The sequence below is a fragment of the Canis lupus genome, chromosome 36 (assembly GCF_003254725.2).
Source record: "Canis lupus dingo isolate Sandy chromosome 36, ASM325472v2, whole genome shotgun sequence".
Classification (NCBI taxonomy): Eukaryota; Metazoa; Chordata; class Mammalia; order Carnivora; family Canidae; genus Canis; species Canis lupus.
The window spans coordinates 20,222,349-20,357,765 of record NC_064278.1 but is presented as its reverse complement, the minus strand read 5'-3'; the positions used below and the strand labels follow the sequence as shown (position 1 = coordinate 20,357,765).

General features: G+C 36.1%; 1 protein-coding gene across 5 annotated transcripts; it reads right to left on the bottom strand.

Annotated features, from left to right (window-relative positions):
- Window positions 1–39,014: 39,014 nt before the first annotated feature.
- MTX2 (metaxin 2) lies at window positions 39,015–105,657 on the bottom strand. 5 transcript variants are annotated; one of them, XM_049106201.1, is made up of 11 exons: window positions 98,386–98,488; window positions 78,896–78,943; window positions 77,660–77,706; window positions 56,798–56,870; window positions 53,102–53,178; window positions 51,860–51,952; window positions 51,322–51,360; window positions 50,811–50,936; window positions 49,475–49,551; window positions 39,598–39,637; window positions 39,332–39,470 (listed from the first exon to the last, which is right to left on the bottom strand). In XM_049106201.1, the coding sequence occupies exons 1-10, from the start codon at window positions 98,471–98,473 to the stop codon at window positions 39,625–39,627; spliced, it is 681 nt and encodes a 226-aa protein (XP_048962158.1). In that variant the 5' UTR covers window positions 98,474–98,488; the 3' UTR covers window positions 39,332–39,470; window positions 39,598–39,624. The 5 variants fall into 5 exon arrangements, with proteins under 5 accessions (XP_025316074.1, XP_048962157.1, XP_025316075.1 ...); XM_025460289.3 differs by lacking the exons at window positions 39,598–39,637; window positions 98,386–98,488 and adding an exon at window positions 105,404–105,657 and having other exon boundaries at window positions 39,015–39,470; XM_049106200.1 differs by lacking the exon at window positions 39,598–39,637 and having other exon boundaries at window positions 39,015–39,470.
- Between the last annotated feature and the right edge of the window lie 29,760 nt (window positions 105,658–135,417).

The following is a 135,417-nucleotide window of genomic DNA, read 5'->3' as shown; positions in this document are numbered from 1 at the left end:
GAGTTTGTTAGAAATACAGATCCCAGGGATGCCTGGGTGGCTCAGCAGCTGAACGTCTGCCTTTGGCTCAGGGTGTGATCCCGGGGTCCAGGATTGAGTTTTCCATCAGGCTCCTAACAGGAAGCCTGCTTCTCCCTCTGCCTATGTCTCTGCCTCCCTCCCTCTCTCTCTCTCTCTCTCTCTATCTCTCTCTCTGTGTCTCTCATAAATAAATAAATAAATAAATAAATAAATAAATAAATAAATAATCTTTTTAAAAAAGAAAAAAGACATACAGATCCTAGATCTCGTTGCACAGATTACCATCCCACCTCACTGTCCTACCAGCCTCCTGAATCAGAATCTCCAAAAGATGTGCCTTGGGATTTGTATTTTAACAAGTGTCTCAGATGGTTCTTATGCTGTAGCAAATTTGGAAAACACTATTCTGAAAGTAAAGACTAGAAACTCCAAGGATCAACAGTATTAATTGCAAAAATTCTTTCACCTGGCCAGCGGTTCATCTGGAATATACCAATTAGAGCTACATTAGATAGCTTGAATCCCCTTGAGCAGTGGTACTGATGAAAAGTACGGAAGGTTGTCGATGATATGGGATGTTCTGTGATGACAGAGGCTATTTGTGGATACCCTGACTGACCATAGATATCACCAGCCTCATCAAGCCTCTGGAGACCATGAAGATCCGAGTAACAGTATTTGACTGTGACTAGCTCAGCATCCAAGGGCTGATGTACAATTTCAGCCTCCTTCAAAATGTCCTTTGTGGTTTCCTCAAGTTCTGCCCCGAAGAGCAAGTCCATTCAAAGTCTTCCTCTCAAGAATCACCATGGAAGCTGACAAGCCACAGGCCATTCAAAGGAGCCACCACCTGGCAGCTGCGACTCCCGTTCCTCCTGTGTCGCTCTCCAGTCTCCCTTTAGATCCTCTTCTCTTCAGCTCATTCCTTCCTTCAGCCTTCATGACCCTAAATGGCTGAGGAAGGGATTAGGACTTGCACTGCTTTCCAACTCTGGGCTTTAACTTACCCAGCACTATGCTGCTGCAAGGTAATTCCCCTAAAAAGATGTGACTGTCGTCTGCTTGTCAAAAATTGGAATTTAACATTCATGGCTATCATTTTAAATAACATTCCAAGTAGAGAAAAAATTTTTAAAAAATCTAGAGTAGAAATAGTTTGCCAAGTTTCAGCTTGATTTGCATTTGAAATACTTAGAATCCAAAATCAATAAATTATGGGGTTTCTGCATCTTAGGAACCACTAAGAAAAGACAATGACCTTGGATTTGTGTAAGTTGCTGGCAGGTGAAAGACACAGGAAATTTAAGTGGTACATGGGTCCTTCTAAAACATTCTCATATTTCCATAGTTTGTGTTAAGTGACTATGTTCTAAGTAAGAGCTCAATTAACTAGAATCACAAAAATAATTGTTTCACACATCAAATCCAAAGCCCCAAAGGTTTAGGAGAAGGTTAATATTTTCATAAGTCTGAGTCAAACTTGATCCCTTGTTTTTATTTTAAGAATTTTATTTATTCATGAGAAACACACAAAAAGAGGCAGAAACACAGACAGAGGGAGAAACAGGCTTCCCACAAGGAGCCCAATGTGAGACTTGATCATAGACCCCGGGATCACACCCTGAGCCGAAGGGATACGCTCAATCGCTGAGCCACCCAGGCGTCCCAAACTTGATCCCTTGTAGTCAGTCATTTCCTGATTGCTAAAACCTTCAACAAAAGAGAAAGGAAAGATCACAAATCATCAATCAATGACAGATATTGCTTCAGTATATGGGGACATTCAGTCGGAAAAGTCTGAGAGGACCTGTTCTTGTTTAACGTAGAGGACCAAGAGAAGCTTCTTCTGAGCAAAAACTTCTCACATGCTGAACAAGTGCAACCATTGTAAAAATTATGTTTACAACTTAATAAATGTTGCCAGTCAAGCTCAGAATCAGCTTATGACAGTGAAGTGATTTCTTAAAAAAATTACATGAATGTCACAGGGACTAGAAGCCATCACCAAGCGAGGCACTCCCGTGCACAAACCATTATTTTAAAAACCCATATTGCCTTCATGAGACAGTGTATAGGCCTTTTTTAAAATTTAAATTCCATTTGCCAACATATAATGCATCCTTAGTTTCAGATGTAGTATTCAATAACTTATGAGTTGCATATAACACCCGGAGCTCATATCACAAGCCCTCCTTAATGCCCATCACCCAGTTACCCCATCCCCCCTCACCTCCCTCCAGCAACCCTCAGTTTGCTTATGACAGTTAAGAGACTCTCATGGTTTTTCTTCCTCTCTGATGACTCCCCATTCAGTTTTCCCTCCCTTACTTTATGGTCCTCTGTGCTGTTTCTTATATTCCACATAGGAGCGAAACCATATGATAACTGTCTCTAATTGATTTATTTCGCTCCACTTAATACCCTCCAGTTCCATCCACATCGATGTAAATGGTAAGTGTTCATCCTTTCCATTGGCTGAGTAATATTCCATTGTATATATTTACCACATCTTCTTTATCCAATCATCTGTCGAAGGACATCTCGGCTCCTTCCACAGTTTGGCTACTGTGGACATTGCTGCTATGAACTTTGGGGTGCAGGTGTCCCTTCAGATCACTACCTTTGTGTCTTTGAGGTAAATACTTAGTAGTACAATTGCTGGGTTATAGGGTAGCTCTATTTTCAACTTCTTGAGGAGCCCCCATACCATTTTCCAGAGTGGCTGAGACCGTGTATAGGCCTTTGGTAATGGTAATTCTCCTGTTCAGATGCTTGCCCATGAATGGGATGTGCTCACTCTGTCACTTATGTTTCTCCATAAAATTACGGACTGGCCACTTGTGATGTGGACTCTTACTCAGAAAAGGGGATAGTTCTCTAAAGATGTCAGCCTTAGTCGTTGACACTTATCAACCACTTTTCATTATTCAACATTTTGTATTACAAGACCCTTTGCAAAATAAATTATGAGCCAATATATTTGTTCATCTGGTATGTTTGTGGATCCTAGACATACATCAATGTTATTTTCTTATTTCCCCTTCGATTTATTGGGTAATAGATCTTATGCTGAAATGCTTCTTTCAATTAAACTTGCAGTAGATCTAAAGATTCAGGATTGTAAGCTCATTACAATGGGAGTAACATAGGAGAACAATACCATTGCTGGTGGCCCTGGATACCCAGATGGAAGGGTGGAGAGGGGAATTCCTTATAACAAGTTTCAAATTCAATCTTTGTGTGAGCAGATTCAATTCTTCTGAAGGAGACAGAATCAGACATCAAAATCCAATGAAAGGAATACTGGCATGCAAAATCAGTAGTTGTGAAATATTTAACAAAAGCCAAATATTGACCTGCACTGAATTCATAGATATGTAAATATGACTATTGTAAGAATAGAGAAGCCCAAAAACTAGGGTTGCCAGATTTAGCAAATCAAAATCCTGAACACCCACTAAATTTGAATTTCAGATAAATGATAAATAATTCTTTTAGTATAAGGATGTCCCATGCACTCCTTGGGGCATACTTACACTAAAAATATATTCATTCTTTAGCTGAGATTCAAATTTCACTGGACATCCTATATTTTATCTGCTAAATCTATCAGCTCATTGTTACAAAAGGAGACCACACTTGAGTCAACAGATAAGAAACTAAATTTGAACTAATCTATCTGATTCAATATTACCTGAACACAATGAGTACTTAGGCAGAAAGCAGATTTGGTACAAAGGAAAAACCTCAGTGATAATCTTGTTCTTCCTTGAAGTAGAAGGACACTGCATGCTATCATAATGCTTTTCTTCCTGTTAAATTCCCTTGAGTTAATACAATACAAAACCTTAATACTTTGCATTTTGTAGTAGCCTTCCAAACAGTAAGACCTCCATCTCTCTGGGAGTCTATGTGCATTTCTAACAAGACCACAGTGATAAGGGGCTATGTACACACCTCAGTTACATTTAAGTTAAAAGAAGAATGGAGGGCAGCCCCGGTGGCTCAGCGGTTTAGCGCCGCCTTTGGCCCGGGGTGTGATCCTGGAGACCCTGCATCGAGTCCCACTTTGGGGTCCCTGCATGGAGCCTGCTTCTCCCTCTGCCTGTGTTTCTGCCTCTCTCTTTCTCTCTCTGTCTTGAATAAATAAATAAATAAATAAGTCTTTAAAGAAGAAGAAGAATGGAGTGTCAATGTGGCAAACTTGGAGTGGGTTTATCACTTGGGATTTAAGATTTGGTGTGTCTGTGTATATGTGCGTGTTTGAGGGTTTCCCTCTTACCATCAGAAAAGGACTGACTGCACTGATATAAACGGGTTATTTTTTAAAGTCAGCAATAAAAAATAAAATTATAGATATTTTGGACAATGCAGAATACATATAGCTCTTTTCATAAATACGTATCTGTAAAAGGCACAGAACACCTCTGATTAAGCATTTGTTTAAATTAAGAAATTAAACTAAAAATACCAAGGTGACTCAAGATCAAAACTTAGCATGTAAAAAAAAAAAAAAAACTTAGCATGTATAATACATTTCCAAATACATGGGATATCTTGGAGACTAAGGAAATTATTCAGCCATCTCCTATATTCTCGGGTATTCTGATGTTTTTTAGTGTACATAGAATCCCATTATTTCCCATTACGCATCAGGAAATCAGAAACTGATTCCAAATACAACTGAAATTGAACTTCTTTATTACACACATTAGTTTCCCTCTATTTATCTAGAAATCACTTTGGCACAAGAACGTCACCTGGCAGTAACAGACTCACCATAGTGCTCAGGAAGCTGTGTTAAATGAATGAATCGATGATTCCAGCAAGATTTGTTTGGAAAATAGTTCAGATGGTACATACAATATTAAAAAGTGTCGAATGCCCTTTAGCATGGGTTTTATTGAGTAAGATTTGAAATGAGTTTTTTGAAAAATCTATATAGTTGGAGTCTAAGAAAACTGACATCAAGCCCTAGCTTGGCTTTCAGTTCTAGTTCCAAGATCTCCAAAACTGTACTGGTTTTCTTTGCATCCAGGGAAGATTCCATTTGTGTCTGTGAAAGGAGAGCAGCAGATATTCCTGGATCTATTCACATCTTCAAGGAGACTGCCCATAAGCTTACCAAGTACTTTTACTTAGCCAGCTTTCATTTCAAATACCATTCTCACAAAAGGACAAACACATTCTTTATATTTTCTAACATTCTAACCCCAAATAAAATGAAATATAAATTTGGAGTTTCTTCACCAACACAGTAATAATAAAACCAAGAACACAGCTTTAACTTCTGCATATGTCAATTGGCATGCAACAGAGAAAGACTAAGGCATGAAAATAAATTGTAGTCCTCCCTACTCACACCTGCATTAATGATGTCTTAATGAATGACAGGAGAGAGAAATGAGACTATTATGCATTTGACATTTAATCAGCCCAAAAGCTATAGTTTAAGTATTATATGTTCATTTTACAGTTGGAGAAACTGATTTCCTAAAGTCACCTCAGTAGGAAGCAGAAGTGATAAGATTTGAACCCAGGTCTGATTGATACTAAAGGCCACATTTTTGCCAAGGCATCATGATGCTTCCCACTCCGCCAAGGGCAGGAGACTTACAGCAGACCATTTCTGCTAGCAGCTAGTCAATGTGGTACACATATGTGACTGAGACTGGATTGGGAATGTCTTTTCCTATTGGAAAGGGCAACAGACAATTCTGTTCTTTCACAGGATAAGAAATGTCAAAGTCTGGACAAATTAGCTCTCCCTAAAAATTGCAATGGGACACATAAAATCAGAGTCATACAAAAAGAATAAGATACCTCATTATTTCTTCCATTGTTATTTTTGGATTTTCATTCTTTGTTTTTTCATACTAGCTTGCTGAAATATCAAGGTTAATGTCTCAGGTTCCAACTTCCCAAGTGACCTTTATCCCAATTACCCTTCCATGTGACATCTGCTTCAGAAATATTGACCTTCAAAATGTTGAAAAGCAACTTTATCTATAGATCTGTACCCTCTGAACAGCAAGTACCTCCCACTTATCTTCCTCTCGCTTCTGTAGTTAAACACATTGATTGAAGTTCATTTGAAAGAACAAACCAGTAACAGAAGGGAACTTTCTCAACCTGGTAAAAAGAAGCTATGGAAAAAAAAAAAACTGCAAATAATTTCATGTAATGGTGAACATCTGAGATCCTAATATTGAGGATATGGCAATGATGTTTCATTTCACCATTTCTATTCAACAGAGTACTAGAAGTCCAAGCCAGTACAATAAGGCAAGAGAAAGGTAATAAGAGGCATACAGATGGGAAAGGAAGAAGTGAACTGTCTTTATTTGTAGATATAACATGACTGCATATGTAAAAAACCAATCTAACTAATCTACAAAAAGCTACTAGTACTTAAAAGTAAACTTAACAAAGTTGTATGGTAGCAGAGAAATACACAAAATTTAATTAAATGTCTATATGTTAACAACAAATAATTCCAAAATGAAATTTAAAAGCAATAATTACACTATCAAAAATATGGAATCCCTAGGGATAAAGTTAACAAAACATGAGTAAGAACTATATACTAAAAACTATAAAGTATCACTGAGAAAAATTAAAGAAGGCCTAAATAAATACTATGAAAATTAGGTGGAGAAAATGATATTATTTAGATGTAAATTCTCCCTAAATTTAAAGAAACCCCAGTAAAAATCCCAGGAAATTTTTATGTGTATGTAAACATTGACAAATGGACTCTAAAATTTGCATAGAAATTGAAAGGACCTGGAATCACCTAAACTTTTTTGTTAAAAGAAAAATAACATGGGAAGATGTAACCTGTCCGATTTCAAGACTTACTGTAAAACTACAGTTACCACAACTGTACTGGCATAGGAATAGACTTATAGATTAATGTAACAGAATAAAATGTCTGGAAACAAACAGATACATATGTGGTCAACTCATGTACAGCAAAAGTTACCAAAATAATTCAATATGAAAAGAATCATCTTTTCAACAGATGGTGCTACAACAACTGGATATCCATGTGGGGTAAAAAAAAAAAAAAAAAAAAAGGACTTTACCTTTCATACCACACACAGAAATAAAGGTAAGAGCTAAGACTTTAGAAAATCTCTGTGGCCTTGGGGTAAGGAAAGTTGTTGTAAATGGGACACAGAAAGCACAAACCTAGAAAAAGATAGTAATAAATTGTACTGCATCAAAACTTACAACTTTTGCTCTTCCAACAATATTCTTTATAAAACTGCAAAAGCAAGCCACAGCATAGGAAAATATATTTAAAAAATTGACAAGAGACTTATAGCCAGGGTGGTTGTTTTTTTATACAAACTCTTAGACTCCAATTAACATTGGGCAAAAGATTTAAACAGACACTTCATAACCAAAAACATATGACTGGCCACTAAGTCTACAAAAGATGCCCAACATCACTCATCAGGGCAATGTAAAATAAAATCACAATAAATAATACTAAATAGGGATCTCTGGGTGGCTCAGGGGTTGAGCATCTGCCTTCAGCTCAGAGTGTGATCCCAGGGTCAGGGATCAAGTCCCACATCAGGCTCCCCGCATGGAGCCTGCTTCTCCCTCTGCCTGTATCTCTGCCTCTTTCTCTGTGTCTCTCATGAATAAATAAATAAAATCTTTTAAAAATAATAATAATAAAACTAAATAAATAGATAATGAAATCACTACTCATGCACTAAAATGGCTAAAATTTAAATAAGTGCCAACACCAATTAATAGCAAAAATGTGGCACACCTAAAACTCTCAAATACTGCTGAATACTATATAGTACAACCACTTTGAAAAACATTTTGTAGTTACTCATTCATACAGCTAAATACATACTTACCATACGACTGAGCAATTCCACTCCTAGGTGTTTAGCCAAATGAAACATATGTCCCCACAAAAACTGATACATCATGAATATTCATGACAGTGTTTCTCAATATAGCTAAACACCTAAAACAACACAAATGGCTATCCAGAGGCGAGTGGATAAACAAAGTGCAGTACATCCATACAACTCATAAAATGTATTTCAAAAAATAAATTGATCCATGCATCAACGGATGAATCTCACATAGAATCTCAATTCATATTAATTGAGAAAAGTCAAACACAAAAGTATGTACATATAATTTCATTTATATGAAATTCTAGAATAGGAAAAATTAATCTACAGAGATACAAAGCAAGTTAGTGGTTGCCTGGGACCAGGAGTGGGGTAGGGAGTGAGGATTGACTATAAAGTGTCATGAAGAACTTTGGGGGATGATGGAAATGTTTTATATATTAATTTTGGTGGTAGTCACATGGATATATACATTTTTCTAAATCTGAATACTGTACACCTAAAATTTACTATGTGTAAACTATACCTCAATAAAGTCAATTTAAAAACTAGATTTAGATATTATTTCTCAGCTATTAGATTAGTAAAAATCAAAGTTAGAAAATATACTATGTTGATATGCAGGGGATAGAAACTCTCATATATTACTAGTGACAATGCAAAATTAGATCATACATAGGGAATTTGCCAATAGTAACCAAATGACACAGGCATTTACTTTCAACCTATGTATTGCACTTCTAGGAATCAATTCCAAAAGTGTATTAGTAAAAATTATGAGAAAAAATATACTCAATTTTTCATTAAAGCACTGAGTGTTCTGAAATAGAAAGCAGAACAATAGGAAAACACCCAAATATGTAAGGACTATGATATATTCAAGACAGAGATGCAGGTCAGACTTCTCTGAATATGCCTCGTGTTTCAATTATGTATGTGAATATATTTATATTATGTTGCCTACTTCCATTCACTGAAAATGGCTGAAATAATGATCAACCCAGTAGCAATGAGTATCTTCACTGTGTTCTCTAAATACCATTTTCCAGCAAAAAAAAAAAAAGCCAGTTTTTGTGAGAGACAGCTCATCCCAGGCCTGGAAAAGGAAATATATAAATTGATCACAATAAAATCCAAATACACTCGGTGACAGGCACTGAGGAGGGCACTTGATTTGGGATGAGCACTGGGTATTATACTATATGTTGGCAAATCAAACTTCAATAAAAACAAATGAAAAAAAAAAACAATAAAAGCCAAATAAAAATTGGAAACCACCAAATACTACCACAGTCAAAAGGATTCAGAGTCAAACTACAGAACCTCCCACTGGCTGAAGATGGGACCATTTGAGCATCAATAAAGATTATAAATACTTGGATTGACCAAGCAAATATTTAAAGTCCATTTGTTCATAATGATACTAAAAAAATAATATACTCATTGGTCATTGGAGATTGTTAGGGAACCAAATTCATTAATTTGAAAATTGGTAAATAAAGGGAAAGAAAATGCCATCAATAAATGCCATCAATAAATCCAGACTGCAGAAAAGGTGGTAGGACAAATACCTAGGTCTTTCAACAACTAAATGCCAAGCAAAAATAGAGATGAGGGAGTTCTCTATAGATTACACAAGATTAAGTGACTCATCAACCTGACAGCAATGTGTGCACCTTATTTAGATATTTATTTGAACATAATTTTTAAAATGTTTTATGGGACAACTAAGGAATATGAACATTGACAACATATTAGATGATAGAAAGGTCAATTTTGCTAAGTGCTAAAATGGTGTTTAACAAGGTTTCAAGGGAGTCCTTATCATTTAGAAATATATAGTATATTTAAAGGTGATACAGAACATCTAGGATTTGATTCAATACAATGATCAATGAAAAGAATGGGAATGGAGTTTTAAACAAAAGAAGATTGCCCATGAGTTCATTACTGTTGAAGCTGAACAGCGGGTACAGGGAGTTCATTATGTTATTCTCTCCACATTTGTGTATGTTTAAAATTTGTCAAAATAAAAAAAGTTTTTTTAAGCATCAGTAAACAGTTGAAAGGAAAAGGGAAATCTAACCTGGGCATATGAGCTATAAATAGATATCACAAAGAAGAGAGATCAGACTTGGTGAAAGCTACAATTCAATGTGTAGAATCACATTCTAAAACTCCATCTATACAAAAAATTAGCAGTAAGCTAATATTTGATAAACCCTGATTTGTGAAACATAAATAATCAATCCTACAATAAGGCCATGAGTCCTGGAGCTGTAAGACAAAAGCAGTGCATGGACCCCTAGGAAACAGGTACCCACCTAGAACAGAGGCAGAAATGGAGGACCTCAGTCTGGAGAGAATAGTTAGCAAAAAATAACAGAAGGACAATGAGGACCTGAAACCAGGAACAAAGCAATGGAATGAGGATGATGCTATAAATGCTAGACACAGTTCATAGGAATAATTGGCAGTACTTGATACTGAGACAAGGGAGAAAGAGGAGCCAAAGATGATTCCATTCAATTCAACAAATATTTACTGCACAGCTGTGTGTCTGACATGGCTTCGAAGACCTGGCAGTCTAATTGGAGAGACAAATAATTAAAATAATTAACTATAATATATACAAATGTTTTATGGCAGAAATGAGCTTGGAAGTTGTAAGAGAATATAGATTAAGGAGCAACTAAATAGATGGTGACATTAATTCAGATGGTGGGATTGCTGGAGGAAGAGCACTTTAGACAGGATTGTAGAGGGGCGCTCGGGTGGCTCAGTTGGGGAAGTAAGTGTCTGCCTTCAATTCAGGTCATGATCTCAGGGTCCTGGGGTTGAGCCCTGCGTCAGGTTCCTTGTTCAGCAAGGAGTCTGCTTCTCCCTCTGCCTCTGCCCCTCCCTCTGCTTGAGCTCTCTCTCTCTCTCTCTCTCTCTCTCTCTCTCAAATAAATAAATAAATAAGATCTTAAAAAAAAAATAAGGGGCGGTAGAATCCGAGGTTCTCATGGGACATCCAGTTGCATGGGTCCAACAAGAGGTTAGACAGAGGTCGTATCAGCATACAGACAATGACTTCCAAAATAAATGGATTCGTTAAGTTTGTTGGAAGACAGCAGAAATTGCCATCTTTACACTTTGGTCCTATAAATACAGTATTTTATTTTATCAGCATTTTCATCGAGTTTATATTTTTATTTATTTAAATCTTTCTTGAATGCTAAGTAAATAATATTCCAATTTAATGCTACTATGAAGACTTCGTGAAATCATCTGAACCTAATGTCAAATTCCCTGACACATTGTTTAAATGCATCATTTAAGATAGATTAAAGCAATTTATTTATAAATGTTTGCCTCACTGCACTTATCAGTATAGATATAAAATGGTATAGCGATAATGGCTGCCTTCAGTGAGAAAAAAAAATGTTACCTCAAAGAGGGAAATGCAATAAATCTTTGTTTCAAGGGCTGTGTTCTGAGAGAGAGAAAGTAGATGCAGCTCTGCTGATGTAATTAAATCGAGCTAACTTTTCCAAATGAAAACAAATCCTATTTCCCTTTAGAAATCTTTGTGCTCCTTAAAAAAAAAAAAAAAAAAATAGAAATCTTTGTGCTCAATTTCTGAATGCCCTGTTTTGGAATTGACAGTTTTCTTGGAAAGTCTGGGAAACCAGAGAAACAGTCTCTAAGTTTCATTTATCAATTGGTCCAAATACAGGCAATAGAACAATGACTCAGGAGCACCTAAGGCATTTGCTCTGCAAGGCTCAACTGTGACACACAGTCTTCAACGCAGTTGGCATCAGGAAACTCAGTAAGCACAAGGCCTCATGTGGCATTAAGCTCAAACTCTGGCGATTGGGACAACAGGTCTACTTTTGAACCACCACTGATCATCATTTTCTTGGGTTGAGAAAGAAATCCAATAAGCCCACACAGAAAATGAAAAGGTCACCATGAGCTATCATTGGACATTTGCATATTAACTTCTTAGACCTACTAGGAAACATAAGGAAAATCCTCCCGTTGGGCCATTTTCATCCCATATGCGTTCTAGATATCTTTATAGTGAGAAACGAAAGTCAATATTCTCCAAAAAGAACCTCACCAACTTGAAAAATGAACGGAAGTTGAATAATGGTTCAGATGGAGACGTTTATTTAACTACCACCTCCCAGAGATAGGGGATGGAAGCCGGCCTCCAGATCCCCATCCCGCAGAGCGCACGTTTTTATTTTTATCTAAGCAATGTGCATGATACAGTACATGACTAAACATAATCCAATTTGATTTGTGTTGCGGAGGCTCTCCAAAGAACAAATCTGTAAAATTACAACATGTGAAAGCTTAACACAGTGATATAAAATGGCAGTGGCACGGTTCATATCTTAAACTGACAGACTGATGGTGATTATTGCAAGGACAATGCCCTGCATATGTCAAACGATTTGCAAATAATTTATGTCACCTTCTCCTCCATTATTGTTTTTGCAGAGGACATAAACTGTGTCACCAATATTAAACTGTCTGCAAAAAGAGCCGAGCTCAGCTTTCTCCTCTCGGAGAACGCAGAGCCATCTGCACCCAGACAAACATGCATATGGCCATCATTTGTCCAACATCTTACACAGTGTGAAGGTTTTTTACTTGAAATGCCAACCTGGGTGGCAGATGATGTATGTGTTTCCTCAGCCCTGTGATTACCGGGCCCGCGCCGCTGTGCCGCGCTCTCACCTCATCAGTTCCACAAGCTGCGCTCCAAGGTGTGTGAGGCATTTGCAGCGATATGGCTTGTGACACCCGGGGGGGTGCGGGGCGCTCCGGTGTGAGTATCTGCCTCCCGGTTTTGTTCCGATCAGGGTCACCGTCTGACCTGCAGAAATTAGTGTGGGGAGAGATGTAGGCACCCAAACCAGAGATTTGAGAACTGGGATGAATGTATTTTGATAAAGGGGAATAGCAAAGGGCACTCTTGGTATAATCCCTGGTTACCGGCTGTGCCACCTGCCTTTGAAATGGCCTGTGTTTTGTCCCTTTGCATGAGCACCTAGTGGAAGGTTTGGAAGGGTATACTTGTTGTCATCAGTCCTAAACAGAGAGGGTTACACCTACGACCAGGAGGTGTCATTAATTTTAGGGATTTGCCATTACCTAATAGGCCAGAAGAAGTAGAGGGAACTGTCATCCCCTACAATGCCATTACCAGGTGGCTCTCGTGCACATCTCAAGTTTCAGGAACCCATAAATAAGATTTTCTTTTATGTGTATGCATGTCCACACACACACAGGGTTCAAGGGAGATCCTAAACCATAATTTCTAAACTATTAAGACAGGATTGATTATCTATCATCTATCTATCTATCCAGCTATCTATTTATTTAACTTGTAAATGCTCCCCAGAATCCAGATATTTGATTCAAGGCAGTGCAGTATTTTTTTTCTCACTACGATCCTCTGTTTTTATCAGGGAGGGAGAGGGACCAATTGGAGAAGAAATAAAAAGGTTTAAAGATTGTCCCAAAGGGATCTGTTTAGACATCAAATAGTTTTCACAAAACCACACATTTTGATGAGTTAAGTGTAAGTTCATCAGAAACATATGGATTTATTTTCCTATAAAATTCACATGGACATAAAATATCTCCCGGGCCCCCCTCTTTCAATGGCGGGTTGTGCGGGGGTGGTGGGGGGAGGGGGGAACTAAACAAAGACATGTGATATTTAGTTCTTGTCCTCTATCATTTACCATATTTGGACATAAACAAAAAAAATCTTCAAACACGGACTTTGAAAACTTGAGCAGAAGTACCCAATTTTAATAAAAATAAATCAGCCCTCAAAATTAATTTGTAAAACAACAATCTATGTACTTCCCAAACTAAAAAAAAAAAAAAAAATCCCATTTAGAACCAGTTGTGCCTATGGGAATAAGTGAAATAGAAGCCACCAAGGCCATCTAAGTAGTGACTCAATAGGATATGATTTCCAGAAAATGAATACTCTCAATTGAAAAGAACAGCCAGTTAACAGAATTTCCATCAGTATTTGCCACTTCTGATTACCTGTGATTCTTTCAATTAATGACAAGAGGGCAGAAAATGGAAACATACATATGTTAATAATAAAATTATAGAAAAACAAGCAAGATGGATTTTGTGATCTTACATTTGGGGAGTTTTAAAGATGTGGCCAGCAGCCCCCTAGGAACTTATTCTGACAAGTTTAATTTACATGTTTTAAAATGAGCATTGTCAAGGTTGGCAGAGCTGAGTTACACCCAGTTTATCCCTCCTCCATCCCCAGGTTTTTTGTTCTCCTGTACCCTACAAATACCAAGGACATGGATAGTAAAGATTTCTCTTGTGTATAGAAGATTCTTTGGGTGATTTGTTAAATTAGAATCGTAAACATTAATATCTTTCTAAACTGCTTCCTGGACATTACCATTTGGACGTCCAACTCAACATGTCCAAACCTAGCTTCCAAACAGTCAACGTCTCATGAAAGTGCTTTTCTATCAACTGTGATTTTTCTGCCATCGAGGCTCCAAGTTCTGCCACTACTTTTTCTTTCACCACATCTCCTTAGCTATCAGCCCTGTGACCTTCTTCTTCCAAGTTCTTCTCAGACCTGCCCCACTATTTCCTTTTCCTTGGCAATTTTCCTAATCCAACTACCTATTATCTCAATTTAAATTAATGAAAGGGGCTTTCATTTATGTCCTCTAGCTATACAGCAGGCATAGAATACATCATTTCCTTATCAATCTTGTTCAAGAGCCAATTTAATCATATCTTATTCTTCTCTTCAGTAAAAGTAATACTTTGGATTTGTGGATTGCTTCATAATCCACAAAGCGCTTACACATTCCTTCATTTGTTTGATCTTCGCACCAAGAGTGTGAGATGGGTAGAACCATATTAACATTTCCATTTTGTAGATGAGGGAGATAAAACTTGGAGAGGGCATAACTTGCCTGAGACCATTTATACAGAACCAACTGAAGCCAGGAGAACAAGGTTTTTGACTCCAAGCCCAGAGCAATGTCCATCATAGCGTACTGCCTAGGACGACTGCACGTTGCCTAAATGTCAGAATTGCTTAAGTGTGCTCAAGGCCATTTGTCACCTAGTCCTATTTTCTTACAACTTCACCTTTCATGGTTATCCTACAGACACCTTTGATCCAACTACACTGATTTATCTACCATCCATGACTTTACCGGGCACTTTTTACTCATACTGTTACCTTTTAATAAACGTCTTCCCCTATTCAGAATCTACCTTCCTATCTTCTAAAATACAATTAGGTTTACCTTCTCCATGAAACTTTTGACAACCATTCCATTAAATGTCAATAGTTTTCCACATGTTTAAACTGTGTCATTTTTGGAATACTTAATTACACATGCCCTTCTATCTCTTCTTAGATGGTTGCTTTTTTGCCTTCTCATTTAACTTTGCACACATCTTTGCCTTATCTACCCCCGCCATAGACTATAATCTGCTAAAGAATACAGGCTGTGTCTTTGTATCTCTTTCAGAATCGAACAAGTGCAACATAAAAAATGTCCAGTAAATATTTGTTTAGTTGAATTAAACTCATTCAGATTGAGTTTTGTTAGTAGATGGCTTTTATATCTGGCCTTATTATTATAAGGATTATAGTAATACTTTTAAGTATTATTATGGTATTCCATATGTAGGCATCTTGCCTACCCTCCCTTAGATGCTTTCAATATAATTTGATATATTTTTTTAAATTTTAGTTACTTTAAATACTTTAAAGAAGCAGGCTCCACGCAGGGAGCCTGATGTGGGACTCGATCCCGGGTCTCCAGGATCACGCCCTGGGCTGAAGGCAGACGCTAAACCGCTGAGCCACCCAGGATCCCTTGGAGTACATTTATAATAGCTGTTGTAACATCATTGTGCACTAATTCTGTCATCTGTACCATTTCTGGGTCTGTTTCTACTGATTGATTTTTCTTCTTGTGTTTCTTTGCATGCTTAGTCTTTTTTCTTTTTTTTGGATGCCAGATGTTGTGAATTTTACATTAGTGGGTGCTGGAGGTTTTTATGTTCCTTAAGTATTTTAAGGTTTTGTTCTGGAATGAAGTGAAGTTACTTGGAATTAATTCAATTCGTTTGAGGCTTGCTTTGAAGCTTTCTTAAGAAGATCCACACAGCCTACAGTCCAGGCCTAATTTGGCCCTGATTCCCTTCTGAGACAATCCCTTCCTGAGGACCCCATTTAAAGACTCATGCATCAAGTGATCTTTCTACTCTTGATTGGTTGGAACACAAACTATTCCCGGCCCACCATGAGCTCTAAAGATCATTCTGCTTGCTCTTTATCAGTAGTTCCTTGAGTCTTGGTAGTTACTTCTTATGCATGTGATGATCAACACTCAAGACCAGAACCAAAACCCTTTATAGATCTCTTAGAGTTCTCTATGCAGTTGTCTCCTCTCTGGTACTCTGCTTTGTGTTTTCTGGCCACCTTGGCCTTCTGGAACTCTGAACTCTTGTCTTCTCAACTCAGGGAACCTAGCAGGCTCTGTTTGGGTTCTGTTCTCTTGTGCTGCAGCCTAGAAATGCTGGCTAAGCAGAAGCTGAGACAATTGAAGGGCTCACTTTGTTTTCCTTCATGCAAAGATCAGTATCCTGAACTGACTACTGTTTCACGTCTGAAAACCAATGTTTCCTATATTTTGTCTGCTTTCTTTTTTTTTTTTCAGTTGTTTAAGGCAGGAGAATAAATCCAGTCCCTGTTACTCCTATACTCCTATCACTGATTAAAAATGGAAGTTCTTAGATAGCACTTGAAAGGTAAAGATTACTCTAGGGTACAGAGTAAAAATGAGCTTTTCTTTTTCAGAACTATCAAAAACAAAACGAATAAACAAACAAAAAAAAAAAAACCAGAAATGAAAATGTATCCTTTCTATCAAAAAAAAAAAAAAAAAGAAAATGTATCCTTTCTAAAAGAAACCCTTCAGCAATGGTATTCAGTTCAGAGTAGAAAAAGTAAAATGTACCAACTCTTTAGAGTAAAATCTTTGATTTATACATGTATGAGGAGGTAATTCAACATTTTAAAGGTGATTTATCTAATGTCTTTTGAAATCACTTTAATTTCTTAAAGGTCACAAAAAGCATTGTATTGAAATGGCCTGGTATACTACTAAAATATAAGGTATCTCTCCCTTTGTGTTATTTGGTAGCAAAAAAATTAAAAATAGTTTGATTGGCTATCCAAATCTATTCCTAGTCAAAGAAAAAAGAGCAAAAACAAAGAATAAAATAAACAGAAAAATTGGACTGAGCAAGCTGGTACTTTTTTTTTCCTTACATGTCCCACTTTGTATTGGTAAGACCAGATAATGAGTAGCACTTTTTCTTTGTAACAATTCATTAATCAGAGAAATGATCCTTGCTGGTGTTTAGATGTTTTACTTAATTTGGTACCTCTGGCCTGCTGCCCCACTAGTGCCAAAATTATTATTTCTCACCCAGCAGGTGATAAATAACAACTTCAGTCGTGATTAATACCATGAATCCTTCAACCTGACTAATGCAAAAAAACTTGAGACCTACAGAACAAGTGGGTGATAATTGTTGTGAGGACTGTTGGAGCTCTGCTCAGCCTGTGAGAAAAGAAATCCACGGGAAATGAAGCGTTTGCTAGCAGGCCAGCTGATCCTAAGAGGCTTCATTAAGCCCAACTCAGCGACATTCGCCATTTGAATACCAGGCCTAGATTTTCTCCCTCCCAACACTAAGTTTTAAGTATCTTCGGAGAAAAGAAACCACTAACTCATTTTTGCATGCATTTAAATATTTATTGAATGGATGAATGAATAATAAATGAGAAAATAGAATTTTTGTCCAAGTACTCAACATAGTAATATGGGTCATTTGAGAGCTACATATGGTTATCTCTCGTCATTTCTCTAATAATGCAATTGTGCACAAATGTAGTTTTGCTCAAACTCACAGCAAAATTACCATTCTCTGCTGGCAAAAAGAAAACTGTTAGCAATGGCCAGTAACTAAAGCCACATGGTGCCATCAACTTGATTATTATCATTTAACACTAGATACTAAGGTAGTATTACCAGTGGTCCTCAATTAGGCAGATGGTAAGGGGAATATGGAGTGTTTGAAAAACTTCCCACAATATTCCTTGTCTCCTAATTGAGAAACTTCTTTGAGTGGTACTATATATTTTAAGTCACAAGTCAATGGATTCACAATGGTGGTCAACCAGTTTAGTATGGCCTGTAGGCATATTTGTTTGGCAGGCAAGTTGTCTTCATTTTGTTGTTGTTGTCAATACTTTAGGTTGAGGGATTCATTCTCCAGTATTCCCTATTGTCTTAATATCCAGTCTGTCTCATTCTGTTCATTATAAGCCTGGCTTCTGAACTGAATTTGTGATTCCTGGCTAAATGGAGAAGTATTAAATAATAATCGAGAAAAAAATAACTTGGATTTGGGATATGTGGCTAAATATATCCAAAGATTTTCAAGATTCATAAATGAAATAAGCATCAATTTTCTCAGCTAAGAAATATTTTACTTCTGCCCTTATCTAAACAAGCAATTCCTGGCATGCTATCAAAACCACTTGAAAAATTGCACAATGTTGGAAATGATATGGAAACACAGAAGAGGGGAAAGTAACCAAGCCTAGATCTCAGGATGACTCTTAAGAATAGTCTTAACTAGGATCTGAAGTAAGTGGAGAAACAGAACCCTCTTCTCTCATTGATATCTCATAATTCTTAATAAAAAAGAAAGAGAAGTAACTTAAGTTGGAATTTAGAGTGCTGATTTATCACTGATTTGCTTTTTAAGAGGAAATAGGAAACCTAAAGAAATTAATGACCAAAAATATAAACTGAATTATTAGTCGAAAATCTACTCCTCCCCCAAATGCAGTAACTTTTGAAGAATGGTAATCCCCATCTTATGCAGGTTTCAGAGAGCAAAGAGAAAGTATCACTCTATTCATCTCTTTAAGTCAACTTTTTGAAGTATGGTATACTTTTTGCAGAGTAAAATATAGTTTCATGAGTTTTGCCAAAATTTGTTATACATCTTACAAACAACACCATAATCAAAATATAAAATTTTTCCATTACCAAAGAAGTTCCCTTGTGCCCCTCTGTATTCAGTTAAAAAATAAAATAAAAATTTAAAAAACACCTCACCCAGGCAACTATTGATCTCTTTTCACTATAAATTAAATTTACCTCCTCTAGAATTTCATATGTATGTACATGGAGTATACAATTTCACCTCTGGCCTTTCACCCCCACCAAGGTTTTGAGATTCATCCAGGTTGTTGCAAGTAGCAGTAGTTTGTTCCTTTTTATTACTGGATAGTATTCCACTGTTTGAATATATAATTTATCTATACATTTATAGATGGACTTTTTGGATTTCTCTCAAAATCCCAGGCTATTACAAATTAAGCTGCAATGAACATTCAGGTACAATTCTTTATATGGATATAGTTTCATTCCTCTAGGGCAAACATTTCGAAGTGGATTTTGTTCAATCATATAGTAAATGAATGTTTAAGAAACTGCTAATTTTCTAAAGTGCTCATGCCAATTTGTATTCCTACTGGCAGTATATAAGAATTCCAACTGTTACCTCACATCTTTGCCAATACTTGTTAGCGTCAAACTTTTCAATTTTACCCATTTTAATGAGTGTACCATGGCATCTCATTGTGGTTTAATTTACATTTACCTGATAACTAATGACATTAAATTTGTTTTCATGCATTTATTGGCCATTGATAATATTTTTTAGACTTCTGTCTAAGTCTTTTGCTCACATTTTAACATGGGTTGTCTTTTATTAAGTTCTAAGAGTTCTTTAGTGTTCTAGATACAAGATGTTTATCAGATATATTATTGCAAATATTTTCTCCCAGTCTGTGGCAACTCTCTTTATTTCATAGTGTCTCTGGAAGAGCAAAGGTTTTTAATTTTGAAAAGTTCAGTTTTTCAGTATTTTCATTCTTTTTAAGTGTTTCTGTGTCCTATCTACAAAATCTTTGCCTGCCTTAAAGTCCTTTTTTTCTGCCTTAAAGTCCTAAAGGTTTTTCTCAGTATTTTCTTTTAGAAGTTTTAGAGTTTTAACTTTTACATTTAGATCTATAATATATTTTGAGTTTATATTTGTGGATAGTTGAGGTGAGATTTTTTTAAAAATATGATATTGAGTTGTTCCAGAACCATCTAAAAGGTTATCCATTTTTCTTTTGGAATTATTTAAAGTTTCATTGATTATTCTCGATTGTGTTTGTTTTCTACGTCATTTTGGGTTTCTTTACTGTATGTCCATTTCCTATTTTATTGATTTCCATTATTTATTATTTCCTCCATAGTACTTATTGAGGTTAATTGCTCTTTTTCTAGATTTCTGAAGGTAAAAGTTCAGATCATTGATCATAAACTTTTTTTCCTTTTCTAATATGAACATGTAGAGCTATAATTTTCCCTCTTGGCACTGCATAAGCTAAATCCCACAAATTTGGATATATTTTTATTACTCTTAAATTCAATTTTTTTTCTAATTTCTTTGTAATTTGTTTTTGATCCTGGGTTATTTTGAAGGTGTTGTTTCATTTGCTAATATCAGGGGGTTATCCCTGCCTAAATTCACTCAATAACTATTTGTTGAGTATCTAACGTATGTTCGGCAAATAGGTACACTCTTGGAGATAAGGAGCAGTAAATTAGGCAACAGATCTTTATCCAGAATACTTACATTGCACAGATCCTGCAAACTAAGGATTTTTATTAAATAAATGAAAATAAGCACTTTGGGGAATGTACACATCAAATCCGATCAAATTTAACTCTCAAGAGTATTAGTCTAGTGATGAAATAAGAATATGATACCAAGAGAAAGACAATTTGGTTATTCAAGAACTTGGCGAAATGCTTCTTGAGCTATCCAATGAGAAATTCAGCACTTCTAAATTCTCCAAGGGAACAGATAATGGATACCTAATCTAGTATTGCTTTTAGTCGGAAAAAAACTTTTAATGTCATATAGTCAAATGACTGGCAAGAAATGAGACAGTGAATCTACATTATATGAATGTGTTAAATGATTATTTAGATAATTTGGGCCTTATATCCAGAATTATATCATAGATTAATTTTTCAGTCTATTTAAAACATCAAATATTTATCATGATAAACAACTAGACAGGGAGTGATCTTTCCTAGTGAGAAGCCTGAATATTTTTTAAAAAAATATTAACTGCCTTAATTTCACTATTAGCTTTGTATTTTTGCTTTGAGACTTCATGTATATATGGTCATTGATGAGACTTGTTTATATGTTTTTCCTAATGGTATTTTCTTCTTGGTTTTCAGTTTCTGTTTGTTGTACTAGTTCTAAATATTATTCCTGTGATCATACTTTGCTTATTCTGACAGAAAAAATAAATAGAATCAGGAATTCAAACTAAGTACATACAACAAAAACCTAAAAATAGCAATATCCTTAATGTTTTACTTTTAATTCTCTCTGGTTTTATATAAATGACACATTACACTGATGAAAGTATATTGCATTAAATTCAGTAAGGCAATTTTTCTGATTTAAAGAAAAAGACAGCATAAAATTAATAGTTTTAGTTTATAGTTCTTTTACACATTATTTTTAAAAACAATTTTGTTAAATTTAATTTGAAAACCAAGGCAGTGAAAAACAATAAGGAGCTAATCCCCCAGAAACAACTTTGTGCCTGTGAACGGTATTTCTTTCAAACAGATAACTAAACCAAAATGAAATAATTGCATGTTGAACATTAACAAAATATACAGGTAATCTGGGAGCAAAGAGTAAGCTCTCCCCTCAGGAACACAATTTCAACTCCATAATCATTGAAAGTGCACATATTAAATACTTGGGTGTAAAAACCACAAAAATACTGAATAATATCTAATAAGCCAAACTTAGGACATTGAACTGTCAGTTGAATCACCTAAGTTCTCATTTCAGTAATTTGACATATTTGGTAAAGTTTTCAAAATACTCAGTAAATAACAAACTGTTTTTTAAGGTATAGTCTTTGACTATCTCACACTAATGGAAAAAGGTATGAGTCAGGAGGGAAAAACATCATTTTCCAAATTAAAATAATAATTTATCCTCCAACACAAGTTCATCGGTGGGTAGGTGACGATAAAATGAATAGTGTATACTTTAGTGATTTTACAGGATGTGAATGCTGGAGTGACGTCACCAAGATGGCAACATAGGTTGTTCCTGACTTGACTTCCCCTCACAAAAACAACTAACAACTATTCAAGAACAAGACACCATTTGGGGCACCTGGCTGGCTCAGTGAGTAGAGCATGTGACCCTTGATCTTGGGGTCATGAGTTCAAGCCACACACTGGGCATAGAGTTTACTTAAAAAAAAAAAAAAAAAAAAGGAAAAAGAAAAGAACAAGACATCACCGAGAGAATCCTAAAACACGGGGTAAGACCAAATCACACCCAGCAGCTCAGAGACAGACTGCATTAGTAGAGTAAGAAAAGCAGCTACACGCTTACTACTCCGTCCCACCCCAGGCCAGTGCAGCAGCACTTGAAGCAATCTCTCCTGAGCCTGTTTCTACCATTGGGAAAAGAGAACCCAGGGCAAACAACCTGCACCTCCCCTGCCACTGCATTGTGGGTCATTTTGTAGGAACCTCTACTCTGATCTTACATCAGAAGGTTGCAGGGGCATCTACAGGGCCCAGCACCACTGGGAATCTGACTGACAAAGAGGAAAGGGGCTTGCAACAACCAGCACACAGATCCTGGCAGATCAAATGCGCATCTGCAGTGTAGTAATCCCAACCTGTGGCTTTCCTCATCTGTACCACAAAGTCAGGGCTGTGCTCTGACCAGGGGAGACTCAATGAGGTGCAGATCTACCTATCCAAATCCTCAACAAGGAGTTTTGAGGGCCCTAGAGCCCAGGCAAGGAGCTAAGTCATAGCCCCACTCACTGTGGAGTGCCTTCCAGTCCCATCTCACCAGAAGGGCTGGTGACAACTTTTGAAAGCTCTGCTGGCCCTGTAGCACCCCAGCTGAGAGGCAGGCAGAACCAAGAGTCTGCAGAAAAAAGCCAGTGGTCCTATTTGGTCAGGGAACTTGAGGTGTGGGTCAGCTTGAGTTAAGACAACCAACAAAGAGCTTCACCAGCTTTAGAGCTATTCTCCCATTATGCCACTCTTTCTAATCATAGCCCCGCTCACTGCTGAATCCAGCCTTCAGCTTCTCTGATCAGGAAACCTACGAATCAGAGCACACAGGAAGCTGTGAAGCCCATCCAACACCCTATGTACAGTGACATTTGAACAGAGACTGCAGCCCATAGCTTCTCCTGTCTTTAGTAGCCTTGCCTGACCAGAGAATTAAGTGCACACTCTACAATGAACTGGGTCCCCCAAACAAGTTGTACAGATCCTGGGTTCTGTCCTGCTGCTTCCCCTGACAGGGGAATCCATAGCCCCATCTATCACTGACTATGGTACCAGCCTTGAGCATCTAGTAAGCCTAACCAGAGAAGCCAGGCAACCATGGACTCCATCCTATGGCCTCACTTGGGCAGAGAACCAAGCCAGCAGTCCAATCCAACTGTTCTCAGTCAGAGGCACACACTGTCTTCCATCCCTGTCCTCAGAGCTCAAACAGTTGCTTCACCCAAAAATAAATAATAGCAGACCCCACCTACTCAAAGACATTATCAGAAGACATACCTAGAAACCCAAAATGAGCTGAATGGCTAGGTTACCAAACCTGTAAAGTCTGAAAGAGAAGCCTGATTACTCATATGTGCAAATACCAAAGTAAGGAATCAAGGGTATGAAAAATCAGGTAAATATGACACCATCAAAGCAAATTAATAAAGTTCTAATAACTGACCCTAAGGAAATAGAGATCTATGAACTGTCAGACAAATAATTCAGACTAATTCTCTTAAAGAGGTTTAGTGAACTCCAATTAAACAGGCAACTAAACAGAATTAAGAAAACAATATATGAACAAAACAGGAAATTCAACAAGGAAATAGTACCCATTAAGACAAAACAGAAAAAAAAAAAAGACATCCTAGAGCTGAAAAATACAATAACTGAATAACTGAATAAAATTACAAAAGTAGTCAACCATGCAGAAGAAAGAATCAGCAACCTATAGGATAGGACATTGGAAAGTACCCAGTCAGAGAAGCACAAATTAAAAAGAATGAAAGCCTATGGGAATTATGGTACTCACGGAAAAGAAACAATATTTGCATTATGAAAATTCCAAAAAGAGAAGAGAAAGGGATAAAAAGTATATTTAAAGAGACAAAGGCTGAAAACTTCCCAAACCTGGCAAAAGAAATGAACATCTAGATCCATGAGGCTCAAAGGACCTCAAATAAATTGAACCTCCATAGAGTTACATAGAGCCACATTATAATTAAATTGTCAAAGGTCACAAAGCATTTTAAGAGCAGCGAAAGAGAGAGGTTACTCCCATAAGACTATTTGTGGTGGATTTCTCAACAGAAACTTTTCAAGCCAGGAGAAATATTGTTCAGACATAAAAATTGAGAAAGTCCTATCATGTATGACCACATGATTGGTCCTTGAGGTCATTATGCTAAGTGAAATAAGTCAGAGAAAAACAAATACTGTGTGATTTCACATATATGTGGAACCCAAAACAAAACAAAAACAAAAAACTCATAGAAAAAGAGATAAGACTTGTGGTTACCTGAAGCAGAGGGTAAGGGGAGAAGGATTATGAAAAGGTGGTCAAAAGGTACAAACTTCCAATTATAAAATAAATAAGTATTGGGGATGTAACGTATAACATGATGACTATAGCCAATACTGCTGTATGATATACAGGAAAGTTGTTAAGAGATTAGCTCTTAAAGAGTTCTTATCACAGGGAGAATTTTCTCCCCTTTTTTCCCCTTCTTTAATATATATGAAAAGATGGATATTAGCTGAACTTACTGTGATATTTTCACAATATATGTAAATCAAGCCATCATGCTATATGCCTTAAACTTATACAGTGAATTATGTCAATTATTTCTCAATGAAACGGGAAATACATAAATAAATAGTAATAACATGGGTAAATCAAAGTTTTAGAACTTTGTAAAGATTAGTAATTATAATAATGTATCTACCATTCTAGCAACTACACATATTAGTTAACTGGCACTAAAATTCTTCATTCTAATGATAACTGCTTTTGATAAAAATAAACCCTAAAGCATTACAATATCCTAGAATACTCTGATTCATTCTGAGAAATTCAAATTATGCCAGATGCAATTTCATTGTTAAGTACATTCTATTACATCTTAATTATTTGAAAACTGATAATCCATGTAAGAAGAAATGCTAAGGCTTACTATAATAACTAAAGTTACTGTTTCTGGACAAAATTTCAAATTCCAATTTAGTGTGATAAATATGGCGTTTCTAATCAGTGAATTTGTAAATATTGGGAAAACAGTATAGCCATTTGCATAAACAAGTAAATAAATAAATAAACAATAAAGCCAAGTTCTTAACTCTCTCATCTCTTGCCTCACAATTTCTGAATTCATCAAAAGCAGCACATAGATCAGAAAGCGACAATGAAAAAGAATGCATTCAAAATTTTTAAATTTACTTCTGGAAAAAATAAAGTCAAAAACAAATGGCAAACTGAGGACAAATATCCACAACACCTATGAAAACACAGGTTAATTGATCTATGATACAAAGATCACGTCATGTAAATCAATAAGAAAAAGATCCAATTTGCAACAGACAAAACTAGAGATTACAAATAACCAACAAAGATATGACACTGTTTAACCTAATTTATATAATTGGAGATACAAAATCAAAGAGTAATAAGATATTATTTTTCACTTAGATTGGCAGATGTTTCACAGGAAAACAGTTCCATGGAAATATAAAATGATACAATGTGGCTATGTGACCTTGAACAAATTTCTTAATCTCTCTGTACCCCATTAGTTTTCTTATCTTGAAAAAAAGGTGATATTATATCATAGGGTTGTTGTAAGGGATAAATTATTTAATATCTGTAAAGAGCTTAGAACAATGCCTCATACCCTGTAAACACTATATGTCTATATTAAATAAATACATTTTAAACATTCAGACTTTATTTTTTGGAGCAGCTTTAGGTTCACAGCAACACTGAGGAGAAAGTACAAAGATTTCTCATGTACTCCTAGCCCTCACATATGCAGAGTCACCGTCAACATCCCCCACCAGAGTGGTACATTTGTTATAATTGACAAACCCACATTGACAGACACATCATCACTCAAAGTTCATAGTTCACAGAACATGCCAGTACACTCTTCGTATTATACATCCTATGGGTCTGGACAAAAGCAAATACACTTTTTAAAAGGATAATTTCACAATATGTACTTCTAAAATTTATCAAAAGCAAGAAGCACATACTATTTGACAGAAAATTCCAACCATTAGGAATTTACCCTTCATAAATATGACATAAACATGTAAAGATATATGTTCAAGAATGTTCATTACAATGTAACTTATACACATCATAAACGATCAAAATCTCTTGATGGCTCATCTTCATATAATGAAACATTATGGAACCACTGAACATGTGTACACATCTCCTTCTGCTCTATAGCCCATAAACTGTCAAAGAAGATATATATGTTTAAAAATATATATTCATAACAACAGTGGAAAGCAAGAAAAAATGTTCCCAGAGGGTCTGAAATTCTGAAGAACTCATGCTTAAAAAAATAATGCAGATGGCATTAGATCTACATAGAAATAAGTTTAGAAGAAACCAAAGCTCCAAATGATAGCAGATTATCACAAAAATGAGTCTAAGGAAATTCCATAGGTCACTGATACTATATAAAGTACAGGAAGGGATATTTCCAAGTGATTAATTAGAAAAATGAATTCTGAGAAGCCAGGCAAATGGAGCTCTTTTCAATCTCCAGCTTTGGCTAAGAATAAGTGGGAAATGTTCAATAGCAGTATTTGCTCTCAGGATGATGTAGTGAGCACAGATCTGGGATCAGAGAAACAGTGAAGTGCACAAGGAACAACTAATGCCAAGAATGAGAAACAACACACTCACAAGACAAACTGCCACCAAACTCAATTTGGAAGAATATCATGAAAAATGAGAAGAACCAGATAAGGTTGTATCACTAGCATCCACAAAGAAATGTACAGCAATTCTCAAATGCAAAGAAAGATAAGCAGACAACCAAGAATTGTCAAACATATAAAGAAACTCAAGCCCATGAGAAAGACTCGAAATTCAAAAGAGAAACTATCATCCAAAAAGAGTGACTTATGCAACCAAAGATAAGTTTATAAGATCTTCTGAGACTCAAGAGAATACTGCTATTTGTGAAACAAAAATAAACAGAAATCTTGGAAATTAAAAATACTCTTATTTGGATAGCAGCTTCTGCTAAGATAAGAGTAATAGGAACCAGATTTACCCTCCAACCTGATAGATCTAAAACTCCAGACAAAAACATGAAACAATGGTTTCAAGACACTGAAAAACAGCCAACAAAGGACAGTGATCCCTGAGGGATAAGAAACATAGTGATTCCTATGTTTGCCCCCCAGTTGTCCTGAGTTTCCAGGACAGAGCACATGGAAGAGGAACTGCCAGACTCCCTAAATTGAGGAGGTAGAGGGAAGAGTCCAGGGAGACAGGCAGTTAAAGAGTTTGTAGGGTAGAATAGTAGAGGGGAAAGAGAACTCCAGAGATCTGCAGAGGATCTCCCTTGAATATTCAGCAGGATACTGATCAGTGCACAGGTATGGGGAAACTATCTGGGGTTGAGGCCAGGAAAACGCCCAAAAGGATTAGAGGGAGCAGTACTTAGAGATAATACAAGGGTAAGAATAGTGCCTATTCCCACCAGTGAGATTTTAAAATTTCATAAATCACAAAATGTTAACGTAAAAGGGTCTTGTCTCAGAAGAGAAATTAGTCCTAGACTGTATATTGTTCCTGTTATGTCTGAAACATTAAAAAGACCAAAAAGGATCAAACCATTTCCAATAATTTAACTGCTTCCTGGAACAAAGCTGGAGAATAGTCAAAGGAATACAAACATTTCCAGGTCCCCAAAAGATAAAATTTGCACTATCTGGCCTCAAATGAAAAGTTACTAGGCGTGCAAAGAAGCAGAAAAAAAAAAAAATAATAAAAAATTAAAAAAAATTTAAAAAAAGCAGAAAAAATAAAACCTGTAATAAGGAAAAAAAAATCAGTCTATATGTAGCAAAACAAACTTTCATGAGGTACACAAAAGAAAATCTAAATAAATGGATTTACCACGTTTTAAGAGATTTACCATGTTTTAAAATGTCAATTCCCATCTAAATAATATGCAAATAAAAAGACCTTTTATTTTTATTTAACATTAACTTAGAAGTGCTGGTTACCATAATATGACAAGAAAAAGAAACAAAAATTTTTTTAAAAACTGCCATTTCCTATGAATTGTATCCTTTTATCCATAGAAAACCAAAAAGGATCCTTAGAAAGATCATTAGAATAAGAAGGTTCAGGGATGACTGGGTACCCGGCTCAGTCAGTTAAGTATCTACTTTCGGCTCAGATCATGATTGATCTCCAGGTCCTGGAATTGAGCCCCTCAACTGGCTCCCTGCTGGGGCGGGGGGGGGGGGGGGGGGGGGGGGGGGGGAGCTGCTTCTCTCTTTTCCTTTCCCTCTACCTCTTCCCCCTCCCACCACACATGGTCTCTTTCTCAAGTAAATAAATAAAACCTTAAAAAAAAAAAAAAGAAGTAGGTTCAACAGGATTACTAGATAAATTTCACACAAGTCAAAAATATTTGTTTATGCCAACAATTAAATTTTTCAATTAAATGTTTATAATAGCTAAAAATAGAAAAAGTGAAAAAATAGTAAAATCAATAAACAGAATGGCCCTCTACGGAGAAAAACTTTATTGAAGGGCATTAAAGAAACATATGGAAGCATGACACATTTATGAAAATACTCAATTTTGCAAAGATAGTGATTCTTTCCAAAATAATGCAGACATTTAATGTAAATCCAATCAAAATCCTATTTTTTTGTTTTTGGTAGAATTTTAAAAGTTGATTCTAAAATTTGCATGAGGGATCCCTGGGTGGCGCAGTGGTTTAGCGCCTGCCTTTGGCCCAGGGCGCGATCCTGGAGACCCGGGATCGAATCCCACGTCAGGCTCCCGGTGCATGGAGCCTGCTTCTCCCTCTGCCTGTGTCTCTGCCTCTCTCTCTCTCTCTCTGTGACTATCATAAATAAATAAAAATTAAAAAAAAAATTAAAAAAAAAAATAAATAAAATAAATAAATAAAATTTGCATGAAAGTGCTAAAATCCAACTTCAATTCCTGAAGACAAAGAGTAAGGGGATATTTGCCCTATCAGATATCAAAACTTGTATTAAGCTATGATAATTATGAGCATTTGATTTTGATGCAAAATAGGTCTATTAAGTCGACTTAATAGACCAATGTAATAGGATAGCCAAGAAACAATCCTATGTGCAACAGGATAGGTAATAGAATTGGGATTATATATGAGCCAGAAAACCTCAAACCAATCAAGGTCAATAAACAGTGCTGGGAAAATTAGTCACCCATTCTGAGAAAAGGATGAAATTAAATAGCTACTGCATACCGTTAAAGAAAAAAAAAAAAAGATATCCCAAGTACATGAAGAACTTTAATATGAGAGGCAAACCTTGTATAAGAAAATGTTGAGGAGGGATCCCTGGGTGGCGCAGCGGTTTGGCGCCTGCCTTTGGCCCAGGGCGCGATCCTGGAGACCCGGGATCGAATCCCACGTCGGGCTCCCGGTGCATGGAGCCTGCTTCTCCCTCTGCCTATGTCTCTGCCTCTCTCTATCTCTGTGACTATCATAAATAAATAAAAATTTTAAAAAAATAAAAAAGAAAATGTTGAGGAGTGGCTTTATTACCTCAAGGTTGATGAACACAGTGGCTTGTTCAATACCCATTACACAATCCTTTTAGGGTGCGTCTCTCTCCTGCTTCTGCAAAGTTAAAACTTATATTTTCCAGACTCCTTTACAAACAGGGCCCTGGGTATTATTTAGGTTCTGTCATTCAGATCATTTGTAAAGATTTGAAAACTGAAAGTGAGGTGCAAGGTACAATTCTTTCTCGAGCATCTTTGTTTTTGTTTTCAAAGATTTTTATTCATGAAGGGCATTCTCTGTGTCATGAGAGACACAGAGAAAGGCAGAAACATAAGCAAGAGGGAGAAGCGGGCTCCCCTTGGAGACCCTGATGTGGGACTCCATCCCAGGACCCAGGGATTACCACCTGAGCGAAAGGCAGATGCTCAACCACAGCCACCCAGGTGCCCCTCTAGCATTTTCATAAAGGGTCTGTTTTTTCTGTGGCAGCATCAGCAGAGAACCTGATAATTTAGTCACACTAGCTTTGTGAAGTTAAGAAGCAAGGGGTGGGTATCCATTGTGCCAGTGCGTATTACAGCAGGCATTGTCTGACTCTTGCTCCATGCTGCAGCATGGCAACAGCATCCCGATCATGGCAGCTTTTTGATCACAGCAGTAATGGAATGATCGTGCAGGCCATGGTTTCCTGATGATAGGAGATAGCATCACTGGTCACTGAGTTCTGTGTAATCATTCTTGAAAGTACAACCTAGAGTGTTTTAGTATGCTAAAAAAATTCTGCAAGCCATTAATATCTTATAGCAATAAATTCCTTGTCTAAACTCCCCAAATTCTGGGATCCCTGGATGGCGCAGCGGTTTGGCGCCTGCCTTTGGCCCAGGGCGCGATCCTGGAGACCCGGGATCGAGTCCCACATCGGGCTCCCGGTGCATGGAGCCTGCTTCTCCCTTTGCCTGTGTCTCTGCCTCTCTCTCTCTGTGACTATCATAAATAAATAAAAACCTTAAAAAAAATTTTTTTTAAATATAAATAAATAAATAAATAAATAAATAAATAAATAAATAAATAAAAATAAATAAACTCCCAAATTCTAGTGGGATTTTTAGTTTTGCTTCTTAACATTTACCAATATAGCCATCATAAATTGTCATCAAGATACCTGTGTGGAACACAGAAGCCAGGTGAGCAGACTTTAGTCCTTAGTAGGACAATTCTTCATGCCAATCAGTATCTGAAGAACTTGACTTTTTTCCTTAACTTTTATAAAGGTGTGCTATGCAATTGAAAATTATATCTTCTGGGGATCCCTGGGTGGCACAGCGGTTTAGTGCCTGCCTTTGGCCCAGGGCGCTGATCCTGGAGACCCGGGATCGAATCCCACATCGGGCTCCTGGTGCATGGAGCCTGCTTCTCCCTCTGCCTGTGTCTCTGCCTCTCTCTCTCTCTCTCTGTGACTATCATAAATAAGTAAAAAAATTTAAAAAAAAAGAAAATTATATCTTCTCAACATATCTGATTCCAGTTTCCCATTGTCTTCCTCTATGAATTTCAATGAAAGTAAAGTGAATGTGCTTAGGAATTACAAAGTAATACTTTGCCTGTATTACTTTGACATATGGTTTTTTAAGGTCTCCCCTAAGTTGATAAAGTAGGCAAAACTTACAAGAGGAACACTAAAATACACAGAAAAATGTTACTCATCATAATACAATGCATTTAGTTTCCAGTTATGGGCTCTATGAAACTAAAATCTGCCATAACCATATTAGTTCTCAAGACTGAGTCTACCTGATAGGTTAAAATACAGAAATCAGCCACAAGGGCTTAGGGGTCACCTCCCATGGAAAACAAGAAGGCCTTCTTATTCTCACAAATGATGGGACGCTAAAACTGAATCCTCAATTATACATAAGGATTTGGGAGAGTGTCCTTTTTTTATAAACAAGACACAAAAGCTCAAGTCATAAAGGAAAAGACTGATCAACACTTCAACTATAAAAAACTTAAGAAGTTCTGTACATTAGAACATACCATAAATGAAGTGAAAAGCCAAAGCACAAATTAGGAGCAAATATTTATAGCACTTAAAACCAAGTAGGCATTACTATCTATAATACAAATAGGACTCCCATAAATTACTAAGACTATGCATACAACCCAACAGAAAACCAGGCAAAACCAACATAAGTAGTCATATCACACACACACACACACAAAAAGAATTGGCCAGTAAACATATAAATACATACTAAGCTCACTAGTAATCTTGAAAATACAAATGAGAACCACATTTTAAAAATTGTCTAATAATTCCAAATGTTGGCAAAGAGGTAAGTATAAAGTGCAAACTGACACAAATATTTATGAAAATAACTTGGAATTACTAGTAAAGTTAAATATACACATACTGGACAACCCAGCAACTGGATTCCTAAGTATATGCCCTGGGAAAATGTTGCACATTTACACCAGGACAAATGTACAGAATTGCTCATGAGCAACATTTTTTATAGCAGCAAAACTCGGGACACAACCAAAATGTCAACTGACAGGTGAACAGAAAAATCAAGTGTAGCATTTGCATATAAAAGAATACTATATAATTAACCACTGCTAAGTGAAATAAAATGATGAAATAAAAAAACGTAATACTGTGTGAAAGAAGCAAAACATAGAACAATGCATACAGTATGATTCCATTTATAGAAAGACCAAAAGCAAAAAAAGCTAAATCATGGGAATGATTAACATAAAACTCAGGATAGTGGCAACCTCCAGTGGTAGGGTAAAGAGCTGGGATTAAGTCAAAATAGTGTCATATAGAGGTCTTCAAGATACCAGTAAATGTTCCATTTTTAGTATATGTGCTGCCCTAAGTGAGCATAAGTAAATGTTCTATTTTTAAATTTAGGTGTGGATATGATCAACATAGCAACAATATTAAGAAAATGGAACACATTTGTATAACTTAAAAAGCAAACTTCTATGAACTTATGTATAATATATATTAAGTAAATAAAGTATATAAAAAAGAATGGGATTATAGACTGCCCTCAGTTGGTAGCATTTGAGGCAATGGAGTGGTTCAAAGGTATATGGGAGTTTTTATTATTTTCTCTTTTTGTATGTTTAAAATCTCCTTAAGAATTGTTTTAATTCTAAATGAGCATTTCTTATCTCAATAGTAAAAAGCAGCCTAGATTTCCAGATTTCCACTCTTATAATGTAGAAAGCTGAAAAGAGCATTGCTGTCACTCTTAAAATGACGGACAATCTACAAATTCACCCCAATTCTTGACCAGCAGAGAGCTGAGGTTGCAGGGCCAACCAACTCAATCTAAGAAGAGAAGATACGTAAGCATTTGTTCACTTTAAAAAGAAACTACAGTAAGAACTTAGCTAAAATTTCTAATTAATTGCTAAAAGCTGAGTGTGACCTCAGAAAAGACTATTAAAACCCTGGGGGCCAAAGACAAAAGAAGAATTCACATTCACTCTCAGGCTCCTATCCAAAGACCTCACAGGATGTTTACCAAAAAAAATTGGAGACATGGTGGGAATCTACGAAAGTGTCCCTTGTGGCCTCTTGAAGAGGAGAGCAGCAGTGGTCGCAGTAAAGGAACAAAATCCCCACCTGGATCCTTCTCCCCCATTTCTCACATGAACAAAAGTAGCCAAACAAAAGCATCTGTATACCCATATGCAAAAAAACTCTTACTTCATCCCACTAAAATTAATTAACTCAATATAGATCATAGAATTTAATGATATAAAAGTGAAAACAATAAAACTACTAAAAGAAAACACAGAAGAAAATCTTTAGGACTTTCATTAGGTAAAGGTTTCTTCTTTTTTTTTTAAGATTTTTTTTTTTATTTATATATTCATAGAGACAGAGAGAGAGAGAGGCAGAGACACAGGCGGAGGGAGAAGCAGGCATCATACAGAGAGCCTGACGTGGGACTCGATCCAGGGTCTCCAGGATCACACCCTGGGCTGCAGGCGGCACTAAACCGCTGCGCCATCAGGGCTGCCCCAGGTAAAGGTTTCTTAGATATGACAACAAAAGCATAATCCATAAAAGAAAAATGTGATAAACTGGACTTTATCAAAATTAAAAATTTCAGCTTTTCTAAAGACACCACTGAGAAAATGAAAAGATAAGCCATAGACTGGGAGTAAAGCAGTATATATTATATGAAAATAGGCTCTGATTAAAGATATATCGTAAACCCTGGGTAACCAGTATAAGAAAATTTTAAGGTATAAATAATAATAAGCCAACAGTAGACATAAAATGGCCTCATTAAAAAAAAAAAAACAATCTGAAAGAAGAGTTAAAAGAAACATTAAACAAGTAGAACAAATAGAAAGTTCCTGGCAAGATGTTATATTTTAATCCACCTACATCAATAATTACTTAAATGTAAACACCTTTAATCAATTAAAAGAATTTGTCAGGTAATCCAAGATCCAATTCTAAGCTGTTTATAAGAAAAACATTTTAAATAAAAGGATATAAATAGGCAAGAAGTAAAATGATAAATAGGCCTTGTAAAAATTAATCTAAAGAAATATACAGTAACTATATCAAATAAATACTAAATTAACTGAAATAACTAAATATCAGACAAAAAAACTTTAGAGCAAGAAACATTACCAGAAATAAGGAAGGATAGTACAAATCAATAAAGGGATCAATTTTCCAAGAAGAAATAACAGCCTTAAATATCTATATACAACTAATAAGACATCTTCAAATTGCATGAAGAAAATCTGACAGGAAGAAAAAAAAAATTTTACACTCTTCTCAGTAATGCAGAACAAGTAGACAGAAAATTAATAAGGATATAAAAGACCTGAACAACAGCATCAACCAATTAGACTAGCTAAACATTTATAGAATACTGTTATCCTAGAGCAAAATACATACTCTTTTCAATTGCACATGAAACATTCACCAAGATAAACTATATTTTAGACCATAACAAAAACTTTAACAAATTTTTAAAAAATGAAATATAATGTATGTTCTAGAAATATAACAGAATTAAACTAGAAATCAGTAATAGAAATGATACCTGGAAAGTCCTCAAATATTTTCAAATAATACACTTATAAATAACCCATGGGTCAAAGAAAAATCACAAGGGAATTAGAAAATATTTCAAACTGAATGAAAATAAGAGCACAATATGTCATATTTCCTTTCAAGCAATATTTAGAACACCTGGCTGGCTCTGTTGGTAGAGCATGCAGCTCTTGATCTTGAAGTCATGAGTTTGAGCCCTATCTTAGTTGTAGGGATTACTTTAAAAACTTAAAAAAAACAAAAACAAACAAACAAAAAAAACTGGAGAGCAAGGAGAAGAAATAAGAACAAAGAAGAACTGAGAATGACATAAGTAACAGAAAAATCAATGAAACCAAAAGCTGGATTTTTGGAAAAACAATAAAATTGACAGATCTCTAACCAGACTAAGAAAAAGATGAAAATGAAAAATATGAAGAAGGAAAGAAGGGACATCATTACACATGCTACAGACATTAAAAGGATTATGGAGGGATGCCTGGGTGGCTCAGTGGTTGAACGTCTGCTTTTGGCTCAGGGTGTGATCCTCGAGTCCCAGAATCAAGTCCCACATCGGGCTCCCTTCATGGAGCCTGCTTCTCCCTCTGCCTATGTCTCTGCCCCTCTCTCAAATAAATAAATAAATAAATAAATAAATAAATAAATAAATACAAATCTTTAAAAAAAAAAGGATTATGAAAAACCAAGAACTCTATGGCCATAAATTCAAAAACGTGGAGAAAATGGACAAATTTTCTATAAAGGCATACACCAAAGCTCACTCAAGTGGAAAGAGATAACCCGAATAGCCCTAAATCTACTAAGTAACTTAAAATTTTAAGTTTAAAATCTTCCAACAAAGAAATCTCTAGGCTGAGGGACCTGCATTGGTAAATTCTACCAAACATTCAAGGAAGAATACCAAATGTAAACTCTTCTAAAAGGAAGGAATATTTCCTGACTCATTTAATGAGGCCAGCATTAACCTGATACCAAATCCAAAGGCATTAGATAACTGGAGATCAACACTTTCCATAAATATAGACACAAAAATCTTTAACAAAATCTAGGAAATCATATCCTATGGGATTTATCCCAAGAAACTAAAGTTGATTCCATATTTAAAAATCAATTAATGTAACCTTTCATTTCCACATACTAATGACAAAACTATGATCATCTCAATGGGTACAGGAAAAGACTCTGATAAAATATACCACTCATTCATGATTTAAACACACATACACAAACTCTCTACAAACCAGACACAGAACTTTCTCAACCTGGTAAAAGGCATCTAAAAAAATCCTACTAACCACCCCTAATGGTGGACTGAATACTATCCCCCTAAGATAATGAATAAGGCAAAGATGTCCATTCTCACTACTCCTGCTCAGCACTGTACTAGAAGTCCTAGTCAGTGCTATAGGCAAAACCAAAAAACAAAGTGAAACAACACAAGCAAAAGGCATATGGATTAGAAAGAAATAAGACTATTTCTATTCACAGAACACAAAACTGTCAAAGTAAAAAAATCCCAGAGTCTACTACAGTTTTATCAAAAATTCAATTATTGTAATTTGATAAAAATGTAAGGAAAAAAATTAGATAGAAATCCAACCCTAATTCTTAGGAACTTAAAAACAGATTAGGAAAATACTTCTATCAGTCTAGATATAATCAACCTTTTTAATATTTAAGATTCAATAAAACATATAAATTAGCTCATAAGAAACTGGTTATAATACTTTAAAACAAGAAGTTAAAATGTTTTAAAAAGTTATTTTACTTTAAAATACAGGATCTTGAAACATCTCAATGTAGAACTACATTTTATCCATCCTCATTAAATGACAATCATACACAACAGTATGAAAAATGTTATCAAATATTATGTTCATCAAAAAAGTATCAGAAAAAAAAAGAAAAAAATTTTAAAAAGTATCAGGATGGGGGCACCTCAGTGGCTTAGCCAGTTAACCTGCTGCCTTTGACGGCTCAGGTCATGAACTCAGGATTCTGGAATCAAGACCTGCATCAGGCTCCCTGCTCAGCAGAGTCTGCTTTTCCCTCACACTCTTGCCACTGTTTGTGCTCCTCTCTCAAATAAATAGAATCTTAAAAAAAAAAAAAAAAAAAGGCATCAAGATATACTAAGTGAATCTCTCAGACTGACATTTTTTATTTTTCCTGGATTTGGCCTCCTAATGAATTAATTCAATGTCTACTTGTCCAATAGTCAATTAAAAAGTAACAAGTTGGACTTCTAAAGGGTTTCATAGAAGATATATTAAGTCCAATAATGCACATCATTCAGGTGCATTATTAGACTGTATCTGTCTTGATGGAAACTTTGTCACTACTCACAATTTTAATTTAAATAAAGGACTATGCTAGTTATTTTCATGTTAAATATTTTGACAGTAAAACATTTAACTTTTTAGACAGCAAACTAGCTCTTCAGTGATCATTTTTAGCTACTATGAATTGGCTTTGTGGATCCAAATTTAAAAGATAAAAAGAGACAACTGAATCACTATCATGGGATAGTCAAGGTTTCTACTTTCTAATGCATTGTTTTGATGGGGATTCACTCAAGACTAGAGAAAAACAAGGCCTCCCAGAGGCTTCCATAGATATGATAAGTCTTAAGGAAGAGTAAATAACTCAACTTTGATAAAAAGGCATCTATTTTTTTTTTATAAAAAGGCATCTAAAATAACTATCTAAAAAAATCTATTATCCCCCAATGTTCCTCATTTTAAAATAAGAATACAAAAAAAATAAGAATACAGCCAGTAGTAAAGATAAAAATACCACAGCTTATTTTGCTGAAATGTTTTAATATCAAAAAAAAACTCAAAGAAAAAAGTCTAGATTTTATACACAAGTACAAATGGTTTCAGTTCAATTAAATGAATGTTACGATTTAAGAAAAAAAATCAAGTACAAAACAAGTATACAAAAATATATACCAAAAAAGAAACCAAACAAACCTGTCATAAAAATTTTGCAGAAACACAGGTAGCTTGGGATTTTTTATTTTAATAATACGCATTTAAAAACTAATTAGTTCAGGAAAGCTATAAATAGCACTATAATCCAAAGAGAGTACCCAAAGTTTATACAGGATTTAGACTAAGGATAACCTAATTTACCCATAATATGGTCTAAATCTAAAAAAAAAAAAAAAAAAAAAAAAAAAATTTGGTCTAAATCTATAATCTTAATCAAAAAAGTGTAGTGTTCACTAAAAGCCAAACAGATGCCAGAATGCCTGTGTTTGAATTCAGCTCTACCTCTATAACCAAAGGCAAGGCATTATGCTTGCTTTCTACCATCCTCTCTGTAAACTGGGGATAATATCCTTCATACTGTTTTTGTAAGGATTAAATGAGGTAAAAATGCCTGGTATTACATAAAAAGCAAATATAAAAGTACTATTATCCTGATATTTTCAAGACGTGATATGATTTTCACATCTCTTTATAGCATCCTTTGTTGTATATAAAATATTAGAAAATTTGAAAGGGACAAAACCTATAATCCTTAGTGCTTATATACAAATTCCTGTTGATACCTCTGTGAAAACTAAACTCCCTTTCCCACAAGAGGAATAAAACATTATTAAAATATTCTTGTCTCAAAAAAATAAGGTCCTTGAAACTCTACCTTCATCCCAATATAAATTATAGCTGCTCTGATTAAATATTTACAAATTCAGTTAGGTTTAGATGAAGAGTGTTCTTAAATGGTAATCTGTTCTGGGATTTAATTGCCTTGCTATTATTTACATTTTCTAAGTGCATACTTTGTTTGTGTGAAGTGAATACTTGTTAAGAACATTTTTCCCCGTCTCTAGGTTCAGCATGTATCAAAGTAATCTTAAAAGTATGGAACACAAATTACTTGCCTTAGAAAAGACAGTTTATTGCATGTATAAAAGCTCAGAGTGGCTTTTGGAAAGATCAAAAGAAAGTAAATACACTAACCATTCAGTTCTTTTGCACTTTATTTTTATATGCATACATGTTTCAAGAAAACAGAAATTTCAAGATACAGAGTACAGCAAATCAAATGAAATCATTCAGAATTATTTGAAGTAACAGTATAAAGTACATGTATAGGATACATTATATAATTTATTCTGAGGTTTCAAAAAACAGTGTTTTTGGTTTTAAAATTCTGATACCATTATTTACTATAACGTTCAAGTAACATATTTCAAGTTGTTTTTTAAAATAATAACTAAATTAAGACATATCTCTACGATGATCTGATAGATGAGCTGCCTTTACCACGATCTTCAAAATAGTGCTGTTCAATTCTTCTACAGAAAGCAAGGAGGTTGCTGTAGTTTTTCACCTTCTCAGAAAGTTCATCATTGGTCAATTGTGTGGTAAGAATGGTATACAAATGGCCAAATACTAGTGCATCTAGTTCAGTAGGCCTAAAACAAAAGTAGAAATGAGAGTAACATGAACAGCATTTACTTTGTATGGCAAAATATACATTACTTTTTAAAACATTTTATTAATTTATTTAAAAGAAAAAGTTATATAAGAAATAAATCCTACCTCAACTTGATAGAATTTATTTTGTTTTTACTTGGAGTTTCTGTTGTAAGATATGAAAAAAAAACCTTTTAAATTATAATTTGCTAGTTGTGCGACTTGTTTTTTAAAGTAGTACGTTGTTAAAATAACATTGGTGTAATTGATCATATTCATTTTACTCATTAATTTATCCACTAAAAAATACAGCAGGTCTCCAGTATACTAGGAACCATGCTAGAGATGTTAAGAACATGAAAGATATTCTAAGACATGGACACAAAACATAAATTACAACACAATTTAGTAAGTGTTTTAATAGACGCATAAACAAAATTCTATCAAAGTACAGGCTATCACTGTGGCGCTAGGACAAATGACACCTGATTACCCAATTATATATTAACAACATAATTTAATTTTAATTTTACAACTTTTAAATTAATTTAGCTTTCATTTTTAAAAAAAGATTTATTTATTTATTGGGGCGAGGGGCAAAAGGAGAGAAATGAGAGAATCTCAAGCAGACTCCTTGCTGAGCTCAGAACCCAATGGTCATGACCTGAGTTGAAATCAAGCATTGGACCCTTAGCTGACTGGGCCACCCAGGCACCCCAATAATTTGGCTTTCTGAAGGAGAGATAAAGATGGCTTCAACAAAAAATTTTCTAGGGTATTTTTCCCTTCAATTATATATTAGTAACAAAAAATTGAAATTTATCTATAGATGAGGCATCACCAAACTACATTATACATTATATTAAAATAATTGCCAATAATATTAAAATATTACTAAAGGGAGAAAATATCACAATAATGAACTAATTATTGCCGTCAGTCCCATAGTGATAAAGTTTTTGAGAAAATGCGTGTTAGCTTACGTAAATGTGAAAGTATGTTCCAATAATCTGGTTTGGAAGAACAGATTTTGGGGTCCATCAAATCTGAGTTTGGATCCTAACTCTGCCACTTACGTACTAGCTATGTGGCCTTGATCACTAATGATGAATGACCTCATGCTGTTGCGTGGTTTTAAATACCTCTTCAAGCCAATAATTCCCCAATATTTATCTCCAAACCCAGTCCCTCCCTTAATACAAGAATCATAAATTCAAATGTCTACATAACATCGCCACCCAAATGCTAAATAAGCATCTCAAACTTGCACATCTCATATTCCCAAAATAAAAGGTACTCAGCTATTTGAGCCAAAAATCTCACGGTTTCTTGAGTCTTCTCTTCTTCTCTTTCTCTTACCCTTTCATACCCATCAGCAAGTATTGCAAGACACAACCACCAAGTAAGTCCTGATTACTACCATTTATCTCTCTCCATTATCATCTACTCTGAGCCACTATCATCTCTCACTATAGCCTTCCTGCTTCTATTTATTGACCACATAGTAGCCAGAGTGATTTTTTTTTTAAATGTCACCAGACCATACCACTCCAAGCATAAACTATTCCAATGAATATCCATTCTATTTACATGGATATGCCAAACTTCTTACCTGTAGCAAACAAAGCCTAGACAACCTGGCCCCTGCTTCTCTTCAATCTCATCTCTTACCACTGTCAACACACAACCAATATTGGCCTTGCCTCCTCCATTTGAACAGATCAAACTCAAGCCCACTTAGGGCCTGACCCAATTATTCCTGCTATCTGGAACACTCTTCCCTTAATTTCACATTGCTGGCTCCTTCTTGTTTTTCAGAGTAAGGCTTAAATGTCACATCTGAACACCCAAACTAAAGCGCACATGCAGCCACTTACTACCGTGTGAGCCTATCTGAATTCTCCATGTAGTACTTAATACTATCAATATCTGTTGTTAATTGCCTGTCTCCCTCTCTGCTTGTTTCCTGCTGTGTTCCCAATACTTAGAACAATGCCTGGGACAAAGAGTTCTTAATAAATGTTTTGAATGAATAAAAAGGTGATTCATTTTTCATGCCACACTTTAACTATGTCCACTTAACTGATGATACTCTAAGCTCTTCAGAGGTAACACTGCATATCTCTCTTATATCCCTACTTCTTAGAAAAGGATCAGAGGAACTGAATCACAGTATTTGCTGAATGCAAGGGGAGAGAAAGCATCCTGCCTAAAGTATGCAGGATATTTAATTTGTCAATAGTACTTATTCTTTCAAAGCCTTCCCTTTTTTTGGCACATTCATGAAGAATTAGTAACAAAGTCAGATGTGTAGTCAATGGTCATGTTTAAGAGGGTAGCCAACAGTATAGTATTAAAAAAATCACAAGTGTCCTTGGACTTAACAACATCATGAATAATATCATTAGAAATGAAGAATCAATAATAAATGGATACCTGAAAAGAACCAGGGATGTAGAAGGTGGATAAATGTAGAGGTACTTTGCGAGAAGTAATATAAACACTAACTCTTCCATATCCATAAGCATATTTCTTAAAAGGTGTTATCTCACCAATTTAAGATTTATTTTTTTCCCTAATTATGTAGGGTTAACTACTTTTTGCTTCTTGAAGTAGATCATTTAAAAAGTGAATGTTTCCTGATGCAACTTTCAGTGATAAAATTGTGTGTCCGTTATCAGTAAATGAAGGCTCTGAAGGAGTTTAAGTGTGTATTCAAACTAGAGTGGTCTAGACGTATCCCTGAAGTGGTCAAATGTTATTATCTGCAAACATATATCCATATAACTCAAAAGGTGCTGAATTATATAGGTAATGAGCATATTGCAACTGATCTCTTGTTACATAAAGACAGCAACTGTGTGGCAAGTTACTTTAGAACATCTAAGAAGGAGTAGAATACAATATACTAAAATCAAATGAAACACATATACTTGAACTCCCAATGCATATTTTTTAATCTTTACAAATTTCAGCAATTACTTATATTAATTTAGATATATATGACATATATAAATTACCAATTCCTGTAATTCTTTCTTTTTGAAAAGTCCACTTGTGGTAGTGGTTCTACAACTGTAGATCATTACTAAAACTCAGAGCCATAAACATAAAAGTTTTACCATATGCAAAAACCATAAGCCTGATTTTTTTAAAAAAAGCAATAAACTCAAAAACATTTGCAATTCATGAGACAAGGAAAAAAAAACCACACTTTGCCCAATATTTGTACTGTTTAATTGAGCCAAGATCTTAATGCACATTGTTTTAATTACCTTTCCTTCAAAAAAAAAAAAATTTACCTTTCCTATACTCTATAAAGGGACATTTCCACCCTTATGTTTACTAGGCAGGAGTTGCAATTTGAATGCTGATAGCAACTCTCTTCCTAAGACTTTTAACATCTTTCATTTATATTACATCCATCTTTATAGACTTTTATTAGAAAAATATCCCAGGATCATAAATATATTTTTAAGATTCTAAGAAATGTGTTGCCTTATCTTGCATTATCATTCTTTCTACATTTCCAATGGTTGGTTATTATTATTCTTTTTTTCCCCTAGTTTTGCTGAAAATAATTGACATGCATCAGTGTATAAGTTTAAGGTATACAGTATGATGGTGTGATTTACATATATGATGATTATACCAAAAGTTCCAGCTAATATCAGTTATCTACTATTCTTTCATTTGAATATCAAAATAAAAATACCGTAAATGTGAATGTTTTCCTACTCTTTCCCACTTAAAATTGTTCTATATTCAACTTTTTGCTTTATTATGATTGAATATTTCTTTCTTCCTGATACCTTTCATAGTCAGTCTAGTTTCAAATACATTAATTTTGTCTCAATGTTCAGTAATTTTTCTTAAACTGTTAACTTGCCAGGTCTTCATGCTACTAGAGATAACCTACATATACCATATCTTTATATATCCATCATTGATCTCAGGACTGTCATTCAAGTTTGTAAATCAAGCCCCTTGCCATCAACCTTTTTTAGATTTTGCCTTTGAAATTTTGAACGACTTTCCCTTAATTTTCTCAAATGGTGATTTTTTTAAATTATTATTAAAGTATAATTGACCTACAATGTTAGGTTAGCTTCAGATGTACAACATACAGATTCAACAACTCTATACATTACTCAATGCTCAACCACAATAACCATAGTTTATACATTATTACAATATTATTGACTATATTCTCTATGTGTACTTATTTATTTTATAACTAGAAGTTTGTACCTCTTAATCGCCTTTATCTATTTTGCTTATCCCTCCTGCCCACCTCCCTTCTAGTAACTGTCAGTTTGGTTTCTGTATTTAAAAGTCTGGGTTTTTTTGGGTTTTTTGTTCATTTGTTTTGTTTTTTAGATTCCAAATGTAAATAAAAATTTTTTTCAAATATAAGTAAAATTGTACGGTCTTTCTTTGTCTGATTTAAATTTTAGCATAATACCCCTGAGGTCCATCCACGTCACTGCAAGTGGCAAATCTCATTCCTTATGCTCAATAATACATATAGCACATCTTATTATATATTTTATATATGTGTGTATATATAAGTGTATGTATATATATATGTGTGTATATACTTTCTTTAGTCATTCACCTATTGATAGACACTTGGCTTGCTTCTATTTCTTGGCTATTACAAATGATACTGTAAAAAACACAGGGGTGCATATATCTTTTCAAATTAGTGCTTTCATTTTCTTTGGGTAAATATCCAGTAGTGAAATTACTGGATCATATTTCTATGTTTAATTTTTTGAGGAAACTCCATACTGTCTTCCACAATGGCTGCACCAATTTACATTCCCACCAATAGTGTACAATTTCTCTATCCTCACCAACATTTTTTATTTCTTGTCTTTTTGATATGAGCCATTCTGACTGGTAAGGTGGTATCTCACTGTGGTTTTGATTTGCATTTCCCTATTGATCAGTGATGTGAAGCATCTCTTCATGTGTCTGTATGTCTTCTTTGGAAAAATATCTATTCAGGTCCTCTGCTCATCTTAAATCAGATTAGTTTGTTGAATTATAGAAGTTCTTCATAGAGTTTCTCTATTAGCCTCATATCAAATATATCATTTGCAAATATCTTCTTCCATTCAGTAGGTTGCCTTTTTAATTTTGTTGATGGTTTCCTTCACTGTGCAAAACCGTTTTATTTTGAGGTAGTTCCAAGTTTATTTTTGCATTTGTTTCCCTTGCCTGAGGAGACATACCAATAAATATGTTGCTAAGGCTGATGTCTAAAGCATTACCGCTTATGTTTTCTTTTAGTTTATGGTTTCATGTCTCACATTTAGGTCTTTAATCTAGTTTGAGTTTATTTTTGTGTGTGGTATAAGAAAGTGGTCCAGTTTCGTTCTTTTACATGTAGCTGTCCTGTTTACCCAACACCATTTATTGAAGGCTGTCCTTTTCCCCATTGTATATTTTTACCTACTTTGTCAACTGACCACATATGTGTGAGTTTATTTCTAGGCTTTCTATCCTGTTCCATTGATCTATGTGTCTGATTTGGTGCCAGGACCATACTGTTTTGATTACTATAGATTAGTAGTATATCTTGAAACCTGGGATTAAGATACCTCCAGCTTTGTTCTCCTTTCTCAGGATTGCTTTGGCTATTTGAGGTTTTTTATGATTCCATACATACTTTGGGAATATTTGTTCTAGTTCTGTGAAAAGTGTTATTGGTGTTTTGATAGGGATTGCATTCAATCTGTAGATTACTTTGGGTAGTATGGACATTTTAACAATACTAATTCTTCAAATCCATGAGCATGCTAAATCATTCCACTTGTGTCATATTAAATTTCTTTCATCAATGTCTTATAGTTTTCAAAGTATAGGTCTTTCACTTCTCTGGTTAAATTTATTCCTTGGCATTTTTATTCTTTTTGATGCTACTGTAAACAAGATTGTTTTCTTAATTTCTGTTAGTGCATAGAAATGCAGTAGATTTCTATATATTAATTTTGCATCCTGCAACTTTACTGAATTCATTTATGAGTTCTGATAGTTTTTAATGGAGTCTTGGATTTCTACATATATTATCAGGTCATCTGCAAATAATGACAGTTTTACTTCTTCCTTAACAATCTGGATAGAGATGCCCAAGTGGCTCAGAGGTTGGGCACCTGCCTTTGGCTCAGGGTGTGATCCCAGATTCCAGGGGTTTGAGTCCCATATTGGGCTCCTTGCATGGAGCCTGCCTCTCTGTGTCTCTCATGAATAAAAAAATAAAATCTATAAATAAATACATACATACATACAATCTGGATGTCTTTTATTTCTTTGTGGTAAAAGTGGTAGAATGGATATTCTTGCCTTGTTCCTGATCTTAAGGAAAAAGCTTTCAGTTTTTCACCATTGAATTTGTTAGCTGGATTTTTCATATACGGCCTTTATTATTTTGAGGTATATTCCCTCTATGCCCACTTTGTTGAGTTTTTGTCATAAAGAGATGTTGTACTTTAAGTACCTTTTCTCCATCTATTGAGATGATTAAATGGTTTTTATCCTTCCTCTTACTAATGTGATGTATCATACTGATTGATTTGAGAATAATGAACCACCCTTGCATCCATGGAATAAAGCCCACTTAATCTTGAGGTGCCTGGGCGGCTCAGTCAGTTGAGCATCCACTCTTGATTTCAGCTTAGGTCATGATCTCAGGGTTGAGAGATCAAGCCCCAAGTTGGGCTCCATGCTCAGAATGGAATCTGTTTGAGATTCTCTCTCTCCCTCTGCCCCTCCCCCTGCTCACATGTGCACGCTCTCTCCCTAAAATAAATAAATCTTTTAAAAAGATAAAATAAGTCCCACTTAATCTTGGTGAATGAGCTTTTTTTTCAATTTTATTTATTTATTCATGATAGACACACAGAGAGAGAGAGAGAGAGAGGCAGAGACATAGGCAGAGGGAGAAGCAGGCTCCATGCACCGGGAGCCTGACGTGGGATTCGATCCCGGGTCTCCAGGATCGCGCCCTGGGCCAAAGGCAGGCGCCAAACCGCTGCGCCACCCAGGGATCCCTGCCCAATGATCCCTTTAATGTACTGTTGAATTCAGTTTGCTAACATTTGTTGAGGATTTTTGCATCTATGCTCACCACAGGCACTAGCCTAGTTTTCTTTTTTTGTAGTATCTTTGCTTGGTTTTAGTATCAGAATAATGCTGGTCTTATAGAATGAATTTGGAAGTTTTCCTTCCTCTCCTATTTTTGGGAATAGCTTGAGAAGAATGGGCATCAACTCTTCTTTAAATATCTGATAGAATTCACCTGTGAAACTGTCTGGTCTTGGACTTGTTGGGAGTGTTTAGATTACTGACTTAATTTCTCAAATGGCAATTTCTTTATTGAATAAACCTCAGTAAAATCCAATTCCTCCCCGAAATTTTTCGTCTTAAGATTCCCATGTATAATTTTTGTAGCATTTCCTGTAGCATATACCCTTTCCTATCAGTATATGAGGGTATATTTTCAAGTTTTACCATTTAATAGTTAATAGCAGTACTCTTTTTCAAACATAACTCCTCTTCCAATTTCTCAATTTAAACTACTTTAAACCAACATTTATTGATCCTCTGCTGACAAATAGGTTTTGTTTAGAAAACACACAGACCTGCAAGGAGCTCATAAATGCTTTACAACAGTATAATTCATTCTACCCTGACTACACTTAGGGGGGAAAAGGTATAAAAATAACACTTTAAGAAAAGTTTTACTTTTTCATTCCAGGTCCATGCTCACCACATGAAAAAGAACAAATGATCTAGCAGCCTTTGGATAGATGTTTTAACAGATATCACAGCAGCAAGACAGCTTGGATACAGCAGGAAATACAGATTTTGTTATAGTTGCATTTCAAATATATGATTTAAATACTTAAAAGGCTACCCACACTAAATATGATAAATGATAAAAAGGCCACCAGTATATCTATCTTGTGTTATTTCTAATTTCCCTCAATTTCACTTTCCTAAATTTTTCTTTCTACCATTTATATTCTTGGTCCCCTTTTCCCAATTCCTCTTCTTGCTCCAGGATCTCCTCACCCACCCTTTCCCCTTCTCTCACCAAGTAAAACTACTAAATTCTTTTCAATGAGTCCTCTCAACATCCCCAGAAAGTTAGCTAGGAGAAAAATTCATTCTAATTTTAGAGGGTACTGGGAGGATACATAGGGAAATAAAGTAGCAAGCTGCTGAAGTCCGGTATATATTAGAGCCAAGAACAGAATTCAGGGCCACCAACCTGGAATCCAATACTACCTTATCGAGACTTAAGCCATGCTCTATTCACTAAAGTACAGTATCTCACAAAGTAATGATGCCTGACAGATAGAAGTGAGGAAAAGACTGTCATATCAGAGTGAAAACACAAATTATTTTTTCCTAATTACAGTTTACTATTAATTAGAGAATGGGGTAAAACTAAAATTAAAAATGAAATCTATTTTTCAATCGTTAGGGGAAGATGTTTATGTAAGTATCATACAAGGTAAAATTATTTCAGAAACCTACACCTTCATATAAATTAAGCAGTTCCTCCACAGCAAACCTTTGGTTTTGTGTTTGTTCTAAATTTTGAATTTTTCATTACAAGCTTAAATATAATTGTACCCTAATAAAAAGAAAACTGTTGTGATATGTCCACTAAATCACATGCTCAATGATACCTGGTTATGAATGAAGTCTCTGACACGGAGTTTAAATGAGAAAAATAAGTCTCCCATGAAGGCAGCATGCATAACAAAACTACCTCCTAACACAGAATGATGCAATTCAAACAATAAAACACACTTCTGGGCTTTTCAGGCCCTAAGAATTCCTGTCAGCAAGAAAAGGAACTACTTAGTACTACATATGGATACATTTTCTTTTGTGTCAGAGACTAAACAAAGACTCTGCATAGCAAACATCACTAGAAACAGGAACACAGCTTTAACTACCAGGATTTCATGGTTTCAATTCTATGAACTTTGTGCTTCAGAGATCAACAGACCCCAAATATCATATGTAGTATACATTAATATTTTATAAAAATATTTCCAAGCTATCATCCTTGTCATTTTTGCTACAAATATTAGTATCTCTCCCAAAAGATGTTTCATATGGCTACAGAAGATGAATGCCTATAAAGATATAATAGCAAATAAACCTTTTTAAAAAGTATCAATCTAAAAAGCAAAAATTTGTACTACGGAGCCTAGAAAAGGCTAGAGTTTCTAAATAAAACACTGAGATTAAAATGTTAATTTAAGCCCATCTTAAACTGGATCACAGGAGGATTCTGATATATTAAAATTATAACTTTTTTTGAAAAAAGAGGAAAACTCATTCTTTGCCTATATTATTACTCTTTTCGAGATTACAAAATAATTGTCTTTATGAGACATAAATTAATCAATTTATGTGTGTGTGTGTGTGTGTGTGTATATATATATATAAAATCTATATCCTTCATGCTTTCTATGCTTTACAAATATTTTCATTAAATTTAAAAGATAAGTTCAAAATAGTGCTTGTCCATCCAACAAAATTTTTTAATTGTTTAGTTTTCTGATCCAGGGGGACCCAGGGTATCACTGTATATAAACAAAGATGGTTATACTTTATGTTTTAACAATATTTTGCAAATGAATTTTGTTAAGATGATGTAGTTCCATACACAGCACCTCCAACTACCCCTAGTGGTATATTTATCATATCATAAAATAATGACTGGTTTACATGTCTGCCCTTAAGACTAATTTTTAATGGCAATTATGTCATAGAAATTTTGGTCTCCCAGAGCCTAGAGCTGTGCTTGATAACCAACAAGTGCTAAGTAAATGTTTAATGAGGGCAAAAATGAAAAATAAAACAAAATGTCTTCACAAATATTTCTTGATAAAACAATTCCTCTATGATAAAATAAGCTTGTAATCTAACAACATAGAAAAGCAACTAACTAAAAAAAGATAAATTTTCTTACTGCTTATTGAAGAAATATGGTTGTGTTCCCAGTCTTTGAGAAAGTGCTTGACAGCACTGGTCTACATCTTCTAAGACCTAACAGAGGCAACAGACCCCCCAAAAATATTTAAATTAGTAAAACAATAAAATATGTCTACAATCTCACAGTTTATAACAAAAATGTAAATTTAGGTGACCTTTTATCGTATATTTAGATCAGACAATAAAACACATATAGAACATAAGTAATACTTTCTATGTAAGAAACAGGAAGAAAATTTGAAACTTCCCTTTAAACACAAGTATATTTAAATTACTTTATAAGGATTACTACTTAGAAAGTTTTTTTTTTTTTAAGATTTTATTTATTTATTCATGACAGAGAGAGAGAGAGAGAGGCAGAGACACAGGCAGAGGGCAAAGCAAGCTCCATGCAGGGAGCCCGACATGGGACTCGATCCCGGGACTCCAGGATCATGCCCTGGGCTGAAGGCAGGCGCTAAACCACTGAGCCACCAGGGCTGCCCTAAGAAAGTTTTTATCTCAAAACTCAACCCCTTACAAAAATGTATTCCTGAATCCATATATTCAACTGACTTTATGTATGTAAAAAAATCTGCTTCATAAAGATGACACTGCTGACCCACCAGGAGTAAAAGCGTTTGAGTTGTTTTCCCAGTAGTGGAGATGGATTTTATTTACTGGATCCCTATTCATCTACCCAATCCCCCTTATGGCCAATGGCACACATCGGTAAACTGGCTGGCAAGGACTATGAGCAGACTTGAAAAAGAGACATTATTAGTTTAATGATTGAATTAGTTCAATCTTATAACTTTGACAAGCTATGTATTTTTTTAATTTTGCTACTTCAGTAAATTTAAGACCAAAAAAAATAGATATATTAAGTGCTGTATTTAACAGGGTTTTTTTTTTTTAAGCTCTGATGCTGTAGATCTATATTTATTGACATAAAAGTTGCCCACAATGCATTGGTGAATGGCAAAAAATTAGATCATAGAGTGCAAGGTATAATATGATCCCATTTAAGGAAAATGTCACTAAGAGACATCTAGAAGAATGTTCTCCAAATAGTTAACAGTGGTAATTTCTAGGGGGTAGGATTTCAAACAATTTCTATTTCCTTTTTTAATTTTTCTGTATTATACAGTTTGTTTTATAATAAGCATATGTGATTTTTATAAAACAAAGAAAAACCACTTCGCGTCAGAAAAAATAAGCGCAAATGTTTTCTCAATTTTTTTATTATGTTGAGATTTTTAAAGACTACCAATACAAAAAATGAATTTAATGCATTAAAGTTGAGGAAACCCTCAACTTTGACCTGAACTCACCTGGTCCAGAGTCTTGTTACCCCATCCAATAGCTTTCATCTTACGCTTGACTTCCCACTGTTTCTGATAGGCCAAAATATGATTCAAAGGCCAAGGGTAAGGAGATCCATATCTAGCATGAGTGATCTAGAGCAAAAAGACTTTGTGAGAAACATGATTCTTTCTAAAAACAAAGCCTGTTTTTACAAACAGAATCCTTAGGAAAACATATTTTTGGAACACAAATACAGCTATCTGAAAAAAATACATAGCTTGCAATCTAAAAAATTAAAATTTCAAACCATTCCTTTTAAAAATATATAAACTTTTATGTACTTTGCAACCAGTTAAATCAAACAATGACACATAGCTTCCCTAAAATGTATGTGCAAGCAAAATTAAAGTAAGTGAAAAACTATATCACTAATGGTATAAACCACAATGTTTCATTTATGAGCAGGGACTTACGATTCTGAGCAAAAGTGTTTTCTCATTAAATTTTAATTAAGATAAATGCTGCAGAACCACTCACCTCCCCTACTGTAGCTTCATCACACCACTGGAGATACAACTAGGAACAAAAGAACAGTCACTAAAACTTTAGAATATGAAAAAGAAAATGGATAAAATTATTTTTGGCCATGTTGATTTTTTATAAGCCAACTTTATAAAAGTCACATATATTAGAATTTTTCCGCCTCTAGCTAATGTTGCTATACAGAATTATTAAATTTAATTAATGGTAGTACTTCCTAAAAGTATTTCTTATTCACATAGTATATCTAAATACCGCTGAAGTATTTTACAGATACTATTTAAGTAAAACTCCCAAGGCCAAAGTCAAATAATGATTGGTCAAGAATCACTCCTTTTTACAAATAGAAAAAACCATATCTGAAAATGTCAGACAACTTATTCAAACATAATAACCAAATAATTTCAGTACCCATCCTAGGCCTAGAATTGCTTGACTATATTCCTATTTTCCAATAACTTTAAAATAACCCATAAGACATGATCTTTTATGAGAGGAAAAGCTTCTTTTCAAGGTCTATTATCTTCTATTATACCTCTGCAGTCAACAGCATATTGTTGACCAATTCCATGTAGGCTTTCATTTCTGCTTTTTGGACTTCATCCAGCCCATCACTAAGAGAATGGCCCTAAAGGAAATTTTAAAAAATTTAAAAGAGCATCATATTAAATAGACAAAAACTTTCAGTTATCTTACTACCAAGTAATATCAATGTTTTTACTTCATCGATGCTTTTACTATAAGTGTCTAATAAATTTCCAAAATATCTAAAATAAAATTTTATATGAAAAAGTTAATACTCTATCACTACAAAATATTGATAAATATTAATAAATGTTAATGGCATATTTATATGTCATTATAAAAATGTATCTTTCAATGGACAAAATTACATTATCAATTATTTCACAAGAGAAAAAAACAAGAATGGTCAGTAAACCTACGGTTTTTCTTTTTTTAGAGACTAACCTTATTAGTAATAAATGCCAAAAGACTGATATTTATTGTTGCTTATTAAGTGATCAAAGGTGAAAAAGAAAGTTAGTAAAAGTATAGGGAAAGAGACACTAATTTAAAAATTCTAAAATACTATAATAATGAGTAGATGCATAAAATGGTATAACCCTTTAGTTCAATCCAGCCATCTTGGTGAGACTTTAAAAATGTATATAATATCACAGTATCACTCTTAGGAATTTATCCTAAGGAGATAATCTGACAAGTGTACAAAGCCATCTGTAGAAGAATATTTATCTTAACAGTCAATAAGAGCCAAAAACTGACAATTTAGGTGTCCATCAATAAAGGCTTACGTAAATAAATTATAAAACATCCATACAAAATAATACTATACAATAATTTAGAAGGATGATATGTTACCCATAATGTTAATGGAGGTTGTCCTTATAACCACTAAAACCTAAACTGAATTCAAATGTATACACTAATATGTTCAACTTCTAAATATATCCTGTATCTACCTTCTCAAATGTTAACCTGACATTTTGTAACAACCAAAGTTTCCATTTGTGACCAAAACTCGTGTGAGTTAGAGTATTATCTACCATTTTGTAAAGATCAAATTACATCTTTAGCTATTGATTTACATTATGGGGGAAAAAAAACTTATGCTTTAGAAATATTTCTCCACTAGTTTATATTGGCATTTTATAAAACTAGGTTAAAATCAATACAAATGTTAAGACACACTTAACAATGATGAATGACTTATTTAAGACTAACTGTGATCAAATATATTTAATATCTTTTTTATTACCTTGGCTTTAACGAATTGGACTATTGGACCAAGTTCTGATACTACTTGATTTCCTACATGAATAAAAGGTACTTTACCTGTGGAGGAAAAAAAAAAAATGTATGAAAATACTTGCAGTAAGTTAAAACAAAAATAGAATCTGTTTTATTAATATGCTGATTTCATAACCCTATAACTTTTGAAAAGTATAGTTAAATGTGTACGTGAAATTCTATAAGCTTTTAAACGAGTACTGATTAATTTTAAAAGAAAAAGGAGATTCATTTCTAGAGTTCTCACTTGTATGTGATAACTGATCACAATATTCCCTTTTTAGAACTAACACTAACAAATCGCTATATGGCAGCAGTAAACACTAATTATTCAAATTAAAACAACCAAGGCAGGACATTGGTCCACAACCACTATTAGATTTAAAAGAAATGTAATGGGGCTTTCTCTTCAGAATACAATGAATCAATCTGTATTTAAATTACATTTAAGAAGACGACTTCTTTTTTATATCTACTTTTAAATCTTAGACACCCATTAAGTTCAATATTTTAAGCATATAATGGTATAATAATAAATGTCTTTGACTAAAAAAAATATCAGGCATTAAGAGAATTAACAATCTTTGAAGGTATGATAGTTTATGAATTATAATACAAAGTATGTTCCCAGACACATCTGAGGAAAAAAAAATAAGTATGCTTATAAAAACTGGCTTCTCTAACTAAATGTCACATTAAAAAAGTATTTCATTTTTATAAATACTATAGTTGATGAAATTATCAGAGATGATGAAATAGTCTCCAAATAGCAATAAAGTTCACCCCAAAAGCTAGAGGATGAAACTTGCTATCAGACCTAGTTCAAATAGAGTTCACACTAACAGCAGGCTTCTTCATGGTCCTTTTTAACAGATTCACTCCTCTCTGTCTCACTCAGCCCAAGGGTAATGGATGAGGTCCATAGCACCAACAAAAGCTTCAGTCTATATCCATAGGATAACACGCATTACAAAAGGCAGGCAGGCCCCTTCAGGGAAATAACAACTCAATAGATATATTTAGAAGACATTTCCATATTACAAATATAAAAACACTGAATTGCACAGTTCCTTTTCCTACTGCTTTATAAATCTTGCAAAAAAGAATTTATCTGAGTATTAGGTCATACTGTTTTTTAACTTGGGATAAAATCTTTGTAAGTACTAAAATGCTAGAAATAGTGCAGGTCCTCTGAGATAAAATGATCTGAGAATGAAAACGATGTGTGGATAAATGCCTAAACTGAAGGCTATTTTTAGGTTTTAACACTTTGAAAGCCACGTATATTTCTCATTTTCAATATTCAGTTTGCCTTCTTGGAAGAAGGAGTTTGTATTTTCTTTCTTTTTCCTTTTTTCTTTTTCTTTCTCTCTCTCTCTCTCTCTCTCTCTCTTCTTTCTTTTCTTTCTTCTCTCTTTCTCTCTTTCTTTCAGATTTGCTTTATTTATTCATGAAAGACAGAGAGGCAGAGAGAGAAGCAGGCTCCCAATGGGGAGCCCAATGCAGGACTCGATCCCAGGACCCTGCGTTCACACCCTGAGCCGAAGGCAGACAATCAACTGTTGAGCCACCGCCACCAGGCACCCCTGTATTTTCTTTAAAAAAAAAAAAAAAAAATGCTTTCAGTAGATTCTGAAGCAGGAAAGCAGTGTGGGTAATCAACTGAGTATTCATGTATGTCTAAATATAAAGAAACATATAAAAATCAAGGCAACAAATTAGAAGTGAATAATGTTTTTTGTCACTTGCCTGACTTAAAGTGGAGCCAATGTTATATCCTTATTGCAGGTATCAAGCAAAAGCATGGTAAGACATTTATTCTGTGGCATCAATCAGAGATCATTAAAAAAAGAAAAAAAACAACTGAGGGCTCTATTTCTTATGTTAAGCAGAATAATCATTTTTAGAACTTTGGTTTTTAAAGGAAGCAAAAAGAAAGCAAGTTTGTAGATTCAGAAAATACTAGAAATAAAAAGAGCCCTGCATAACATCTAATCCAACCATTACACATTACAGATGAAGTCACTGAAGCTCAAAAAAGAGAAGTGAAATTTCCCAAGAAAATTGTTAATATGTGACAGGGTCACAGAAGGATTAGAGTAAAAATTTCCTAACTCTTAGCCAAGAGTGACTTGATTTCTGACCACTCTGTGATGCTCTCTGCTTTAAAAATCTACCATAGCAAGATCAAGCAAACAAAACATACCACTCATCACCCAAAATCATATGATAAAAGAGAATAATACTAGAGTGATGATAAAATTTAAATAAATGCCTTAAATAGAAAGGGTCATTTTCATCTACCTACAGGAAACTCCTCCTACGAATGTATGTATGAATGTGTGTAGGTCTTATAGCCTCTATATTTGTCTTTCATAGGGTCTATTAAAAAACCGATATCTAGCTAGGTGATAACTTAGTACAGCCATCTTAGGAAATAGGTGGATGAACTCTATGGCTTCTCCTCATTTGCCAAAGACATCAACTTTAGTATTAGATTATTAAGTTTTTTATATGTGTAGCTACACTTTTTGCATGATTACACAAAGGAAAAAGATGGGACAAAACCCAATATAATTCACCAGAATTCAGAAAGTTTATAAAACATACATTTAAAATTAACAGAAAATGAGTCAGTTAATGGTCTTCAACAATCTAAAATATGTCTACGTTTATAAGACTAGAAATTTTTTATGGAAATGTTTTAAAATGTAGATTCATCAATCTGTAAGTGTAGATGTATTAATGTAGAATTTTCAGTGTGTGTGAGGCTGTCTTCACAGTTTTTGACAATTACCACTTTAAGAACCTAAGATGAAAAGAAAGTCTTTTACACATTTCTAAGTTATCTTCGGAGTGAGAAGATATGTAAATGTCTCTCTGAAAAGCAATGTAGCACATTTATCCCAATCATTTGGACTTAATGGATTTACCCATAAAGGAGTAATTCTGTGTTATTATTGCAAAGTAAGATCCATAATTATTATCCATACCAATTCTAGTTAACATTTATTTATCAGCTTTATGGCACTATATTTTTATATTAAAAATTATCTAAATCATATTTATTTAAAACTGTACCTTAAACTACTAATACATGATACACAGAAAAGGCAATACTGATTATAAAAAATAGCAGAAAGGCTAAAATCTTAATAAGTATCTTAAAACTTGTTGAAATAAAAATTAAACAAAAAAAAATAATGAGAAACCAAAAGCATTCAGAGATGACCTTAAGATCTTTGACAAATTAATTATTCCACAATCTCTATTCTTCCTTCTGTTTAATATGAGAACATAGTTTAGAGAACCATGTTTAATAACCAATGGACTCATTAATACTAAAATTTGTTTTCTGAAGTAAAAATAGTCTTATGTAAATATGACTGGGGATATCTGAGATTATGTATTTTCTTAATATTTACTACTTAAAGCAATTTCTAGAACTTTCCAGTAACCGACTATGACCAAAGAGTTGAAATGAGCAGCAATGTCCACCCAAAGATTATCAAGTTTACAACTGTTACTTTACAAAACCATGGGATAATTCTTCAAAGGGTAAATAAGTAAACAAAAATAGGCATTTTTAAAATATAGGTATAAAAAATGGATTATCACTACAATTTATCAATGTAGAATATTAACAGAATTTTTGAAAACTTACCAGATGGAGACATATATTCTGCATTTGCCCTACAAACCACTTTGATAGGCAGATTACACATTTGCAAAAAGGCCTACAAATCAAGAGAAGCATAGTTAGCCTAGTGAACGTATATACATATTTGAACACAACTTTTATTTTCTAAACTTAAGTAATAGTTCATATATAGCACTTTATAGGAAAAGAATAGACCAATTTAAAGCAAAAGATTTGTATTCCAAACAAAATAAAAAGGCATTTCAATACTAAAAAAAATCAGTATGACTTAGACACCAGTAAATGTATGACACTTTAAGCATTTATACACACTTTAAAAAATGTAAATTATCCACATTTATTTTACTGCATTAGTTTATAAGTCAGCAATACTATATATTGCTTTAATTTTCTTCAATGATGACGGAAGTCCACATTTTATAAGGTATTGCTTAATTCCATTTCTCTTTATGGGTTCTTCTTTTCTTGTCTTAGGAGAAAACTCTCAAAATGTTATTTACTACTTCCAAGTTCTCTCCTATAATTCTCAATATTCTAACATGTGGCTTTTATTGATCACTAATTCACTTTTTAAAGACATAAGTTGCTGATTTTCACTTTGTTTATAGTAACAAAAACTTCATTAGCAACTTAAAGGTCTAACAATAAGGAACAAGTAAATCATTTACGGTAAATCCAAATCATGGAATGTTATGCAATCACTTTTAAAAACCATGAATTATATCTTCATAGATGGCTGTCTGAAATAAGTTTACTTCCCAGCTTCCCTTACAACTGGATGTGACCAATGTCTAAATTCTGGCCAAAGGGACTTAAAGTTCTGGGCCACTGCTGTGAAGTTTCTTTAAAAGGAAAGGGATGTGGTCTCTCCACTTTTTTTCTTTTCTGCTCACTAGAATATGAAAACGATGATTATAGCCACAGCAGTCAAACTGAACCATGAAATAGGAGCTGAGAACTGAAGATGGCAGAGCAACAAGAGTAAAGAAACCTTGTTCCTTGGGCAGCCCCGGTGGCGGTGGCGCAGCAGTTTAGCGCTGCCTGCAGCGCGGGGTGTGATCCTGGAGACCCCAGATCAAGTCCCACATCGGGCTCCCTGCATGGAGCCTGCTTCTCCCTCTGCCTGTGTCTCTGCCTCTCTCTCTCTTTCTCTCTCTCTCTGTCTCTATGAATAAATAAAATCTTTAAAAGATAATAAAAAAATACAAATAAAAATAAGAAGAAACCTTGTTCCTCAATAATCATAGTCACCAAAACTGGATTACCTGTGTTTATAAGAAAAAGAAATAAACTTCTATCTTTTAAGTCAGTTATTTTGGATTTTCTGTAATTCACAGCCAAACCAAATTCTAATTCACCAACAATTACTGTTTCTAGCTTTAAACATCACCTCAACCAAACAACAGTTGATTCTTCTGTGTCTGTGTAAATATTCAATGTCCTCTAAATACTGTAACCGGTGCTTTCAAATTATAACAGTGACAGTGAACAACTTGACTGACCCACAAGCGTACACTAGTATCAAAATCAAATGGAAGGCTTATTAAAACACAGATTGCTAGAAATGGAAAGATTAGAGACAATAAATATCAGTAGCTCTTTCAAGAAGAATGGTTAAGAAGAGATTAGAAGGGTCTTCCTTCTATTACATATGTATCTGTACCCGATGAGAAAGAAAGGCTGAGTTTGTTAAAACATAAACAGAAAAGTTAAAAAAAAAAAAAAAAAGAAAAGAAAAGGCAGCGGAAACACACTGAAATGACAAAAAAACAAGTAGAATAACAAGCATACAAGATCCATGAGAAGGTAAAAAGGGATGTAAAAGCACAGGTTTTTGTCAGAAAATAGGACACTTTTTCCACTCTAATGCAAGGGGTGGTTAGAGTCAGTGATTACAACTTGATAAGCAAGAAGGACAAGAAAACAAGAGAACATTCACATTCTATGAAGTGGGAGAAGAAATCATCTGCTGAGAATGAAGGAATAAAAGGGGATTGAGGCCTACAGGAAAGAACAAAAGAATTTGAAAGAACTACTTAATATTATCTTCTCAAATGTCTGAATAATATTCCCTTGTTAGTTAACAATTACACTGCTATAAAAATAATAAATATTGTATATTTTGCTGAACAAAATATACAGTGGTTGCTGAACAAAATACACAGTGGTAACTGTACTAATCGCTATTCCAAAAAGCTATTACTTCACTAAAAAAGATTAAGCAAAATAGTAAGATTCTGCAATCAAAGCCATGTTTCCAGTCCTGTGAATTTCTTACTTTTTTACGAAAATATAACTGGTTGCATTTTTAAGATTTTATTTATTTATTCACGAGAGACACAGAGAGAGGCACAGACACAGACAGAGACAGAGGGAGAGGGAGAAGCAGGTTCCCTGCGGGGAGCCTGATACGGGACTCATCCCAGGACCCCAGGATCACGCCCTGAGCTGAAGGCAGACATTCAAACACTGAGCCACCCAGGCATCCTAACTGGTTGCATTTTGACCAATTTAGTAACACTCAACTCCCCACAGACCTCAACTAATGGCATAATTCTAATTAGTCAAAGATTAATTTTACATTTACTACAATTACTCTTCAACCCCAATTCAAAAGAAATTTTACGAATTAACCTACAGTTCACAAAGAAGTCTGATGTCATAAACACAATATTTTCATCCAAACATTAAAAATGCATAACAGAACATTACTAGGACTGTCTTTGAGAATATAAAAACTTAAATCCAGGGATCCCTGGGTGGCGCAGCGGTTTGGCGCCTGCCTTTGGCCCAGGGCGCGATCCTGGAGACCCTGGATCAAATCCCATGTCGGGCTCCCTGCATGTAGCCTGCTTCTCCCTCTGCCTGTGTCTCTGCCTCTCTCTCTCTCTCTCTATCATGAATAAATAAAAATAAAAATAATAATAATAAAAATAAAAAATAAAAATAAAACTTAAATCTAAACCAGGCTTTGATTCAAATATTTTCCCTTTCTTTTGTAGGATGGAAAAAAGATTCCTGGGAGGTTCCCAAACTTTCACTTTCCATCTCTTATCAGCCCCCAAATAAAACAGGCATGATACACCAACCTAAAACACATTTTATTTTCAATTCTGAAATTGCAGTCTTCATATATTTATTCTTATGTATATCCACAGAAAAATTAATTCTAATTAAATAAGGACATTTAGGATAACTCAGCTAACTCCTATTCTTCAGCTGGATACTTTATTCCAAACTAATTCAAGTGATTAACAATATAAAATAATTTACAGCAAAAACTGAGCACATACTATCAGAATGTATAATTGTGCTAATACGGTAGCCACCAGTCACCTGTGACTATTTAACTTAAATTTAAATGAATTAAAATTGAATAAAATTTTTAATTCAGTTCCCCAGTCACACTAGCCATATTTCAAGTGCTCTACAGCTACATGTGGTGAATGGCTACTGTATTTATTGGACAGCACAAATAACTGAACATTTACATCATCACTGGAAGTTGTTGTTTTTTTTTTTAAGATTTATTTATTTATTCAGAGAGAGAAAAAGGCAGAGACACAGGCAGAGGGAGAAGCAGGCTCCATGCTGGAAGCCCGATGTGGGACTCGATCCCGGGTCTCCAGGATCACACCCCAGGCTGCAGGAGGCGCCAAACCGCTGCGCCACCGGCGCTGCCCTGGAAGTTCTGCAATCTTTCAAAAATTCTATTAAAATAAGGGTGCTTGGGTGGCTCAATTGATTGTCTGTTGGACTCTTGATTTCAGCCTAGATTATGGTCTTGGGGTCATGAGATGGAGCCCCATATCGGGCTCTGCACTCCTCAGGGAATCTGAGATTCTCTCCTTCCCTCTCTCTCTCTACCCCTCTCTCCCCACGTGTTTTCTTTCCCTCTCAAATAAATAAACAAATCTTAAAAAAAAAAAAAAAAAGAAAATTCTAGGGTGCCTGGATGGCTCAGTTGGTTAACTATCTGTCTTCTGCTCAGGTCATGATCCCAGAGTCCCAGGATCAAGCCCTATATTGGGCTCCCTGCTCAGCAAGGAGTCTACTTTTCCCTCTCCCTCTGTCCTCCACTGCTCATGCTTGTGTCCTCTCTCTCTCTCAAATAAATAAATAAAATTTTTTAAAAATTCTAAAATAACAGTGAAGAAACAGAAAACTGATAAACCCAGGATTACACAAAGAAGGGGGACAGGAGACCAAAGCAAACCAGAAATGTCTGCCCATTTGTCAGATGGGAGAACAGACTTAACAGGGCAGAGGAAGCTAAAATCTTAGAGTACGCAAAGGGAAAAAAAAAAATCAATGCATCCACCTTACAGAAACTAGGAAGATTCCAAAACTGGAGGCAACAACTACCACAGAAGGCAGAGGTGAGGTTAAGGACTAAAAATAAGAGGGGTGGCTGAAAGTCTGTATAAGCATCACAGAACTAGTCTGCCTCCAACTTGGCAGGAAACTGAGGTTCATTTTCTGAAGAAACTGAACCAGCAAGACTCCTGACTCAAGTCTCAAGAACAGCGGACAGCCCTGGGTGGGTGGGGTGGGGGTGCTACCCTGAAAAGAGTAAGAGTTAAGTGAGAATGCACACACTGACTGAAGAGACCCAAGCACCCCTCTCCCTTTCAGCTCCCATATATTAGCAACCAAATTAATAAGTCCCTCCAAGATAAGAGAGAGAACTGTAGAAAAGTCCTATAAATGCTGACAGTTTGAGGAGGGGCAGGAGAAGATGGGATAGCACCCAACAAAAAAGGCAGCTCATTATGCAAGCAGTCTACTGTAAAGCCTACATGTCAAAAAGTCCCTCATCCCCCCTCAGCTTTTTAGTACCTCACTCTCAAATATAAGCTGTTAGCACGGACCAAGAGGTATTTGAGAAAAGCCTTGAACATAAAAATAGAGAGCCAAAATAAGCCACAAAAAAGGAAATGACAGGGAAGAAAAACTGCAGAAAAAATGTTAAAGAAACATTATAATGGTTAATATTCATTGAGCATTTACTGCTATATGCCAGGTACTTGCATAAGAGCTTTGCCTAGAGGTAAGTACAACAAATATGCTTATTATAATACGGGAACACACAAACATACAAAGAGTTTAAGGGATGTGATCATGGCATACAGGAAGTAAGAAAGCAAAGAAGGGAAAGAAAAGGGGAAAAAAGAAAAGTGGAGCATACAAAGGACTGAGCAAATAGATGACACTCATGTCTCAACAGCAATTCTGAAAGCTCGATGATAATACAAGGCCTTAAAAACATTACAGAAAAAATCTTGCCAACCTAAAATTCTACATGTGGCCAAGGTAATGATATCAAGTATGAAGACAGAATAAAAGTAGTATCATATAAGCAAGGTCTTTAAATTTTTATTTCCCGTGTACCCTTCCCTAAGAAGCTAATGAAGAATGTACTGCACAAAATAGAAATAATAAACCAAGAAAAAAAAAATACAGGATCCAGAGAATAAGGAATCCAACGTAAAAGAAAAGCAAAAAGAATTCCATGGATGATGATGAATAGCAGTCATAAGAAAACACCTCTGAAGCCAGCAGAGGGGGAAAAAAAACTGTTCCAATTAGAGTAGAAGGAACAAGAGTTTCAAGGGTAGTATTTCTGAGAGAAGTGAAAAGAAAGAATCTGATGTATTTGACCATTGTGAGGGGGAATATTACAGTTCAGAGTTTAGGAGAGAAAACTACCCAAATGAATTAAATAAAACGATTATTAACTGGGGGTGGGGGCGGGATGGAGAGGTGGAGGGGTCATACAGAAAGAATATGTTCAGGGCACCTGGGTCACTCAGTCAGTTAAGCATTTGCCTTTGGCTAGGTCATGACTCCTGGGATTGAGCTCTGAATGGGGCTTCCTACTTCTCCCTCTGCCCCTCATCCTATTCATGCTCTCTCTCAAATAAATAAAAATCTTAAAAAAAAAAAAAAAAAAGGAAAAAAGGATATGTTCATACTGAGCCACTCAACTGAGATCAATATTTACATTCTAATTATAATATAAACACTGAATACTAATTTAACCAAAAAACTGAGAACATAACTGGGAAGATGGGGAAGAAGAGGAAGGGGAGTTGTAGGAGGGGAATTTCATAGTGGAATTCAATAGATACCTTTAAAATTTTTAATTGAACTAATAACACAAGCATCTTAAAAATACAGAGGTAAATACCTGGAAAAATAACACAGCTGAAAGAATTGAAAGCTGGTTGCCTCTGGGTATCCGGATTTGGGGATGGGATATGGGGGGGATAGCAGACTGTGTGCGTGTGTGCATGTTTGTGTGTATGTGTGTGTAAAATAAGCCTCTCATTACAGGTGGGAGTATAAATTAATCCAACTACCTTGAAACTGTCTGGTAATTACTACTAAGCATATGCCTACCGTATCAGACAATAATTCCATTCCCAGAAATATACCTCTCCCCCCATTAACCTACATGTACTAGAATGCTCACAGCAGCTTGATCCATAATAATCAAATACTGGGGACTCAAATGTCTATTAATAAGAGTAGCAGGGATCCCTGGGCGGCGCAGCGGTTTGGCGCCTGCCTTTGGCCCAGGGCGCAATCCTGGAGACCCGGGATCGAATCCCACGTCGGGCTCCCGGTGCATGGAGCCTGCTTCTCCCTCTGCCCGTGTCTCTGCCTCTCTCTCTCTGTGTGTGACTATCATAAATAAATAAAAAAAATTAAATAAATAAGAGTAGCAAATTTGATTCTAAAATTCCTAATTCTAAGCTAAAAAGGATATCCAATGTCACCAATTGTTAGGAGAAAGGAAAAAAGTAAGTACAAAAGGATTATATTTTTTTCTTGACTCTGAATTCTTTAGAAAGAGCACGGAGAACTTTTAAATCAGAGAAATTCTAGAAATAGTCCCAGAAGATGACACCTGCAATAATCCATGAAGATTCTAAGTTCTAGTTCTTCAGTAATTGCTTCTGAATCCTATCTTCTGGGAATCATGGCTCAGATTTTTTTGTAAAAAATGATTTTGAAAATTAAAATATATTTTATTTGCATTAAGTGAAAGCAAAGCCAAAAGTATAAAGAACAAGAAAAATCTGCTACCAGTCAATTCAACCCTTACAAATAACCTTAAATCCCAGATTCAAAAGTGTTATTATAAATAACAATGCCACTGCTTTGATTATAAAACTAGCAGTTTAAATGTTGAGAAAACCCTTTCAAATGCTGTAGATAACAGAATATCAGAAATACAGACAGGGACCCTATTACAGCAATCTTTCAGTAACATGGTAGTTAAGCTTCTGATTCTTCTTGATACTTATTCAGATGCTTCTGTCTTCTAAAACTAGCTTTTACTATGGTAATTCCCAGTTATGTGCCAGATAATGATTATCGGCTCGATAAATGAACATGAAAATCTGAACAATACATCAAATCACAAAATGAAGACTAAAGAAGTCTAAAACCCAGTAAATCTTCTAGTTGTAATCCTATGTGAATTTTTTTAATGAAGCAACAGAAACTTCTAATAATAAAAATATTTTTTAAGAGGCTGCTTAGTCAATATTCAAAACATAAAATTTATACTCAACCACTGGCTGGAGTAGAAATCAATGGAATCTTTTATAAGGGTAGTTTGGCAACATTACAAATATCTTAAACATATATAACCTTTGACCCCACAGCTGTACTGCTAGAAATCCTACAGTATACTTATACTATACTTATAATATTTATACTTATAACAGTAGCCTAATATCCATCAGTAAGAGACTGATTCTGTAAACTGTGGTGAATCCATCAATGGAATATTTGTAGTCTTCAGAAAAGAATAGGGTCACTCCCCAAGTGAACTTCTCATACTAAACTCCAAAAGACATTTCTCATCTGGAATCTTCTGTAAGGGCTACTGAATGACATGAGACAACATAATGCCAAATGAAAAATTGCTTTTTATGTTATTTTTCTTCTAAAGGTCTGGAGTAAAATATTAAAACACAATTCAATAAGGCCTACAAAAGGCTAATTTATTTGATCCAATACGTAGCTTCCTGTGAACTAACCTGATAGAAAGACACAATTCTGATTATCTAGAAGAATGAATGGCAAGTATTTATGCATTCATCCACATACTTGATACAGACTTACTAAGCAGCTATTATATATCACCACTATTGTAGGCACTGAGAATAGAACAAGTGAACGAACATAAAGTCTCAGCCTTCATGGAGTTTACATTCCAATGGAGACAGATGAAATTAGAAAACACATATGGTGATTCCTGCTACTTAGAAGTACAAAGCAGTATGAAGGTATTGCTATTAGATGTAGAGTGGTCAGATAAGGGCTCACCAGAAAGCCACTGTCAGTCCATTAAAATCTGAGCAACTTGGGATGCCTGGATGACTTAGTGGTTGAGTGCCTGCCTTCGGCCCAGGGCATGATCCTGGAGTCCTGGGATCAAGTCCCACATCAGGCTCCCTGAATGGAACCTGCTTCTCCCTCTGCCTGTGTCTCTGCCTTTCTCTCTGTGTCTCTCATGAATAAATAAACAAAATTTTTCTTAAAAAATTAAAAAAAAAAAAATCTGAGCAACTATGGTCCAATCTTCAGGAGATTTAAAATAAACATGCGGGTCTTATAATTATTATAAATTACAATTAACATAAGGTAAACAGAATATTAATAAAACAAAACACTTCAAAAATTGTGCATATCTAGTTTAAGTCTTTGTTCCCAAAGAAATATACCAGAAATATTTCAGAAAGAATCTGGAGGAGCAAACCTAATTGAAATTAAATTTAAAGCCAAAAAATTACCAATATCTTTTACAGAAAACAATGAATATTATGCTTCCTCACAGGAGAAAGAAAATAGAATCTATAACTGTAAAAATCAAATATCTTGATTTTTGATTTATAACATGAAATATCAAATATCAAAAAAAAAAGAAATATCAAATAACTTTTAATTGCATTATGTTAACCAAAACCAAAACCAAAAAAGGTAAATAAAAATATTTAGTTCATAAAATGATGAGAAGGGCTAAACCTGGTTGAACAGAAACACAGCCAGCCAACAAACACAGGCCTGCCCTGGTTACTACATTTGCATAGGGAGAATGCTGCAAATCTCATGGCGACTCTCCTTCCCATCATTTAGAGCAGGGCAACTTTCTATTGTCCACACCACTCTTATGACTGGGTGACCATCAGCACATTCCTACTCCTTAATTGTCACTGGTTAAGTGCCTAGCATAACCTAATGGATCCTAAAAGAGTACAGACTTAAGAAGCACGCTGTTTAAGTGGAACACAAGGATATCTTCTGAAAAATGTAAATCCTTGGGGTGCTTGGGTAACTAAGCATTCAACCCTTGATTTCAAATCAGGTCTTGATCTTAGGGTTGTGAGTTTAAGCCTTGAGTTGGGCTCCATGCTGGGTATGGAGGAGGAGGAGAAGGAGGAAGAGGAAGATGTGCGAGGGGAGGAGGGAGAAGAGGAGGAAGAGGAAGAAGAAAAATGAAAATTCTCTGTATCAATTCTCAGTATAGGGATATGATCCCGGTGTCCTGGGATGGAGTTCCGCATCGGGCTCCCCACAAGGAGCCTGCTTCTCCCTCTGCCTGTGTCTCTGCCTCTGTCTCTCATGAATAAATAAGTAAATAAAATCTTAAAAAAAAAAAAAAAGAGTCAGTATAGAACAGTAAGACTTAGAGCAGAAGTCTCACAGTGAGACATCTCTGGGTGGAACCTTGGTGACTGTTAGCTTGAGAAAGTTCCTTTAACTCATAAGCGTTCTCATTTCTAAAATGACTAGAATTAATTAAACTGATTAACTGAGGTACTAAAGTAAAGCATCTTATATACCATCTGGCACACAACAGTTCAATAAATTTAAGGTATTATTAAAATTAATAGTAATAATATTAGTAACAATAAATACTCATTTATCCATTTGCAAAGGTAAAAAGACTTGGTGATTTCAAAAGAAAGCTGACTTCACTTATTACCCCTTAACACCTCCCTAAGAGGAAAAAAGTAAATAATTATATACTGTACTTCAGTTATATTTGTTCCTTTATAATCAAAACAGCAAAATTGTACATAAGATAAAAATCCCTAAATAGATATTAAAAGAATAAATTAGGGAACATAACCAAAAGTACGTTTAAAGAATAATAAGGTAAAGAGTAAATACATGATTTCTATGTTTGCAGTATGTACCTTATATCAAATCTTTTAAACAAGGCAAAAACAAGGGTATAAAGATGTCCTGATATTAACACAAACTTTTATGAATAATTTTTCAAAGTCGTACATACTGATGAAACTGATAAATGAATTGATAAAAGACCTCCAAACTGTAAGCTCTGTGAGCACACACTGACCATGTCTACCTCATTCACTACTTTATCCTCAGCATACTATACATTCTCATGTAACATTTGCTCAATGACTAGGCCATAGATATTCACAATAATAAATGAAAACATACCTAAATTTGTAGAAACACTAGTGAGATACAACAAAGATTAGTATTTTGTTATTTTATGGAACCAAAGCTCACTGCATTAAAAAGTTAGATGTAACTCCTGTTAAATTCAGTTATTTTTAAAAAATCAATAACATGGGGATCCCTGGGTGGCTGAGTGGTTTAGCGCCTGCCTTCGGCCCAGGGCGTGATCCTGGAGTCCCGGGATCAAGTCCCACATCGGGCTCCCTGCATGGAATCTGCTTCTCCCTCTGCCTGTGTCTCTGCCTCTCTCTCTCTCTCTCTCTCTCTCTGTCTCTCATGTATGAATGAATAAAATCTTAAAAAAAAAAAAAAAGTTTTAGGGATCCCTGGGTGGCGCAGCGGTTTGGCGCCTGCCTTGGGCCCAGGACGCGATCCTGGAGACCCGAGATCGAATCCCACGTCGGGCTCCCGGTGCATGGAGCCTGCTTCTCCCTCCCTCTCTCTCTCTGTGTGACTATCATAAATAAATTTAAAAAAAAAAAAAAAGTTTTAAAAATAAAAATAAATCAATAACATGACAACTACATCAATAAGCAGGTATTATTTTAGAAAAATTGTAACAGGAATTTAACTTAAAAAATTATCAGAAACCACAATTCAGTGAGCATAAATAGCTTTAAAGAGAGAAAATTTGGTCTCAAAAACATGAAATGCTATTGAGAGCACATTGAGACAGATCACATCAGAGTATGCCAAGAACTACTTTTGGAATATTTGACTCAACTTTAGATACATCAACATCTGACAGCTGTAGAAATAAAATCAAGTTCAGAAAGAAAGCAACAAAAAGATAACCAGAATAGGAAAAGATACAAACTCTCCCTGTTAGAATTAAATATAAATAAAACTAAGTTGTAAGGCCAATATTAAGCATAAGGAGCTATAAAATAGACAACGACACAGAATAATTTCTATCACTCAAGAATCTAAAGCAATACCAGTCACATTTTTGGCACTCAATGAACACTTTGGAAGTAAAGAAAGGAAACTTTTTTTTTTGAGTTCCTATAATCCTTTTAAAAGTTTTATTATTTATAAATAAATATTCCCAACTGAGAAAAATAACAACAAAAAACTCCAACAAATTTAAAATTCTTAGGATACGCTAAATAGTAGATGGCAAGGATCTAAAATGTATTCATCTTGATAAACTAATAGTAACCCAATATTGGATCATTTACCAATAATCAGCACCAACTATCTTCTTTCCTCTTCTTTATTCCAAAACCAAAATGAACATTTACTTGTCTTACAAGTTAAATACTTAAGAACACTCTGCATTTAAGCAGTAAAATCAACATTGCTTGCCACTAAAAATATAAAAATAATACAAAATTTGAAAGAATTGTTCTTAAATGTTTAAAAGATTTAAGTACCTTACGCTGATAAATACCATGGAAAGTAAGGGATTATAAACGTAGCTTCTAAATGTAAGTAGATCATTTAACAAAGTTATCCAAATCTAGATAGGGAAACAAGCAATTTTCAGTCTAACCATGTAAAAGCTATCCTTAGACAGCAGACCTTGGCTTTTCTTCTTTAGGACAAAGCTTCTATTCATTTCATAATTAAATTTGAAATATTTCACATAAGAATTCACTAAGGACTATTCTAAAGCATGCAATGCCATTTTCAGGGCACAAAATGAAAATGGTTCTGAATTTTAATCCATATCTTGTTTTACCAGTACACAAAAGAAAATCTGTGACGACAACTGAAGAATTATTTTCCACCTTACTGAAGAAGCATGTTTTAAAATTAAAAACCATGAACAAATCTACCTACGAAATAATTCATTTTTTATATCAAACAGCTGCAGACCCTGTAATTGAAATAATGTATCTAAGGTTACAAATGAAAAGTGTTAGGTATCATTCCTGAAGTGACAGATTAAGTTCCTAATCCAGTTAAAGTAATAGCCATATTTGTAGTTTAACATAAATTAAGACTTTAATTATATTTGTGACTATTTTAAACAAAATAACAAATTCCTTTGTACCTGAGAATGTAATTTATAGCAAAGCCAGGTTCATTTTCCAAACCAATCTATTTCACACCGCACAAGTACTCTGGTATAATGGTGTAATGTAATTCTTGTTGTGGAATGTTGAAAGAGTAGATACACTAAAGAGCACAGAAGAGGTTTGAAGATAAATGAAGATGCTATTCATTCAAGGGTAATTTCATCTCAGAACTATATGAAAGATGTTTCGTTCACACAGGCTAGTGTATGGCCTCAAATTTAAGTGTATTTTCAGCTCAAATATAATGCTGCTAGATCGATTATGCTGATACTGTATATCTAATAATGAAGAATTCTAGCCCTTTTCTGTTTAAAAAATAGACTGTCATTTTTTCATCTTACTGCTATGTCTTCATTGTTCTGTTTAACAGCAACAAATTTTTAAATCCTGCTTGCTCTTTACTTTTTAAACAGAAAAGTATATGGTTGATATTCTAACTTGCAAACTCTCCTTGACTGCAGGAAAGTCCATTTTTGCTAAGTTAAATAGATACTTAGGTCAACAAACTATTATTCTGTAAAATCATTCATTTTATTATTTACTAAAAATGACAACTCTAATAGCCACCTAATTCTATTTTGACAATCTTCATTTTCACAAATCTTGTAGACTAATTTAAATGTTTTATATATACTGTACCATTTATATGTTGAGGAATTAATATTAATACTGAAAATGTTTTTAATCTGCTAAATTCTGTTTGCAACTTAAGTTCAACTTAAATTATCTTTTCTGAAGACCATACTTTATATATTTAAATCCTTCCAAGTTTTATAAGCATAAATCACCAAAATAATACTGCTGGTATATAAGAGGTGACATAAGACATTCAATCTGAAGAATTTAAATTCTATAATATCAAGGAAACATCCTACAGCCTCCATTTTTCTCATTTTACTAAAATAACTGAAAAGGATTTTACAGGTTCCCTTATGGAATAAATGTTCCCTAAATTCTCTCTCCCTTTAAGCTTTCCTTTCCTTCTTCTAATCCTGAAGATAAATACAAAAGCCTCATTTTGCAGAGGATGATCAAAATGGAGGGATGAACAAACCTCGAAAAACTTTTATGCTCTATGAAACTTTAAGTTACATCAATTCAAAAAATGTCTTTCATAAAACAGTATTCTCTTAATTCTCTATTAAAATATATCCACTGGTGGCATCCTACTTCTATCAGGTTTGAACATACACTTAAAAAAATTGCATACAACCATAAACAATTTGAAGAAAAAATGTATCCTATTCAACCAAACTGAAAATTCAAAAATCATTTCCCCTGTAGTTCTACAAGTTGTCCACTGCAACCACCTGGATGACATGACATGTTTACAGTAGATGTATTTTCAGAATTACTGCTATTTCTCCAGTGGAACAACTGACTCACAGTCCAAAGGAGACAGAGATACTCCTCTCTCCTACTCTTCCCAATCACTACATGAGGATATTATCATTTAACTGCTAATTAATATGTCTACCTAAAAGGCATCATTTGCTAAAAGGAAAAAGCAAGGGTCAGCTAACAATTTATTAGCAGATCTGACATGTAAGTATTCATGGCCCAGAATTAATAGGGCCTATAAAAATGCTGACTTTTTTTTAAATGATACAACATATTCAACAGAAAAAAAAAAAGTTTTTTTGTTGTCTGCCCTTTCATTTTTAGAACAGGGTATTTATTCACGAAAAATAGGGAATAATGAGACTATTAAGTAGAATAGTGATCTTTCCCTTAACCTGAGCCTACATGTTATTCTTACAGGAAGTAAGTATAAAAACTAAGTAAAAAGAACATTTTCTTTTATGTAGCATTCTAATAATGATCATCAGTTTGAGACACTCTCTAAAAATAAGCCCAAACTTCTACAACAGATAAAGCCATACAAAAAAGAAAAACAAGTTTCTTTTTAAATTAGCTTCATATAATAAACAATATCCTTTCTAAAACTTACTAGAAAGTAACATTTTATTATATACTTCATAAAATATGTATAAGGTACTAATTCAGCATTCAACATCTTGTTATTTCTACTGCTATTTCTATTCCTTTCACTTTTTTCAAAAGAATTTCTCATTTATTATCTAACTTGAACTTCACAATAACTGACAACATAGGTAAGACTGCCTTTATCACATTGCAGAGGTCCAAAAGCTGAGACACATGTTTATCTTTCCCATCTTAATGTAATCTGTAAGTTGTAAGATATAACTTGATGGGAAATGTCAGAAATGATTTTTGAATTAAATGCCTACTTATTTTTTAATAAAAATTCAAAGATATGTGTCACTGGACTGAACTGCTATGCAACAAAATGTTACGACTCTAGACTCCCCAGGTTTGCATTCCAGCTCTGCCAAGTACTACCTATGTAAGTTTGAGCCATCTGCTTAATGTCTCCGCTTTAACTCCCTGATTTGTAAAATGGGAATAATACCACTACCCATCTCCTAGAGTTGCTGAGTGGGAAAATCATCTATGTATCTTAAAGATACATTTAACGAGGCCTGGCACATGGAGTAAGTGCTGTATACATTTTAGCTTCGTTATTATTGTTGTTCTTACTAATATTACCTGCAAAATTCGGATTATAATGGCACCTACCCATTCAGTTGTTTTAAGTATTAAATGAGTTAATAAGAATTAAGTGCTCAGGGACACCCCGGTGGCTCAGTGACTGAGCATCTGCCTTCGGCTCAGGGTGTGATCCTAGGGAGTCCCGGGGTCCTGGGATCGAGTCCCGCACTGGGTTCCTCACAGGGAGTCTGCTTCTCTGCCTCTGTCTCTCTCATGAATAAATAAATAAAATCTTAAAAAAAAAAAAAAAAAAAGAATTAAGTGCTCAGCATAGCAATAAGCATTTAGGTAGGTACTCAACCAATGCTGCTACTGTCTGTTTACTGCCACAGTCTGCGGGCTCTATGATGTGGGGCAAAGCTCTTAGTTTTAGTTTCCACATCTTTAAAATGAAGTCATAATAGTCCCTTACACCAAGGTTATGGTAAAGACTGAATGAGATACTTCACATAAAAGCTCTCAGTAGAGGGGCTCCTGGGTGGTTCAATCAGTTGAACATCCGCCTTTGGCTCAGGTCCCGATCTTGGGATCCTGGGATCAAGCCTCACATTAGACTCCCTACCCAGTGGAGAGTCTACTTCTCCCTCTCCCTCTGCCCTTCCCCACCCTGCTCATGCTCACTCTCAATCTCTCTCTCAAATAAATAAAATTCTTTTTTAAAAAAAGCTCTCAGTAGAATACCTTAGACAACAAAAGTATTCAATAAAACTCACTTTTAAAACAAATCTTATTCAGTATTTTTTTAAAAAAATACTTTGAATTAAAGCACTCAATATTAACATTTTAGGTATGGTATGAATGATTACAAAAATTAATAATGTTCAGACAAATTCAAATATGTCCCCTCAAAAATTGTTTTTAAACATTTTATTTATTGATTTGAGAAAGAGTGCACGCAAGCTGGGGTGGGGTAGCAGAGAACAAGAGGGAGCAGGAGAGAGACAAGTAGACTCCCACACAGAGAGCAGAGCCCAATGTGAGGCTCCATCCCAGGACCCTGAGATCAAGACCTGAGCCGAAATTAAGATAACTGAGAACTTGATAACTGATAGCTTGTGCTATTGATTGTCAAGACGCTAAACCAACTGAGCCACCCAGGCACCCCTCCAAAAAATTCTTTTTTTTTTTTTTTTAAGATTTTATTTATTTATTCAAAGAGATGCAGAAAGAGAGAGAGAGAGAGAGGCAGAGACACAGGCAGAGGGAGAAGCAGGCTCCATGCAGAGAGCCTGACATGGGACTCGATCCAGGGTCTCCAGATCACGCCCTGGGCTGCAGGCGTCGCTAAACCGCTGCGCCACCGGGCCTGCCCCCCTCCAAAAAATTCTTAAACCTAACATTTATTTTAATTACTTCAGTGTGTTAAGGCATTATAAGGCCTGCAAGCTTCCATTCCTCCTGCTGATATTGATTATATACACTTCTGTCAATGAATAGAAGGAAATAATAACCAACATTCATTGCATATTTACATTATGCCACATATTTTTCTAAGTACTTTATATATATTAACACAGTCAATCCTCATGACATCCAATAAAATAGCTTCTATTATATCTCAATTTTACAGATGAAGAAACTTGAAACAAAGAGAAATGTTTAAGGTATACTGTATCTGAAGAGGTCAACTGCCCATTTTACTTGGGAAACTGCTATAAAAGACAGCATTTATCAAATCAGTAAAGTCATAAACTTCTCAAAAGAAAATAAGACATTTTATGCAGAAATCTTGCAGGGGAATTCACATGTGAATAGTGTAGTTCATAGTGTATTTCTAGATATGTGTGGTTCAAAACAAGAGCCATCAGCTACATGTGGCTATTGAGCATCTGATATGTAACTAGCACAAACTGAGATGTGCTGTTAAGTAAAAAATACACTTCAGATTTTGAACTTAATATAAAAAAAGTAAAACATCCCATTAATAAATTTTGTACTAATCATATATTAAAATTATAATATTTGGATACACAAGGTTAAATAAAATATGATTAAAATTAATTTCATGTTTCTTTTTTTTTAATTTCATGTTTCTTTTTACATTTTTTTAATGAGACTACCACAAAATTTTAAACTACATATGTGGCCAACATTATATACATTATATATCTATTGGACAGTGGTTCAGGCTTAGGAAGTGAGACAGTAGTAACAGAGAATTGTTATCAAAGTTCTTTTCCCAATTACACATACATACAGATTGATTATATATGTATATACATACTGCTGCGCACACACACACACACTCTGCTCATGAGAACAGAGGAACATGCTACACTAATACTTCACTATTTCCAACATACAAGATTGGTATATGACTAGACTTTGTGGATGAGGGGGAAAAAGTAAATCTAAGAGGAAATAACAGTCCAGGGAAAAATTTATTTTCTTTTAAACTGAAATCATAAGGGTTCCTTTAATCAAAAAAGATCTAACCACTTAGTTCCAGGAATATAATAAATGCCAAGTCTATGTGGTAAGTAAAATTTAAATTTCCTGATGGCTTAACTGGCAGACTATTAAAATATCTGATGCTTGATATCTGGTATCTTCCAGAAAATATCCAGTTTATGGATACCTGTCACATTGTTTTGATCAATTTACACATTTAACTGATTCTTCTAAACGGATACTGGTCCACTATATAGAAGAAAATTACTCCATAAAGTTTACATCAGATATCTGGAAAAGTCACATTTATAGTCATGGCTACTATCAGCTGTCAAGTCAAAGAATATTGAAGAAAACTAAGAATTTTTAATATATGCTGGTTAATTTATCATCTAAGTGACATATGTAGGATAACAAAAAAATTGAAATGGTTAAGCAAATTCTGCATTTTAAAAGGTTCTTTTCTTCTGGTTTTAGTTTTGTTTTGTTTTGAAGATTTTATTTATTTATTCATGAAAGACAGACAGAGAGAGAGAGAGAGGCAGAGACACAGGCAGAGGGAAAAGCAAGCTCCACGCAGGGAGCCCGACGTGGGACTCAATCCCAGATCTCCAGGATCACACCCTGGGCCAAAGGCAGCGCTAAACCGCTGAGCCACCCAGGCTGCCCTGGTTTTAGTTTTAATTGGAACTATGATTTGAGAAGCCATGGTAAGAAAGTAAATTAATAGGAACCATAAAAATAGAGTTGCTAAATAAAGTATACACTAAAATTTCTTCTTCAGATTACTTAAAACATTATTATTATTTTTTTTTAATGGTAACATACATCAGTTTGTACTGAAAACTAGTTAATTCCAGAATTTCTCAACATTAAAACCATTTACGTTTGGGACTGGTAATCTTTGTTGTGGAGGGACTGTCTTGGGCATTGTAAGATGTTTAACAGTATCCCTGGCATTTACCCAGTAGATGCCAATAGCATACACTTCAACAGTTATGACAACCAGAAATATCTAAATACTGTCAAATGTCTTCTGTTGGGTAGAAATCTCCTTCAGTTAAGAACCACTGCTCTATTCCTTGGTGAAAATTACTTCAGCAATTTTAGGGTCTTTTCACAAGGCACCCCCAAATAGCTACAGCAAATCCCATCAAACGATATGCAGAATAGCTTAGGTATATTTCTATTTGCGTGTGTGCACTGGAATGTTTTCTGGAGAAATGTTTTACAGTTTTCATGAAGTCCTAAAAAGAATTATCCCTGGCAATTTAATGGCAATTAAAAAGAGGTTAAGAATTAGTGCTTCAAGGGATCCCTGGGTGGCGCAGCGGTTTGGCGCCTGCCTTTGGCCCAGGGCACGATCCTGGAGACCCGGGATCGAATCCCATGTCGGGCTCCCGATGCATGGAGCCTGCTTCTCCCTCTGCCTGTGTCTCTGCCTCTCTCTCTCTCTCTCTGTGACTATCATAAATAAATAAAAATTTAAAAAAAATGTTTAAAAAAAAAAAAAAAAAAGAATTAGTGCTTCAACTAAAATATTCACTGGGTCATGAAGCTATTTTTTCCAAGATAAACAGTGAAAATACTGTTTTACACACAGCAAATAATTTGCTTGTGCTATCAGTTATCAGGCAAAATTGCTTTTACCACACTTATAAACCTTTCACTCAACATTTACTGAGTACATCTGGTATGCTACGCAGGGTTATTAGTATTTGAAAGCTAAATTTTAATTCACCCTTACCAAGAAAAAAAAAAGATTTATAGCAATATAAAGTCCATATTTATTGCATATAATCAACTGAGAATTTCTGCTTCTCAAAGGTTAACATAAGAAAAAATACACTAGTTATAATACTAGCATCTAAAGATAAAATAAAGATAAATAAATAAATGTAATTTACATTTTTGGTAAAAAGATTTTAAATAAATCTGAAAGAAACTTAAAGATATTCATAGATACTCATATGAATTATTATCCAAATACATTTCTTTCCATCTTTTCCTTCTTTCCTTGCTTAATGAAAACAAAAGTGTGCTAAATGACATGCTATCAAACACAGTAACTAAACACAGAGTACCAAGTTGAATAAAAAGAATGTGAGATGACCAAGTGCTTTCCATCATGCCTGCAACATAGCAAAATCTCATGGGCCCTTTCTTCTCTTTCTTTCTGTTCTCCAGAAGCTCACAGTCCTATCTCCAAAAATGCCACGTCTTAGGTTTATCTTTTAAGTTATCTTTTAGGTGCTACACAATAAAATCCTCTTTTAGTATTCATAGTTAGCTTACATAGTGATTCAAACTATGTAAGCTAATTAAATAACAGCTACATATGTAAAACATTTGAATAACTTTAATTCTATAATCTCCATAAACATTTCTCTTTTTTTAAGTGAATTATAGTATATTCATATAGCAGGATAACATATATCAATGAAAATGAGTAAATCAGAGATACATCATCTATCAAAATGGACAAATATAAAAAACAAAGTGCCAAAAAAAGAACATATACAATTTCTTAAATTTATATGAATATAAAAAGCAATCTACATTACTAGTTATTTTTGTTCCCTCTTTACATATGCATAGTTATCTATAGTCTAATCATATGATAAGCAAATTCAGGATAATGAAAGAGAAGGGAGAGGGAAACAGAATCAGTGAAGGTTATACAGGGCCCTTTAGCAATATCTGTAAGGGTTTGTTTGTTTAATTTCAGTTAGTTAATATATAGTATAACACTGTATACCTTGTTTTTAAAGCAAATAATCCCCAAGTATCCTATTCCTCCTGTGGTGCAGTTTAAAGTTTACAGGACCACTAACCTTTTTTGGATTACCCAACTGTGATATACAATGTGAAGAGCTATTGCATTCAATAAGTGGTTTGGGAATAATAGACACTAATATAATCAATAAATACATAAGGAATAGCTAGAGTATATCTGCTTCCAGATTAACAAATGGATTAAGCTAGAATGAGCACAGTGAAAGAATGATGCTTAAAAATATGTGGTAAATAAATCTTTACAAATAAGTTAGAAAATAACTGTCCACAAGTGAACGTATCACCACAAAAAATCAATACCATCATATCTAGCCAAAAGCTAAACTACTAAGAGAATACATCTAACACATAAGTGATTTTTATAAAAGAATGAAGATTTTTGTTTATTTTATATACCAGCAACAATTAACTGAAAATATTACTTAATAAAATTATACTTCACAGAAGAGATGTTATATTGATAATGGTATCTCACACGGAAAAATTATAAACATACAACATCACAGACTGCCTGGAGAGGAAAAAACAGTTGCAACTCAAGTGAAAAATATTACATTACTTACATATTTACCTGCACAGCAAGAGAAGCTGCATTGTCAGAAAGCAAAATTTGCTCCCCTGTGGAAATACAATGAAAGGTCTGAGTCAAAAGTGAGATTGCTAAACAAGTAAAATATAAATACTTTTCTTTTAAAACACTATTCCTATTTTTAAAAATAAAAGGTATAGCCTTTCACTAAAGTAATTAAGTTCTATATCAATGCTATTGTCCAATCATAATTTTGATTAAATTACCACAATATGTACATAATGATAAAACAAGACTATTTCCTCTAAAACTAATTGATCATTTATTGCATTTTATCAACAATATTTAATTAAAATCACTCAAAAACAAATTCATTTTTCAACTTTTCAAGAAATATTATTCCTCTTTTCATTAAAATTAAGTAAAATAGTATGTGCTCAAACCCCTTTAGTTAAAAGTAAAAGCATTTAAAATCATATAAAACCAGCTTGCAGTTAATATTGCACAGTGTGTCTAGGTCTGTCACACAAAAGAAAGATGACAAGTTTGCTGCAATAAAAATTCCATGCTTAGAAGACTAGGGCTGCTCACTATTAGTCTTCATTACTTTGCAGTCTTCTGACAACTGCAGCAGGCTGCTGAGCCCCAAATGGGGTCCATAATGTGATCTGATGATATATGAAGAGCTGCTAAAGGGAGCCTGAACCATCCTAGCCTATACATTTTAACAGTTCCTTTTTACTGAGAACCCACTTTACCACAGGACTTCAAAAATCTGCTGTGTCAGCTATTGGTGCAGTAAATCTGCCAACTGCTCCTGCAACCACATCATTTTACACTGCCTACAGCAGCCAATATAATGAGTCAATAATAAACTAAGGACCTTATAGGCCATGAATAGTTGGTTTACACTGGCAGATACAAGTTTAGATAAAATCTCCTAGACATATTATACAAGAGAACCCTTCTTTATGTTCTTTCAGAAGTGATATTATTGAGGGGTTGTTTTTCTTTTGGGTTATAAATATATATATGTATATATATTTTTAAGATTTTACTTATTTATTGAAGACAAAGAGAGCACAAGCAGGGGAGGAAGGGGCAGAGGGAGAAGGAGAAGCAGACTCCCTTTGTGCAGGGTGCCCAATGAGGGGCTCCATCCCAGGACCCTGAGATCCATGAGCTGAGCGGAAGGCAGACACTTAACCAACTGAGCCACCCAGGCAACCTAGATATATTTTTATACGTAGCCATTTTTAATTGTGAACAAGTACCTACCTTTCAGTTGTTGATACAAGGTAGCATTTTCAGGCCAAGGTTCTGCAGCTGTGGAGACAAGGCAGTGACAATTAGGCACATAGGGCAAAAACGTATCAATAACCAAAAAAATTAATAAGCACAAATATCTGCCTAGAGCATTTAATTAAGGTCAATTGCCAAGGTTACCTTAAATATGGCAACAAACCATACCACCTTAGGTTGCATGGTATCCTGTATAAGTAGGTTAGATAATTTCTTTTAAATGCACGTTTGGGGGACACCTAGGCGGCTCAGCAGTTGAGCCTGCTTTTGGCTCAGGTTGGGATCCCAGGACCCTGCGATTGAATCCCACGTCAGGCACCCCAAAGGGAGCCTGCTTCTCCCTCTGCCTATGTCTCTGTGTCTCTCATGAATAAATTTTTAAAAAAGATTTTATTTATTTATTCATGAGAGACACACAGAGAGTGAGGCAGCAACACAGGCAGACGGCAAAGCAGGTTCCCTGCAGGGAGCCCAATGTGAGACTCGATCCCCAGACCCGGGATCACATCCTGAGCCAAAGGCAGATGCTCAACTGCTGAGCCACCCAGGCGTCCCAATAAATAAAATCTTTAAAAATATACATACATATATATATACACACATACATATATATGTATATATATGCATGTTTGGTTTATTATTTGGTGGGGAGTTGTGGTGTTGTTTTAGCAGAGAAGAGGTGGAAGACATCTTGCCCAATCAAAAATGAAAATTTAAAAACTAAAACAGATGATATGCTACTATTCTTTTAGCCTCCAAACATAGCCATTCCAAAATATTACTTAAAAGATACTAATTTGGGGATGTCTGTCTGGCCCAGTCAGGAAAGCATGCAATTCTTGATCTTGGGGGTGTGAGTTCAAGCCCCACATTAGTGCAGAGACTACTTAAATAAATAAATCCTAAAAAATAATAATAATAAGATATTGAATTCGATTCACTATCAAAAAATAGTGAAACAATATTTATAATATTTTATTGTAAACTTTCAAAATTTCAAACAGACAACACTATACAAAAGAATCAAATATATCTTTTTCAGGCTACACATCTTTCCTTATAAATTGGTAGTATTTAAACATACAGAAGAACCCTGTTGTATTCTAGAACATTCCATTGCCTTGAACCCACCACCACCACTCCACAAAAACAAAGTAGAGTGGCATGATGAACCTGTAAGTACCTACGATGTGAAATAAAGCTAATAAAACTAATTTTAAGCCTGAAGCCAAGCTTGACCATAACTCTTAACATCTCATTGAGATGCACTAAATAGTCTAGGGAGCAAGGAGGCCTTTAATTTGCTTTTACTCATACTTCAGAATGAAAAGGGAAAAAAATCATATTATTATAAATGCTACTTTTGGTTTGGTTTGGGCTATACAAAATTAGGCTCATATTTAGGAATAATACCATGAAAACCTCAAGCAACATACACCATACATAGTTTTATATGCTGTTGCTCATAATATTATACATATACAGGGATGCATGGGTGGCTCAGCAGTTGGGCGTCTGCCTTCGGCTCAGGGCGTGATCCTGGAGTCCCGGGATGGAGTCCCACATCTGACTCCCTGCATTGAGCCTGCTTCTCCCTCTGCCTATGTCCTGCCTCTCTCTCTGTCTCTCATGAATAAATAAATAAAACCTTTAAAAATATATGTATTATACACATACATAAAAGCTAGTGAGTTTCAACTCACATACCAAAAAGGCAGTAAAACTAAATATTTAGTATACGTTTCTGTAAACTTTTAACAAAATAGAATTTCAGGAAGAACCCAATTAACCTGTGTAACACAGTTTTTTTTGTTTTGTTTTTTTTTGTTTTTGTTTTTGTTTTGTAACACAGTTTTTAAAACAAAAGTCAAGGAAACAAAAACAAGCTGACATCAGCAAATTACTAAAAAATAACCTTTTAGGATAAACTGTATGGTCAGCACACCTATACCGTTTACATCTATATGAGAAACAATACCATGAGGTTCATTTGTTATAAAATCCTACATCATTGAAGATTCAATTATTTTTAAAAAGATTCAATTATATGCATCCAAATCTAATTAAAGCAATGAAGCATATAAGTAAAATTTACAAAAATTTCAAAGATACTGAAACTAAGTTTCTTGAGGTCATAGATATGTCCCATCTGTATAGGCTACCCTGATACTTGATTAAACCTACCACTTTGTTCCCTAAACATTCTGGCTAATCAAAATTTTACTAAACTTAATATTATCATCTATGCTAAAGCAATAGGGTGTTCTAATTAAAAATTCTGATAATTTTAACTATGGTTAGCTTGATTTTATATGTAATATACATGGATTACAAGTTTTCAAAACAATGCAGTAACATACACTTAGCATTAAGCACATACACGATATAATTTAAGTATTCTCTGATTAATCAGAAGTTACTTCACTATTGGGCAGTATCGCAGAGTTCTCATATGAACAGAAATTTATGTGTTCAGGTAAATGTTAATTTATTATCACTACCATGGATTCTCTAGATCTAATACAACAGACATATGTGAAAATAAAGAAATCTGGAGACATGTTACCTGATTACAAATAAAAATAAAGAAGCTGCCTACAGGGATCCCTGGGTGGCACAGCGGTTTAGCGTCTGCCTTTGGCCCAGGGCGCGATCCTGGAGACCCGGGATCGAATCCCACATTGGGCTCCCAGTGCATGGAGCCTGCTTCTCCCTCTGCCTGTGTCTCTGCCTCTCTCTCTCATGAATAAATAAATAAAATCTTTAAAAAAAAAAAAAAAAAAAAAAGTTGCCTACAAATACTGAAATCTCTGTTATTAATAAGAACCTAAAGATGGAAACTGGGGTGAAGGGGTATATTTTCCTTGTTCCAGAATATGACACATATTCCAACTTAGAAACTACTGTTGAAAATAAATTCTCAGGGATGCCTGGGTGGCTCAGCGGTTGAACACATATATGCCTTTGGCTCAGAGTGTGATCCCTGGGTCCTAGAATCAGGTCCCACATGGGGCTCCCTACAGGGACCCTGCTTCCCCCTCTGCCTATGTCTCTGCTTCATTCTCTGTGTCTCTGGTGAATAAATAAAATCTAGAAAAAAAAATTCTCAGAAAGTAACTGCCAAAAACATCTGGTGTTACCTTCACAAATAGAATCTATTATTTAAAAAGAGAAGGCAAATAGGTTGATAAAACCCTATATCTATGTCAGTTTAGCAGCATGACATTTTAGTGCATCCATGGACCAGGAGGCAAGAAATGGTAGAGTATGCAAGGAATGATCGACTACCCATCTCACCCATGAGCAGCTCAAAGCATACAAATATCACTGATTTAAGTGCATCACCCACATGAACCAGCTCAAGTAATTACATTTTAAACATGACATGGGACAAGAAAGAGCTTGAATGTCATTTGATAGAGAACCAAAAGTGAAAATCCTAAGTTGTGTGGCATGGTAATGGATCTACAAACCAACCGCGTAGGTACCTTTCCAGGAAACGAACTCTATTAACTGCCTTCATAAGTAAATCCATGAATCATGAACACTCTTATCCACACCTGACAAAGAACAATGCCTATTTCTCAGATTGGATAACATTAATGAAAGTCTTCTTTACCAAGAACGCCTATTACCTGAAAGACAAAGCCCCAAAATGCAACTGCTTTCCTATTCCTCTTTCCCAAGGTTAGGCAAGCCAAAACCGACCCATTGCCCCGATCATGTATAAAAGAGGGAGATTAAAAATTTTTAAATTACAGTGCTGACAACAGCCCTTAAAAATCTGTAGCATTTAAAAAGAAACATCTTACGTAATAATAAAACATTTTTATCTCTTACTAGTTTTACCTCCAGTGACCTAAAATGTTTTAAATCATAAACAAATTCAATAGTGAATAAAAGTTCATGACTCATCTATTTTCAGCTTCTACCACCAAAAACACTCCCCAGTGTGAAGTGCCTTATTAAACTCACCTTTGGGAAAGATCAGCCTTAGAATACATACAGAAGGTGAGACCCATTTAAATAAAATTTTAAAAATAAAAAAAAAGAAAGTGAGACTCAGGAGCACCAGGATGGCTAAGTCGCTTAAGCATCTGCCTTCAGCTCAGGTCATGATCTCAGGGTCCTGGGATAGAGCCCCACAATGACCTCCTTGCTCAGTGGGAAGCCTGCTTTTCCCCTCTCCCTCTGCCCCTACCCCTGCTTGTGCTCTCTCAAATAAATAAATAAAATCTTTAAAAAAAAAAAAAAAAAAAAAGGTGAGACTCAAAGTTTCTGGAAAAATTTTGGTAGGATATGGGGGACTGAGAGAGACTGTTGCTCAATGCTGTTAAGGTACAAGATACTGGTATTATTAGCACATCAAAAGTAAACTTTATGCCTAAAACACATCAACAGTTGGTGTGGCTCTTGGAATAAAGATCAGATTCCTCAACTTGACCTTACACATCACCCTCTCTATCTCTCTGGCCTTCTGACCTCACCGCACTCTACAATCTGGCCACACTGGCCTTCAGTCAGTTTCTGGATGCACCATGTTCCTTCCTGCCCCAGAGATTCATTTGTGCTGTTTTCTCTGCCCAGGAGCTATCTTCCACTGCTACTGTATCAGCTCAAACATGCTGAGATGTTCGTCTGGCTTCCTGGACGTGCCACCTGAGCAACTGCACAAGGCTGGTGCTTAGAAGGGCTCCACACTTGGTTTAACGTTCTCTTAGTCTTAGCATTCTTTGAGCAGGGGCCTCATGTGATCCTTTTGCACTGGGCCCTACACAATATGTAGCCAGTCATGTCTTCAGGGAAGCCTTCACTGACCCTCCTTGAATAGTTCAAACACTCTTTACTAGCTTGACAGCAAGTACCACTTAATGCAGACAATATTTTTACACTGATTTGAGGACTGATTGTTTATTTCCCCTAATAGAACATAAAAACCATGAATCCAGTGTTCCTTTCTGATCTTTGCTTACCACTTCATCCCCAGAACTTACTACCTAATCAGTAAATGTTGGCTGAATGTTTTTTTTTTTAATTTTTATTTATTTATGATAGTCACAGAGAGAGAGAGAGAGAGAGAGAGAGAGGCAGAGACACAGTCAGAGGGAGAAGCAGGCTCCATGCACCGGGAGCCCGATGTGGGATTCGATCCCGGGTCTCCAGGATCGCGCCCTGGGCCAAAGGCAGGCGCCAAACCGCTGCGCCACCCAGGGATCCCTTGGCTGAATGTTTTTATTATTACCACTATCAGTATTGTTATTATCCTGTACTGTTTATGCTAAGAATGCAGCACAGAAGATAAGGAAATTACATAACATGGCTAAAAAAGGGAAACTTGACCAAGAAAACTTTAATACTACAACCAGTAACACAAATATAAAAATATCAAACAGCAGCCTAAATGGTTGGCGGAATCTAATTCCGTTAATTACCTCAGCACTGACCCTAAACCTGGAAATGTGTTTCTTTGTTTCAGGTCAAATGTACAGTTTCCATTTGATATTACTGTTACAGCACTCCTAAAACCGACACAAGGCCTTCAATTATCTGACCTATTATCTCAGAACTCCCCTTTCCACACCCTACAATTCTAACCCAGGCACCACTGCTTTTTAAAATCTAAGTTCCCCAACAAAAAAAATATTTGAGCATTAGGCACAAATAGATTTAGAGATGACACGGTCAGTATTCCTAAGCTAACAAATCATGTACATTATAAAGCACACATTAAAAAAGAAAACAAAGTAAAAAAATAAGTTGAAATCCAAGCTCCAATACTTACTTTCTATACTTCAAACAACTGTCTTACGTAACGCAGGGAGTTACATCCCACTCCACTTTGAAAAATACCGCATTACTAAACAACTACTTATTTGACATTTTAGCAAAGAACCCAGCCATTCACATACCCCTGAACAAAAAGGAGTCCTCCTCTATTGTGCAAAATCATCTTTTTTGACTATGAGAAAAGGTTAGAAAGAACACACCTAAGTTAATACGGGGGGGGGGGGGGTGTAAAACAAGACCCTCATATCTTACCATAATACCTAAAATTTCCCCTATATACTTCAAACTTTCTCACTTTTGTGACTTTGCTCAACTTCTTCTGTCCAAGAATAGTCCCTGCACCACCACATATCCAAATCCTATACCTTTTTCAACACCAAGGTTAAATGACACCTACATCAAGAAGGCTTTTTAACTGAACAAATCTAATTTTTCTTTTATCTATACTGTCTAAAGCAGTCTGCACTTGTCTTATATCCTATATTACTTTCTACTTTATTCTATTTTTATGTAAATTCAATTAGTCAACCTACAGTTCAGATGTAGAGTTCAGTAATTCATCAGTTTATTCTATTATTATATCAATATCTTATCTCTCTATGCAGTAAACCCCTAGAATGTGGAAATCCTATGGTCCTGAGATTATTTATGAAAGACTTGGCTTCTCGGGGATCCCTGGGTGGCTCAGAGATTTAGCGCCTGCCTTTGGCCCGGGGCATGATCCTGGAGTCCTGGGATCAAGTCCCGTGTCGGGCTCCCGGCATGGAGCCTGCTTCTCCCTCCTCCTGTGTCTCTAACCCTCTCTCTCTCTCTCTCTCTCTCTCTCTCTCTATCATAAATAAATAAATCTTTAAAAAAAAAAAAAAAGACTTGGCTTCTCAATTGCTCCAAACTGAATGTGGCATTTATAGTAACATATGTTAAAATAAGAACTACATACTAAGCTAGATTTAATTTTTATCTAAGTATCACTGTAAGCTAATATCTTTATTTCAAGAGTTCCAAAGTAAATCTACTTCCCTTTCAGAAATTTTTTAATAAGAAACTACTATATCATTTCCATAACAGCAATAACTTACTCTGAGGTACTTAGTGACCCACATTAATTCATTACCTCAAATTGGAATGACATCTTATTCCTTAGCAAAAAACCCATGAAAGTTCTTACTATTTTTACCAAGAAAAAACACTGACATTTTCTCCACTCCTGTAAGTATTTAAGTTGGGAAGAACAGTGTTTAAAAAAAAAGAGAGAGAGAGAGAGAGGGAGTGCCTGTGTGCCTCAGTCAGTTAAGCACCTGATCCTTGGTTTCAACTCAGATCATGATCTCATGGGTCACAAGATGGAGCCCCACGTGGGGCTCTGTGTTCAACAGGGAGTCTGCTTGAAGGTTCTCTCCCTCTGCCCTTCCCCTCACTGGTACATGTACACTCTCTCTCTCTAAAATAAATGGATAGATCTTTTTTTAAAAAATTAAATAGGGAAAAAAAAAATTAAATAGGGGCAGCCCTGGTGGCGCAGCAGTTTAGCGCCGCCTGCAGCCCAGGGTGTGATCCTGGAGACCCAGGATCGAGTCCCACATCAGGCTCCTTGCATGGAGCCTGCTTCTCCCTCTGCCTGTGTCTCTGTCTCTGTGTGTGTGTGTGTGTGTGTGTCTCATGAATAAATAAATAAAATATTTAAGAAAAATAAAAAATAAATAAAAATAAAAAATTAAATTAAAAATATATTGAAAAATAAAAATAAAAATAAATTAAAAATTAAATAAATAAATAAATAAAAATTTTAAAAAGAGAAGATACATACTCTTGGACTTTTGAAAGCTATAAGATAAAAATAAACAAAAGCATATATAAATAAATTAGTGTCAGAAATGCACACAGGGTAAAATAATACCTATGCCCCAAAAAATACATATTTGCTTCTCATTTAATTATCTTCAAAGTATCTACTATTTTTAAGCTTTATCAACCAATACAATATAACAACAACAAAAAAAAATGTACTACTAGTCTATTATGACTTATAGCGAAGTACTACTGGCCCATAAATTCACATATATATATGCCTTCATCTGTTACACATGCTATATTTTACCTATAGTATTCTTTCCAGTCTCGCTTATTTTGGAACCAAAGTGGTTAAATGATAGTTTTGGGCCACAGAAGGGGCAGATAATCTATCCATGCCATTCAATATAGAGTATTTCACAGCATGAAAGTGCTATGACCTAATAAAAAAGTCTAATTCCAAAGTCTATTTCTTGATGATCTAATCTAAGAGGACCAGAGAAGGGCCATGGAAAGAAGTGCCCTGTGTTGCTGTTTTTTAAGTTCTGCATTCTTAATGCACAACATGACTCTTCTGGCATATGAATGTAGGTGAAGACATAATTTGTAGAATAATAGGCACTAATATTACATGCTGCTTCAGTACTGTCATATTTCCAATCCATCAAATTGATTAATGTTATAATAACTCTACACAACCCTATCATTTGTGCACTAATGAAGTCAAACCCAGTTTATCCTTAGGCAACTAGATTCCAAAAGCTCATAGATGTCATCTCTTCAGCTTCCTAAGACTATTTAGACAGTGTTATACAAAAGGAATAAGAAACATGTATAGCCTATCTCCAAATTTGGATGGCTTTCTGCCAAAGGTATAAATGCAAATACTACTGAGAAAACAAAATACTCAAAAAGCATTTGGCAGCTCATAAACATGGACAGGTTACTGCAAGACACAAAGAGAAAAGAAGGAAGTAAGTTTACTAGTTTGACATAATTATTATGCTGATGATCTCTGTGATATCAACACTGACACCTATCAAGTTTTAGGCAGTTATGATATAAAGCTTTCATTTAAAATAGATTTTTAAGATGTTTAGACTTACAGTATGATGACATGGGACTTTATCAAAACTAGAATTTTAAGAACTATGTGTTAGATTTAAAGCAATTCAATCTACAAACTATAATAACAATTCAGAGATAATACCATATTCCAGAAAATACTGATCATGAAAGTATTAAACAGCAATGGCCCTGAGCTACTGTTTCACAGGGGATGTTTAATGATATCACACAGGGTGTATATGCAGGAAGTGACTCTTCCCACAAAAAGAATTTAAAACCATTCTCCCATCACCTCAATAGTCAGAGAACAATGTTCATGTCAGAAAATGGCTCACTTAGGAGAACACAAGTATCATGTGGCACATGCCACTTCCACAAACCTAAAAAAGCTGGCAAGTAAGCATTCTTTAATATGGTAGTAAGGCTACTTGTCCTAGTCCATTTGGGCTTCAACAACAATGTACCACAGACTGGGGGCTTACACACTACAGAAATTTCTTCCTCACAGTTCTGGATGCTGGAAGCCCAAGATAAGGATGCCAGCATGGTCAGGTTCTGGTGATGGTCCCTCTTCTGGGTCTCTGACTTCTGTTCTCACACAGTGTAAGGGGCTAAGGAACACTTTGGGATCCCTTTTATAGGGGCAATTAAAATGACCCAAAGTGAAGGCACACGAATAATATGATAGAATTACTATCCAAGACAAATGAGTTCTAATAACCTGCCATTCAGAAAGCAGAGGATAGAAAGCAAACAAGTTCAAAATTCAAGAAAACTATAGAGGGCAGAACTTCCCCCCTCACAACCAAAGTAAGGCCCCAAATAAAATAGAAAATAAGGAGAATCTATCTCCTTCTGGTCAAACACTACCTAAACTTCTATCTAGGTAGATAATGATAACGATGATGACGATGATAAGAGCTAAGATTTCCCAAGACTGACAAATGTTATATCCAGAATTCATAAAGAACTTTTACAACTCAAAAGACAAATAACACAATTTTTTAATGGGCATAGGATTTGAACACTTTTCTCCAAAGGAGATACATGAATAACCAACAAGCACATGAAAACATACTCAATATCATGAGTCATTAGAGAAATGTAAGTCAAAACCACAATGTTTACTACTTCACGCCCACAGAATGCCTATCAAGACAGGAAATAAAAAATGTTTAAAGGGTATAGAAAATTTGGAACTCACGCACTGCTGGTAGGAATATAAAAAGTTTAGCAGTTTCTCAAAATGCTAAACAGAATTCCCATGACTCAGCAATTCAACTCCTAGGTATTCACCCAGGGGAAATGAAAAAAAAAAAAAAAAAAAAAAAAAAAAAAATATATATATATATATATATATATATATATATATATATCTATCTCCACACGGAGACTTGTAGTTAAATGTTCACACCAGCATTTTTAACAACAGCCAAAAAGTGGAAGCAACCCAAATGACCATCAATTGAAGAATGGATGAACAAAATATGGTATATCCATACAACAGAACAGTGCTTGGTAATAAAAAAGAACCAAGTATTGATACATGCTGTAACAGGCATAAATTTTAAAAGCATTATGCCCAGTGAAAGAAGGCAGTCACCAAAGAAAACAAATTGTATTTATTCCATTTATATGAAATGCTCAAAACAGGCAAATCTACAGAGATAGAAAGTAGATTAATGGTTGTTTCAGGCTGGGAATAAGAAACAAGACTGTAAATGGGCAAGGGATTTCTTTTTGGAGTGATGGAAATGTTCTACAATTTGATTGTAATAATAATCACAACTCTGTAAATATCCTAAAAAAACTGAATTGTATACTTTAAAAGCATATGTAAACCATACCTCAATAAAGTCGAGGTAAACAAAATTTTAGGACTCTTACTGTGTTTATTGTGCACTTAAGTGCTTGACATGTTATCCATCTCACAACTTTATGAGGTATACACTATTATTATTATCTGTATTTTATAATAAGAAAACTGAGGCACAAGCATAAGTAATTTGCTCAAAGTTACAGTGTTAGTTAGCAACAAGAGCCAGGGTCTGACCACAGGTAGTCCGGCTCCAGTCAGTGAGCACAAACTGTGTTAGCTAACCTCTTACATAGCCCGCAAACATTCTTAGGTAATAATTAATTAGAATTTAAAGCAATTATAATCATCCTACAACAGTAGTTCTCAACCCTTAGTAAAAATGATCTGTGGAACTTCATAAAATTACGTATTTCCACCAAACCCTAAACTCTGAGATTCTAATACTGTAGAGAGGAGAACCAAGAATCCAAACAGGCCCCAAAGCACTCTGATGCAGATGGTCTATAAAGACTACAAAAAACAGACTATCCCTGATACACAGAATACACCTGATATAAGATTAAGTTCTTTTCACCTCTTTCATTCACTTCCCTCAGAAAACGTGGTAGTAAGGACCTGTGTGGTTTAATTTTATTCAAGAAGATTTTTGTCCATCTTATTCTACTTAAATATTTGCACTTGTGGCTTAAAGCCATGTTTTAAAACATGCCTTAGTGACAGGTTTCAATTTTATAGTGTTCCAGAGTAAGCCTTTAAGATTAATGAATGGAGGTCTCGCTTATTTTGGAACCAAAGTGGTTAAATGATAGTTTTTCCATTAGATGTAATCAATAAGGAAAGTAAAATTAAGTTAGTCATTATGAGGCTTGAACATGAGCCATCAAAACCTATCTATGTGAAACTGGAGATCAATTTCAAAATGGCATTCAAGGATCAATTTCATAAAACTAACAAACTTCTGGAGGTTAACAAGGGTCAAGAAGACTAATTCACAACATCAACAAGCCAATAACTGAAGCTAAAGTGAATACATGTTAAATTTAAAGCCTTCCATTCTTTCTTAGTAATAAGTAAACGTCTTCTTCTCAAATGGTCATATTTAGACTTTGTTGCATTATAAAAATAACCAGCCATTTTTCATTAATTTCCGATAAAAAAGCAGGCCAGGGCAGCCCCAGTGGCCCAGCGGTTTAGCGCCACCTTTGGCCTGGGGTGTGATCCTGGAGACCGGGGATCGAGTCCCATGTCAGGCTCCCTGCATGGAGCCTGCTTCTCCCTCTGCCTGTGTCTCTGCCTCTCTCTCTGTGTCTGTCATGAATAAATAAATTAAATTAAAAAAAAAAAAAGCAGGCCAATTATGTGTGATTGTGAATATACATGAACCTTGTAACCAAGACTCAATATCTGAATTCTTTTTAAAAAATGGTGATCTGAAACTGATAAAGAAGAAACACTGACAGTAGGTCTGAACTTTTCTCAGAAATGGAGATGAATATGAGATCAATAGCAGAACTATACAGAACAGCTGGTTATGATGAAAAGTGCAATTTCTGGCCAAAACAAAAAACAAAAAACAAAAAACAAAGATGACAAACAGCCCCGCAAAAGTATCAGACCTCAACAATGTTAACAATGTAATATTTAAGGTGTGATAGTTCTCCAAATCTAAATCTAGAAAACGGAAAATAGATGCCCCTCAAACTAAAGAGCAATTCTCCCACTACTCTAAATCAAACACAATCACTGGTTAACAACACCTATGTTTTGGGACACCTGGCTGGCTCAGTGGTTGAGCATCTGCCTTTGGCTCTGCGTGTGATCCCAGAATCCTGGGATCTGGTCCCACATCAGGTTCCCTGCATGGGGCCTGCTTCTCCCTCTGCCTATGTCTCTGCCTCTGTGTGTGTGTGTGTCTCTTACGAATAAATAAATAAAATCTTTAAAAAAAAAAAAAAAGCCTATGTTTTAAGTATCTACTATGTGCTTACTACTCTCAGTACTCTAGATAAACTCCGTCTCTCACATCAAGTGAGGTGACCACTCCTTTCTACCTCCTTTCCATTCCTCCTTCCTCACTCCTCCCAGCTAGTCATGAAACAAATGACCCTACAGAACATTTGATCTGTCCTTGTGCCTTCTAAAATCTTGGCAAAACTGCAAGATAAAGAAACAAAGAAACAAAGAAAGAATATAAATATAGCCCAAACATCACAGAATCCCTTCAGGAATAAGAGCATAGGGATGGAAAAATCCTCAGAGACAGAGGAAAGATATATATTAAAGGCATTTAACTGAACGAACATAGGTTTTTTTATAAACTACCAAAATATGATAAAAAGCCAAATATGAATATAAAACGATCATTGCTCCTCAGGATCTAACTCTGTTGAATGGGTAGGGGGAACAGAGCCTGGACAGAGAATGGGGGGAGAAGAACAGGTGACTGATACACACATAACCACTTAAAATACAGTAAGTCAAAAAAATATAAAAAATAAAAAATTTTTAAAAATAATAATAAAATTTTTAAAAAATACCGTAAGTCAGGGGCACCTGAGTGGCTCAGTCAGTTAAGCATCCGACTCTTGGTTTCAGATCAGGTCATGATCTCAGGGTCATGAGATCAAGCCATGCAATGGGCTCCATGCTCAATTCAGAGTCTGCTTGTCCCTCTCCCTCCTCCTATGCCCCTCTCCCTCTCCTCCTCCCCCTCATGTGTGCTCTCTCTCCCCCTGCCCACAAAAATAAATAAATAAAATCTTTTAAAAATACATTTAAGAGATCCCTGGGTGGCGCAGCGGTTTGGCGCCTGGCCTTTGGCCCAGGGCACGATCCTGGAGACCCAGGATCGAATCCCACGTCAGGCTCCCGGTGCATGGAGCCTGCTTCTCCCTCTGCCTATGTCTCTGCCTCTCTCTCTCTCTCTCTCTATCATTCATAAATAAATAAATAAATAAATAAATAGATAAATAAATAAATAAATAAATAAATAAATAAATAAATAAAATACATTTAAAATACAGTAAGTGAATACAGGTTGTGTAGGGAAAAACAGATCTTAAAATCAGATACATATAAGTTCCCCTCCCAACTCTACAACTTATTATCTGAGTGTCCTTGACCAAGTTGCTTATTAACCTATTCTTACTTCAATTACTTCTTCTGTAAAAAGGGGAAATGTTACCTACCTTTTAAGGTTGCTGGAAAAATAAAATTAGATAAATCATATAGGTGCCTTATACAGTCTCTAGGTCACAGAATATATCAATAATTACTATTAACAGAAGTATCAGACCAGAAGTACATATAAAATACTATAGGAATCCTCTTAAGGAAATAACTAAATCTGTCTGAGGAAGACAAGAAATAATCCAGAAGAGGACATAAAATCTGAACTGGATCCAAAATATAATTAGAAGTGCACAAGACAGGGGCACCAGGGTGGCTCAGTCAGTTAAGCGTCTGCCTCTGGCTCAGGTCATGATCTCAGAGTCCTGGGATTGAGCCCTGGGTATAAAAGCCCCTTCTCCCTCTCCCTCTGCCTACTGCTCCCCGTTTGTGCTCTTGCTCTCTCTCACTCCGTCAAATAAATAAATAAAATCTTTAAAAAACAAACAAAAGAAGAAATGTGCAAGACAGAAGATGAGGGGCAGGGAGAGGAGTTTGAGATATTTACTGAAAATCTAACACCCCAATTCAGTTTGAGAAGTGATAAAACGTGCTCAGTAAAGACTTCCTAAATTACCATTTCTATTTATCAAAACACCACTTTATATTGAAATTATCCATTTCAATGGATGTGTCCTACACAAGAAAAGTAAGTTCATCAAAGGCAAGAATTGTTTTATTCTTCTAAGTAAGCCAGCACGTAGCAGAGGGATCTAGTGCAAATTAGGTACTCAACCTAACAAATAAATATATCCCGCTGGAAATCAAGCAGGTCTTTTGCTATCTAAAGTCTGAAAGATATCTGGCACCAAAAGTTGCTATAATTCTGGAAATAAAACCATCAAAGCAAATTAAGGACTGATAACATCTCAATAATATGTACTAAATTCAATAGCGGAAAGGAAACTCATAAACTCACTTGCTCTCCAAATTGCTTAATGGTTCCTAACAATAGGTGCACAGCCCAATCATCTATAGAGTGTTTTAAAAATAACTTGCCCTAGAGCTGCCCTCAACCTTCACATATAACAGGCCTTTGGGGAGAAAAAAGGGAACATGTGTGCAAGCGTATGCATGAGGTTTGAGAAATGCCATGCAATAGAAGCATGGCTTGTTTTAGAGAGCTCCAAAGATAACTGATTATAATGCGTGACAACACCCTACATTTACATACCATTCTACCTACACCCACTCCTATCCACCCCCATCTTGTTTGAGAACTTTAAATGGGATTAGTCAGTTCCCAGATCTAATTAAAACAGACTCAAATGACCTCTACGCACCATATATCGCCACCTTGTTCACTGTGGCATATTACCTTCTTAAAGATGGCCACAACAGTGTATTCTGTCCCACGAGCTCTTCTAGAATCTCACCAACACCCCAACTACCCCATCCACCCATCAGGAAGTGAAGTTAAATCCCCTTTCCTTGAATCTGGCCAGACTCAACTCTGTTGTGACCAACAGAATATGGCAAAAGTGATGCTTCAAGATTTCCAAGGTCATAAAAGGTGATGCATCTTCTCTGATAACTTGAACACAGGCCTTTGGAGCACTGAGTAAAATGTCTGACTGCTCGGAGGCTCCCAGGCTTCAAGAAAGCCCAGGCCACATGAGAGGCCATGTATAAATATTCCAGAAAACAACCACAGCTGAGTTCCTAGTCCGCAATTCTTAGATCTGTGAGTGAAGAGGCTTCCAGATGTTTCCAGCCCTCAATTGTTGGATCCCAAGCCTTTGAGTCTCTCTACCTGAGGATCCAGACATTGCGAGGTAGAAACAAGCCATCTCTCTTGTGACTTGTCTCAACTGACCCAGAGGATCCATGAACATAATAAAATGACTGTTTTACATGCCAGTTGTGATGTGATTTGTATAGTACAATAGTGACTGAACAGTCTCAGTTTTGATAGTTACTATTAGTCACAGATCTATCATTAAAGACAAAATTAAATATTAATCCTTCTGAGGCCTGAGAATTCCATCTAAATCAGTTACCAAACTGACTCCTGACCATGTTACATTTATAAATTCTACTTTACTGCTTCAGGCATAGATTTTGACATTTCCACCCTCCCTTTAGTCAGTGCCATTTTATTAACCCATTATCTTGAAATTTACCTTTCTGAACTCTCACTCTCCTATTTCCTGACCACATCATGTCTCCCTGACCTTCAGTCCTCAGAATTTAGAACCCAGTGACTACAATGGCTTACCTCCATCAGAAACTCTGGTCTGCTGGTAGTTGCTAGATTATTCAGGAAATGAGAGAAAAAAAAAAAAAAAAGAATCCAAGAGAAAAATGATTTAATTATGCTAGCTAAACTCAGAGCTTACTATAATCTTTTTATAAAAAGTAGATCAGGGGATCCCTGGGTGGCTCAGTGGTTTAGTGTCTGCCTTTGGCCTGGAGTGTGATCCTGGAGTCCCGGGATCGAGTCCCGCGTCGGGCTCCCTACATGGAGCTTGCTTCTCTCTCTGCCTGTGTCTCTGCCTCTCTCTCTCAGTGTCTCTCATGAATACATAAATAAAATATTTTAAAAAATTAAAAAATAAATAAAAATAAAAAGTAGACCAGTAAAGCCATTTACCTATGATACAAGGATAATCCAAAACAGTAAATAATGAAAAACATACTTTATATGTATCTCTAAACTGCTTTCCATGATTTCTAAAATATTACCTCCCTTTCTAAATATTTAATATTAAAATTAATCTACCTCTTCAAACAGCCACAAAATGACAGTATGGGAAAATCAGTACAAGTATATACAGTGAGAAGGAGAAATCTGTTTGAGAAGAAAATACATCGAGAATAATTCACAACCTGGGGTGCCTGGGTGGTTCAATCGGTTAAACGCCTGCTTTCGGCTCAGGTCGTGTTCTTGGGGTTCTAGGATCAAGCCCAGCATTGGGCTCCCTGCTCAGTGGGGAGTCTGTTTCTCCTTTTCCCTCTATCCACAAGCCCTCACCTGCTTGTGCTCTCTTTCTCTCTCCCTCAAGTAAATAAATCTTAAAAAATAATAATTCACAATCTCAACTAAAAATAAATGTAGATTACCACATAGTTAACATTACATAACCAGTTTCATTCACTAGTCAAACCAGCATATGAAACTGATGAATGGCAAAAATTACAAATATAACAATGTCTAATGAAAAGAAAGAAGGTAGCTTTTACTTTCACATTATTATTAACGCAGAATCTTTTTTTAATTTATAAAATAAGAAAACCAGAAATTTATCATTCATGATGCTAAAACATCCCCCTATAATGTAAAGGCGAATCAAAGAAAAGGAGGTCAACAAAAAGCCAGATCATTAAAGCTTCAGCTGCCAGTATTACCTGTAGAACACTGGAGTAATGATGGCGCTCTTCCCACCTAACAAATGATAAAATTCATTTGTATGAAGTTCTAGTAAGTGCTCTAGTTTGACCAGGTAACGAAATATGACATGGGGGCAATTCCATGACAATATCTAAAGATACTATATCTCCTGCAATAAGTATATCCAACAAACTCTTCTGAAAATCCAAATACAGATTAAGTCATGCCAAAACTTCTTTGACTTATAAAAGTTCTTAAAGATAAAAATATATAATCAGCTCAAAAACATAGCTAAGTGTATAAGCAAAATGAAATGCTTTTTACAGTTTCCATTTTGCTAATGCAGTTACAGTTAATGGGAATTGCCATGACAAAATGATTGTTTTTATGAAAAGAACTGTCTTTATCACTAACCAATCAAATTTCATTTTTATTACTGATGTAGAAAAGTTCAAAACCATGATTCATTTATAGAGCGTACAAAAATAAGAAAAGTGTTCAAGAATAGAGGATCATTTACAAAGCAATAAAAAATTAAAACATGCATTTCTCTTACTGGCAAGGCAAATACTTCTACACATAAATGTCTGTAACTGGATTTGCTGAATATTATAACTTCTGTCTTTGAACAAAAAATGAGAAGGCAGAATTTAATATCTCATCTTCATTTGGTATCTTCAGTCCATCTGATAACTGCTTATCAAGAAATTTCAAAAATGTTTGAAAAATGTTAAAAAGTTTGATGATATTTTCTTTCAATTTTCACTCAAATATGGAAGGCTTAAGCTATTATTAATAACTCAAAAGTCTTCACAGAAATAAGACTAGCAAATCTTTATGGGGTATCCATCACCAAATCTTTTAAATTAAAAACTAAAAATCATGTAATTTCAGAGTATGGAATGTTAAAACAAAGCATATAAGAAAATTAAAACTCACATTATGATTAACTATGGACGACTTCAAGATCAGAAACTTTCAAGTGATCTTAACATCATATCAAAGTTTTCTAAAAGGCAACTAAACACTGCCTCTGAGAATTTGGGTTCCAACCTATTCATGAATATAAGTGTGATAAAATAAAATAAAACCACACTGCTGTTAATAAATTGTACTTTGCCTCTACTCTGAAGTATAACCTATTTTGTCTTTGCTTTGCTTCTCCATCTGTCTCTTCATTGTCACCTTCGCATGCGCCAGGATGATAAGCACTACAGTATGAGACTATTCACATGACTAGTATGAATGAAAGAAGATTCTCTGAAATTGATGGCCAGTTCAATAACTTCTCAATGATTCCTCAGTGCCTTCCTCAATACTGGAGAATCCTCAGAATACTAAGTAAAACTAACAATATATCTTTATTTTCAGGAACAAAAGAATTGAACACATTTTATTTTTTCAATTATCTGCTACAATCATCATCATTAGATAGTCAAGAGTTTTGCATATACAAGAGTTTTGACCATCAGATGTTAAGAGGCTTGACTACCACTTTCTACATTCTCAATAAATCTTAGCATCACTTAGCATCACTTCTATTTTACAAAGGACTTTTAAACCATGTTTCTACTTCTTTGCACTTCTAGTACCCTTCTAGATGATTTTAAAGTCCACATTTCCCAGGCACCTGGGTGGCTCAGTCGGTTAAATACCTGATTCTTGATTTCAGCTCAGGGCTGTGTGACTGAGCCCCAAGCTGGGCTCTGTGCTAAGCACAGGGCTGCTTATGATTCTCTCTCTTTCTCCCTCTCTCCCTCTTTCTCTCTGCCCCTGCCCGCCCCCCAGATAAATTTCTCTCTCAAATAAAGTTCACATTTCCTAGTAAATACATGGAAGAGGGATGAAATAGAATATACTTTATTACTGATATAAAAGCAAAATGTTGTAAACAGCCTGTTTTGATAATACTTACTTTCAAAATGCTTACATATGGGTTCTGTGGAACCCGTAAAACTACTTTTCCAGATCATAATATAAATTAATGCTACTGCTAGAATGAAGTTATTAATAAATTTAAATAATTAAGCACCCACATGCCCACAATGAGATAAATGAAATATTGCAAGTCTTTTTTTATTCTTTATATAGTTTACTGAGCTTCTAAATAAAGAACAGAACAGATATTGTACGGATTTTAAAAGATTAATAATTACAGTATGATGAAATTAACTGACATGCTTAAAATATAGCAAGGCACTGGTGAAGTAATAAGGTCATCCAGAAAGATGGTATAGGGTTACTAGAAATAAAGACACTTCAGACAACACACTGTCCAAAAACGGCAATAGGATAGCATTACAAATATAACATCCTCAAAGGCTCTTGGGGCAATAAAAAGTGGTATCAGAAACTAACATGTATCACCGTGAACTAGATGATTAATAATGTTATGAAACATCTTATCCTCTCACAAATAAGGAAACTGTAGCCTGGGATAGTCTGCTCAAAATCACAGAACAAGAAGCAGAGCTGAGCTTAGAACTCAGTTCTGTCAGGAACCTGGGTGGCTCGTGGTTGGGCATCTGCCTTTGGCCTGGGTCGTGATCCTGGGGTCCTGGGATTGAGTCGCACATCGGGGTCCCTGCATGGAGCCTGCTTTTCCCTCTGCCTGTGTCTCTGCCTCTCTCTGTGTCTCTCACGAATAAATACATAAAACCTTAAAAAAAAAAAAAAAAAAAAAAAACTCAGTTCTGTCTTACTCCAACAGCCTGGTTCCTAACCTTTATATTCTATTACTTAAGGAGCTTCAATTTTAGGATCCCTGGGTGGCGCAGTGGTTTAGCGCCTGCCTTTGGCCCAGGGCATGATCCTGGAGTCCTGGGATCAAGTCCCACATCAGGCTCCCTGCATGGAGCCTGCTTCTCCCTCTACCTGTGTCTCTGCCTCTCTCTCTCTGTGTGTCTCTCATGAATAAATAAATAAAATCTTAAAAAAAAAAAAAAAGCTTCAATTTCCCCATCTATAAAACAAAAATAATATCCTGCTTATCAAACAGGATCAAATTGCTAATATTCCTAAAAAAAAAAAAAAAAACAAATTGCTAATATTAGCAATTATGTATCTAAGTCATCTAGAAGTGGCTCAAAAAGGGATGCTTACTCTTATCAGTAACTAGATAATTACCAGCTAAGTTTTAAGGATGAAACGTTTTGGCAATGTCTAATAAACAGACCTCCACTCCTTTAGAGGCAAAGTCTGGTAAAAGAGAAAAACAGGTAAACAGCTAAAAATGATATTAATGAACACTTACAGAGCGCTTACAGTGTGTCAGACACAAGGCTAAGCATTATTATGTTTCCTCATCATTTTTTAAAAATCTAAAATTATCTTCACCATTTTGCAATTTAAAAACCTAACACTTTTTTAAAAAGGAAATAATTTGCCCGAGGTCACACATTTAGTAAGCACCCAGGTCTGACTTACTCCAAAGTCCATCAGAAGTATAAAAGCAAGGTGATGGGCACCTGAGTGGCTCAGTGATTGGGCGTCTGCCTTTGACTCACATCATGATCCTGGGGTCCTAGGATCAAGTCCCAAATCAGGCTCACTGTGGGAAGCCTGCTTCTCCCTCTGCCTATGTCTCTCAGGAATAAATAAATAAAATCTTAAAAAAAAAAAAAAAAAAGGTGAAAGAAGTGATTGATGGGCACCTGGCTGGCTCAGTCCGTGGAGCATGTGACTCTTAATCTCAGGGGCTGGAAGTTCAAGCTCCACACTGGGTGTAGAGATTACTTAAAAATAAAGTCTTAAGAAAAAAAAAAAAAAAGATTGACACTGTGGGAGATTTCTGCTGTTTAGCACTCAGCATCTCTCACCTTTTGTATCTGGTGGCTCTGTGGAGCCCTAAAGCCTGGAGCCACTCCTAGCACAGGGATATGCAAGGGAGTCAGGCTTGTCCATCACAGTACTCCAACCTCTCAGCTACAGTGACTGCTTCAAATATACTCACACAGCTCAAATCGGGATACTCAACCCTCCCCTCGGATATATGCCCAAGTGACAGTAAAAATTAAAAAATAAATAAAAAATAAAACCTCACATAACGTACTGAAAATCTTGCCATTAAAAGAAAAAGCAGGGGACCCCTGGGTGGCTCAGCAGTTTGGCGCCTGCCTTGGGTGAAGGGCATGATCCTGGAGTCCCGGGATCGAGTCCCACATCGGGCTCCTTGCATGGAGCCTGCTTCTCCCACTGCCTGTGTTCCTGCCTCTCTCTCTCTCTCTCTCTCTCTCATGAATCAATGAATATTTTTAAAAATAAATAAATAAATAAGCAAATGTAAATTTAAAATACACGGGCTATTATAAAAGATTTTGAAAACAATTCAATATCCAGGATTATTTTTATCCCTCTTCCAAAGTTCTAAATCAAGCATATCATCTAAAGATCCAAGCTATTAATTCAAAACCTAAAAATTAAGAAAATTCGAGTTCAAAATCATAACCTACCCTTCCTTTCCATATTAAGTAACAAGAACAATTCAAAGTCCTCTTCCAGAGATCCCTGGGTGGTGCAGCGGTTTAGCGCCTGGAGACCCGGGATCGAGTCCCACGTCGGGCTCCCGGTGCATGGAGCCTGCTTCTCCCTCTGCCTATGTCTCTGCCTCTCTCTCTCTGTGTGACTATCATAAATAAATATTAAAAAAAAAAAAAAAAAAAGTCCTCTTCCATGAGGTGCCTGGGTGGTTCAGTGGGTGAGCATCTGCCTTCAGCTCAGGGCATGATCCTGGAGTCCGGGGATCGACTCCAACATCGGGCTCCCTGCATGGAGCCTGCTTCTTCCTCTGCCTGTGTCTCTGCCTCTCTCTGTGTGTCTCTCATGAACAAATAAATAAAATATTTTTAAAAAACACAAAATCCTCTTCCACTTTAAGAAATGTATCCAACGAAACTACTCCGCAGATATACAAATACATCCATGAAAGCACTGCTCACATCAGAGAAAAATCATATATACCAGTGATGGCTTTAGGATACATCAACTTAGCCAGACTGAACTACAGTTGCCAGAATTCCTTTTCTACTGTTTCTGATCATGGTGAGCTAGAAGGGACATTCTCTGGGAATCCCAGGGAAAAGCAGGCTCTAGGAAGTCAAAGGAGAAGCAACAGTCATTTTGTAGCATATAAATACCTTCTCCCAGTTTTCCAAACACTAATTTAGGAGCTACTGTGAAGGATTTTGCTGATATAAATAAAGTCCCTACCTAATCAGTTGACTTTACATTAATCCAAAGGGAGATTATCCTGGGTGTATCTGATTTAATCATTTGGAAGTCTTTTAACAGAGGACCTATGAATTCATACACTGCAAGCAGTATCTGCTGCCTGTGTCTTTTCTTCCTCTTAGATCTCCCCTTCCTGGCTGTCTACTTTGTGGATATGGTTGGTCCTTGGTTGGCCAAGCATAAGCTAATTCCTTGGTGTGTGTATGTGCGTGTGTTTGCATTTGTGTGTAGAGACATCGATACAAAGCTAGAGTTGGAGTGAAAGCTAGAGCTAGAAATCAAAACCCTACAGCTTCTGCTTCTCCAGTTGACCTAATATCACACTAAATACCCACCAAAATGAAACTAGATAATTATGATTTCTTCATTACAATGAAATACTATGCAACCAATGAAAATGGTGATGGGTGATTCCATTAGCAGACAAGGAAACACATCTCAATATTATATGACAAAACAGGTTACTAAAAGTAGGTACATTTTATATTTATGTGTTGTTTTTTTAATTCAGGTGCAGAGAACAAGACAGCTCTGGTCATCAAAGTTTTAATGATGACAGTGAAACATCAAGTCAATCTGGCTGTTATGGTTTTAGCTGATTGTTATTTTATTCTCTTGGATTCCTTCATTGTCTACAATGGTCATGTAGCATATAATCATTATCAGGAAAAAAAAAAATTCTCATTTGACAGGAAAAAAAAAGACTTACGGATTAAAATGTGCCCAGAGCATTAAGGGACAAACAAGAGTTATCCAAACAAACTGGGCATTTCGGGAGGAGGACAATGTGTGCCAAAGATGAACTCTATCTACAAAGTATAGAAAGAGAATTTAAGAGAGACGAGATGAGGCTGAAGAGATGGATCAACTTATGGCAGGTCTTATATGCCTCACTCCACCTACAGATGATTCTGAACTAATGAAGGTGTTGAAACAAGAGGAGTCATGTTTGCATTTTAGGAAAATAACAAAATCACATAAACAAAACCTCACTGAGGCTTGCAGTGTGGAGACTGTATTGGAAGGAGGCCACACTAGAAACATGGAAACCAATTCAGACACTACAATGGTAATCCAAGCGAGAAATGACAAAGCCCTGAACCAAAATAACAGTGGCGATGAAGAGAGTAAGCCACTGACGATATACAGTAACGAGTAAGAAATGCAAGATTTTGGTGAAGAATACACTGGTAGAGACAAAAACGATTCACTTAAACTGGGGAGTTCACAGAAGTCTTCCAAAAAGATGCCGTAAGAATGAGGCTCTCAAGAATATCACAGATAGATGCAAAATGCCTTTCAATGTTTCTTTCTTTCTTTTTTTTTTTTTTTTTTAAAGATTTTATTTGTTTGACAGAGCAAGAGAGCACAGCAGGGGGAGCAAAAGAGGGAGAGGGAGAAGCAGGCTCCCCACTGAGCAGGGAGCCTGATGTGGGGCTCAACCCCTGGGATCATGACCTGAACCCAAGGCAGATGTTTAACCTGCTGAGGCACTTAGGCACCCCTAAATGTTTCTAGAAGAAATTATCAGTATGTTAGCTCACACCCACTGAAAGGAATACTAAGCAAACTGTTAAATACACTAAAAATTAAAGCACTCAACTCTAAGAACATTCACAATTATTTATTGTATGTATAAGAAGACTATATAGATATGTATCGCTAATCTCTTAAGGTTGACCTCTTTCAAGAAAACCATATTATTGCCAGAAATAAAATACTCTGAATTGATCCGAGTCACATTTATGTCACTTACAAGTCAAACACTGTTTCCTATAAATTATTTTAGCCACCCCTTATTCACTGCTTGCTCAAATACAATCTTCGAATTTTAAAATTATAATCATTTAAACTACACAAGCAAAATATTCTCACTATAATAATTTGATCGATTCAAAAATGTAGTTCCTCTACCCTCCACCAACTCTCCACCCTTATTACTCTGAAATTACTAGTTCAAATTAGTTGAATATTCTGTTTTTCTTTGCTTACATAAATACATACAAGTTTATATAGGGTTTATTTAACAACAATGGGTTCATACAGTATATATATTATCCTATAACTTGTTTTTTACTTAAGATAATCATAAATTTCAAGCCAATATATTTAACAGGTATATGTATCTCATTTCTATTATTTATAATAATGTGCGCATACGATAATTTGACATGTATATAGCACATTTATGGGGTTTTGCTATTAAAATTAATGCTATAATGAATACTGCTAAATATTGCTTTAAATAACGATCCAGTATTTCTATCAGATAAATTCCCTGAAAAGTTTCTAGGTCAAAGGATGGCATTTTAACCAATCTTGCTATACTGAGTTCTCAAAAAGTAGCAATAATTTACAGACTCACCAACAGTCTGAGGGTAGATGTTTTCTCCCATACCCTTGTCAGTTCTAGAAATTATCATATTCATTTTTGCCCATCTGACAAAATGGTAAACTTTATCTTTTAGTGATAGCATCTTTTCACATGTTCATTGTCCATTTACATTTTCCCATTTGTGAATTGCCTGTATACTTTACCCTTGGTCCTGTTGTCTTTTTCATTTATTTTTGTAGAAACTTATGTCTTTTATCATATAAAGCTTTTCAAATTTTTCTGCAATTTTTCCTCCCAGGAATTTTGGATTCTGTGTCTAACTTAGGCCTCCCCTGCTACCCAAGATTACTGAAAACTATCTCCTTTATTTTTCCTAGTTATTTTATTACAATTTGGTTTTTGTTCTTATTTAACATTTAGATTTTTAATTCATTTGGAATTTATTCTTGTGGTGTTATGACTTGGGAGTTGACCCAAAACAATTTATTGAATTATTCATCTTTAAATACCTCCTTCTAGAGTAATAGATTACAAATAGCTAAAATGGCACACAAATGAAATTCCTAGAAGTTCTTAAATTTTACTGAGACAAAATTCCAAACTTATTAAAAGTTTATTAAAAGACATTTATCAGGGATGCCTGGGTGGCTCAGCGGTTGAGCGCCTGCCTTCAAGCCCAGGGCCTGATCCTGGAGACCGGGGATCGAGTCCCACATCAGGCTCCCTGCATGGAGCCTGTTTCTCCCTCTGCCTGCATCTCTGCTTCTCTCTCTGTGTGTCTCATGAATAACTAAATAAAATCTTAAAAAAAAAAAAAGACATAATTTTTCCTTTAGAAGAAATGACACATTGAGGCACATGCATACAGTATACCAGAATCAGCATACAATGTGAAATGGTTGATTTTTTTGAACATAGCAGAAATGGAAATTAAATCAATGATCTAACTTTTAACATAAATGTAAAAACAGAAATAATCACTGTTTGAAATCTCAAGATTATTCATTGATTCAGGTCACAAACATTTACTGAGCACCAACAAACAGGTGTTCAGAATTGTAATCTAGTGGGAGCGTCCCTCTCTTCCAGAAAACAATGTATTTAAGCGAAAAAGGAAAAAAAAAAAAAAAAAGAAGAAGAAGAAATGTACCTTCACGTAAATGCAATGCAATGAAAAACATTTCGGCGAATTTTATGACACATTCAGCACTTCCCATTTCCAAAACACTACTTTATTTCAAAGGTAACCTATTTATCCTGGTTAAGTGTCTCTTCACTCTTGTTGAAAATACTGCCAGGAAGTGAAGATTAATTCCATTTAAAACTAACGACTGCCCGTCAGAGCACATCTACAATACCCATGCCTAGTCTCCTCACTTCCCCGATACTTGATCTCACTATGATAAATAAGAACCTCGAAAACAGAAAACAAATCTATTTACATCAGCCACGTTCATTCACTCCATCCAACCAAAGGTGTTTCTCAAAAACATATGAAGGACTTTTCGGTGAGTCCCAGGGGTCTGGCAAATGGCAGTACTACTGTGTTGCTTGCAGAGGAAGCAAGAATTTCGGTCGCCCTGAAGTGGCTTTGGGAAGCGAGGGCGACTTGCTAGGGACAAATCCCCTTAAACTTCAGATCCCACGACCGAGGCTCCCCGCGCGCGCGCAGACGGAGGCCTGGGAGTACCTGGCCCCGTGGCCACGCCCCCGCCCCACGGCCTCCTCCACGCTCCCCAGGCCCTCGCGGCCCAACGGGAGCTGGCCCAGGTGCGCCCACGAGAAGGCAGGCGGCGTGACAGCCCCTGCGGGGTGACCTTGGCCAAGCGTCTCCCCTCCGCTCTCTCTCCTCCGCGCGGTATCCCCAGGCCTGCGCTCGGCACCTGACGCCACAGAACGCAGAGGGGCTCCCCGCGCCGCCCCCCCTCCACCGCAGCCCGAGGCCGCGCGCGCTACCTGCGATCTGCGAGACGAAGGCTTCCGCCACCAGAGACATGGCGGCTGCGCGCAGGCCCGCGGCGCCCGCTCCGCACGGCCCTCGGCGTGCTCGCCGGCCGCTCCCAGGCCCGCTCCGGCCTCCGCGGCCCACCAGGCGCAGCGCACCAGGGCGCGGGGGCGGCGGCGAGGCGCGCAAGGTGGCCGCCGGCCGGCCAGGAACTTCCGGCGCGGCGGACGGCGGCGGGGGAGCACTTCCGCCTGCGCGCGCCTGGCTCGGTGGGCGGGGCCCTCGGGCCTGCGTCCCGGCCGCTGCGGGCTCCGGCCTGGGGGAGGGCCGCGCGCGGAGAGAGGGCTCCTGGAGGTGTTCTGTATCCCATTTTGTAACCAAGTTAATTTTTTTTTCCTTTTTTTAAGAATTATTTCTTTATTTGCGAGCGCGCAGGAGCGGGGGGAGGGGCCGACTCCGCGCGGGGGGAGAGACTCGATCTCCCAGCGCCGAGGTCACGACCTCAGTGGGATGCTTAACCGGCTGAGCCACCCGGGACGCTCTGGCGAGTGATGTATTTTAAGCGCACGGTACCAGGCCCTTGTAAAAAAAAAAAAAAAATGTGTGCTGCGTTCGATTTCATGTCATCTTCCCCACAACCCAGTAAGGCCATATTGGTGCCCCCGTTTTATGGATAAGAAAGCAGCTCAGAAAAAAAAAAAAAGAAAGAAAAAGAAAAAAAAAAAAAAGAAAGAAAGCAGCTCAGAGAGTTTAAACTACCTGCCCAGGTTGCATAATGAAGCCCAGGTTCAAATCCACGTTAAATTTCCTCTGTTTCACTGTACTGTAGGCTGATTAGTCCATAGACCGACCAGTAGTGTTTATTCCTTTATTCAAAGGTTCTTTGCAGAGAGGAGGCATGAGCAGTGCATCAGCTGAGAGTTTGCTTTTCGATTCTGGGCCCCTGAAAAGTGGCTCATCCTGCAGAATAAGATAAGTTTCACACTCTTCTCCCTTTTGACGGATGAGGGGCAGGAAGAGGAGGAGACAGTACATCCCTTAAGTGACTCTTTAGACAGTTTATACAAGCCTACGATTAAGGAAAGATCAGGATATGTGACAGATTTAGAGGCAAAAAATATTACAAGTGAAACTGACTTCAGACATCATCTGGTGAGCCCAAGCCCCCCTATCCCTGATGAGAAATTCATAACACATGACCACAAGTTAAATGGCTTAAAACAACAGAAATTTATTCTCTCCCAATTTTAGAGGCTGGAAGTCCAGAGCAAAGATATCCACAGGCTATCTCTCAATACCCTAGGAAAAATCTTTCCCTGCGTTTTTACAGCCTCTGCAGGTTGCCAGCAATCTTTGGCTTTCCTTGGTTTATAGACACATCAACTCAAATCTCTGGCTTCATCATCACATGATGATGAAGATATGTTTGTGTCCAAATTTCCCTCTTCTAATAAGGACACCAATCATCGGATTAGAGTCTATCCTAATTCAGCGTGACCTCATCTTAACTTGATTTCATCTGCGAAGACTATTTCCAAATAAGCTCACATTCATAGGTACCAGGGATTAGAAACATGAACATACTTGTTTCTCTTTTTTAGAGAAGGGGAGTGGAGGAAGTGGAGACACAGTTCTACCCACTATGCTAAATAATAAGTTTTTTAAGGATAAATCATCAATAGTTGCATCATCTTTTGCAACTAGGAAACTTGTTTGTTTGTTTTTAAGATTTTATTTATTTATTCATGAGAGACACAGAGAGAGAGAGAGGCAGAGACACAGGCAGAGGGAGGAGCAGGCTCCATGCAAGGAGCCCGATGTGGGACTCAATCCCGGGACTCCAGGATCATGCCCTGAACCAAAGGCAGGCGCTCAACCGCTGAGCCACCCAGGCGCCCTGGAAACTTTTTAAACTAAATTTAAATTTACCCCCAAAACGTACATGAACATATATATATATACAGCAACATTTTAAGAAAAAGTATTTTCTTACTGGCTGAGATTGATAAGAGGTTGATAAGAGGTTAAAATAATAGGTTTTCCTTGCTTGTGTTGGGAGAGAGAACACTAATAGGAAAGAATATGCTGTGCCTAGTTTCCTCCTCATCATCCCATGAATGATATTGGCCAAGGGAAATTAACTGTTCCCCCTATTGGATGTCAATTGAAAGAAAAGCTTTCAATTCCTGTTTCTCTGCACAGTGAACTAGTATAACTTGTAAAAGTGAAGAGCTGTCACCTATTCAAGTTCTATTACCAAGTTTGTTTTGTCACTTTTTAAAACCTGGAATAATCGGGCAGCCTGGGTGGCTCAGCGGTTTAGCGCTGCCTTCAGCCCAGGGCATGATCCTGGAGACTTGGGATCAAGTCTGGCATCCGGCTCCCTGCATGGAGCCTGCTTCTCCCTCTGCCTGTGTCTCTGCCTCTCTCTGTGTCTCTCATGAATAAATAAATAAAATCTTTTTTTAAAAAAAGATAAAATAAATAAATAAAACCTGGAATAAAATCTTTTACTACTTTTTGACACTCACAGATTTTTTTTTTTAAAGATTTCTCCATACAATAGCGATTGTGTGGGAACCTGAAACAAAGGCCTTAGGATTGGACCAGGAAATCCAAAATCCAACAAGTCCAAAGGGCAAAGGTAAGCCCCAAAGTGGAAGGAGAATGGCAAGATCCGGGGACTGGACATTCATGCGAGAGAAACAGAGCAAGAAGAGAGGCAAAGAAGAATGTGCCCTCAACCTTTCAGTTAGGTGTCTGTGGCTTGATGCATGGCACATGGATGAACTGGGCTGGCTCAGAGGTTGGGACTGACACCAACCCCGTTCTAGCAAGCTTTTGAGAAAGAAACCGGGATCTGCTGGGGGCACCGTCTATACTCAACCCTTTCATCATTGTAACTAGAGAAATAGACTCATCAGCACCATATGGATTCACTTTTTCTCCCTGACTGATGGTTCCTTTCTTCCCACACAGGCTAATTTAGACTGGAAAGAATCTATAATGTGGGAGGTCTTTATTACTAAAAATTACATCCAATAAAATGCAGATGTCCTGACAGTATCCACAAACAAGCTGTCTTTGAATAAATAACCAACTGGAATAAATGTATTTATGCATCTGTATTAGAACAACTGGCAGATTTAAAACTGAAGATCTGTTTGAGATCATAATTAAGGAAAATACAAGAAAACAAGCCACTGGAATTCTTAAGGATGAGGTTATAAAACAAAAGTGCTAGGGAATCCATATGTTACTAAAAGGATAATCACACAATTATTTAAAATAAAATATTGTTTGTCCTAATAAAATCACTTTTCTTACAAAACTGTCATGAAAATATTTTCATGTCTCTAGATTTTATGTTACTATATTAAAATAGGAAATACAAAGCTATCATGATGAATATATACTTTATTAACATTAAAATACTAAGGCATTTTATCTACATTTCATTTTTCTCTGACAGAATGTTAATATTTTAAATGTAAATATTTTCTTTTTTTGAAAAATGCCTGCAAGATAAAATTTTGGCTGAGATTCCTTCAAAATTATTCTACTTACTTGACAATGATAAATTCAGGTCTTTTTATCAAACTAGTCCTCCCCCCTCCCCCCACAACAGAATTAATTATGGATAATTCAACTAATTCAAATAAAGTGTTAATACAATTAAAAACACTAAGTTAACCATGTTATGCCCCAGAGCGTTTTTGTTCATCTGTTAACATTTTTTACTTCTTTAAAAATAATGGAACTGTAGGGGCACCTGGGTGGCTCAGTGGTTGAGTGCTGCCTTTGGGTCAGGTCATGATCCCAAGGTCCTGGGATCGAGTCCCACATCAGGCTACCTGTAGGGAGCCTCCTTATCCCTCTGCCTGTGTCTCTGTCTCTCTGTGTCTCTCATGAATAAATAAAATCTTTTTAAAAAAATAATGGAACTGTAGACAACTACAAGTGACCTGATATATGGGGTTTGCAAAGATATTTTTTAAAGGGTACAGAAATGTGGCAGCCATTCATCCTTACATTTCTTAACTCATCCATTTTGTTTAATTCCTAAGAAATCATAATCGACCCAGAACAAAGTTTTTATCATTTTCTCACTTTCAGATCCCACCATCTTATATATTAGGCTAGCATACCCTCAAATGAAGTGCAGGCATATTGACCACAGCACTACACTTTGGGAAATATCTACACTATTGATTATAGTGGGCCTAGATTCTTCAAATGTTAACTGGTTTTCAACAGTAATTAAAATGTGAAATTTGGGGATCCCTGGGTGGCTCAATGGTTTAGTGCCTGCCATTGGCCCAGGGAGTGATCCTGGAGTCCTGGAATCGAATCCCACATCAGGCTCCCTGCATGGAGCCTGCTTCTCCCTCTGCCTGTCTCTCTCTCTTTCTGTCTCTCATGAATAAATAAAATCTTTAAAAATAAATAAAATGCGAAATTTCCAAAACATTCTGCCAAATTAGAATATGTGTGTTGTCTCACTTTTATAGTTTTATGTTATTATTGGGAGCTGAGTCTTATAACTAAATCTAGTGAGAGTGCTTTTCATTGGTGGTTTATAAATGTCTTTTCTACTGTTACAGGAACTGAATTAGTTAGGACTTTCCTGGTTGCAAATTATGGAGACACAATTAAACCTAGCTAAGCAAGCTTAAGTTTATTGCCTCATGGTGGTAGAAAATATACCATAATGGTTCACAAAACTGAATGAAGAGCTCTAGGAACTCTCCTTTCTTCTCATATCTGTTCAGCTTTGTTCTTCTAACCAAAGACACACCTCTTCCCAGCTGGCAGGAAAAAATAACTGCCTAAAGCACCAACCTAACATCTTCTTAGCTTGGCAGCCCCAATTTCCATAAATTAATCCCAGGGAAGAATTATAATTGCTTGGATGTTATTACCCTTGAATGAAACATTTTGTCCAAGTGAATGGGTTCAGTGATTGACCAGGCAAGGGTGGAAAATGAGAGAAAAGATGCTAGGCAGCCGATACCATAGTACCATGGTCCACAAGAAGGATAAGGAGCACTAAAGTGGAGTTTGTTTTAAAACTACAAAAGTCATCTAAGCTCTTTAATATTTTTATGTCCATAAAGGGGTTAATAAAATGTAAATGATGCCCTAACTACTGCTCCTGGGGTAGGGTTGGAGGAGCAAAATTCAGATGATTGTGTTAACTAAGAAGAAAAGCTAAGAATGCCTTCAGTGGAATTATATTTATATAGATATATATTATATTCTTATATTTATGTAAAAGTAACTACTTATAAATATAGTGAGTTAACTCAACCCTAAATCACTATAGCAGTAAACTTACAGGTTTTCAAAACAAAACAAAAAACCTACACAGAACTGTCTCATCCCTAGTGTATATATTACCTTTCCAGAGCTGGCTAACAAGGATGTGTACTTTCTAAAGCTATAAATGATATGTGTGAATAAAACAATGTGGAAAACATGAATGATACTATAAGTAAAAAGAGTAGAATTAGAAATGTACTTGGGGACTCCTGGGTTGCTCAGTGGTTGAGCCTCTGCCTTCAGCTTAGGGCATGATCCCGGAGTCCCGGGATCGAGTCCCGCATCGGGTTCTCTGCAGGGAGCCTGCTTCTCCCACTGCCTGTGCCTCTGCCACTCTCTCTGGGTCTTTCATGGATAAGTAAATAAAATATTTAAAAAGAAAAAAAAAAGAAATGTACTTGATTGTGAATACAACTATGCAAAAACATGTATATGAAAAAAAGCTTTTCTCAAATGTGATAGCCTTAATACAACAGAGTGGGATTTTGATTTTTTTCTTTTTGCTGTTTTTTAAACTCTAATATTTTTATGCCGCCTTTACCATTTTTTTAAAAAATGTTTTTATCATGCTGGGTAGAACTTCTTTAAAGGTGACTGATATGGCAAGTGCTCTGACCTGTCTACATCTAGACCTTGCAAAACATAGACCTTATTAGTCTTAATTATACTGCCAAGAACTTATCTTAGACCAGCTCCGTGTTCCATAGCAGAGATTCATTTCCTTCATAATAATAAGAACACAGGCAGATAGAACAACATCCAAAATATCTTACTGTTTGATTGTATGTCCTTATATAAGACTATGTACATATGGGCAAGTACATCTCATTGTGTGACGACTCTTGTTTAATACTTAATGATGGGTTATGGAAACTGGCAAATTTTGTAGATCAGTTGTAGACACTCTTGCTTTTGATGATAGTTTGGCACTGGTTTTAAACTTTATCTGAGTTGTCATATTTTACCTTATAACCCTTAAAGCTAAAGAGTTGGTGGTGGTGATTCAGAAGCCTGAAGTAAGAATGTATACAACATGAGTGTCAAAAACAAGGTAAAGAAATGGGCCTAAGGGGATCCCTGGGTGGCTCAGCGGTTTAGCGCCTGCCTTTGGCCCAGGGCATGATCCTGGAGTCCCGGGATGGAGTCCCACGTCGGGCTCCGGGCATGGAGCCTGCTTCTCCCTCCTCCTGTGTCTCTGCCTCTCCCTCTCTCTCTCTCTCTCTCTATGTCTATCATAAATAAGTAAATAAATCTTTAAAAAAAAAAAAAAAAAGAAAAAGAGAAAAAGAAATGGGCCTAAGCACTCCTGAGGACTTGGAGTCACATTGAGAAAAAGGTTCCCATGATGGTGAACTGATAACATGTCAGCGTCTAGATTATGCCAAATGACATGGCCACCAATATTTTCAGATAATTTAGCTTTGCCTTCTTTTCAGATTAGAATCTACCTTAGAGAATGAGATTCATTTCACTCACTCATTCATTCATTCATTCATTCATTCAGCAAGTCATTATTAGATCCCATTTTGCAATGCTGGGCCCTCACCTAAATCATAGAGATACATGGTGAACAAATTTCAGTGTCTTCTCTGAATTACAATCCAGTTGAAAAGAGGGACAACAAACAAGCCATTTAGACACAGTATAACAAGTGCTATGAAAGAATATTTGCACCCACTTAAAGTCATAAGCAATGTTGCCTAAGAAATGTTTCAAGTTGTCATGTTGCCATAGCTACCACAACTCTTCAGCAGAGTGAAATGTCCTTGCCAGGATACCAAATGCCTTTCTAAAATTTAGATATATGAAAAATAACTTCTTGGGCTGGTATTACTGTACACCTTCAGTAATCCAAAAACTTCCAACTATCTAACACAAAATTTTATCTTGGCACATGTTTAAAGTCTTACAATCTTTAAGAGGAACGATATCCTTTTTTCATGGCAATTCCTAATGTTTTCCTTTCCAGATAAAATGAAAACATTTCACTATATAATTCTTCAAAATTAAAAGCAACCATCTGAAGCTGTTGCTTAGTTTAAATTTCAGTGTGAAATATTTGGTAACTTGCCAGCTTCCTTTTTTTAAAAACAGTATCCCAGAAACTCAAATGGAATAAAAACAGCTAATTTGGAGTAGCAGCACCTCTTGCCAATCACAGCAATGGTTTCCATTTTGTCTCTGGAAAATTTTTTATGAGTGACTGAATATTTCTCTCTTCACGGTTGAACACAGTCATTCACATGAACCCATATGAATTTTATCTAGATCTTCTATTTAGTTTTGTCTGTATTTTACTGTCAATAGAGAACCTAAGTCCAAGTATAAAAATGACAAAGAACATCTGTCTCTGCTTGGTTCAAAGTTATATTAATTTTTTTTAAGGCTTTATTTGAGACACAGAGAGAGCACAAACGGGGACAGGCAAGGGGGCTGGTTTGGGCAGAAGGATGAGCAGACTCCCTGCTGAGTTGGGGCCAGTCATAGTGCTCCACAGAGGGCTCAATCCCAGGACCCCAAGATCATGACCTAAGCTGAAGTCAGATACTTAACCAACTGAGCCCCCCAGGCACCCCCAAAACTGTATTTATAATACTAGTAGTGTTATCAGGCTACTCCTCCAATTCATGAAAAAAAATTACTGCATGTGAAACACTCAAAGCACATTCATTGTATATAGACTGAAACTGAAGTAGCAGAAACTCAAGGCCTTTCACCAGTTTCAGAAAGGATAAGAGAATTCAATGTCTCCACAGAGGATGCCTTCATCCAGTTTTCTCCAGAGGATTTATAGCTAAACTGAGAGAATAGAACCCCATATCTGAGAGAGGAGAACCTGCCTATATAATATAGCTATAGAAGTGTAGTTGCACACATACATAAACACAAATAGGGAAAGCAAAGAAACTCAGTATTTAAAAATGAGATGAAAAAAAATAAAATAAATAAATAAATAAATAAATAAATAAATGAGATGAGGGATCCCTGGGCGGCGCAGCGGTTTGGCGCCTGCCTTTGGCCCAGGGCGCGATCCTGGAGACCCGGGATCGAATCCCACATCAGGCTCCCAGTGCATGGAGCCTGCTTCTCCCTCTGTCTGTGTCTCTGCCTCTCTCTCTCTCTCTCTCTGTGACTATCATAAATAAATAAAAAATAAATAAATAAAAATAAATAAAAAAAATAAAAATGAGATGAATATAGAGTGAGCAAAGATGATGCCTAAAAGAATAAATTTTAGGAAAGAAAAGAATAAATTTTAGGGGCACCTGAGTAACTCAGTTTAAGCAACCAACTAGATCTCAGCTTGAGTCTTGATCTCAGGGTGGTGGGTTTGGGCCCCACATTGGGCTCCGCAGTGGGCAGGAGCCGACTTAAAAAAAAAAAGGAATAAATTTTAAAGGTACTAATAAAGGAGTGCCTGGGTGGCTCAGTCGGTTAAGCGTCTACCTTCAGCGCAGGTCATGATCCCAGTCTGCTTCTCCCTCTCCCTCTCCCTCCGCCCCTTCTCCAGCTTGTGCACTCCCATGCTCTCTCTCTCTCTCTTTCTCAAATAAATAAAATCTTTTTAAAAATTTACTTCAATATCTAATAATAATTTAAAGGTCTTATAAGTAGCTTGTATGTTTTTCTTATGATAAACTAGAATGTATCTTTCTACTTTTATTACTCATTATTTTGTTGAAGTGTATGTTTTTTTGGGGGGCGGGCAGCAGCACTTCACATTTATTGAGGGCCTGCCCCCAAGGAGCTCACAGCCTGGGGACAAGACCCCACATGTGCTGGGGTGGAGGAAAAAAAGAGGTAAAGGCAAAGAGGCAAGCAATGCAGAGACACCGTGGCCCAAGCAAAGGGGTTGCAAAGCAGGCACAGGCGGGGGGTGGGGGGTGAGGAGCAGGGAGGAATGGTGGCCCTGCAAGTCCTGCCTAGACCTCAGGATCACGGACCAAGCATAGGACTCAAGGCTGCCCCTCCCCAACCAGGTTGGTACCACCTGGGTGGAGTTGGTACCACCTGGGTGGGGGTGGCACTGGGGTGCCCCGGCTCCTACGCCTGCCCTGAACCAGGCCCCCACAGTGTCAGCCTTCTCCACCCAGGACTGGACCATGCTGACCCCTGACAGGAAAAGGGCAGGCAGCTCAGGTTTGGGGGCCCTGACCAAGGCAGCAAGGTGGAGTCCAGGCCTGTAAGGGAACAGCTTGAAGCCTGGGCAGTCCTAGGTCCCTGGGCAAGGCTCCCAAGGAACTTCCAAGGTTCTCATGGAAGCCCCTGGGCCAGCTAGGGAGGGAAGGGATAGGCCTAAGGGGAAAGAAGCAAAACCCTGGTACCCAGGAGGGGTCCCCAAGAGGCCCCCTCAAAACCGCTCCTGGTGGGAAAGCTTGGGTGTGGACAGGCAGAAGGCATGGAAGGGGTACAGCAAGAAAAGTGCTTTTTATTTTTTTATTTTTTTAAGACAAAATGCTTTTTAAAAAGAGCATATTGGAAAAAACTTTAAGCTTACCTGTTCTGCCAGATCTTGCGGTAGTAAGAAGGCATATTAAGGAAAGTGTAAGTCAGATTAAAAATGCATTATAACAGGCTTAAAAGTAAAATTAATATCATAGCCCTCCCAAGTTTTTTAAATTTCACTTTTTGAGTTTTAAAGTATGTATTCCTAAAAATTAAAGTTGTGTCCTATTTTATCTAATTGCTTGAATTTTGTTTTGAGTAATTTTAGGCTTATAGAAAAGTGCCCAAAATTGTACAGTTCCCATATACCCTCACTTAGTTTTCTTTAATATCTATATTTGCTAGTAAAATATAATTTTTATTTTCTGTAAATACAAAGTTGCATTTGTAAATGTAACATTTTTGCATTTGTAAATGTAAAATATAGTAAAATTACTGAAACTAAGAAATTAACATCGATGTGACACAATTAACCAATCTACATACCTTATACTAATTTGTCCAGTTTTCTCTCTAACTTCCTTTTTCTAATCCAGGCTCATACATTGCATTTAGTGGTCATGTTTCTAGTCTCCTCCATATGTTTCTCTGTTTATCTTTTTATTTGTCTTCCATGACTTTGACACTTTTGCAAAATACTGTTCAGTTATTTTGTAGAATGTTTCTCAATTTGGGTTTCTCTTATGTTTCCATGATAAATTGACATTATGTGTTTTTGGTAAAATTACCCCAGAAACAATGTTGTGCCTTCTTTCAGTGTATCATATCAGGGTAAAAGTCAATATATCTTATTACTGGTCATGTTAAATTTGGCTAAGGTAGAGTCTGTAACTTTTCTTCACTGTAGAGTTACATTTTTCTTTGAAGTAAGAAGTACATTATAAAAGATACTTTGAGACTCTGAAATCTTCTTTCAAATCATACCTTTTGTCCACTAATTTTACTCTCTGTTGATGAGTCTTGCCTGCCACAATTATTATTTTGTTGTTTACCTAATGGTGATTTTCTATTTGTATCATTCCTTTTACATTTATTGATTACAATCCTGTTGCAAGGAAGAGCTGTGCCTTCCCCTCTTATATTTACTTATTTATTAAAGTATTTATTTATATCAGTATGAATTGATGGATATTTATTTTGTTCTATAGGTTATAACCCCAAGCTCTCATTGTTTATTTCATTGCTCAAATTTACCCAGAATTGGTTATTGGTAAATCTTTCAAGTTGATTCCTGTGCCTTTTCAAAATACCCCTATCGTTTTGGGGGCATTCCCCTATTTTCCTGCACTAGAAGATGTTTCAGGTGCACTTGTATTTTCCCCTGCCCTAGCCATGGAATCAACCATTTTCCCAAAAACTCTGGTTTCTTTTTTCTTAAAAGATTTTATTTATTCATTCATGAGAGACACAGAGAGAGGGGCAGAGACACAGGAAGAGGGAGAAGCAGGCTCCCTGCAGGGGATGCAGGACTCCATTCCAGGACCGAAGACAGACGCTCAACCGCTGAGCCAGCCATGTGTCCCAACTCTGGTTTCTTTAACTGGAGAATGATATTTAGAAACCAAGATCTGGTTGTTGGATATACCCAAAGCTATTGGGTTGTCATTGATTCCAGGCCTACTCAGTGAACAAAGACAGGAAATATATGTGCATGTAGTAACACATGTACACACACATCTATATTTATTTCCAAACTATTCATCTCTATGAGTATATGTATAAAACATATACATACACACAGACATATGTATATAACCATGAGTTCATACTAATACCTTCAATTTTAATCCAACACCACATTTTAATTCATTCTAGGTCCTACCCCCCTCCTTTTCTTATTTGTAACTTCTTTCTCTGACAGGGAGAAACCTGGCTCTGATTATCCACAATATATTTTCTTATTTGTTCAATTACAGTGTACACATAAAGTAGTTTCAGAATTGCAAGCTCATATCCCCATGAGAAACAAATTTACTAGGTAGAGTACAATATTGCTGTGCAGGATTTTTGGCTTTAGCCTTACAGTTTATGGTCAAAACTGTTTTCCAAGGTTGGTTAGGTTTAGTTCTTTTCTTCCCCATCTGCTCCAGTACAATTACGTTATTCATTTAATACACTTATGTTCATTTATTACTTTTCCTGTTCCATTTAAGGTTCCTCCCAAGTCCTGGCTGATTTTACTTATTTCTTTTGCAGGGAGAAGGGGGAGCATGTGAAACATTACCATGGTTCTGAGTCAAAGTAATATAAAAAGACAAACACAGATAAGTGTCACTCCTCCTCATTCTTACTACCCATTGTTTCTACCCATTCCCATTCACTCCCTGTAGGTAATGGGTCTCATTTCTGGCTTACCCTTTCTGCATTTCTTTTGCACAAATTAGCAGATAAATGTTTATTTTCTTAAAATCTCTTTTCTTTTTACAGGAAGTAGTTTATCTTCTTTGGTGTCTTTCTTTTACATAATTTTTGAATATTATCCTGGATATTCTTGCCTGTTTATTTTTCCACAAGAACTTAAGCATCAATTTATATAGCTCCTTTAAAAAAAAAAAAACTTGTTAAAAAAAAACTTGTTGATATTTTTAGTGGGATTGCATTAACTCTATAAAGTGACTTAAAGACAACTTTATAATGTTGACTCATGCTATCCAAGAATAGATCATATCTTTCCATTTGTTCAAGACTACATTTTTGGCTTTCAGAAGTATTTTAAACTTTTCGCATCTAGGTTTTGCACATTTCTTATTATATATATTTCTGAGTATTTAATCTTTTTATTGCTACTACTATGGGGCTTTCTCTACCTTCGTGAACCGTAGCCAGTTATTGTTTTTGTATATACACCGAAAGGGGTACGTATTTTGGAAAGATAAGTGTAGACATGTTGAATTTGAGGTAACAGCAGAATATACAAGTGAAACTGTCCTGGAGGTATTTTGAAATGCAAGACTAGAGCTAGGAGAGACATTAGGAATTGATTTTTTTTTAATCTATGTAGAGGTGATGATTGAAACCAGAAGATAAAATGTGATCCCAAAGGAAAGGAGCTACTAAAAAAGTAAAAATAAAGAACTGCAGGCTGAGGCCTAAATGTTGGAGAGCACCCAGGTTTAGGACACAGAGAGGAGGTAGGAGAAACATCAGAATTAGGGAAGTCACAAAGCCCAACAAAGAAAAAAGATCCTGAGTGTAAAAGTGGGCCTCTGTGGCAGAAGCTACAGACAATGAAACCTGAGTAAATGCCATTAGGTCCAGGTAATTAGCGTTTTCCAAAGCTTAGTCCCCAGCATTCTGATTCTTTCAAGATAATAGTATGTATTCTTCAAAAAATGTTATAGAGACCAAAAAGTTTAGAAAACACTGATCAATCCTAATGAAATAGGTTTCTTTACTATAAGACTTCTTAGAACTATTAACATGCTCCTAGGAATTCTTAGTTTCCATAATAGAGAATGGTATGCAGATTTCTTTTTTATTTAAATTAAATTAATTAACATATAATGTATTATTGGTTTCAGAGGTAGAGGTCAGTGATTTCTACACTTTTTTTTCCCAACTAACCTACAGTTTCCTTAACCAATCTCTTTTTCCAAAAGAATTTCTCAAGTTGAGATGCATCTTGGAACATACTTTGGAAATTTTAGAGTGCACTGTAAACCAATTTTCCTTAGCCTCCTCTCAGCCCTCAAAGTCAAACACAGAATCTAGGAATTGTATTTCCATTTTACAGGAAACAGAACTTTCTAACTCTGGAAGATTGCCACAACGTACTGCCAGCCTTGTCATGCCAGAGCCACAGCTGAACAGCACACCGAAAGCCTCTCTAAAGCAGGCACTCAGACCTGGGGACGGCAGGAGGGTGTGCCCAGGAAGAGAGGGTCGCTGTTGAGGGCGGGAGGGGGGGAACAAGATGCCATTTGAGTCAAAAGGCCCACGAGTTTCTGGAAACTCGCAAGCAATCTAGCAGCACAGTTCCCAAGAGGTCTGACACACGAGGGTCAGAAAGACTCTGTGGTTCTCAGAAGCAAATCCCCAACCCTAGGAATCCAGGAGCTTCAGGCTCTTTCCAAAAATGAACAGCTCCTGCCAGGGTCCCTCCAGACTAAGCCTATAGGTGGGCAACAACATGCCAGGCAGGGTGGGGACAGGGCTGCCTGGGGTTCTATCCATCCAGTAGAAAACATCCTAAATATTCCAACGTTCTAAATGAAATTTAGATGTAGCATTCATTTCAATAGAAGTCATATTATGTGCAAAAAGAAAGATTTTGCATAATATTTTGTAGTAAATGAAAAGGCACGACAATTGCTTGATTATCCAATACTAATGCAAGACTCTTAGTTTTTTTAAGACCTAAAGGCATTGCAAAGTCTAGAGATAAGTAGATATAGCTGACTATATTTATATCCTGGATCATGCCTTTTAGTTTCCTACCTCTCAATGAACAGATTTATGGTAAATCCATCCAACTCTTTGCTGTCTTCCACTGTCACTATAATTTCTTTTCAAGTGTTTATTGGGAGAAGCACTTTCTCCTATGCTGACAAAGTATTTCTTGAGTAGTAACTTTTCACTTAAAATTTTCTCCAGGGTGGGGGTGACTGGGTGACAGGCACTGAGGTGGGCACTTGACGGGATGAGCACTGGGTGTTATTCTATATGTTGGCAAATTGAACACCAATAAAAAATAAATTTATAAAAATAAAAATAAATAAATAAAATAAAAATAAAATTTTCTCCAGTTTTGAGCATGTCTGAACCAAGGCTGGTAGCATATTAGAAACCCCATTCCCATCAGTATGTAGGGTCTGGAATGAGTCTTGTTGTTCTAAGTCCGGCACCCAGGGCACCTGTACCTATCTAACTATATCTTCCCTGCTACCTATCCTCTTTATGCATGCTTAATCTGTATTATGGGACTTCTTTCCCAATTTATTTGGTAACTCATTTTTCTCCTAGATATATATCTATCCTAAACTCAAGCGCTTTTGACTGGGGTCTTGACATCACCCTCGTCCTTGTCCGTAGCTAACCTTGATACCTCCCCCACACCATCACTACCCTTCCATTCTACCTGACTGCTGGGGTCTTGCTTCCAAATGGACAGACATCTCACATCCACCATTCTCTGACCATTTGACTTAAATTATCACCACTTTGTGGAGATCCTTGCCACAAGGCCTCATCCCAAATATTTGATGTTTTTAATATAGGCACTAATTAAACAGATGAAAGTTCAGGGACGCCTGGGTGGCTCAGCGGTTGGGCGTCTGCTTTTGGCTCAGGGCGTGATCCTGGGGTCCAGGGATCGAGTCCCACATCGGGCTCCCTGCATGGAGCCTGCTTCTCCCTCTTCTTGTGTCTCTACCTCTCTCTCTGTGTGTCTCTCATGAATAAATAAATAAAATCTTAAAAAAATATATATTAGTTCATAACAATTCCCTGGACATCATGATTTAGAATGTTGACCACTCCCAACCATCAGTCTTAGCCCTCCTTATGTCCAAATAGCAAGACTTTCCCAGCAATCTGCCCAGAGCAAGGCCCCAAAATACTTTTTAAAAACTTTCAATAACTGGGGCACCTGCGTGGCTCAGTGGTTAAGTATCTGCCTTCAGCTCATGGCGTGATCCCAAGTGTCCTGGGATCGAGTCCCACGTTGGGTTCCCTGCAGGGAAACTGCTTCTCCCTCTGCCTGTGTCTCTGTGTCTCTCATGAATAAAAATAAATAAATAATCTTTAAAAACATTTGATAACTTATTCTTTTCTTATGTTCTTAATTTCTTCTTCAGAGCCAACAATTTTATAAATCAGATATTTTGTAATATCTAACCAATGCTTCCATTCATTGAAGTTCTTGGGGTCTGATCATGCCATAAGATGTATTTGCTGACCTTCACATAGTAGACTATTTCCTGTGTATTCCATAATTTTAGTCTGTGAGGCTCCCTCTGTGGAAATAATGTGCTGCTACAATAAAGGCATACCTTTCCAGAAGGCTTTTTCATTTGCTCCTACCAAGCACTCCAGGAGTAGTACTAGTCTAGCCTAGATCTCATTTTTTTTTTTTTTTGGTTGATTTCTCAGTGTAGGAATTCCTGGGCCCCAACAGATAGTGTAAGTTCAAACAACAAATCCGTATGAGGACTTCTGGTTACAAATTGAAAGTGGACATGAAAAAAAAAAAGAAAAAAGAAAGTGGACATGATTCTAGTCCACCTAGAATACAGGCAAAAAGCTCCTAGTTGCCTCCCTATGTTGGTAGACAGGTTTTTGCTAGCTTGTCCTTTCTCTGAGAGCACAAGCTTTGGGGATGTTAACATTGTGGGGGGGTCTAGCTTGACACTGGCCCAAAGCTCTCATGTTCTTGCATGGGACAATAAACCCAACGTGCTGGGTTAACAAGACCAATAACCTCTCCAGGGCAGTCATAACATTATCTTCTGCCACACTGTTTTGATTCTTGATTCAGTCTTCACTTTTGTATAGGATTCTTTATTTTACCCTGATTTCCAAGTGTTTTATTAAGCCACGATTTTGCTGGAAATAGAAGTGTCGGTGCACCTTTTTTTATAATGAAAAATTAAACTAGTTACTCTATCAGTATAATTATGTATCATTCATATGATTTCTATATAAACGAAAACTACCTTCAGGAAAAATAATATAAGGCCTTGCAATGATGCGTTTGAGAGACTATCTCACTGAAGTTTATATATTTTTTATACATCAGAAAGCCTAGAAAGTTTCTGCTCTGTGAAATAGCAAAATATCATTCATTTCCTGTTATCTTTTTCCATGTTCTTTGTATACCCACTGTCATTGTGGATTAGGCCATTATCTCATGCCAGGATTTACAAAATAGACTCTTAATTAATTTTCACATTTCCAGTCTCACTCAGCTCCAAGTCATGGCACAGATAACCACCAATTAATCTTCCTAAAAATGTTGCTCTTGCAGTAACATTCTTTCTACATATCTCCGATACTTCTCTAAACAACTTAGACTATCCCTCTTTACCCCTTGTAATTCTTGCTTTTTTTTTTTAAGAATTTATTTATTCATGAGAGACACAGAGAGAGAGGCAGAGACACAGGCAGAGAGAGAAGCAGGCTTCATACAGGGAGCCCAACACGGGATTCGATCCTGGGACTCCAGGATCACACCCTGAACTGAAGGCAGGCACTCAACCGCTGAGCCACCCAGGCATCCCTAATTCTTGCTTTTGTTCATAATTTTTCTCTCATCTAGAAGACTCTTCTTCCTTTTCTCTGCCTTCCCAACTTCTCCCCACTCTTAACAGCTCTGTATAAATGTTCCATCTTGAAAAGTTCTCTCACCTACTGCCCTGGAAACAATCTTGCCCTCCTTAGCATATTGTTAGTGTCTAGCACCAGAAATATTCACTTAGCAATTATCATATAGAACAAAGAATCCAAGAGAGAGAGAGAGAAAGAGAGAGAGAGAGAGAGACCTCGATTTTCAAACAAGTGTGTTCCAGAAGTATTTTTATATATTGGCTGCTTAAAACACTGAGTTCAATTTCCCTCAGAAGTCTGATTGTAACTACTGGTTAGATCTTGAAGGTAGCTCTCAGAATTCTTTTCAGCCCCTGATGAAACTGAACCAAAACACCAATAGTAATAATTCAAGAATCTGTAGATCAAACCCTATACTACCTAGAAAAAGCAAAAGAATGAATATTAATTTATTCATCCCTTTGGATAAAACAATAATTTCCACTCAGGCAAATTTTTAAATTTAACAAATATTTAGTGGACAATTACTAAGTGCCAGGTACTGTAGAAATACAGCAATCAAGACAGACACATCCTTTGGCCTCACAACAGTCTCTTGTCCCTATCCCCTTCATATATGTCATCTTCCCCACCTCAACGTGCCCTTCCTCCAGGACCCCAAGTTTCTAACACGGTGACTGGGCTGTTGGAAGTAGTGCAGTTCACCAGCATAGGAATTACCAGAGAAAGGACAGGCTTAGTTTCACTTGCTTTGGAGTTTTTTTGGTGGCTGGCTTTTCGTGTCAGTAGTGGCAATGAAAATGGTTTCTACTAGTGTTATATTTTGTTTGGAGAGAAATGGTGTGTTGGGGAGAGAAGATTACATCTTTTGGAACTTAAAGTTTGGCATGCTACAGAACACCATGTAGAGATCCATAGAGTAGAAAAGAAAGGAAATAGTGTCTTGGAGCTTATGAGGATAAGAAGTGACCTGGACCTGAGCTAGAGGTTTAGATTCATCGGTGGTTTCTTCTCATCCTAAGTAAGATCATTTTTGTAAGTATAGATTTCTTGAAGGTTTATTTTTTAAAGTGCTAAATTGGCTGTATGATCTTGTATTTTATATTGTTTTTCCCTGAGGGGATTTTATAACAGCAGCTAGTCTGCTCCCTTAGGGCTAGAACCTTTCCAGTCTAACTTTATGCCTCATAAAGACTCGCATACTATATGGATTCAATAAATATTTGCCGATTGTTCCACTGTGTCAATGTTAGATTCAGAGACACATCAATAATTTCCCTAGGGTTAATAAAAGTAATTGTAAACAGTTGGATAGTCTGATGTACCACAGGCTGGCTAAATATAGCTATAATAGCTACCACATTTGCTAAAATAACAGCTAAGCTGCTACACACAATTTGGGATTAAAGACTCATTAAATAATAATACAATTCTTTCCAGCAAAACTGGCCTGTTCATTCTTCTAAGACAGCCGTTGAATATTCCTGCTCCCATGTTTGTGATGATTCCATTTATCCCACCTGGAAAGACCTTATCATTTTTTTTCCCACAGGTTTCCCCTCTTCTACTTTGTTAGCCTTTCTCTAAAGACCTTCCTAAACTCTCTGGCCCTGGGTTATCATTACCACCCAGTACATATCACCCTGTTCCCTTATTTTAACCATATAACCTATTTTCCCAAGCAGACTGAAGAGGAGTCTTTAACTTTTTGGTATCCCCCTTGCCTAGTCCAATATGGTAAAACAATAGGTACCCCATAACTCATTTTTGTTGATGATAATGATTGAGGGAAGATAGGCATCAAATAAGTCATAGGACCACAGAATATTAGAATCTGAAGGAAACTTTTGGAATTCTGTGATGCTAACCTAGCACCTAAAGACATTGTGCATTTGTCCTCAAATTGACCACATAAGCTAATTGGAATTTCCATACCATGATTCCCCAGAAAACTGCCAAAATGAGGCCTTCTGATGGTGAAGCTGGTCAAAACAAAACAAAACAAAACAAAACAAAAACAGCCACCTCCAATGTTCTTATTTTGGAAATGAGAAAACATAGTTCCAAAAGCTGAAACTATTTTTCTGAGGTTGCACAACTGGCTAGTGATAGGATCTAGAAACCTACTTTACTGACCCCTAAAGGCATAACACCAAAGTATTTGGCAACTGGTGCCTTAGCTATCTATATTACCTGTATAAAGGACATACATACTTAACTTTCCCTTTCTGCTTTCTATAATGATATTTTGAGTTCAAAATCTATTGAATAATTGAACTAGACAGTGACTGGATAAAAATAGTCTTTCAAGTTAACCAAAATAACTTTGGGGCTTAAAAATGTTCTCTACGAAAAAAAAATGTTCTCTATGGTTATTACCAATGAAACTCCACTCCAAATGAAGTAAAGAAGGGGAAAGCTTCCAGAATGAAACTGCTTCCATTATTTTATCCTTGATACCAATCCCCACAGGGCAAAGATGCTATGAATTACTAAATCCTCCAAAATACTTCTTTTTAAAAAAAATTTTATTTATCATAATTTTATTGATGAGAGAGAGAGAGAGAGGCAGAGACACAGGCAGAGGGAGAAACAGGGTCTATGCAGGGAGCCCGACGTCGGACTCGATTCTGGGTCTCCAGGATCACAACCCATGCTAAAGGCAGCACTAAACCACTGAGCCACTGGGGCTGCCCTAAATCCTCCGAAATACTTCTATAACATAGATATGGCTTCTTTGGTATTGTGAAATTACCAGGCTTTTTTTTTTTTTAAAGTAGGTTCCATACCCAGTGTGGAGCCCAACACAGGGCTTAAACTCATGACCTTGAGATCAAAGCCTGAGCTGAGATCAAGAGTCAGATGCTTAATTAACTGAGCCACCCAGACACCCCTACTATGCTTCATTTTGTTTTGAACATCCTAGACAGAATTCAACCAATAGTCTTAAAATATAGGAAACTAAAAATGGAGTATGGCATAATATGGTCAATACCTCAAAAGAGAGTTTATTAAGTAAATAAGCATATTTAGCTTCCATTGCATTGTCTCCAAAGTCTGCAATGGGAGCAATCAATGCTGAAATTAAAAAGAAAACTATTCATTTAATATCTATGCTTATAAAAAAAATTGGGGCATCCTCTTTGAACATATGCAAAAATCTTCAGCAAACTATTAGCAAACTGAATTCAACAATACATTAAAAGGATCATGAAGGATAAAAATCATGTGATCATCTCCACAGATGAAGAAAAAACATTTGGCAAAATACAAAATCCATTTATGATAAAAACTCTCAGCAAAGTGGGAATAGAGAGAATTTACTTCAACAAATAAAGGCTGTTTATGACAAGCCCACAGCTAATATCACAGTGAAAAGTGAAAAACAGAAAGGTTTTCCTGTAAGATCAAGAACAAAATAAGAATGTGCAGTTTTGCCACTTTTACTCAACATAGGTTGGAAGTCCTAGACAGAACAATTAGCCAGGAAAAAGAAATAAAAGGCATCCAAATTGGAAAGGAAGAAGTAAAACTCATGCTATTGGCAGACAACATATTTTATATAGAAAAAAACTTTAAAGACTCTACCAAAAACTTTTAGAACTAATAAATGAATTCAGTAAAGTTGCAGAGTACAAAATCAAGACACGAAAGTCTGCTGTGTTTCTATACAATAAAAACAAACTATCAGAAAGATAAATTAGGAAAACAATCCCATTTACAATTGCATCAGAATAAATACCAAAGAAAGAAAGAAAGAATGAGATACTAGGAATAAACTTAACCAATAAGGTAAAAGACTTGTATACTGAAAAATATAAGACATTGATTAAAGAAATTGAAGAAGATACAAACAAATGGGAAGGTGTTCCATACTCATGGATTGGAAGAATTAATATTGTTACCCAAAGCAATCTATAGATTCAGTGCAAACCCTGTCAAAATTCCAATCACATTTCTCACAGAAATAGAACAAAGAATCCTAAAATTTGTATAGAACCATAAAAAAGATATCGCACAGCCAAAGCAAACTGAAAACAAGAGCAAAGCTGGAGGCATCACATTCCCTGATTTCAAATGATATTACAAGGCTACAGTATAGTAATCAAAACAGAGTGGTATTGGCATAAAAACAGACACATAGATCAATGGAGCAGAAAAGAGAGCCCAGAAATAAACCCACAAATATATGGTCAATTAATTTATGACAAAGGAGCCAAAAATATACAATGGGGAAAAGACTCTCTCTTCACTAAATGGTGTTGGGAAAACTGGACAGCCACCTGCAAAGGAATAAAACTGGACCACTATCTTACATCATACATAACAATTAACTTAAAATGAGTTAAACACTTGAATTTAATTAAGACCTGAAACTATAAAACTCCTAGGAGAAAACGTAAGCGATAAGCTCCTAGACATGGGTCTTAGAGATTATTTATTTTTTTTTTTTTAGAGATTATTTTTTTAAATTTGACTCCAAAGGCAAAGGCAGCAAAAGCAAAAATAAAAAATAGAACTCTGTCAAACTAAAAGGCTTCTGCACAACAAAGGAAACAACCAACAAATATTTAAAAAGCAACCTACCAACAGGAAGATGTTTGCAAATCATATATCTGATGAGGGGTTAAAATCTGAAATACATAAAGAACTCACACAACCCAGTAACAATTAAAAAAGTGATCCAATTAAAAAATGGGCAGAGGATCTAAATAGACATTTTTTTCAGGGAAGACCTACAGATGGCCAACAGACACATGAAAAGATGCTCAGCATCACCAATCATCAGGGAAATGCCCATCAAAACCAAAATGAGATATTACCTCATACCAATCAGAATGGCAATTATCAAAAAGACAAGAAATAACAAGAGTTGGGTGGCCCCGGGTGGCTCAGTGGTTTAGCGCCGCCTTCAGCTCAGGGTGTGACCCTGGAGTCTCAGAATCGAGTCCCACGTCGGGCTCCCTGCATGGAGCCTGCTTCTCCCTCTGCCTGTGTCCCTGCCTCTCTCTCTCTCTCTCTCTCTCATTAATAAATAAATAAAATCTTAAAAAAAAAAAAAAAGAAATAACAAGAGTTAACAAAGATGTGGAGAAAAGGTAACCCTCGTGCACTGTTAGTACAAGTGTTAATTGGTGCAGTCACTGTGGAAAACAGTATGGAGTTTCCTTGAAAAAATAAAAACAGAACTGCCATATTACCCAGCAATTCCACTTTTGAATATTTATCCAAAGAAAACAAAACACTAATTCCAAAAGATATATGTGTCTGTATGTTTTTTGCAGCATTATTTACAGTAGCCAAGATACAGAAACAACCTGCATCCAACCATGGATGAATAGATAAAGATAGATGTGATTATATATATATATATATATATATATATATAGTATATGTATATTTGAATGTGTGTGTATACACACACGTGCAAACACACACACAATGGGATACTACTCAGCCATAGAAAAGAAACCTTGCCATTTGCAACAATATGGATGGACCTCTGGGGTATTGTAATAAGCAAAATAAGTCTGAGAAAGCCAAATACCATACGATTTCATTATATGTGGAATGTGAAAACAAAACAAACAAGGAAAACAAAACTAAGCTCATAGATTCAGAGAATAGACTGGTGGTTGCCAGAGGGGAGTTGGGCTGGGGAGTGGACAAAATGGATGGAAGGGGTCAAGAGATGCAGACATCCAGTTATAAAATAAGTAAGTGGGATCCCTGAGTGGCTCAGTGGGTTTAGCACCTGCCTTCGGCCCAGGGCATGATCCTGGAGTCCCGGGATTGAGTCCCACATCAGGCTCCCTGCATGGAGCCTGCTTCTCCCTCTGCCTGTGTCTCTGCCTCTCTTATTCTCTCTCTGTGTCTCTCGTGAATAAATAAATAAAATCTTTAAAAAAATAAAATGAAATAAGTAAGTAATGGGAAGGCATGCACAGCCTGGTGACTATAGCCAATTCATGGTATTGCATATTTGAAAGTTGCTAAGAGAATGAGTGTTGGAAGTTTTCATCACAAGAAAAAGAATTTGCTACTATGTAAAGTGAAATATGGTGACTAGACTTACTATGGTGATCATAGCAGTAACTATACAAATGTCAAATCATTCTCTTATACACCCAAAACTAATATAATATTCTAAATCAATGACACTTCAGGGGAAAAAAAAGAATTTTCTACCTCAATAAGACAAAAGTACCATTTAATAGAAGAATTAGTTTTCTTGCTCTTTCCCTTCCCCCATCTTTTAAGCTGACAATAAAAAAAGAGAAATACGAATTTTACTTTTCAGACAATTTATTCAGTCTTGCCATTGTTATATCTCCAGGGGCTAGATTTACATTTTGAAAAAATACCATGATGTACAAATGTGCATACTCTACTCAGCCAACATATCATAAGATACTATATAATAACATCTGGGAATATTAAACTTTGCCTTTACTGGCAACCCAATTGGCATCTTTAATTTATAGTGCAGATGTTTTATACTGATGTGTTTGGGAAATATTTGAAGTATTCTCAAGACAGTATTCTGAGGTTTCTGCAGTGGTCCACTTTAGTCTTTTGAAGTTCTCTATACAATAGGAGACATACATGGATTTTCCAAAACATGCTTTTGTGGGAATAAAAAAAGAAGAAAAGTTCAAGTTGGCATTACACAAAGCTTCCCTGAGTAGTCTGTACCTAATTCCTTTTTTGGCTCTGTTGCTTTGGCCATCAGGGAGCTTTATGATACCCATCTGATAAAACTGTTCCTGTTCCCAGACTGCTTTGTGGACTCTAAATCATTTTAATGCCTCATATTTACGAAACTCCGATTTCTAAAGTACAGATATGAAATTTTAATTTTACCTCTGAGCACATCGTATTTTGGTTGTGCATTAACCCGAGGGTGATGTCCCATGACAGCAATTATTGTGTGTGTGTGCGAGGAGATGACTGATAAATCCGCGTGTCATGATGGGTCCTTCCACCGCGTTGCCGCTGAACGGAGGTCTTTCCTTCAAGGCCTCAGCCATGTCTTGCAGAGCTTGCTGCTATTCCACAACACCAGCTTCCCAACCTGAGCACAGCCTGGCTTTTGTTTAAAAGGAGCTGCCTTTCAAACCATAAGAGATGCTGAACTCTAGGAAACAAACAGGGTTGCTGGAGAGGAGGTGGGAGGGGAACAATAACTGGGTGATGGGCATGAAGGACACACTGGGTATTATGTGCAACTGATGAATCGCTAAATTCTACCTCTGAAACTAATAATAATAACAACAGCAACAATAATAAAAGGAGCTGCCCATAACCATCTGTTGCTAGTGCTTGCCGGTAGTCCACCACGGTGCCACATGCTTAAAACATGGACTTTGGAAGTTTTTAAAGCAGAGTTTACATCTCCCCTATATATGTCAGTGTAATGTAGTTAGCACATAGAAAGCACATGGGCTTTGGAGACACATATGCTTGGATATAATTCCTAGCTCCATTATTTACTGGCCCTACGACTATGGATTAGAATGCTTTGAGGCTCCCAGTTTTCCTTCTTCCATGAGGGAGACAACAACACTCTCATGATTAGGCTTCAGTGAAGATTAAGTTAGAGGGGGTGAATGGAACCCTTTCCACGGTGTCAGACCCCTATTAGCGTGTGCAACTGACATTCTCTGAACTGACTTGGATTAGCAAGTATTAAAATGCCCACTGCTTCCATTCCTTCTTTTTTTTTTTTTTTATTATCATGGTAAAAAAATACATAGCACACAATTGGCCATTTTAACCATTTTTAAATACAGTTCAGTGGTGTGAAATACATTCACATTATTGTGTAACCACCACCACCATCCATCTCCAGAACTTTTCCATCTTCCCAAACTGAAACTGTCTACGCATTAAACACTAACTCCTTTCTGTGTCCCTCGGGGCCCTGGCAACCACCATCCTACTTTCTGTATCTATGACTTTGACTACTTCAGATATCTCATATAATATTTGTTCCTTTTTCTTCAATTCTTATAAAATTAACTGCTTTTGGGGACTTCATTATTGATTACTTTGTCTTGGCATTAAATTATTAAGGTAACACCACCATATGTATATTGCATTTGACGTGTTACACACAGTCTAACCCAATGCACCTATGTGTTTATGTATCTTAACTATCCTTCTAATGGGAGATTGGACTATATGATGGTGAGGAAGAGGAGGATATATCCTTCCACTGTTGGCTTCCCAGCTTTCTTCTTTTTGCCCTCTGAGGCAAAAAGAGTAATTTTGTTGTTAGCAACTTCCTCTCATGTTCAGCCTCTTCACAAAATCTGACTCATCTCTTGCCTGTGGAGAACCTGGAAACTTTCTATGCCCCAGCCATGCCACTATAGTCCTATGGTATAATGGGAGGCTGCCCATTTTCCATCCCTTATATTCAATGATCCCAGAGGCTGTATTGGCATTCTCCCAATATTTCTGTTTTTAAAAACATTGCTCTTGGATCTTTCTGCAAAAACTCTGCCTCCTTCGGGTCTCCTGTAGACTGAGCTAGCTAACAAGATTCACTGAGGAAGTAGATGTGGGATATGAGGAAAAAAGAGATGCCAGTGGTGATGCCAAGGTTTTAGGGTTTTGGCAGGATGGAGTCGCTATTGACTAAAGTAGGGAGGGCTGAGAATGCATCTGGGGGTGGAGGGGAATATCTGGAGCTCTGCTTGGACATGTGCAGTTTGAGATGCTCAGCTGCTTGTTAGATACCAAGGGCGAGGGCAAATAGGAAATCTGAGTGAGATTCAGAAGAGAGGTTCAGGGAACTTGAGATTCATCGGCCTGTAGATGGTACCTAGAGTCATAAAATTGCATGTAATCATGTAGGGAATGCATGTAGACAGAGGAGGAGAAGTCAAAGGATTGGATACTCCAATATTTCCAGGTCATCAAGGCACCAAAGGAAACTGAAAAGGAAAAGCCAGAGAAGTCAGAAGAAAAGTAAACTAGAATGGCACCCTGAGGACAGAAGAAAATGTTTCAAGGAACAGAACCATGAACGATCAAATGTTGCCAATTGGTCAAAGAAATGGAGGGCTGAGACATACATACTAATTCGGAAATGTGAAAGGCTCTGGTGACCCTAAAAAGAGCAGGTTTAATGCGGTAGTGAGGGTGAAAATCTGCCTAAAGTTGGTCCAAGACAGAATTGGGCAAAGACATTGAAGATGGCTGGTATAAACAACTAATTCAAGGAGTTTTGCAGAAAAGGGACAGAGAAGTTAAATGTGTAGCTGGACAGGGAGAGAGGGCCGAGAGGTTTCTAAGACAGGAGAGTGGAAGAGGGGTCATGACGTCAAAGGGAGAGGGAGAATTGCCAGAGCCACATCCCTGAATTGAGATGGCATGACCCCAGTGTACATCGGAAGGACTGGCCTTTTCTAGAAGCATGGCAGTTCATCCATAGTAACATGAGAAAGGGTGGTATGTATGAGCACAGACATGGGTAGGTGAGTAGACATGATGGTGAAAGCTTGTGAAATTCTCTTCTCATTCCTTCAAGTGTCTCCATGAAGCAAAATCATGCTCTGAGAGTGAGGAAGCACAGGCAATTAGGAGAGGTTTGAGTAACTTCTTGCAAGATACATCCACGAAGACAAAAGAAACAAAAGCAAAAATGAACTATTGGGACTTCATCAAGATAAGAAGCTTTTGCACAGCAAAGGATACAGTCAACAAAACTCAAAGACAACCTACAGAATGGGAGAAGATATTTGCAAATGACATATCAGACAAAGGGCTAGTTTCCAAGATCTATAAAGAACTTATTAAACTCAACACCAAAGAAACAAACAATCCAATCATGAAATGGGCAAAAGACATGAACAGAAATCTCACAGAGGAAGACATAGACATGGCCAACATGCATATGAGAAAATGCTCTGCATCACTTGCCATCAGGGAAATACAAATCAAAACCACAATGAGATACCACCTCACACCAGTGAGAATGGGGAAAATTAACAAGGCAGGAAACCACAAATGTTGGAGAGGATGCGGAGAAAAGGGAACCCTCTTACACTGTTGGTGGGAATGTGAACTGGTGCAGCCACTCTGGAAAACTGTGTGGAGGTTCCTCAAACAGCTAAAAATAGACCTGCCCTACGACCCAGCAATTGCACTGTTGGGGATTTACCCCAAAGATACAAATGCAATGAAACGCCGGGACACCTGCACCCCGATGTTTATTGCAGCAATGGCCACGATAGCCAAACTGTGGAAGGAGCCTCGGTGTCCAACGAAAGATGAATGGATAAAGAAGATGTGGTTTATGTATACAATGGAATATTACTCAGCTATTAGAAATGACAAATACCCACCATTTGCTTCAACGTGGATGGAACTGGAGGGTATTATGCTGAGTGAAGTAAGTCAGTCGGAGAAGGACAAACATTATATGTTCTCATTCATTTGGGGAATATAAATAATAGTGAAAGGGAAAATAAGGGAAGGTAGAAGAAATGTGTGGGAAATATCAGAAAGGGAGACAGAACGTAAAGACTGCTAACTCTGGGAAACGAACTAGGGGTGGTAGAAGGGGAGGAGGGCGGGGGGTGGGAGTGAATGGGTGACGGGCACTGGGTGTTATTCTGTATGTTAGTAAATTGAACACCAATAAAAAATAAATAAAAAAAATAAATAAATAAATAAATAAATAAATAAAAGGAGAGGTTTGAGGAGGGAGAAGGTACAAAATAGTTGAGTCCTTTAGAGCAGTGCTACCCACAGGGTAGTCTGCAGACCAGTGCTTTGTCCCAAAGTCTTCGTGATCTGTCCATGAAAAGAGAAGTATAGGAATTAAGGGTAAGCATTTAGAAGCTCTTATAGCAATTGGATGGAATAATTTTATGACTGTTAAGTTTAATGATAAAAATCTGGGACTACTAATTTGTGTGTCTTCGTTTTATTTCATCTTTCTTGTAACTCATTTAAGTTGTATTTTACAAAAGTGTTATTCCAAAATGGATTTAAAATGAAAAGAAGTTGACCCTTCACCCAGATAGTTTAAGAAACACTTTCAGGAGTGGGAGACTGGATGAAGCAAGTAGACTATATAACTGCTGGGAAGCATTATGTCAGTGATAATGAATTTAAAACAGAAACAGTCAACAGAGTTGCTTTTGTCTAGTCTTATTCAACCATACAGATAATTTTTTATTGGCTGGAGACTTGGATTTAAGCACGGTTTTGGTTTCTCCAGGTGAGTAAAGAGAGAAGGGACAAGAGAGTTGGGGTACAGCAAGGAATAGATTATGAAGAGTGACTATAGGGTTTGCCAAAACTCAACAAATGTGACATTTAGATTTATGCATTCCTTTGTATGTAAATTTTACATCAAAAGAAGAAAACTGTAAACAAACATTGAACTCAGTAATACTGAAAAATGCAGGAAGAAAGTAGGGTTGTCTGTAATTTACTTTGAAATGCAGTTTTCAAATTGCTGGATGAATGGAAAAATGGATAAATATGTGATAAAATGCAATCTTAGAATTTAAATTATGGTGATATGAGTGATCACTATAATTTCCTCCCATTTTGCTGTTTGAAATTTTTCGTAATAAGTGTTGGAAAAATATTGCTTTGAATATTCTTATGATCATTCATTTCAAGTCCCCAGCCAAATTATTAGCTCCGAAAGGACAGAAAACGTTATGTCCAGAAAATATCTCTACTCTATGCTTCTTTTCTTCACAGATGAGGAAACTGAGTCCCGAAGATGCTGAGTGACTTCATCAAGATCAGATAATAGGTTAGGAGCATATGTGACTCCTACTAAGTTTCTTCCTAATACACAAGAAGCAAGTAAAGTCCATAACTCACCCCTGCAAGATCCATGGAAGTGCTTCTGGAATACCCATAAAAACCCCAAAAGTTAAATCTTAAATCTTGAGTGTATGTTCAAATGTGCATTTTCTAAGGAGAAAAATCATAACTTCCTAAATATCTTAAATAGTTTACAACTCAAGAGAGATTACTTTCTTTAAAAGAGCAAGTTTTATTTTCATCTGTATTCTTGTAAGTACAGAACACTGTGTTAAGACATTCAAGAAATATTTTTAAACCAATAGTGTTTTACTACTGATAATCACTATTAAACTGATAATATTTTAAAGTGATTAGTGATAATATTGCTTAAGAAGGCTTTTTGTAATTCCAAGATTGTAAAGGTGTTTATAATTTAAGACACTCAAGTACTTTATAGTTTTTAATTATTGTTGAGCTTGCTCCTTAGTGACCCTCATAAGCCTGGCTAAGGTCTGATAAAAGATTTCTTTCTTTTTTTTTTTTTTCCTACTTTGACATTTCCAGATTGCTGTTTTGTTTAGCAAAACCCATCCAAGGCTTTCAATTCTTGCTTTCCATTAAAATACTGTATTATATAACATCCTTCAAGTTTGAGCTATAAGTTATCTTGCCTTTGTATACGGGGTAAGAAGTTGCCTTAGAGCATAAAGTCAGGTTTGTATGTTCTCCCCTAGTCCTCTGCTCTACCATTAGTTAGAGGAAAGCCATCTTCCTGAGATTTAGTTTTTTTTAACCTATAAATTCAGTACTTCCTGAAGTGTGTCACAAGATGTTGTCAGTATTAAGTGAATTATTATATTTTAAATAGTTTGAAGAGTATGAATAGTAACCAAAGAGTTTAAATAGTTTGAAGAGTTTGAAGAGTAACCAATAAAGTATATAGTATTATATTTGGTCAAGGGAAGAATATGTATATATATATATATAATATAGACAGTTTTTATTCTTCAAGAAATGAAAGATTCTATAAATTAATGAAGAAATGAATTACTGGGCAGAGCTTCTTCTGACATTAGGGGGAAAATATTCCTTGTTTCACGTAAGCATCTTTCCAGAATGCGCTCCCATTTACCTGTGCCTGCATTTGCCATCCTCTATTTTTCTTATTAGTCAACTCAGTCAATGCCTACCTAAATATCATAAAAATTCATAA

Excerpts from the sequence above, each read along its gene's own strand:
- MTX2 (XM_049106200.1), bottom strand. The coding sequence starts at position 98,473 with ATGCAGGGACCCCGATGTGCGACTCAATCCCAGGACCCCAGGATCACG. Across the intron at positions 77,707-78,895 it reads CTTGTATCAACAACTGAAAG|GGGAGCAAATTTTGCTTTCT; the intron begins GTAGGTACTTGT and ends GTATTTCCACAG. Across the intron at positions 49,552-50,810 it reads GTAACAAGACTCTGGACCAG|GTCTTAGAAGATGTAGACCA; the intron begins GTGAGTTCAGGT and ends TGCCTCTGTTAG.